The sequence below is a fragment of the Cydia splendana genome, chromosome Z (assembly GCF_910591565.1).
Source record: "Cydia splendana chromosome Z, ilCydSple1.2, whole genome shotgun sequence".
In the NCBI taxonomy this organism is placed as follows: domain Eukaryota; kingdom Metazoa; phylum Arthropoda; class Insecta; order Lepidoptera; family Tortricidae; genus Cydia; species Cydia splendana.
The window spans coordinates 36103037-36247215 of record NC_085987.1 but is presented as its reverse complement, the minus strand read 5'-3'; the positions used below and the strand labels follow the sequence as shown (position 1 = coordinate 36247215).

Genomic DNA, 144179 nt, shown 5'->3' with positions numbered 1-144179 from the left:
CTTGCGTGAATGAATTATACGACAAAGAGATGGATATAATTAGAGACGAATTAAAAGACGCGTATATATATGTAAGTGTTGATGAAACCACAGATGCTATAGGTCGTCAAATCGCTAACGTTATAGTAGGTGCTATGCTTGAAGATGATGTTGGAACTCCACACGTGCTGTCAAGCAAATGTTTAAATGAAACGAACAATATCAGTATAACTAATACTGTAAAAAATGCCCTGGATGATTTGTGGGGCCCTGGTCACAATAAGCATGACAAGGTGTTGTTGTTATTGACTGATGGTGTGGGGTATATGTTGAAAGCTGGCAGAAATTTGAAAACACTTTTTCCGAACATTGTCCATGTTACATGTTTAGCCCATGCTCTTAACAGAGTTGCCGATCAAGTTCGTGTTCTTTTTCCAGAAGTTAACCTATTAATTTCAAATGTAAAGAAAGTATTTCGCAAATCTCCGAAAAGAGTAAAAGCATTAAGAGAAATGTTTAATGGAATTCCTTTGCCTCCAAACCCAACAATTATTCGCTGGGGAACATGGATCGAGGCTACCACTTACTACAACAAGTATTTTGATGAAATAAAAAGCGTTATAGACACATTTCGTAATTCAGACGCACAGTGCATCGTCAAAGCAAAAAAATCTTTACTCAGTGCAAAAGTTCGAAAAGATGTAAATTTCATAGCAAAGTATCTGCAAGTAATACCAGATGCTATAAATAAACTGCAGTGCCAAAATCTATCTCTTAGTGAAAGTTTGACCATAGTACAAAATACATACAAACATATATCCAAATTAATTTTGAATAAAGATGGAAAACAGATTTTAAAAAAGTTCAAAGTGGTTTTGCAGAAAAATGCCGGATATGAAGTTATGAAAAAAATGTGTGAACTGATATCGGAGAAGGAGATAGTACTAGATTCAACGATATATCGTTCTACATTTGATTACTTCCGTCGTTTTAAAAACGCACCCATTACAACAGTAGCAGTCGAAAGATCATTTAGCCAATTAAAATGGATATTTACTGCACGACGCCGCAGATTAAGAGTAGAAAACATAGAGAAAATTTATGTCGTATATTACGAAAATCACTTAAGATCAACAAAATATAATAATGTTGTACAAAATAAATCATGAATATTTATTTGATATGTCGATTCCGGGTCATTATTTACTAACAGAGTGTAAAGCAAGATTTATGAACATTATGCAACAAAAACTTCGTGCTATGTATGATGAACTTCTTGGAGGCTTATAATGTGTAGGCAGAAAGGTCTGTTTTTACTAAACGGGCAGTCTGTTTTACCACTTCTTTAATAAATTTATATTTGCTCCCGCGATAACGATGTATGGTTAGGAGTAATACATATGAATACATACATTGATATGGCAAATGGTTACAAGTTGTTATTACATCTATCCGGTTATCGGACATTTTCTGCTTCACAGCTCCGCGCAGCGTTCTTGATCACCGGGAAACTAGTCTGGATATGCGGCAGATACGTGCCCTTTGAGCTTTTTCCAAGAAACCATATGACGGCCCAGGATTATATTATTATCTCACGCTCAAGCCATCAATTTGATTGATTCAATTTCTAAAACAAAATAGTCACAAATTAAACAATATAATCAAACTTCCTAATTACTAACATCGTTAATTCCTAGGGTCAAAATTTACCAGCTCAAACAATGTGAAGTTTTACATCTATGATGAATTTTGATTATAATTTCGGACGCGATATAACGTCCGCAGGTTTACGGGGATAGTAAGATTAAATTATTATATTTGAATTTGGTCATTAGTACGCTCATTTTTATTTAAAGATTAATATATTTCTTACCTTGAAATTATCGCTGTTTCTGGTTTACTACAACGGTTTCCACACACACATTAGGGCTTTTCATAATCCGGATAAGAATCGTTGAAAAGTCGCCATTGCCGGATACAGCAAGGAAGGAAGAGAGACAACGGTTTAATTTTAACTAAGCCTGTGCGAAGACGCATTTAGATATGTTGCTCGTACATATGAATAGTTTTTATTTTAAAAATTAATAGGAACCTAAATAAATATATTTCAAGTGAATAAATCGTTTTATATGAAAACTGATATATTTTTGCGTTAAATTACATTACTGACAGCATTGACATTACAGACTTTTGTAATGACCTATGTTCTTACCGGCCAGACCCAAATCAAGGTCTATCAAAGAGGCCTATTGACAAAGTTTTTTTTTTTAATTTATTAAGGAGGGTAGAGGCACGTCTACCCTTCGTAGATTTTATGAACATAGACAAAGACAAACTGAAATATAATAGATAACAATTTACATATATCAAAAAATAAATAATAATTTACATATGACTACTTCATAAAATACAAATCAAAATATATTTGATAAAATAATTTCATTTATTCCTAGAAATCGTATCTATAGACAAAGCCAGTTCTAGCAATGTTGCTGTAGTAAAATATTGTTATGTTAATTACTGGCAATTTCGTCTGGGAACGGACAACACATATACAATTTTGAAGGGTCACATCGTTTCAAGGAAGTCAATAGGCCTTGGTAGCAAGTGGTTGAAAAAGTGAAATCTTGATCGTTACGAGAGTTTCAAGGCACGAAGGTTAAACAAACTTTGCTACCGAGTCAAACACAACATTCTTCACTACACCAACGGAAGAAAGAAGAGAACTGTAAAAAAAACGACATATCACAAATCAAATCCAAATTAACGCTATTAAATATTTAACATTCAAAAATGTTTAAAAATCGTACCGCTTTTTTAGATCACAATACGGTGATCAACCAACCAATACGGTTATCTTATATTTGTTATACTTATTTATATTTATAAATTTAATGGATGTCGCTACTAGTACAGTCACCTGCAATAATATGTTACACAACGAAGGCCGCAAATATATCTGACACGATCTTAATTTGTAGAGCCATAACAGCGTGTCACATATATTTCTAAAGAGTAGGTACCTAATATTATAGCATTTTTGCATTGCATAATGCAAATAATTATCTCATTCATTGCGCATTATTCTTAGCTCGTCCTATGATTTATGTAAGACTGCGTGTTTTGAATACTATAGGGCCTATGAATAAACCAACAGTCTTACAACAATAGGGTCGGTTCACTCTTGCTGCTATACACAGTTCCATATCAATCATAAATTACACTAATAAAACTTACACAGAGGATACGAGATTCAGAGGATAGGTACCACCTGGTACCACACAGTGCCGGATTTAGACATTTGCTGTCCGTAGGCTATGCAGATTTGCCGCCCCTATCTACCTCGCTTATAGTTTTTTAAAGTACTTTCCAATCAGAGGCCTTTAATTTTATAGTACATCACACCATAGCCATATTAAAAAGGTGACGTCACTATTCTAGATACAGATTTATATGGGCCGTTTTTGTCACTCAATGACGATGCGACCTCGTTATATTTGCCTGATCTGATCGGCGATCGGTGGGTACCGCTGGGTTTTGGCCACCGAGTATCAAGGTGAGGCATTGGCAGTCATGCTGGATATAGCTAAGGCGTTCGGTCGGGTCTGGCATCGAGGTCTGCTCGAGGGACTATGCTATACAAATGGATCGCTAGCTTTTTGTTCGGTAGACGCATATGAGTCGTAGGAGACGGAAGCTGCTCCGATAATGCTACGGACATTACCGCTTACCGCTGGCGTTCCGCTAGGTTCTGTGCTATCCCCAATGCTGTTATTGCTGCATATAAATGATAATCATTGCTATGCAGACACTAGGGATACTAGGGATGCGTCTTACACACTTTACACAGGCCGTGCCAATATCCCTGGTTCTGTGGTGCTGGAAAGTCATGAAAAGCTTGTATCTTGTAAAATAACAACACCCTTGAATATATTATCCATTTATTTTCTGTCTTATTCACAATAATCTCATCTTATGACAACCGTTTGCTAGCACAACTCAACAACCAACTGAGGCCCGTCGGCCGAGTGTAGTTTCTTTTTATACCCAACCAATAACAGTCTTCAATTTCAAACTACCCTTAACTTTAAAAACGAATTAAGTAGGTATGCTAAATACCAAAACCCTACACTCGTCCATCCTGACTCCGTGTATGTCCTCATACACGTGCCAGGTGGAAACCCTACACTTGGCCGACAGACTACGTATACTTAACAGTGGATACACTAATCGCAAACCGATCAATTTCTTGCGATCAGAGTTAATGTGTAGGATACGAACCAGTTCTATTCTCGCACCTACTACTTAATTGTGTCAGCACACGAACCGATCATTTCTCGTGACTTGAAACAGTTTCAATCAGTCATCAGCACGTCAAAATCTCAAAAACATCGTGTAAATAACCTTTCGTATGCCTGGTCCCGTATACGTACCACACAATTTGGACTATAATTTACAGTTTCAAGGTTATTAATTCAGTAGTAAATTTTAACTAAGGCATACGAAGGGTTAAAATTGTTACTCTTCTGCCGGAGACATCCACTCGACATCAACCAGAGGCCGACACCGATGTCATCAGAATGGACGACCGTCAAGCGGTGAGAAGGGCCCTGGCTCTGGAGGTCAGCGCGTGCGGGCTGCGGCGCGGCCGGGGCACGGGAGCGCGGAGGCGGGCTGCGGCGCGGCCGGGGCACGGGAGCGCGGAGCGGCGGTCGCCGTGCTCTAGACGCGCACCAGACTCTGGCGGCGCGAGGCGGGCTCCTGCTGGAGACGGCTCGCACCGGACTCTGGCGGCGCGAGGCGGGCTCCTGCTGGAGACGGCTCGCACCGGACTCTGGCGGCGCGAGGCGGGCTCCTGCTGGAGACGGCTCGCACCGGACTCGGGCGGCGCGAGGCGGGCTCCTGCTGGAGACGGCTCGCACCGGACTCTGGCGGCGCGAGGCGGGTTCCTGCTGGAGACGGCTCGTACCGGACTCTGGCGGCGCGAGACGGGCTCCTGCTGGAGACGGCTTGCACCGGACTCTGGCGGCGCGAGGCTTACTCCTGCTGGAGACGGCTCGCACCGGACTCTGGCGGCGCGAGGCGGACTCCTGCTGGAGACGGCTCGCACCGGACTCTGGCGGCGCGAGGCGGGCTCCTGCTGGAGACGGCTCGCACCGGACTCTGACGGCGCGAGGCGGGCTCCTGCTGGAGACGGCTCGCACCGGACTCTGGCGGCGCGAGGCGGGCTCCTGCTGGAGACGGCTCGCACCGGACTCTGTCGGCGCGAGGCGGGCTCCTGCTGGAGACGGCTCAGTCATCGCCTCGCCTGTTGACTGTACTTGCTTCTGGCTCCTGGTGTCACGCGAAGCGGGGGACGCCGGTAGAGGTGCGGCGCTCAACTTGCTAAAAATATCCAACATTGACTAAGTAATTCAGGGTAACAGATCAATAATTGCCATTTATTATTCGATTTTCATAAGTATTGATCATCTCTATTTGCAGGTAGACAGTACACGAACCAATTCAATTCTCGTGACTGAAACATCTCTAAACAGTACACGAACCAATTCAATTCTCGTGACTGAAACATCTCTTCAAATATCATGTCAAGAAATCAACAATTATAAACCTCACTCTTGAGACAGGATTCATTTTTCCTGAGAACCTTTCAATAACTTTAACCCTGACTATAATTTATAAAATATTACTATGATGAATAACAGCGATAATTAACTTCACATATTCATATGCACAACATGTGTAAAACTGGGACCTTATTGTGTTCAACTTGACCTATTATGTTTCCATTATCAATGCATCAATTCAATCATCAAATTGGTAACTAAAAACCTGTAATCCCAATGTTTTCAGAGAAGGTCGTATATTCTAGATTGTTAGGATTTATCCAAGCTGACAAAGTACTTAGTTCATCAATTGCAAGACGCGTTGGGATTTCAAGACCATTAATTTTATTTTTATAATATGCATATTGTTTTATGAAAGACTTGAACAGTATATTAATAATACACTAAACGTTGTTGTTAAATAGCTGAAGTCTATAAACCTAAATTTCAACATTACAGAATACCAAATCGCACAGTTCGGGAATAAACATAGCACCTAGGTCTGTTTACGTAGAAAAAAAAGATCAGTAATATATTTTTTTTTACACGTCGGTAATGTTTCTTTTCAGAAATTCATGGCAGACATAAACGATAGAACTGCAAAAACCTGTTATGCTTTACCTATCCGTACCATCTGACTTGTTTTAAAAATGCCCTCATTGGTAATCTACTATTATTTGATAACGTACAAAGTTATACAAAAAATAATTATAAACTAACCTATTTTATTCAAGTTTGAGTGAAAACATATTACTATAATCAATAAGAGGCTATCAATCCTCCTTGATCTCGGTTTAATTGTGGTGTTCTGTTCTAGTAACTTACGAACCAAATCAAGTTCTCGTAAGTACAAACAGGTTCAACCAACTTTAACTGCAGTAACCTATGAATTCAATAATTCAGTGATTCAATAATTCAATAATTCAGTGATTCAACAATTCAATAACTCAATAATTCAATAACTCAATAATTCAATAACTCAATAATTCAATAACTCAATAATTCAATAACTCAATAATTCAATAATTCAATAACTCAATAATTCAATAACTCAATAATTCAATAACTCAATAATTCAATAACTCAATAATTCAATAACTCAATAATTCAATAAGTCAATAATTCAATAACTCAATAATTCAATAACTCAATAATTCAATAACTCAATAATTCAATAACTCAATAACTCAATAATTCAATAACTCAATAATTCAATACCTCAATAATTCAATAATTCAAAACCTCAATAATTCAATAACTCAATAATTCAATAAATCAATAATTCAATAACTCAATAATTCAATAACTCAATAATTAATTAACTCAATAATTCAATAACTCAATAATTCAATAACTCAATAATTCAATAACTCATAATTCATTAACTCAATAATTCAAAACCTCAATAATTCTTCAATGACTAAATAATTCAATAATTCAAAACCTCAATAATTCTTCAATTACTAAATAATTCAACTCAATGATTCAGTAAATCAACAACTCAATAATTCAGTAACCCAATAATTCAGTAACTCGATAATTCAGTAACTCGATAATTCATTAAGTCATTAATTCGTAAATTCAAGTCTTCATTAAGTCATTAATTCGTCAATTCAATAATTCGTTAATTCAATAATCCGCTACTTCAATAATTCGTTAATTCGTTAAATCAATAATTCGTTAAATCAATAATTCGTTAAATCAATAATTCGTTAAATAAATAATTCGTTAAATAAATAATTCGTTAATTCAATAATTCGTTAATTCAATAATTCGTTAATTCAATAATTCGTTAATTCAATAATTCGTTAATTCAATAATTAGTTAATTCAATAATTCGTTAATTCAATAATTCGTTAATTCAATAATTCGTTAATTCAATAATTCGTTAATTCAATAATTCGTTAATTCAATAATTCGTTAATTCAATAATTCGTTAATTCAATAATTCGTTAATTCAATAATTCGTTAATTCAATAATTCGTTAATTCAATAATTCGTTAATTCAATAATTCGTTAATTCAATAATTCGTTAATTCAATAATTCGTTAATTCAATAATTCGTTAATTCAATAATTCGTTAATTCAATAATTCGTTAATTCAATAATTCGTTAATTCAATAATTCGTTATTTCAATAATTCGTTATTTCAATAATTCGTTATTTCAATAATTCGTTATTTCAATAATTCGTTATTTCAATATTTCGTTAATTCAATAATCCGTTAAAGCAAATAATCCGTTAATTCAAATAATCCGTTAATTCAAAAATCCGTTAATTCAAAAATCCGTTAATTCAAAAATCCGTTAATTCAAAAATCCGTTAATTCAAAAATCCGTTAATTCAAAAATCCGTTAATTCAAAAATCCGTTAATTCAAAAATCCGTTAATTCAAAAATCCGTTAATTCAAAAATCCGTTAATTCAAAAATCCGTTAATTCAAAAATCCGTTAATTCAAAAATCCGTTAATTCAAAAATCCGTTAATTCAAAAATCCGTTAATTCAAAAATCCGTTAATTCAAAAATCCGTTAATTCAAAAATCCGTTAATTCAAAAATCCGTTAATTCAAAAATCCGTTAATTCAAAAATCCGTTAATTCAAAAATCCGTTAATTCAAAAATCCGTTAATTCAAAAATCCGTTAATTCAAAAATCCGTTAATTCAAAAATCCGTTAATTCAAAAATCCGTTAATTCAAAAATCCGTTAATTCAAAAATCCGTTAATTCAAAATCCGTTAATTCAAAAATCCGTTAATTCAAAAATCCGTTAATTCAAAAATCCGTTAATTCAAAAATCCGTTAATTCAATAATCCGTTAATTCAATAATCAGTTAATTTAAATAATCAGTTAATTTAAATAATCCGTAACTCATTAATCCGTAACTCATTAATCCGTAACTCATTAATCCGTAACTCATTAATCCGTAACTCATTAATCCGTAACTCATTAATCCGTAACTCATTAATCCGTAACTCATTAATCCGTAACTCATTAATCCGTAACTCATTAATCCGTAACTCATTAATCCGTAACTCATTAATCCGTAACTCATTAATCCGTAACTCATTAATCCGTAACTCATTAATCCGTAACTCATTAATCCGTAACTCATTAATCCGTAACTCATTAATCCGTAACTCATTAATCCGTAACTCATTAATCCGTAACTCATTAATCCGTAACTCATTAATTCGTAACTCATTAACACGTAACTCATTAAAACTCAATCCAATAACTCAATCCAATTACTCATTAATCCAATAACTCAATAATTAAAATAATCCAGTAATTTTATAATTCGATAATTCAATTACTCAATTCAATAATCAACTCGATAATTCTAAGGGTCGAATAATTCCACAGTTCTAAAATTCAATAGCTCGATAATTCAATAATTCCATCTCTTTGATTGATAACTTCGATACACGATACGCGATACACGATACACGATACTCGATACACGATACTCGATACTCGATACACGATACTCGATACTCGATACACGATACACGATACACGATATTTGATCAATAAATAATTCAGTTTATAATTAGATGGCATTATAAATGTGGAGGTTCCTTGCAGTTTAAATAGAAATCACAAAAGTCGGTCAAATGGTTAGGATGAGAACCACTCATCGATCGTATCTATTATTTCGTAAGATAAGATAACATACATATTAAATTGATATATTTAGGCAAAATTTTCTCATAATTGGTACACAAGTAATAGGGACCGTCAGTAATAATCGGTTCATCAAAATTATTTTTCTTTCAACTTATCTTTTGGCAAAATATTCTTATACTTATGTTATATGTGCTAGATTCGATGAATGAGATGAAGTCTCAGCTTTTAAATCAATTGACAGTATCCAACACATATTACAATATCAAATCATACATAATATAGTAAAGGTAGGTGTACATGACCTGATGTCCGGTGGCGCGTGCCCCTCACTAAGGCTGTCGAAGCGGGGTTACTCCCGACTTTCACAACAGGACTCTGCTTCGCTCTGGATTCCTTTTTCACTGCCGCTGTAATTCCAGCTACATACGTTTGCAAGCGCCGTTGATCATCATGAGTCATCGTCAGCCATATTCTCCAACAACTCGGCATGAAACGTAAAAGTATCCGGTGTTACATATAGGTACCTATATACTACATCATAATATCTTATAAACTTTAAAGGAATTACAGTACATAAAATTATGTTTAATGGTAGTTCAAATTATAACATTAATTTTATCTCAAAAACGGTGCGTCGTAGCAAAAAAAGGATTGAAAATTCAAGCCCCCTTTAATGCCCCGTTTGCATAGTAGCCATCTATTTATATTACCACAAATTTTAACATTAAGGATCAAAATCAAAACTCAAAATCATCAATTAATTTGCGAGACCTGGTTGTAAATCATAAATATCAATTTATCTCGGAAACTGTGCGCCGTTGTGAAAAAATAATGAAAATTAAGGCACCCTTTAACACTCCATAACCAACACATATCAAGACCCACGTGTTGACATATTCTGCCTAATTTCCACATGTGTGTGGGTAGGTAAGTAGCAAAAGAAGTAATTACCGTCACGTATTTATTAGGAAGAAGGTGTACCTACTTGATTTTGTTACTTTGAATTCTCGACCAACTGACGCATATATTCTTATGATTATGTCCATTTAAGGGTCATTTATGGGTCAAACTAACCTAAGTTTAACTGACATGCAATTAGATAGCCTATAATCATAATCATCATAATATTATTAATAAATTATGTAGGTACTTATTTAAATTAAATAAAAATGTTACCAGTACCATATTTCTTACGTAATCCATTATAATTTTGTATATTTAATTATCTCAAAGCTTAGAATAAGGGTCATGTTATTATCAGTTATCTCACTAAATCAATAAGTAATAACAGTAGGCGTGTACTTACGTTCTGCACACTTCTGAAGTGTAAAATAACAACACCCTTGAATATATTATCCATTTATTTTCTGTCTTATTCACAATAATCTCATCTTATGACAACCGTTTGCTAGCACAACTCAACAACCAACTGAGGCCCGTCGGCCGAGTGTAGTTTCTTTTTATACCCAACCAATAACAGTCTTCAATTTCAAACTACCCTTAACTTTAAAAACGAATTAAGTAGGTATGCTAAATACCAAAACCCTACAATCTGATATCGAGAGCACTCTATCCTGAGTTTCGGCATGGGATCGGAAAAATTTAGTGAGATTCAATACCACGAAGACACAAGAATCGCCGACCATCCCAAACTCACAAGCGATAAGCACGTAGGTAGATATAAAAAATGTAAAGTGGGGGATGGGTCACAAAGAATGTAGCAAAATGAAAACACGAGCGTACCGAGCGCGAAATTTTTTCGATAAAAATAACGCAATTTGATAGAAAATAGTACATTTTTAGGATTCTGTACTTCAAAAGGAAAAAACGGAACCCATATAGGACCACTTTGTTATCCGTCCGGCCGTCTGTCTGTCTCAATATAAAGGGTCTTGACATGACAGAGGGCGGCAAAATCGACAAATAATGCTTGTTATTTAAATTTTACAAAAAAATAGGGGACCGGCATATTTCTGGTCGACCCTATCTGGAAAGCAAATAAAATACTATTTTTTTACCCAAAATTGCCGCCCCCTAAAATCTGCCGCCCTAGGCTTCAGCCTACTCAGCCTAGTGGTAAATGCGGCACTGGTACCACAGAAACATATTACCGCCCTTCCCGGACACTCCTGCTGACAATATACTACTAGAACATATTGAGCAGATAATGTCTTAAGTAATTAAGTAAGTATAAAAAACCGGCCAAGTGCGAGTCGGACTTGCCCACCGAGGGTTCCGTACATTTCTAACTTTATAAAAAAAATGTGATATCGTTTACGTATCATCTATCATTCTTACAATACAGGAGCTTACGTTCTTACACTCAAGAGCAATAAGAACAGGTTGCTTTCTATTGAAAAAATACGTATAAATATAACCCGATTTCAATGTCGTTAAGTACGTTAAGTACCTACAGGTATTTTAATTTTAACAGCTATAACAGCTACAATAAAGAAACATTACAGAGAGTTATTAGAATAATAATGTAATAAGTGACCGAGTAAAGTGTCGAATAATAAATGAAACTGTGAAGACTAGACAGGCTAATGCGGTCCGTAAAAACTATTGTAATGTAATTGGGTACACTAATTGTCCAACGTGACTAATTTATTTTAATAGCTGCCAGCATGGCGAGCTCGTGTATGTTTGTTAGTAACTAAACTTAAATGTGACGTCCCACGGTAAAGGTTCCTTATGGCGGTTGGCGCTTACGCTATTATTAACGTCGCTCCAATATTATTGCGGCCCAATGCGACGTAAGCGCCAGCCACCATAAGGTACCTTTTGCCGTGGAACGTCACAAATTAGCGATGGCTGAAAATTATATCGGAATGACCTTTAGACATACCTAAAACTAAAGTAATTTTTGATAAAGTTGTCAACAAGAGAGGAAAATTTATATTACCTAACAATAAAAGGTCATTCAACGTACCGAATGATTTTAAAATTATCTAGAGACGAAAGGGGACGTCGTCTTCTCCATACAAATGTAGTCATTTAATCATTGCAATCATGTACAACATTATAAGTAAGTATACAAGGTACACATATGTGAACATGAACCCGGATAGGGTAGGTATAGCAATTAGTTTTAATCTTATACTAGTCTTATCACAATTATAAAAATGCTCGTAGTTTATACAAAAAACCTAACAATGTATAGAATTTAAATTAGGTCTTAAATGTATATAATAAAGCCTTTTTGTATGCCTAGTATTGATTGATTTGGATTGATTATCTATGACTATGATATGACACATGTTTTCACATCAAAATGTCAAAGGCTTTATTCAATTAAATAAGTTATATAAAATACAAAGATATGGAATAATATTCCATAAAGCTAATGCTTTAAATGTTGTTTCTCTTTCAGGTAAGAGTTTTAGTTTCTATGATTTCAGTTTGTGTTATTATTTAAATATCATCGTTTGTACTTTGTACTTAATAAAATATCCTCTTTCAGAGTAACACAATTTAGTTTTTATTTCGTCGTGTCTCAACAGACACAATAACATATTATAAAACAACATTTAAACCGTAGTGGTTATATTCTCTTTGTGACAGAGCTCATTTTGCACACAAATATATATATATTTTTTTAATTTTAAAATACTTAAATAGTTTAGAAGTTATTTAAGAAAATAGCCAAAAAAATTACCATTTCCTCCCCCCCCCCCCCCTTTATCTCCGAAAGTAGGTACTGGGTCTAAAATTTTGAAATAATATACAAAATAGTTCTTTACCTATAGATGACAGGAAAACCAATTACAAATATGCAGTGAAGCGTGAGTCGGACTAATTATTTAGTTTTTGATCTGACCCCTACGGGTTTTTAACCGACTTCTAAATCTCAAAGAAGGAGGTTATCAATTCGGTAGTATGTTTTTTTTATATGTTTGTTACTCCATACCAAAAAGAATAGATAGTATAGAGGGGTCCTGTCATTGTAAATTTTGTAGTCACTGTAAATTTACTGCCATCTATTGAAACACGACTAAAGCTTAAAATGAAAACGTATAAAGTTATCAAAAAATGTATATATATGGATAAATGATTTTATTATTTTTATATTGTTTTGATCCATGTTCATTCACTGATATCTATGTGTTAAAATTGTTAAATATGACACGGTGTCGTCACGCCATCTAGCCGAGGATAGGCTAAAGGTGTGTGCGCCATCTATCCAAGAATGACTTTTACTTGAATTCCGAGGCACGTTTTTTCCTTAGACTTTATTCGTCTTATACGAAGTTACATATGTCTTTGTCCATACGGAGTACGGAGGCGTCATTACCGGACCGATTTTGAAAATTCTTTCTTTGATTGTATGTATATGCATACAGATTGGTCCCGTTTTTGTCAAAACCCAGTTCTGACGATGAGGAATCGAGGGAACTCCTCAAATCTTAAAGGTGACAATGTATGGAAAGCTTTAATTTATTTATCCACCCTTCTACATTGTTTATGGTTTAATACTTTATAAGGGCTGTCTGTGTTATCTATGGTTCCTCTTTTCATAATGCACCTGTACTCGTCTGCACGTATTGTAAGCTCTTATTTTATTTAATAAAAGTATCTGAAGTTTCCTGAAGCTTTCTTATTCCACCACACCACCACCACTGCCAGGGCTCATCAGGTTATAGACCCAGCGAGTGTACTACGAGTTTTTTTGAAAGTGGTGTGGTTGGAACGCCGGGATCGCCGCCGTGCCGCATGACAAAGGTAACCTCAAAAATCTACAAGGCTCATCTCAAACAGTGAACGCATCAAATCATATAGCAATGACAGAAGAGTTGCGGCTGTACACCTTCAGTAAATTGGAAGGAATCTCGAATTGGTCCACATGGAAATTTTACATGGAGATGGCGCTAAACATCGAAGGTTTGAGCAATTGTATTAAAGGCACCGAAGCGGACGCTGCTAAAGTTCAAAAAGCATTAGCACGGATTTGTTTGTCGGTGAAACCCGCATGCCTTCAATATGTACGCAGCGCGAAGACGGCAGAGGAAGCATGGAAAAACCTGGCCAGCGTGTTTGAAGACAAAGGTTTTTATAGAAGGGTATCCTTGTTACGGCAGCTACATCGCACACAATATGCTGATTTCTCTGACATGACCTCATATATAGACGGAGTAACCACGTTAGTGCAGCAAGTTGCCGATATTGGTAAAACGATTGAGGATGAGGAAGTCGCAGAGATGTTGCTGAGTGGACTGCCGCAGGACTTCGACATCGTAGTATCGAGCTTAGAGTCGGCGAATATATCTGCAAAACTCACGAGTGATTTGGTGCGTACCCGGCTCTTACAGGAAGAGCATCGACGTGGCAGCCAAGACTCTCCTGATGCAGCGCTTACCGTTCGATCAAATGTGAATAAGCTAAGAAAATGTCATTACTGCAATAAGCTAGGCCATATAAAGTCAAAATGCTATAAACTTCGAAACGACAAGAAGAAACCTAAAAACGACGAAAACGTGGTGTTAGTGGCAACGAGTGTGGACAATCAATTTAAGGTTAATCAAGTGTTAATTGATTCGGGGTGTAGTTCCCACATGTGGAAAGATTTCGGTAGCTTTATAAACTTTAAGAACCTGTCTGAAAGTGTAACTGTTGCAAATGGACAAAGGTTAACTTGTAAGGGTAGGGGAGATGTGTTTTTCAAAACCAAGCAAGGTTCTGTTACTCTAACAGATGTCATGTTTGTACCCGGGCTCTCAACCAATTTAATAAGCGTTAGTAAATTATGTGAGAAGGCCCTTTGTGTAAAATTTTTAAAAGATAAATGCCTTGTTTTGAGAGAAAGCACTGTCCTTCTTAGTGCCAGTGGAGTTAACGGGGTCTATTGTGTGGATAATGAAGGGGTAGGCATGTCTTATGATTCACAGGTAGCGAATGTGTCAACCAAGGAAGTGCCTGTGGATGTGCTACACAAGAGACTTGGGCACTTGAGCTACAGAGGTATGTGCACCCTCCGAGGGATGGTTTCTGGCCTAGCCTTTCAAGAGCATGATCTGCAAAGCTGTGTGTCATGCGCTGAGGGGAAGCAAAAAGTGGTGGCTTTTCCCAAAGGGGAGGCCACGCGCGCCAAACAGATCCTGGAGCTTGTGCACTCGGACGTGTGCGGTCCGTTCCCTGTATGCAGTCTTGGTGGATCAAGATATTTGCTCACCTTCACTGACGACTATTCTAGACGGGTGGTTGGATACTTCATGAAAAATAAATCTGAGGTAATGTCCAAATTCATATTATTTAAAGCTACTGTTGAAAAGCAAACAGGTTGTGTTATAAAGAGGCTTCGCAGTGACAACGGCGGGGAATATTGTAGTCAAAAATTCAGGGATTATTTACAGAAAGCAGGTATAGTGCATGAAACGACTGTACCTTACAGCCCACAACAAAACGGTGTAAGTGAATCTCAAAATCGTATTCTTCTTGAAAAAGCACGAAGCATGCTTCAGGAGTCAGGCCTCGGCAAGCAGTTTTGGGCTGAAGCAGTTTCAACTGCCATCTATTTAAAAAATAGGTCGCCCACAAATGCTGTGCCCGGTAAGACACCTGAGGAAGCGTGGTCAGGCAATAAAGTTGATTTGAGTCATTTGCGAGTGTTTGGCTGTAAGGCATTGTCGTTAATAGATGAAAGCAAGCGTGACAAATTAGATTCTAGATCAAAACATTGCATTTTTGTCGGCTATGCTGATCATTCTAAAGGTTATAAATTGTTAGATCCCTTGAATCCCAAGAAAGTCATTATATCTAGAAATGTTGTGTTCTTTGAAACTGAATTTATTGATTTGGGTAAAAATACTAAACCTGTCCCCGCTGATGTTGTCCATCTTGACTTGTGTAAAACACAGTCAAGATATATAGTTTTAGTAAATAATGATTTGTGTATAACACAGTCAGGTAATAATAATGTTTTAATGAATGATAATTTGTGTGAAACACAATTAAATGAAGATAATTTAACAAATGATAATTTTTTAAATATTGACATGTTGGAAAGTAATTGTTTAGACAATAATTCTGATGATAAATGTAATGCAAGCAATGGTATGATTTCAGACAAGGACCTGTCGTGGAGCAGTGCTGCTGATGACAGTGGGCCTGGCCAGCCCTCACCATCAGCATCCTCCGATGCCCACATCACTGATGGGCAGGACACACTGTTCGACCCGGAGCCTGTGTCTGACAGCTGGAGTGGTCAGCAATCATCGGCATCATCCTGTGACGTTCGAGGGGAAGGTGCGCCAACCGAACTGCAGTCTGCGTCGGCAAGCGAACGCCCCGTACGGAGTACACGCCTCAACAAACCAGCAAGGTACACTGATTATGATTTGTCTGATTCGTCTATGTTTGTCTGTTCATCTCAAACAAATGTACCTCAAACTTATGAGGAGGCTATGTCTAGTCCCCATAGGGAGGAATGGCTAGCTGCCATGCAGTCAGAATATAATTCTTTATTATCCAACAATGTATGGACCCTCGTAGATAGGCCCTCGGGCCAAAATATTGTTAAAAGTAAGTGGGTTTTTAAGATAAAAAATGATTTTTCAGATACGAGGGACGTTAATTATAAAGCTCGTTTGGTAGCCCGTGGTTTCTCACAAAAACAAGGTATCGATTATGAAGAGACGTTTGCACCTGTAGTCAGGCATTCAACCATGCGTTTGTTATTTTGTATTGCTAATGAGTTAGATATGGAAATTGAACATGTAGATGTAACTACTGCTTTTCTTCATGGAGACCTGGCTTAAAAGATTTATATGGAACAGCCAAAAGGATTTACCTGTAATAAAAATAAAGTTTGCCTTTTAAATAAAAGTTTGTATGGTTTAAAACAGGCAAGTAGGGTCTGGAATAATAAAGTAAATAATGTTTTGATAAATAATGGCTACATGCAAAGCAAATGTGAACCTTGTATTTACACTAAGAAATCTGATGGTAACTTAACAATGATAGCCCTTTATGTTGATGATTTTTATATATTTTGGAATAGTAAAAGTGAGAAAGACTTGTTATGTAATTTATTACAGTCAGAATTTGATTCTAAGCAGCTAGGAAATTTAAGAAATTGTTTAGGTATTACAGTGTCTAGAGACAAGAAAAAAGGGATATTAAAGTTGTCCCAATCAGATTACATTAAGAAATTGCTTTCTAAATTTAATATGTCAAACTGTAAGAGTGTTGCAAGTCCATTGGCAGCTAACTGTAAACTCGAGAGACCCATAAATGATAAAGACTGTTTATCTGAAAATGTTTATCCATTTAGAGAATTAATTGGGTGTCTCATGTATTTGTCAGTTTGTACTAGGCCAGATATTTCATATGCTTTGTCTCAGTTGAGTCAATTTTGTAATTGTTTCACTAAAGATCATTGGATAGCAGCTAAGAGAGTATTGCGTTACCTGTCTGGGACAATTGATTATTGTCTTATATTTGTTAAAAGTGGGAATTTTAACATTTCAGTGTTCGCAGATGCTGATTTTGCTAACGATTGTGATAGAAAATCTTATAGTGGTTTTGTGATTAAAATAGGTGACTCAACTGTGAACTGGGAGTCGCGCAAGCAACGTTGTATTGCCCTTAGTAGTACAGAGGCTGAATATAGCTCTGGGTGACGCTTGCCGGGAACTTTGTTTTATCAGAAATTTCATGAATGAAATTTTTGAAAAACATTCATGTTGTACACTTTATAGCGACAACCAGAGTGCGTTGAGACTTCTAGAAATAAGAGAGTATTGTCATAAGAAAACAAAGCACATAGATCTGAAATATCACTTTGTTAAAGATATAGTTCGAAAATGTAATATAACAACTAAGTATTTGCCTACAGATAAAATGTTAGCTGATATTTTGACTAAGGGTCTTTCAGGTCTTAAACACTCTAACTTTGTGTATGATTTGAACTTGAGAAATGTAGTATAGTAATCGTGCTTATAAACTTGTTTTTTTTTTATATAATTTGATAGTGTTCAAATCTTAGTTTCTACATAATGTGAAGTGTGAGGGGAAGTGACAATGTATGGAAAGCTTTTATTTATTTATCCACCCTTCTACATTGTTTATGGTTTAATACTTTATAAGGGCTGTCTGTGTTATCTATGGTTCCTCTTTTCATAATGCACCTGTACTCGTCTGCACGTATTGTAAGCTCTTATTTTATTTAATAAAAGTATCTGAAGTTTCCTGAAGCTTTCTTATTCCACCACACCACCACCACTGCCAGGGCTCATCAAAAGGCATATACATAGTGATTTTTGTGTTTTTATCAACAAATCAAGCATATACGTCCAAAAACGTGACATTTGATGAAGTGGAACTGCTGATGATGATCAGAACGGAACTCCTCAACGACGCATAGTTCACGTTTGGCGATTTGTCCTCTTCGTTATGTTTGTTAAGCAAGTTAAGTTTTTAAGCCACATTTTTGTCAAGCTCGAATTCCGATGATAGGATCCATGAGGAATCGAGGGAACTCCTCAAATCTTAAAGGCATGCGTATAGAGATTTTTGTATTTTCATCAGAAAATCAAGCATATTCATTAAAAACTGTCGCATTTGATGAAGTGGAACTGCTGATGATGATCAGGACAGAACTCTTCAACGACGCATAGTACCTACACGTTTGGCGATTTCGAATTTCGATTTTGACTTGGAGTGGCACCCGGACTCGGACTCGGACCCGCAACCGGACCTGGACTCGGACCCGGAGCTGGTCCTGGACCCAAACCTGGACCTGGACCAGGACCTAGACCTTACCTGGACCTGGTCCTGGACTCGGAACTGGACCCGGACTCGGACCCGGACTCGGACCCGGACTCGGACCCGGACTCGGACTCGGACCCGGACCCGGACCCGGACTCGGACCCGGTCTTAAATCCGGACCTTGACCCGGAAAACCACTATGATACCTAAACTAAATAAACCACTATAATTACTGGTATAAAATATAGGTATAAAGTATAATGATGCCAAACTTACTTTAGCCCCTCCCGCTAAAACCCCCGTACACCGCACCGCACGCGCCGTTAAGTGGCTTAGTTTGAATTGAACTGCGATCCTCACAGAACCGAACAAAAGTGGGTTAGGTTAGGTTAGAACTGAGAGCCTTACAGAAACGAAATGTTACTAGAAAAGTGGGTGGTTTTAACCTCCTTTTCTACATATAAGACGGTCCCCCATAGAAGACGGTATTTTTTTCTTAAGAGCGCTATTACATTTCGGCGTTGAGCGAGTTTAGGTATTTTACGCGCTGCGGCAGGCCGTGCGAGCTCAGTATGCCGATCCCTTCTACCACACTCGCACTACAATGATGGATTAAACATTCTTGATCCTTCGCGAAGCATATTGAAATCAACCATAACAACACTAACTGTACTTAACTTTTAAAGTTCTAAAACTGTTATTTGGTAAGTACGAAAATACTAAATGCAGTGCAAATGTACATAGGGGCTGTTCATAAATTACGTCATCTATTTTTGACGATTTTTGACCCCCTCCCCCACCCCTCAAATCATCCAAAAATCAAGCTTCGGATGAATCTGTTTCCTCCTACTTCATGTTACCATCATCCGATGTCCAGACCCCCCCCCCCCCACTCCTCCCATTTGAAACGACGTAATTTATGAATAGCCCCATACTCGTACTTATGAAGGTATATTACTCGAAAGAAATTATAGGTACCTACTCGCTTATTTACATGTTTCGTCATTGCATTTGGTACCTATAGGTTGTAAAGTTTGTATCAACGAGGGTTTAAAAACGAACTGGTACTGAGGATCTGATGATGATTAAGGTGGTCACGGATACCAATCAACCATGTAGTAACATGATTAGGCTCGTTTGATTCGTCTCAACAAGATCTTTGACACTGAAGATACACAGGGTCTGATGATGGAGCTGGAAGGTGGCCACGGGTACCAGTCTATCATGTAACTAAACAACTTCGTGTTTGGGCTCGTTTGATTCGTCTCAACAAGATCTTTGACACAAGACAGTACTCAGGGTCTGATGATGGAGCTGGAAGGTACCATTACCAATCAACCATGCAACTAAACCACATCGTGTTTAGGATCGTTTGATTCGTCTCAACAAGATCTTTGACACTAGGTGATACTCAGAGTCTGATGATGGAGCTGGAAGGTGGTCACCGGTACCAATCAATCATGCAACTAAACCACTTCGTGTTTAGGCTCGTTTTATTCGTTTCAACAAGATCTTTGACACAAGATAGTACTCAGTGTCTGATGTTGGAGCCGGAAGGTGGTCACCGGTACCAATCAACCATGCAACTAAACCACTTCGTGTTTAGGCACGTTTTATTCATCTCAACAAGATCTTTGACACAAGGTAGTACTCAGGGTCTGATGATGGAGCGCGAAGGTGGCGACGGGTATCATCATCAGCTCCATCATCAGACCCTGAGTAGTATCTTGTGTCAAACATCTTATTGTGACGAATCAAACGAGCCCAAACACGAAGTGGTTCAGTTACATGGTAGACTGGTACCCGTGGCCACAGTCCAGCTCCATCATCAGACCCTGAGTACTAACTTGTGTCAAAGATCTTGTTGCGACGAATCGAACGAAGCCAAACACGAAGTGGTTTAGTTGCATGGTTGATTGGTACCGGTCACCACCTTCCGGATCCATCATCAGACCCTCAGTACTACCTTGTGTCAAAGATCTTGTTGCGACAAATCAAACGAGCCCAAACACGAAGTGGTTCAGTTACATGGTAGACTGGTACCCGTGGCCACCTTCTAGCTCCATCATCAGATCCTGAGTACTATCTTGTGTCCAAGGTCTTGTTGAGACGAATCAAACGAGCCTAAACACGAAGTGGATTAGTTGCATGGTTGATTGGTACCGGTGACCACCTTCCGGCTCCAACATCAGACCCTGAGTACTATCTTGTGTCAAAGATCTTATAGAAACGAATAAAACGAGCCCACACACGAAGTGGTTTAGTGGCATGGTTGATTGGTACCGGTGACCACCTGCCGGCTCCATCATCAGACCCTGAGTACTATCTTGTGTCAAAGATCTTGTTGAGACGAATCAAACGAGCCTAAACACGAAGTGGTTTAGTTGCATGGTTGATTGGTACCGGTGACCACCTTCCGGCTCCATCATCAGACCCTGAGTATTATCTTGTGCCAAAGATCTTGTTGAGACGAATCAAACGAGCCCAAACACGAAGTGGTTTAGTTGCATGATTGATTGGTACCGGTGACCACCTTCCGGCTCCATCATCAGACCCTGAGTACTATCTTAAGTCAAAGATCTTGTTGAGACGAATAAAACGAGCCTAAACACGAAGTGGTTTAGTTGCATTGTTGATTGGTACTGGTGACCACCTTCCGGCTCCATCATCAGACCCTGAGTACTATCTTAAGTCAAAGATCTTGTTGAGCCGAATCAAACGAGCCCAAACACGAAGTGGTTTAGTTGCATGGTTGATTGGTACCGGTGACCACCTTCCGGCTCCATCATCAGACCCTGAGTACTATCTTGTGTCAAAGATCTTGTTGAGATGAATAAAACGAGCCTAAACACGAAGTGGTTTAGTTGCATGGTTGATTGGTACCGGTGACCACCTTCCGGCTCCATCATCAGACCCTGAGTACTATCTTGAGTCAAATAAATACATATAGAATGTCAGGTCGTTTCAAATATTTTTAATCCTGTCCGGTAGTTTATTAAACTGTACCATTATAAATTATAATACTATAAAAACAGTGCTAGGATCAAAGTCTCTCGTTGCGGTTTACACGCACACAGTATAGCGTTTTACACGGCGCCCGCCGCACACAATGATAAAAAACCTCGTCGTCGCCGTTGAAAATGTGCGGAGCCGACCGACACACATCCTACCTCTACAAGCTCTGCCGCGGCACTGAGCTGGCGCAGCGCGCGTCATCGGTAATATAGAGTAGTTTTCAAAAAATTGCCAAAAAATTATAGTAGAATTTCATAAACACTAATGTATACCAACAGTATAAGCAAACGTTGCAGATTGCTTGAGTATGAAAATGACTTCGATATTAAGTAGATTTTCGTAGGAATTGATACTTGTTTCGGAGAGAAAATCGAGTTCGTTTTACTTTGATTTTCTCTTTCTCAAAGGTATGTAGGAAAAATATAGTTTGATATGCCTAAAGTACAGGGTATTAGTAATACAAAATAGCCAGGTTTAGCAGAGTAAAATTCTCAACATTTCCAAATAAGAGCTCGCCATTCAGTGCTTCACGGGGTTTTTCGGAAACGACCATCAGAAAAAAAATCATTACTAATTTAATAAGTCCTTTTTCTAATATTTACAACGATATTTATAAAGATAAGAAGACGCTTTTACTGGAACAAGTACTCATTGTTTCTAATAATGAGCGCAAAGTCCTGAATTTCGTCGACTAGTATCATCAATTTTGCATTATTTCGACTTTTCTTGTAAGAGCGCTCTTAAAAATTATGTTATTTAAAGGCAATTCACCCGCGTTTCACATATAAAAATTAGTGAAAAAATACATTGTTAAAAACTGGGTAATGTACGGAAACCCTTGGAACGCGAGTCCGACTCGCACTTGGCCGGTTTTTCTTTTTACAAACATACTTTTCACTTCTACCCAATTTTTATTTTTTTGTCATTTTACGCAGCTCATATGAGTAGGTATAGCTGGTCAAGCAGATCTTGTCAGTAGAAAAAGGCGGCAAATTTGAAAAATGTAGGCGCGAAGGGATATCGTCCCATAGAAAATTGGAATTTCGCGCCTTTTTTTACTGACAAGATTTGCTTGACCAGCTTATATAATGAACATAGTGCCGTTTTTCACCGATTTTCGAGTGACGAATACGAGCGGTCGAAATTCAAAAACAGTTATAACTCGGAAATAAAATAAGATTAGTTTGTGTTATTTACAGTATTTTATAATTAATTTCTAATTTATTGTTGTAGCCCACAAATGTTCAAAAAATTTGCGCCTTATTCAATATTTTACCGTATTAATTGTTTATGTAACCCGTCCGAGCTGTGATTTGACGTTGACTGTACATGTTATGTATCTTGTGAGATTTTAATATAATAAAACTCCAAAAAAGCGCATTTCCCGGAAATAAGACCTAGCTAGATCGATTTATCGGCCCCGAAAACCCCCATATAGCAAATTTCATCGAAATCGATAGAACCGTTTCCGAGTTCCCGAAATATATATAAATAAACTCGTTTAAAGCTATTAGATTGTCTGCAATATTTATTATAGTGTAGTGTAGGTATTGTGCAGTTGGGAATGCATTTCTGCAACACAATAGTAAATAATGAGTAGGTAACCAATGACAAGGTCACTTCGCCGCAGACAGACGGGAAAACGGTGCAGTTCCGTCAACTAACTACTCATTGCTAGCAGCATTCAGCCGCAAATTTTCAGACATCGTTTTTGTTGAACCATTCAAAAGATTTTTTTTCAGTTTCATTAGTTATCTTTTTGCAGGTTTGACGCGAACAGGTTGAACTCGAAAATAATACAATTGCACAGTAACAAAGGATAAATCTCAATAAGCTTAAGCGCTGAAAATGCATGCAATTAATGCTTTACCAAGTAACTACAATAGGTAGTCTCTTGTCTTTTGTCTACGGTCCATTTTGAGCACCTCATCCGGTGATATTATTGTTATGAATGGCCACAGTATATCTAGTCATTGAAAACAGGACAATCCTTATTATTATATATTGATCTCACAGCGGCTATTGACGTAGGCAGTTTGGTCTGGTATTCTGTAACAAGCTAATAATCTAAGAGCCCTGTATTATTTACACGCACGCTGGTATCGCAAACGTCCCGCACGCGATGCGGGCTGTACTTGTGATCAATTGTACTGTACCCGCATATAGAGGATTCTATTGTTACTGCATTACATACTCATACGATTGAATTTGCCTAGTTTTCCACTACCCAAAGGTTGGCTGAACACTGGAAGAGATCGCTCATTACCATTATTAGTGATGACACCCACTTTTGTCTGCCTCTGCTATTAATACGTGTCCTAATTGATTTTTTTCATTGACGTGTGTAAATATGTAATAAGAGTAGTAGCAGGTAGTAGTATTTGTATAAGTAGTAAGGTAAACGTACTAGTGCTCGCTGGCCATGACTACACGACATGCTAATGCCCAATAGATAACACCTTGCTGTCACCTCTATTGACAATTACTTAAGTTTCAAGATGACAACGTACTGGGACCGCGTCGAGCACCTGTACGTTTACCTTAGTTATATTTATGCATCAAAACTGGCGTGGATTTGTAATTACTTTAAAAAATTCAATATTGTAATAAAAAATAACAACGACTTCAGTTTCATACGACCGCCTTATGTGCAGAGCAAAGACATATGTAACTTCGTATAAGACGAATAAAGTCTAAGGAAAAAACGTGCCTCGGAATTCAAGTAAAAGTCATTCTCGGATAGATGGCGCACACACCTTTAGCCTATCCTCGGCTAGATGGCGTGACGACACCGTGTCATATTTAACAATTTTAACACATAGATATCAGTGAATGAACATGGATCAAAATAATATAAAAATAATAAAATCATTTATCCATATATATACATTTTTTGATAACTTTATACGTTTTCATTTTAAGTTTTAGTCCTGTGTCGATAGATGGCAGTAAATTTACAGTGACTACAAAATTTACAATGACAGGACCCCTCTATACTATCTATTCTTTTTGGTGCAGAGACATACACGTCTGTGCAAACCTTGCCGATAATAAAAACATAAGTATACCTACTTAGGTATGGAAAATAAAGTTTTTGTAGAGTTTTTGTCAGAAACTGACTGACGTCTACAATCAGGTCAACCAACCAATGGTTGACCTTATTGTAGACGTGTAAGTAGGTAAAATTACAAAGGGCAACTTATTTTAACGAAATATGCCTTATCATTACTGCGAATACTGCGTGTAATGGTTGTTTGTATCAGTTGCACTAACACCTGTTGGACCTCACTAGCACCCTTAATAAATTTCTATTCTTTGATATTGCATTATATGTATGAACTAGCTTTTGCCCGCGGCTTCGCACGCGCAGGAGAGTTCTTTTTTTTTTTTTTTTACGGACTGAACAGTGACTGACCTTAGTCTCACCACAGAATAATTAATAGTACTACCGTACAGAAAGGAAACTTCCTACAAAAACGAAGTTTGACAGCGGTTCAGGGTCGAATCATGCTGTCCCTTTCTAATATATGGCACTATCCCTTTCGGCTATTTAGGGTTGTCAAAAATCAAGTGATTATCTTATCTGTGGTCGTGCACGCAAAAGGAAGTAAAGTGGTGCCAACCCTAATAATTGCTCGGAGCAATGATGAGCCGAGCGGAGCCGAGTTTGACCGAAGTCAGGAGTTTCGCACCCCTGGTCTCACCTGCTGGAAAGTGATGACAAGGCGGAAGGTGTAGGGTTGTAAAAAAACGGTTTGTTTTCTGACTTGAGAAAAAACATGAAAAAAAACCGTGAAAAAAAAAGTTTTTTTTCTGGAGTACTTACGTTTTTTTTCAAAAGTATGAAAACTCAAAATTTGCAAGGCAGATAATACTTTTATACGGTTGTTTTACTTGTTTTAGACTTTATGTCAGTTTATGTTAACCATTAAACCAATTTAATTTAACAACTTTGATTAATAACAACATAAATGAAATCTTTTTTTCATAAATCTGTTTGCAACCCTACGAAGGTGTAGCTCACTATTTCAGTAAAAGCTTATTCACAGTATTCACTCTTGACTTGAAGACACCAATTGTAATTATATCGATTAATCGAGCTCGACTTATTTAATATAATCTAATGTACGTTTTGTACCTAACACCTTTTAATTTATATTTTTTATTTATGTAGTTGTAGCCTTTTGTACCTATAGCATCTCCTTATACACTACATTAGTGGTTCTCCCTTGGATTGCTAGAGGAGGAAGCTGCGTTGTGCGATTCTCCCTTCAAGCTGCGTGAACTTTTCATAATAATGTTAGTTTTTTGTCAACTTACTGACCCGTTAAGTCTCTGGAAAAAATATAAGGACAGTTTTTCGGACGACATTAAACGGCAACTTGAGAGAGAATTGCAAAATGGTGCGGAGTTTTACATGGATGAAGTGTATCAGTGTGTGTGATTTGCTGATACCTAGCGGAGGTGTCACGGTTTACCTCGGGGTGGGTTTGCTGATACCTAACGGAGGTGTCACGGTTTACCTCGGGGTGGGCTTGCTGATGCTGATACCTAGCTACTGCTTCTCTGTGTAGGTACATCAGGGTTCATTTTTTGGTAATTGCTTACGGCAGCTTGGTGATCTGATGATTTGTTTTGCATATATTTATTTGCGGCAGCTTTTAGTTGTTTGTTCCGTGTAGTATTCGTGAACCTGGCACGGCGTTTTTTAGTAACTGTTTTGGTAGCGGTAAGAGATAATGATGAGTCTGATTCTAAATGGGGTGGTAATCTCCTCATTCCTTCTCGTGGTAATCTTCTTGGCAACCACAGAGAGGAGTGAAGAAGGGGGCTCTGATATTGTGGGTCTTACGAGTAATTCACTGCGAATATATACGTCAAAATGACCGCTAGACAAATCACTTGAAAATCTTAGTCGGCCCACCGGATTACCCACAGTACCAACTCTCATATATAGCTCATTGTTGCGGTAAACTTCGAAAACCCACGGAAACAGTTGTCCTGCCGCTACCAACTCGCAGAGACTACCGTAAGTAAACGGGCGCGACATTTCAAGGCAGTATTCAACGGAGCTGGAGTAATTATCACCGTTACTGTTAATGAGACATAATAACAAACTCCTCCCAGTTGGCCACCACGTGACTAACGATTTGCTCGCGCACCTCCCTGGCCATCACCTGCGTATCATACAGAAGATAGGAGATGGCGCGAAACAGCCGGCCTAGCCAAGGTTACAATCGCTATCGCTTCGACAACGAAAAGCATTATGTCTCTCTATCACTCTTCCATATTAGCGCGACAGTGACAGTTGCGTTTCGATCGCTACGGAGAGTAAGCGATTGGCATCTTGGCTACGCGGCCTGACAGGCTCCATCTCCAATTATAGGTACTACGGTGTGAGCCAACATGGTCCCATCAATATCCAACAATTCAACAGCCATTGTAGGTATTAGTGAAATTTTCCCTGAGCTAATAGCTAAAAAAATTTACTTTAAGGCATTGCATTCTCAAAAGTCTGGATCACGTGTGGCTGTAAATCAGCGTGTATGTTACAACCGTCTATGCTATTTTCGTAATTAGCATTCCCCACCAGGGGCCATAGTTCACGTCGGCTACGTTATATTTTAATTTTGATCCCATTTTTGTAATTAGCGTCCCACAAAACCATGGAAATGATACCCATATTGATATTTTGAAATTTCAACCCCATTGCACCCCTACCAGGGGGATGATTGTTCACTTCGGCTACGTTAATTTTAATTTTGATGCCATTTTTGTTGTTAGCGTCTCAAAATACTATGAAAACGATACCCATATTGATATTTTGAGATATCAACCCTATTGGGGACTTTTCCCCCTCTTAGGGGTTCAATTTTCAAAAAACCTGAAACACGTGTTTACTCATTTATCTTTAGGAATACTCCTGTGAAATTTAATAAATAAAATAGTCTAACTAATCTTGTTTCCCCATACAAACTTTGGACCCCCATTTCACTCCTTTAGGGGATGAAGTTTCAAAAATCCTTTCTTAGTGGACCCCTAGACCTTATAAGGAATCTAGTTGCCAAATTTGGACTTTCTAGTCCCAGCGGTTTGGGCTGTGCGTTGATTTAAGTCAGTCAGTCAGGTCTTTCACGTTTATATATTTAGATTAAAATTAAATTTTTGGCAAAAACTTATTATAACAAAAGAAATTAAGATCAAGCATTGTTATGGTTACAGGATAGAGATGAACTTACATTTCATTAATGTTTTATAGAGATAAGCCAAGCAAGTTTCTTGTTCCTGATAGCAACTACCTATATATCAATTCACGCGCTACAAGCTAAGCTTTTAGTTAATTAGTTAACCTCTAGGAGGACTGATGAGAAGCAATAGTAGATTGTTAACCAAGGGTTGAAAGGCACCCATTTCTGTCGAGGTATTTTGGCGCTCGAACGCAGTGAGAGCGCCAATAGTCCGAGACGGAAATGGTGCCTTTCACCCGAGTTAAACACTCTACTTTTCATATCGAATGCGAGGAAACCAAACAAGACAAGGCAATTTCGCAAAATCAGTAATTGAAGTACCCAATAGACCTACGGCCATGATTTTTTTCCTTAGGACTTACTTGCAATCGGAGACTTTACAAGTGTGAAGATTAATAACCCCTAGCGAAAATCATTTAGATTGCAATATTTACGAAAACACACATTTTTTAACAAACTGCAGTAATTTTAAAATGATTTGTTCATTATAGTATGAAAATCAGCGGGATTGCCTCTTACTTTTTAATTTTATACTTTTTCGTTCTAAAAGCCGCAACAGACTACCGGACCGCACCGCGACCTTGGTGCGCCGCACCACGTAATAACATAATAAAAGTATTTTAAATATTAAATAATAATTTAATTAATAATATAAGAATATTTATCTTGTATTTTATTTTATTTTCATGAATATTGTGCGAAATAACTTTAAATACCAATTAAATATCGTACAAACGTTTAACTGTGGCTGTATAAGATTCTGCCTTTGCTCATTTACGCAAGTGTAAGGTTTAAAAACAATTTTTGGTGTATTCCTTTTGGTTCCCGCCTTATGAAATCGAGTAAATAGAATTCAACGAAAGAAATCAAGAATAATTTGTTTTTAACAATTTACTTATATAATTTTTTACAAAAAGAGGATCAACGTGGGATTAGTAAAATTAATCAATTACCAATTGTTGCAGGCGAGGAAATAAAGACCCTATTTTTCCATTTTATTTCCACCCACTTGTTCATGGGACGGGGACGCAGAGGAGTACACCACTTTTCTGCGCTAGAGCATAAACGTATCACTTTCTGCGCACCTTTTAGAACAACAACGACCCACTTTCAGAGCATGAGATATGAAAAATTTTTTGCAGCGCTTTTAAAACGCCACTGCTTGTCAGTTATGGTAAATAAATACCCTTGGGTTTTAGCGGTTTTGATCTTAAGGATTTAGCGTTTTTTTGGGTCTTGGTGTTTTAAGATTGCGTTAATTAGGTATAGGTTCATTTATTTTTCATTAAAATACAACTAATCAAATGGTACCATACGTCACACGAATTTTATTATTTTTGACCTGTCCCCTCTCCTTGTCACACGGTCACATTTGGCAACCCCTGAATTCTGGTGTGACGTCACATATTTGACAATTTTGTGTTCAATAAAATCAGCATTTTGAATAAGGTAAACGTACTAGTGCTCGACATGCTAATGCCCAATAGATGACACCTTGCTGTCACCTCTATTGACAATGATTTAAGTTTCAAGGTGACATGTACTGGGACCGCGTCGAGCACCAGTACGTTTACCTTTATTTTACATTTTTTTAAATAAAAGCAATACTATTAGAAATTAATTTTATGACACTAAATCGATTAGTAATAAAAACTACACGAATACCTATAAATATCGAGTCCGTCTAAGCTAACATTGAACCGACTTAAACAGAACTAAGTGAAGGGGTGTCATAATCATATTTATATAGAAATTTGACATTGTCACACTTTGTCATTGCAAATGCCATGCATAATAGGGTATTATACCTACTGTATTTAAAATAAATGATTTTACACCATGCATGAAATAAAGCACCAGTTAATTATTAGAAAAACACAGATAGGAGTTATTTTTAAACACAAGTTCTATTTAAACAAATCGGAATCGGATAGAAATATAAAAAGTAGGTGAGTTGACCATGACGTCACGATGTAATGTTTCATATAAATTCCATATTAGCAAATCGTTTTGAATTTCGCGTCATAATATTAAACTTTAACTTCTTATAATTTACCTTTTCCTGATCATTTTCCAAAATTCCGTCTTACCCGTTTTAATGTAATCCTTTAATTCCGTTCCCTGCTTTACTCGTCTGGCTGAATGCGCCAGGAGCGCGATGCCATAGTTAAAAAAAATTAATATCGTTTTGACAGTTTTTAAAAAGTTACTGATTTGACTAGTAGGAAAATACTCTATTAGATTAATTAGCTCTCGCTGGAATCGGGGAGCTTTTTTTTTGTAATTTTTTAAGTGATAATTTTAGTCTTCTTAGGTACCGAACCAATACCCTATCGCACTCTTACCAACATGCGTCACTGTGTCTTCGGTAGGGTTGCCAACCGTACTATACCGGGTGTGGCCTGTAATACGAGCAAAAAATTAAACTGTAGGCTGTACTCCTCATACTGACCAACATTTGTTCAGCAACTTTTTAAAATAACTTGTGGTGTGATTTTTAATACACTTTAAAGTTTATTCTAAGACGCAATGTATTGCGAATTTTGTTATGTTTGAGGCGTGACAAGCAACGTCAATCACAATTATATGACGTGGCGATGGCGTCCATTGAAGATAATATTTATTTTGTATGAAAAATAGGGAGTCTAAATACTTCATTATTTTTAAAAGTGTTTGAACAAAAGTGTCACCGTTTGAGGAGTACAATCTATGTTTTAATTAGTTGCTCGTGTTACAGGCCACACACGGTATTATACCGGGTGTGGCCTGTAATATGAGCAAAAAATTAAACTGTAGGCTGTGCTCCTCATACTGACCAACATTTGTTCAGCGACTTTTAAAAATAACTTGTGGTTTGATTTTTAATACACTTTAAAGTTTATTCTAAGACGCAATGTATTGCGAATTTTGTTACGTTTAAGGCGTGACAAGCAACGTCAATCACAATGATATGGCGTGGCGATGGCGTCCATTGAAGATAATATTTATTTTGTATGAAAAATAGCGAGTCTAAATACTTCATAATTTTTAAAAGTTGTTGAACAAAAGTGTCACCGTTTGAGGAGTACAATCTATGTTTTAATTCTTTGCTCGTGTTTCAGGCCACACCCGGTATAGTATTGTACTATATTTTGGCTCTCTGTACTATATACTTTTGGTAAAATACTATGTGACATGTAACAATTGTTATCAATAAATTTTTCATTTCATTTCATTTCATTTAATATATAGTACGCTAAAATACTATATTTCCGATTAAACGTATATTACACTCATGTTTAGTATTTTATCTAAAAGTACTATATTTTTGATGCCTTATTCTGGAAATTACTATATTCCACCAAAAAAAAGTTGGCAACCCTAGTCTTCGGATTGATTGCTATAAGTATTGTTTAGACTTCGTGTCTGATAAGGTATTTGTTTGTGGAATCCTACTGGTCTGATTCAATAACATTGCTATGTGTCCGACTTATTTAATCATGTACAAGTATCTGTATACTTACCTAAAAAAATGAAGAGCTTTACCAATATAACGAAATGTATGTATAAAATACGATCAAAATGCGCCTCTAAACTCATTTTTAAAATTATTTTATTGTTTAAAAGTACCTAAATGTATAGTTATTTTTAAGTAGGTACTATTATTTTTTCTTGTAATACTTTTTACTTTAGATAAAATTGAGAGCCCTAAATAAACTTTAAAGAGCGGATATCTTAAAAACTATTCAAGATATCGAAAAACTTGTAGCAAATTTAATCAGCTATCGGTTTGTCTAAGTATAGTCATATCGCTAAGACGCAGTTTCCAAGATATAAGTGAGAAACCGAAAAATTGGGACATTGTATTTCCCTCTACAACTTATTTTGAGCATTCGTTGCCTGACCTATATATTGTTTCTTATTTTCACACCCCGCACGCGCATTTTGCCAACCCATAAACTTTTATCTAAATACTTGACTTTCTTGATGGACTACATCTCTTTAGAAAAACACACTTTACTTATTGAAAGTCTTTTAACCCTTTGAATTCTTGTCAGCTCGGTATGCATTTACGCAGAAAGTATCGACTACACTTCTTAAATAATATACATAGTTCGCAGCAAAAAGAAAAAGGCACACAACGCAAATTTCACCGAACCAGGTAATGGTGGCGACGGAAAATAATTAAAAACTAAACAAAATATGATCATCTAAATTGGGACATCTTGTAACATAAAGAAATTGAGTAGGTACCTATTTACTTGTATTGATTTATGTTTATCGATAACGTAATTTAATCAAATTACAAGTTCAAGGCTTGTGGTTTGTTGTGCAAGGATCGAATGTAAACGCAAGATATTTGTTTCTGTTCGGTACAGCCTTTTACGCGCATGCTCAAGTAACGGTGAAGACGCGTGATAGATTTGCGTCATTAAACGATAAACGTATTTATTTTATCACTTTTATAATTACAATAGTCAACTTTTACCAGTAACAGCTAGATTTTTATGAAATAAAAACACTTGTAGCTTTAGGTACCTATTTAAAGGAAAAAACAAAGAGTAGGTAGGTTTTAGACATGATTCTTATTTTACAATACTTACACTCCTATACTGTCGTGATATGATAGAAGACAATATTTTTTTCATATCTCATGTTCTGAAAGTGGGTCGTTGTTGTTCTAAAAAGTGCGCAGAAAGTGATACGTTTCTGCTCTAGCGCAGAAAAGTGGTGTACTCCTCTGCGTCCCCATCCCACGACCAACTGGGTTCCCCGCTTGGAACAATATTTTTTTCATCGAGAATGATGTAAGTAAATTATTAAAATAAATTATTCTTGATTTCTTTTGTTGAATTGTATTTACTCGATTACATAAGGCGCAGCCCATCGACACCCCATAGGTACTATGATAAATTAGGAACGTACTTGTTACCAACATTGAGGCATAGTAATAATCTTATCGAATTAAAATGACCGCTGTTGCATTTTGGTAGCACATACCATACTTGCTTTTAACATAGACGTATTATACTTGGTATGATCGGTAGTAAAACGTCAATAACGTCATTTTAAACTGTCGTGAACGTGGAAATACATGGTTATTTTTTATTTAAAATAACTTTAGCTGTTATTTAAATGGGGGCCAAATCTTTAAGGAAATGTGAAGTTTCTGGTGGGCGTGTAAGAAGACTAACTACTGACGTATGTTTGGCCAGATTTCTACTTGATCCGAACAGGTCGGTAAACTGATTTTTGTATGCAATTTTTTCATTTTTTACTTTGAGTCGTTAACAGTTACTAATTTAATTAGTTCGAATTAGTTTTAGTCGTGTACAATCCATAATTAAAACGAAAATATTTTGTGAATGAAGTCTTTTTAAGTAAAAAACTAAGTAATCTAAGACACGAATAGTGTACGACCAATTTATCGATAATCTCTTTAACTTTTTAACTTTAACAGTTACTAATTTAATTAGTTCGAATTAGTTTTAGTCGTGTACAATCCATGATTAAAACGAAAATGTTTTGTGAATGAAGTCTTTTTAAGTAATAAACTAAGTAACCTAAGACACGAATAGTGTACGACCAATTTATCGATAATCTCTTTATTTCAGATGTCGATTATGGGCAAAGCTAACAGGAAATGAGGATTTGGCGTATTTATTTACCTATTCAAAAGCTGAATGGGAACAAGTTCATTTGTGGAAATTATTCTCCATCCAGTGCCTTCAATAAAAAGGGACCAGATTAAAAAAGAATGCGCGGGAATCAGTATATTGTAATATGCCTACTTGAATAATAAACTACGTTATTTTTATCATGTAAAATAAAATTGTTTATATAATGTTTTTTTTATTTTATTAATCGACGTGATTCTCAAAATGTACCTACTGTTACAGTAGTACAGTAAATACAGCAGCACGTATCGCACATTTATCGATATCGATAAACAGTAGGTACTGGAAGTGTCGAGCCCTAGCGTTGTTTTTTTTGTGTTGGTAGTATTGACATGTATTTGGTGTGTGTTTTTTTAACAATTATGGCCTGGATGCGAGTTATTTAAGCCTGTATTTGGTGTGTTGGCACAATGTACGTTCATAATTCGGTTCAAGGCTTGTTCGAGAGTGCCGACTCTTAAAACGTAGTGATTTAATTCTCTTTGATAAGGCGGGAACCAAAAGGAATACACCAAAAATATTTTTTTTAAACCTGACTCTTGCGTAAATGAGCAAAGGCAAGAGCAGAATCTTAAGCCCCCTCCAGACTATGCGCGTGAATCGCGGGCGAAGCCGCGAACGCGAGTGTGGAGTCGATTTCGCAGGTCTGCGTTCAGGACTCCACACTCGCGTTCGCGGCTTTGCGCCGCGATTCGAGCACGAGTATGGAGGAGGCTTTATACAGCCACAGTTAAACGTTTGTACGTTAAAAAATGGGTTTGTAAAGTTATTTAGCAGTATATGCATGAATATAATAAAATAAAATACAAGATTAAAATTGCTTATTTCATTCATCACTTGTTATTTAAATTCTTAAAATATTTTTATTAACGTGGTACGGCGCACCGAAATCGCGGTGCGGCGCGGTAGTCTATTACGGCTTTTAGAACGAAAAAGTAAAAATTAAAAAGTAAGAGGCAATCCCGCTGATGGTCAAGCAGATCTTGTCAGTAGAAAAAGGCGGCAAATTTGAAAAATGTAGGCGCCAAGGGATAAGTATCGTCTCATAGAAAATTTGAATTTCGCGCGTTTTTCTACTGACCAGATTTGCTTGACCATCTATAAAAATGAACAAATCAATTTAACCCTTAAATGCATGAATTTTCTTTTTGCCCGAAATTAATATATGTGTTAGATACGTAATTGTTTACTGATTATGGGAAAACGGTAAAAAAATTATAACATCGATTTTCACTGCGAAATCAGTGTTAGAAGTTGCATAGGCTAAATCATATTTATGTAAATATATAATTATCAGGAAGAGATATATGAAAAATCTTACTACCATCAGAAAGATACACTATTTTAGATACACCTATGATAAAGTTTTTAAATATAAAATAATTACAAACCCCAAAAAAAAAATGTCCAAAATCACATACTAAAAATCATCAAACACTGGATATTTTCTAATTTTCCGACATTTCGTCTTAAAACGAATGTAACTTTTATAAAAAAAATATTGCGTTAATTTAAGTAAAAAATAGGAAAACGGATTGGTTTTACTATTGAAATAATATATAGGAAAAAATAGATTTTATCTAATTATGTATAAAATTAGATATTTTTGTAATGTACGCTGCATCGTACACCATGCATTTAAGGGTTAAAATACTGCAGTTTGTTAAAATATGTGTTTTTTCGTAAATATTGCAATCTAAATGTATTTCGCTAGGGGTAATTTATCTTCACACATGTAAAGTCTCCGATTGCAAGTAAAAGGAAAAATCGGGCAAGTGCGAGTCGGACTCGCGCACGAAGGGTTCCGTACCATATAAAAAAAAAACAAAAAAAAAGCAAAAAAAAAAACGGTCACCCATCCAAGTACTGACCACTCCCGACGTTGCTTAACTTTGCTCAAAAATCACGTTTGTTGTATGGGAGCCCCATTTAAATCTTTATTTTATTCTGTTTTTAGTATTTGTTGTTATAGCGGCAACAGAAATACATCATCTGTGAAAATTTCAACTGTCTAGCTATCACGGTTCGTGAGATACAGCCTGGTGACAGACGGACGGACGGACGGACGGACGGACAGCGAAGTCTTAGTAATAGGGTCCCGTTTTACCCTTTGGGTACGGAACCCTAAAAATCATGGCCGTAAGTCTATTTAGGTAAGTACATAGTTCAATTACTGATTTTGCAAAATTGGCTTGTCTTGTTTGGTTTCCTCGCATTCGATATGCAAAGTAGAGTGTTTAACTCGGGTGAAAGGCACCATTTCCGTCTCGGACTATTGGCAAACTATCTCGACAGAAATGGATGCCTTTCAACCCATGGTTAACAATCTACTATTACTTATTTTGTTTTTCGTGGTGAAAAATGAAGTGTGCTTTTTTTTGAAATATGCCATGAAGTTATACTCATATGCCTAAAATTATTCGTCTATATCGAAAAAGGCATCTAATAACGCCTATTCTTTTTAAAATAGATACCTATGCAACGACAGCTAAAATTAAACGGAAACCGTTGTAGCTGAAGAACCTACAACTAGTAAAAAAATTGTCTATTAAAATAGCACATTACGTAATTGATATCAACAGAAACATGTTTTAACCCACATAAAGGCCACAGTACAAGGATACTAGGTTGAGCTGTAATTGTGTGATGGACAAAGACACCGCATTAGCGATAAGCGTTCGCCGCGGTAAACAACGCAACGATCGATTAAAGGACATTACCATCATGTTACACAATCGCTAATGGAGATCATTTGAACTAAATGTCGGCCATTATTAGCAATAATGGTTATATATTATTACAATATTATTGTTGATGTACAATTATAAATAAATTTAAATAGAAAGAGCCGAGTTAATTGGAATAATAATATAGGTACAGTCACCTGCAATAATATATTACTCTTCGAAGGCCGAAAAAATATCTGACACGATCTTATTTGTAGAGCCATGTCCTATAAACTGTTTTGGAATTCGCCTAGTTTCAGAGTCCAGTACCACCAGCCAGCTAAACAAAAACATCTTTTTATTGTTCGTCGTCGTAAATATAAGAGTTAGACTCTTGTCGGTGTAGCTCTCTCCATTTGACTCTATCCAGGGCCGCCTCCTTGATTTCCTTATACGACATTACAGCTACCTTTTCTTTTATTTGTGTTATGTAGCTTATTCTCGGCCTTCCCCTGTTACTTAGTGCAAAATGTTTTTTTGATGACGATGTTGCTACTATGGGACCTAGTCCAAATATCCTTTTCAACTGATAGAAATTATAGCATTTACATTTTATGTAGGTACAAATACGTACAAAAATTCACAGATTTCGTGCCTCACACGACTATCGAGCACATTGGAAATGAATCTACGGAATTCGAAAAAATATTGTCGCTGAGCGACGAGAAAGTCTGGATAAGGAAAAAGTTACAAAATAAAACTACAACGTTGAATGATAATTATTTTATTCTTAGATTAACAATTAACAAGTATCCTGGACATAACGCATGTGAACAAACAAATTGCAAAATTTCCACACGCGTATCGAAGTTTGAATAATTGTCGCCGTGGCGCATAAGTATAGGTACATATTTCATTTTTCGATTAATAAGCAGGATATATTAATGTTCAAAGTACAAGAAAATTATTACACGGCAAATCCGTAGTCAACTCGAGAAGTGGTAGCCATATCGCCGTTATCGTCACTCGAGTCTTGATCGGCAGCGGCCCATTTGCTGCAAGATATGAAATTTTCTTGACATCAGTTTGACGCGACGAGAGATGACCATAACAGCGTTTGTCTATGTTGCACCAAACCTGAGTTCCAATAGGTACTACCAGGGTTCAGCATCAGCTATCTTGGGTAATGCTCTACCATGTGATCATCATGACGAATCGGATGTCCAAAACAGCGCGTGCCTATGTTGCACCAAACCTGAGTTCCGCTAGGTACAACCAGGGTTCAGCATCAGCTCTATCTTGGGTACTACTCTCCTAAGTGCTCATCAAGACGAGTCGGATGACCAAAACAGCGTGTGCCTATGTTGCAACAAACCTGAGTTCCTTTAGGTACAGCCAGGGTTCAGCATCAGCTCTATCTTGGGTACTACTCTCCTAAGTGCTCATCGAGACGAGTCCGATGACCAAAACAGCGTGTGCTTATGTTGTATTAAACCCGAGCTCCACTAGGTACTGCCAGAGTTCAGCATCAGCTATCTGCTAGCAGCCGCCAGCAACATGCTGAGGTGAGACCATTTCGTGGCACTTTTTCTTTTTTATGTTTCTCTGTATAAGTTTTTATTTTGTGTTTAAGCAAGATGGACATTCCTTGACAATTGTGTTTTTCAATATGGATAATTTTGTGTTTGTGCTCACGAATAAAATTATTTCTATTTCTATCTCTATCTCTATCTCTTCATTTTGTGGGATTATATAGGAATCAAATTGAATATTATGAAAATCTGAGTACTCATAACTTCAATATCATTGATGACCAATAGATTTTAATGTAATTAAAGGATTATTTAGTTCATCTAATAAATATAGGAGGCGTAAAGAAGGTAAAGCAATAAAAATTAAAGTAATTGCTGGTAAAATTGTTCAAATTAATTCAATTATTTGTCCTTCTAGAAGAAATCGATTGACATAAGAATTGAAAAATAATCTAATTATTAAATATCTAACTAAGATTGTAATTATAATTAAAATAACTAAGGTATGATCGTGAAAAAAAATAATTTGTTCTATTAATGGAGAAGCTCTATTTTTTTTTATATTTTAGGTTTTCGTTTCCAAATTATCGAGCACCAAAATCAAAAATTCGGAAAAAAAATAATTTTATTTTCACTATTACGACCATAACTTTTTTCGTTTTTGACTTTCTCGAATAATTATTTTTGCACCTTACAGCTCTCGTGATTATGCGTCTTTTGAGCCTATTTTTTTAATATCATATCTTCACAACTTTCCGAGATATAAGGGGATCGCACTTTTTCGTGAAATCGAACCCTATACTGGAGCGAACGAAAATACATTTCCAATGTCAAAATCGAAAAGCAATATTTTTTTGACAAAATTGACGTAAACTCTTTTAGAATTTTTTCCTTATTTTGGCCTCAGAAATGCGTGATTAAAATCTCTTGGGTTCCTCGTGGGCATCTGGTATGTAACAATAATATGTTGGCGCCTCGTAGGTCTTTGACATTGGAAATGTCTTTTCGTTCGCTCCAGTATAGGGTCCGATTTCACGAAAAAGTGCGATCCCCTTATATCTCGGAAAGTTGTGAAGATATGATATTAAAAAAGGCTCAAAAGACGCATAATCACGAGAGCTGTAAGGTGCAAAAATAATTATTCGAGAAAGTCAAAAACAAAAAAAGTTATGGTCGAAATAGTGAAAATAAAATTCAATTTTATCCGAATTTTTGATTTTGGTGCTCGATAATTTGGAAACGAAGAATGATATCAAAAATTTGAGAAAAACGGCTCTGGACAATTTAGTCAGCTACAATTTGAGCCTAAAACAAAGACGATCGGGTTAAGGGTTTGCCGTGTAGCCTAACCTTGAAATAGTCAAAAAGTCAGAACGACATTTTTCACATGACATTTATGACTTCATGTTTCGCAGAGTTCGTTGTCGGTGTTTGTTGTGAATTATCGGGATTATGACGGCAGAATAACACTTGCACTGCGTGGGCTATCAAAATCGCTGCAGATTTTTCTTGGTCTAACTCTATCTATCCTGTTTGAGACGGGCGTAGATAACGTGTTCACTATTCGACAATCTATGCATTCTTGTGGTGGTGGAAATAGAAATAGAGATAGAGGTAGAGGTAGAGGTAGAGGTAGAGGTAGAGGTAGAGGTAGAGGTAGAGGTAGAGGTAGAGGTAGAGGTAGAGGTAGAGGTAGAGGTAGAGGTAGAGGTAGAGGTAGAGGTAGAGGTAGAGGTAGAGGTAGAGGTAGAGGTAGAGGTAGAGGTAGAGGTAGAGGTAGAGGTAGAGGTAGAGGTAGAGGTAGAGGTAGAGGTAGAGGTAGAGGTAGAGGTAGAGGTAGAGGTAGAGGTAGAGGTAGAGGTAGAGGTAGAGGTAGAGGTAGAGGTAGAGGTAGAGGTAGAGGTAGAGGTAGAGGTAGAGGTAGAGGTAGAGGTAGAGGTAGAGGTAGAGGTAGAGGTAGAGGTAGAGGTAGAGGTAGAGGTAGAGGTAGAGGTAGAGGTAGAGGAAGCTTTTCATGCATTTTACTTAATGTCAATCTTAATAATTATTTTTAGTTAATACGTATTTATGGAAGTCGCCTCTGCGGCGTAGGCCTCCCCCAGTCTCCTCCACTCTTCTCTGTCCCTAGCCAGTCTTCTCCAAGTAGGACCACCTATTTTACGCATTATATCTTCCCAGCGTTTTAGAGGTCTGCAGTTTTTTCTTTTGCTTCCTCTCGGTTGCCAGTCAGTTACTCTCCTGGCCCATCTGTTCGTGTCCATCCTGCACACGTGTCCAGCCCATTGCCATTTCAAACTTCTGATTCGCTTAACTACATCTGTAACTTTTGACCTCTGCCTTAAGGTTTGGTTGTTCACTCGGTCAGAAAGCTTGATGCCTAGCATGCTACGTTCCATTTTCCTTTGATGAATAGCCAATTTTGTTTCGTCCTGTTTACGTAGAAACCATGTTTGACATCCATAGGTGATGCAGGGCAGTATCACTGTGTCGTAGAGTTTACTTTTTAGTTTTGTTTTAATCTCCTTGTTTTTCATTATCTCTTTGAGACTCCAGTATTTTTTCCACAATATGGCTATTCTTCTGTTTATTTCTTTTTCTGTTAGGTCTTCGAAAGAGATGGATTGACCTAAGTAGATGTATTCTTTAGCATATTCGATTATTTCTTCGTTTACTAATATAGGATGTTCTGCGCCATTTGTTATGATTTTCGTTTTCGACGCGTTCAATGTTAATCCAACCTTTTTACTTTCTCTTGCGAGATCGTTTAGCATGTTTTCGAGTTGTTTGGGATTCTCAGCGAACACTGCAATGTCGTCCGCAAATCTGAGGTGACTTAAACTTACACCATCTATTTTTATGCCCTCGTTTTCCCAGTTGATGTTTCTGAATATCATTTCGAGTACCGCGGAGAATAGTTTTGGTGAAAGCGGGTCTCCTTGCCTCACGCCTTTCTTAACTGGGAATTCGGGTCCTTCTTTCTCTAGTCATATTTGGGTGGTGCATTTGGTGTAGATGCTATGTATAATTTTGACATACTTTGTGTTAATCCCTTGCTGTAGTAGTGCTTTCCATATTGCACTATGTTCTAAAGAGTCAAAAGCTTTGGTAAAGTCTATAAAACCAATGTATAGAGTCCTTCTGTATTCTTTTGATTTTTCTATTAACTGTGCTACTACGTGTATGTGGTCGATAGTTGAAAATGTTTTTCGAAAACCTGCCTGTTCAGGCGGTTAATTTTCATCCAGAGCCCTCTCTATTCGTTTGAGTATTATTTTGGAGAATGTTTTATACATGTTCGACATTAGGCTAATTGGTCTATAATTGTTTAAATTGGTCCTATCGCCTTTTTTATGTAATAGGGTGGTAATTGATTTTGTCCATTGCTGCGGTGTCGTTTCTAGCTCTATCACATTGTTAAAAAATACTTGCAGTGGGCGTTGTAGGGGTTCTACGATGGATTTCAACAGTTCGTTTGTTAAGTTGTCATCCCCGGTGGCTTTGTTGTTTTTTTGTGATTTGATACTGGATACAATCTCTGTTGTATAATTATTTCTGGGATGGTTTCTTCGTTGTATGCTTGATTGTTCATAATCTTCTTGACCAAGTATATGTCACTGTTTCTAATTGGGTGACTCCGGACCACTCTGGACTATTTGAAATTCATTGTGAAATGGGATTTTACAGAATCTCTTCCAAATCTCGCAGTTGGCAAAAAAAGTTTTAAATTTTTTTTTACATAAATTATTTGTATATCTTTCACGGGACAATGATGACTCGGACTAGAACTAGCGGTTGGCCTAAATCAGCTGCAAATGGTGTTAAAGGTATGAAAATCGGCACGATTAATCTTTAGGCCATTTGAATTAATTTGACCCGTAGCATCGAAAAATAAAAAACCGGCCAAGTGCGAGTCGGACTCGCGTTCCAAGGGTTCCGTATATTACACAATTTTTAACAATCAGTGCCGGATTAAGATATTTTGATGCCCTAAGCATTTCTAGGTGCCCCCTCTCCCTAGGGTCATCAAGATCCCGAATGTCACCTTTATCATAGCTTAGAAAGTAATAGAAACGCGAGCGAAGCGAGCGCGAAAATTTTTCGATATAAAAACGCAATTTTACTTTTAGTCCCAACCAGGCGCGAATCCAGGATTTCATACAGAGAAGGGATGGGACAGTTTTCTATCAGCCTAGCTTCGCATAGGGCTCGATATTTAAGGGTCTCAGCGAGGTTGTTTTCATGCATAAAATATGCAAGAAAGCAGAGCTTGGAATTGAATTGGCGAAGTGTGAGAAAGGCAGTAGGCCCAGCTGCGAAAGAGGAAAGCTTGGATTTTGATCCACGCCCAAGTGTAATTAAGGCAGAAGATCAACTTTGCCGTAAGGCAGAAGGCCTCGCAAAAGACCTAACGCCGAACCGCAAAAGAGTGGGTTGAAATCGAATCTATGCATGTAATCACGACTCTTCTACTGCTACCGATTGTTTCCCAAAGAATTACGCGCCATTATTTTTGCAAATTAGCTTTTGGACAGCTAAAAAAATCGTGTGGTAAAAACGATGTCTGTCCCTAATTTTAAAATTTGTTCACCTTTTTAAACCTGGCATTTTGGTGCCCCCCCCCCCCCCCCTGAACGTGGTGCCCTAAGCACGTGCTTGTTTTGCTTATTGGTTACAAAGTCTTTATTAATTCAACCATTAAAGTCGACGAGTACAAAAAACTTTGAGCTAGCTCTCAATTTAACAGTGTTTTTTAAATTTTTATTTTTAAAAAACACTGTTACTTAAATATTTAAAATGATTATCTTATCAGAAAATTATCACCAATTATTACTCTAAGAAAACTACTACTCTAAGTAATCCGGCACAGTACGGTTACCATCAGTTTGTCATTGACATAAACGCCGTCGAGAACGTAATTTACTTTCTATACATCTCGCTCGCACTCGCATATTAGTGCAAACGGGACGTATAGAAAGTAAATTACGTTCTCGACGGCGTTTAAACAGTGACAAACTGATGGTAACCGTACTGTTAACAATGTATTTTTTATGTGAAACGTGAGTGAAATCTCTTTAAAAAATCAGTAGGGGTCGGATCAAAAACTGTAATTAAGTCCGACTCACGCTTGACTGTACATTTCTAATAGGTTTTCCTGTCATTTATAGGTAAAGACCTATTTTATGTATTTTTTTTTAATTTAAGACTTAGTAGTTTCGGAGATAAGGGGGGGGGAATGGTCATTTTATGCCTATTTTCTTGAATAACTTCTAAACTGTTTATTCGAAAATTATAAAAAAAATATATTTAAGATCCTTACAATAAGCTCTTTCATTTGATATGTAACATGATATAGTTGGAAAATTTTAATTTTTTCATTTTTTCATTTTATCATTTACCCCCCAAAAGTGGCCCCCATGTTTAAAATTCATTTGTTTACGTTACATGTCCGTATTTGGGACACAAACTTACATATGTGTACCAAATTTCAACTTGATTGGTCCAGTAGTTCCGGAGAAAATCGGCTGTGACAGACGGACAGACAGACAGACAGACAGACAGACAGACAGACGCACGAGTGATCCTATAAGGGTTCCGTTTTTTCCTTTTGAGGTACGGAACCCTAAAAACGGAAACGAGTTATGACGTCATCTTTATTTTGTATGGAAAATTTTTTTTTTGTTCGGAAACCAATCGTGTGTGATATTAAATGAAAGGGCATTTGGAGCCGGTTCTAAAAATATATCACATTATTACATTTCAGTCACTTGTATTCAATTAAAATTAAAATATTTTTCAAAACATACCTAGTTTGGGCTCCTCCAGATACGATACCGTTGAATTATTTTCTGTAAAATATACCTCAAATAATACCCAATATCCTCATATCTAAACCAAAGAAACCAATTTCGAAAATATTTAGATTTAGTTTTTTTTTTTTAATTTTTCGTTATTACAAAGTGTGATGTCGAATTACTCAATACGAGTATAATGTCATTCGAGTAAAATAATTCCCGGAGTATTGAAACTTGGTTTACACGTTTCTTTGGGAAGACGCTTTCGGTAAGAAAAAGGATGGGGAAATGTTACGACTATTTATTAGAGCAGTTGCCCTTGCATTTTTTGCAGTTGGGCGCACAAGGGAGTTTATTGCGTCTGCATATGCACGATCTCCTTTGGCAGTCTATTCCACAACCACACCTCGTCAACTCTGTACACACTTTCCAGTGCGATTCTTGTGTGGTCCAATATTTTTGAACATTCAAACTCTTTGGTGTGGACTACGGTCAATGAGGCTGTCTATGCTGCTCAAAGAAATATAGTCCGTCAAGCGATTTCCGCTCGTAGAAAAAAGCGGCAAATGTAATGTCGGCTGTACACACTCGTCGAGAGCCTCTCGCCGAGAGTCTCGGTGCAAGAGAGCAGCATGTATTTACACACTCGTTCTCGGCATGTCTCGGGGTCTCTCAACGAGTGTGTGTGTTGAAAATTTTATTAATCCTAATATTTAAACTGATACTAATTAATAATAAATTAAAGCTCTCCAAAGGGCCTCTACGACACGTGTTGGATCTATATCCCCACGCAAGCCTATCAAAAGACCGGGATTGAAAGGCCCGTGAAATCCAAAATGGAGGTACAAATAATAATAATAAATATTAAAGTACAAGTTTTCACAGATCGGCCTAGTCCTACAACTCAATAAAGCTTGTGTTGTGGGTACTAGACGATATATTATATAATATACATATACCTATATACAAGACTTGGTAAGAGCATTTATTTGCGTGATGATTTGATGAACACACAAATAAGTGCCCTTACCAGGATTCGAACCTGGGACCTCCTGCTTCATAGGCAGGGTCACTATCGACTAGGCTAGGAAGCCGTTTCATTGATAGATTGATAGATCACAATTTGTAATAATAAAAAATAAAAAAAAAATACTAAAACTAAATATTTTCCAAATTAATTTCTTGGGGTTAAATATGAGGATATTGGGTATTATTTGAGGAATATTTTACAAAAAATAATTCAACGGTATCGTATCTGGAAGAGCCCAAACTTGGTATGTTTTGTAAAATATTTTAACTTTAATTGAATACAAGTGACTGAAACGTAATAATGTGATATATTTGTAGAACCGGCTCCGAATGCCCTTTCATTGAATACCACACACGATTGGTTTCTGAACAAAAAATATTTTTATTCCCTACAAAAAAAAGATGACGTCATAACTCCTTTCCGTTATTTTTTATTCTTTGGTGCTACGGGTCAAATTGATTCAAATGGCCTAAAGATTAATCGTGTCGATTTTCATACCTTTAACACCATTTGCAGCTAATTCCCGAATTTCAGGCTGTACCGCTATCACTAGACCTTTGGGAGGCGTGCGCGGAGCCCAGGCCAACACGTAGATGCCCTTTCGACTCTTATGAAATGTGGGTTACACCGAGCGGATGCTGTCCTTGCCCGTGTCATAGAACGCGCGCAGAGGCAACAGAGGCGCAAGAGGCCAGGGGTGAGTTCATGGAATCTGAAATGAAAGCGATGGAGTAAAATTGTGAGCTATGGAATATTAAACATAAATTACTATTACTTTTTTAAATAATTATATTTTAAAATTTTGATTGTATTTTGGGGTGACACCCACTACTTCCGCCCCGGGTGCCATCCATGCTAGCTACGCCACTGCCTATAACTATAAAGTGTTAGGCTCGATCCTTATAGTTTTGCTGCTTACATTCATTTAAATATCTGACTATCTAGAATTGACTGACAGTTATAGTTAGACACCTATTAGATCATAATATTCATAATTATGAGTGAAACGAAATTTTACATAAAGAAAACAGTTGAGATTCGCAATTTTATTAGCAGCACCTAAAAATTTTTTTAACAAATACTGTTTTAAAATAAAAGCATAATGGAGTCTCAATTCAATTACTGATCATTATGACTTTTGGTTAGGCTTCGACACGTCGAAGTAAAAGAAAATTAAGAAAAAATCTAAGCGTTTTCTAAAAATGAATGTACACCACCTAAATAAGTTGTACTGCAAATTCCTTCACAATTGTATAAATAATTCCTATTGCAATTGCATCAGTAGAGCAGGAGCAGAACAACTTTCGGGGCAGCCCTCGTACATGTGAACGATTGCGAGTCACATCGATGTGCTTAGCTCAGGACTGGAACAAGTGTTGTACCCAAATAGAGCCCTATGCTCAGATGTGGACGATAAACGGTTGAAATGATGATGATAACACAATACATATCTTTACATACAATAATAATCAAAAGATATCTGATATCTAAGGAAAGTCAGTTATGAAAGGCTTATTAACTTCTTACCTATAATAGCGGATCTGTATACCGGATGTAGTTAATAGGTATCGAGTTTCATAAAGATTATAAAATATATTGTTTTATTGATTTTAATAGGTAGATTTGGAGGTGGTTTACGAGCGCTATCATACGAGCAGAGAGTGGCTTCCGCTTGCTATCTCCGTTACTGGCGGTCATTAAATGGCTCCCTGTAGGTACGTTAGTCAATCATCTGTCATCAACTCATCAGACTACAGCTGAATTTTCGCTGAATTTACCGTCGTTATCTTGAAATTATTCGGTAATAATTATTTACATTACACAAGTCCATTATTAATAATACGTATTTTCTTAGCACTTATGTCTTTTTACTAAGAAGGGAAGACTTATTGCAATAACTCATAAACATTTTGGATTTTCATATGTTTTGGACCCATGGTTCAAAACACATCTTTTTGGATTTACGGGGTGAATATATCTCATAATATATTCTCTTTATCCTAAAATGGTTAATATTTTATTATTCCTTTAGAAAATACTGAAAAAGTGTTCGGTCTGTTTTAAACATTATCCTAAAAAAACGAAATTACAAAACAGTTTAAAATGCCATTAAATTAATACCAAAGTACATCATATGATAATTGCAATTTTCCTAAATACGGCCAAGACGGCGTTCCGTTGATGTTGTATTCGTAATAAATTCTACTTTTTTCGAATGATTTGATGAACATGAAACTCAGGTGTCATCAGGTAGGTATTTGAAAATGGATCAACCTTGTGCAGAATATTATTATTTTTAATCTTCATTAAATTCATCACATAAGTAATTAGTCTAAATATTTAATTAATAGTTTTGATTTGAATGGCAATGACGATACTAATGATACGGAACCTAAAATAACGATATCTTATTATCCGGCATGAATGTGAATCCTAAAGCAACAATAATAATTACTCTAATTATAAAGTAAAATAAACAATCAAATTATTTATATAATATATCGCTGTTCAAATATATCCAGCCTTAACAATAGAGTTGTGTTTAGATAATTTTCAACATGGCATCTGTATTCATTAATACATAGGTATTCAGATTTTATCTTGCTATACAATTACTTTCCTTAATTATATTAACTAGAATTTGTATCTATCAGTTACTTATATTACGATAGTACAGATTAAATAATGTACATACCTAGACAAAAATATTTTTACCACTTGTATTTCAATAAGTACCGATACAAAAAACATTATTGCCCGAAGGTGCAAGAATATCGGATCAGAAAATCGTTTTAAATGTGTAAATACTTATTTAACAAACTCAATACACTATTTAAATAAAATTAACCATCAAGAAACAAATACAGTGTTAAAATCTCGTTTTCGAAGAAGGCCAAATATTGATAATTAGAAAGTAAGTAATCATTTCATAATAAGTTAATTATTTTTAAACATTAAAGTAGATATGAGGCTCATAACTACGACGGCAGTGCGATAGTTTGATTTGTTATCACTTATCAGTAGATGGCGGTATCAAACAAATGCATGCTGGGTACTCGTGATAGTAATTGTCAACTTGTGAACAAACCGGGCAACGTTAATGTGCTATGTACTCTTTGGTACACGCCACGCTAAATAATATGGTTTAGGGTTCTAATTCCAGTTGCATATGTCGGAAACATTAACATTTTTTTTAATCCAAAATATGTTTCTTGAAAAATCTATTTTTAAATATAGTTAAAATTTTCTGTTTCAGGTACATTAATTTTAGTACCTATAGATTTTAAATACATATTAATAAACATTGTGTCAAATAAAACCTATTTCCAATATAGTCTAACAGACAAGATCTTGACGATATTAAACGATCATATTTTTAATTTTTAGTCTAAATGTTAGTGTTAAACCTTAGTTTTAAACAAGGTACAGTTTATTGTATTATTTTAACTTCGGCATAGTGTTGAAAATATTTACATAATCTAACAGTCAGTTTGGTTAAGTTATGAACTTTAGTTGCAAAAGGTAACAGGAAACAGATTCTTTTATAACAATTTCATCTTATTTTGATGCGACCTTGAGTCAGCGTGCGCCGCTGCACGAATCAGCATGAACCACTAATGGCTCCTCTACACGATGGGCCAACACCGGCCAATCCAAGGGACGCAGCCATGCGGTAGAATGAGATAGCAATAAGCCAACCGACACCAATACCCCCTCTACACGTTGTCCCAACATATTGGACCAATAGGTTGGGCCAACGTGTAGAGGAGCCATAACGCTCACAGGTCCTCACGAAATGCAGGAGTCGTATCATGAGGGATCTCACTCGCATTTAGAGATGTCTATGACAGTAGTGACACGCCTTTAGGCCTTATCAAAATAAGATCAAAACATTGGTTATCGAATTGTTAAAACAGAATTATTATCCACCATTTTTAGTGACGAGTGATATACAAAGCGCCATGTAACATAACCATGACTTTTGAAATTTAAATACATAGTTGAGTAAGGAGTTGTTAGTCCCTTTTTCCTAAATAACTTTAACGAGTAACCATAAAATCAAATTTGAAATAAAATTAGGTACCTATATTTTCATTTTATTCAGTTAGTTTAGTATAATTAGTTTTAACTATTTTACAAATAATCACAAGTTGAAAATCTAATGCACACTAATTATTTTTTCGATATTTCTAATGTGGACATTACTTTAGATCACATAATGTTCAACGCATTTTCTTAATTCCATAGAACCCGCATTTTACGAATACGAATCGCTCTTGGCACTAAACTATTTTTGACAATGGAATCCGGTTCCAAGTTGCGTAAATTTCCTTTATAATATATTTAACATCCAATTTAGCATCTAAGAACCAATATTTTCCAGTGCACTTGAGATCGTGAGGGCTCAATTATTGGCTATAACAGCGGCTGCCAACTGTACGGTTACCATCAGTTTGTCACTGACATAAACGCCGTCGAGAACGTAATTTACTTTCTATACATCTCGCTCGCACTCGCATATTAGTGCAAACGGGATGTATAGAAAGTAAATTACGTTCTCGACGGCGTTTATGTCAGTGACAAACTGATGGTAACCGTACTGAACACTGCGACATCGGGTGATAGGTACAGTCACCTGCAATAATACGTTACTCTTCGAAGGCCGCAAAAATATGTGACAGGCTCTTTTATGGCTCTACAAATAAGATCGTGTCAGATATTTTTACGGCCTTCGTTGTGTAAGTATTTTATTATTGCAGGTGTACCTGTTATTTACTTATCTAACTAATGTATTTACACTTTTACACTGATTTTAACGCCACTTTATTGATTTAGTATTTCCTTTGTATCCTATTAGTTTTTCCACCCTAGCAATACCCACGTAGCAATTAAACAAGAAGATAATAATCGTTATAAATATTGGCGACTAAGTAACTATATGTAAGAAACTAGGTACACTTCAAAATGTATCGTTCCTAAAATACGCAACTTTTAACAAGCGTCATGCCGTATGCCGGCAGCGGTATGCCGTGCGGTGCGACATAATTACTTTCCTTTGTTCATATTCAGACAAAAGTTTAAACACTGATATTTGTGAATTATATTTGAACCACAAAGAAATTCTTAAAAATATAAATAGGTACTTACTTTACAAATTTTTTTATATGTATAATAGTGATATTAGTAATTATACATTTTCATTGTCAATACAGTCAAAAAAGTGATACCGTAAAATGGGGTGAGTAGGGATTGCGTGGAGGGTTGGGTTATGAATGGGGAGAGAAGGGATGCCAGGGGGGTGAGATGGCTTTTAAAGGCTTCTGCTACCTAAATAATGTATTCGTATTACAAATGGAGCTATAGTGATATTCATAAGCAAAAAAAATCGATCCAAAAATGTTCCATAATCACCTTTGTATGAAATCCCATCTCACCCCAACTACGAGGTACTACGGGGTGAGGAGGGATTTTGTGTTTATCGGTAAAGTTATGAAATGGAACTACCCAAAATCATAAAAAAATCTAAAATACTAAACGTCCGGATCATTTATTATATATACCATTCAGTTTACATATGTAAAAAAAAAAATGTTATCGAGGTTTGAATGTCAGTTTTCTCCCTACTCACCCCATTTGACGGTAACTATTACGAACTGCTGATCAAGACCAGGAACGGAATACCTCAACGAGACGTACCTATTTCACGTTTGGGGATAAATGTTCGTAAATAATTTTAACGTAATTTCAAACAGCTTTGTGAAGACTATTTTACTTTCACAGCAGACAGTAAAAGTGTGAAGCAAATTGTTTCTAATACATAGGTACTTATTTCATAGCTGGATCGTGGTCGTAGAGTGCTAAGTACCCCTACCACCCCCTACATAATACATGTCTTTCTCATTACGACCTAGGTAAATAATTATAAGTAGTACCTACCCTAGACTATTAGAGTTAAAAGTTGGTTAACAAAAAAAACAAGATTCGTAGGGGGTGCCCCCTTTTAAACCGTATAAAGGCCTATGGTGACGAGGGTCACGGCAGTGGTTATGACGGTAGATATGCACGATATAATAATACGTGACAATGTTATTAAGAAAATACAGGAAAAATCGAAATCATAGGTAGGTTAGAGCGATATTAATTTACTTTTTAAATTGTTTGTGAAGTGCTTTACAAGCAGCCAATTGTTTCTAGGCATAAACAAACCGGGTGCAAACAGGACGAGGTGACCTCGCGCCGGTGTGTAATTTGAGCGTGTCAACCGTAACTATGGGACCGGTGGGTTACGCTTCCCGTACCCTCCCGGTCCCGAGCCAGAAGGCATTAACTGCAATGAAATGAATGAAGTGCCGAGTACATACGTAACGAGGCACTCCCACCACAGCGCAAGCGCGCAGAGATGCGCGCGCATATATTCAGCAGCGCTTCGGACCACGACCAGTCAATCCGTAAGTGCTCAGCGATCGAACAGAACGCGAGGCGCACGCTCGGAGCGAAGCATACACGATACGATCGCTTTTTACGCAAGAAACACATCAAAGAAGAACTAAAGTTAAGGTACTGTAAAGAAATATTTTGCAGGGCGGTAAAACGTCATGAGCCTGGGGCGTTTTGGAGTGGGACTGTCGGGTGCTCGCGTATATTGGTGTAGCGACAAGCGTGTCGGGTGTGGAAACTCCCCGACGGCCTTAACACGTGCAGGCCGGGTGCACTCGCCTCAGACCGCTGCAGCGCGAATTGCAACAAAATAAACCGCGGATTACTTATATGCCACCACCCGTCACCCAATTCCGGCCCGACGCCTCGCCAATAGCATGCATTTCTAATTTTATTCCACATAACACATCATTCCATAAGATACCACTGCTTTGCGAAATAAGGAAAAGTACTTATTAAATGGAATAGTCATTTTCGGTAAGAGTTTTATTCATAATTTGTGCGTAAATAATGACTAAACGGTAAATCTACGTTTCATTGCCGACTTACATCGTAGCGTGTTGTATTAATAACTAGTTAATACATACACTACATATAAATGGATAGTTTCTTTTCTTTATCAAATTATATAAACCTACTAAAATATTCCCTATTTCCATCCCTATAGATAGGCATTTTACTTACTTTTTTGTACTTAACTTGTTGTAAGCTCATACAAAACTAGTCAACAAATCGATATGAAATCGTGTCGCATTAGTTAATTATGTCACATTACTAACTACGAGTACTATGAACGCTAATAGTAAGTACTATAAGTGGGTATATACTTACTAAACATTAGAAAAACAGGATAAATGTTTTTTTATTTAAATGTCACAATAAGTACTATCAAGTACGAAAACTTTATTTATATGTTTATGACTATAACTTTCAAAAATAAATTAATAAAAACACTGACCCCCTTATTCATAAAACTTTACGTATCTTGCGTTCTTGCAGGAATAGGGCCCAGTTTCCGAAAATGGACTGGTAAAGAACAAACAAAGTTTTGTAGGTCCCAAAAAGTCATTGGTAAGAGACGGGGTGCATCCCGTCGACCTCCGGTTAATAAGTCTACTTAGACTCAGGTACATACCTATTTATTAGATTTCTCTAACTTGATGACACAGAAAATTAGACTGCGAAGAAGAAAGAAGAAGCAATGTGTTTCACCTGTTGTTAAACCCTGCGTTTGCCCTAGTGTTACTGAGTGTATCAAAATTATAAAAAAAAACTAAATAGGGGATTTATGGTACAGTAATAGGTTTCAAAATTTAACTAGGTAGCTTCTAAAATTGAGGCTTAAAGAAAATCCGTACCCAACTTCGTCCCTAAAAAATAGTAACAATCACAAATATTTATTTTCTAATCTGTTGAGTTTTTTACATAGATTTGTTAATGCAATGTTTGTTTAAAATGAACTCTAGGTCAAATTGAAAAGAAAAAGGTTACGGTACAATTTTTTCATACAAATAATAATAAAAATAACCAAAAATATCTAGGACCTCGGTGTGTCAAGCTGGTGTCAAGAGAATCAACATATATAACGCACTATAAAAAAATACTTGTGTTTTTGTCCGACAGTCTTATTGTAATCATATTCTGAGCAACAATGACGTAACGGCCAACTTAACTTAAACAACTTTAAAAAATACAGCCTGCTGTTGATATACATATATCTTATTCCCTTTTACGCAGAGGGGGTCAGACCTCTCCGTATCCGAATGTACCAACCGTAACCGTAACATCAGTAACACCACTGACCCGGCCTAATTTGTAGTTTGGTAGATGTTAAATCACATTTTAAGTAGGTACCTATAAGGATCCTAGGGGTAGGTAGTTTATGCTACGTTCGTTTCACATATTATGTCTGTGTTTAACAGACAACTTAGTAGCGACTGTACTTACTAGGCGAAAGTTTCATTTAAGAAACCCAGAGCCGTATGTAATGTATGTATGTATAACGTATAACGTGTAACAATGTATAACTGTTTGTGATTACCAGACATCGTAAATAGCATTTTCGGTACAGCGGAGTGGCGTTAACGGAATTGGTATACCTAAACAATTTCAACCCTAATGATTAATTAGCGCTAATTACGTTAATATTAACCTTAATTTACCATTTCAGTTGGAATTATCTATACCAATTCCGTTAACACCACTCCGCTCCACCAAAAATGCTATAAAATTTATGATGTCTGGTGATTACTCACAAACCTGTTTACCACATTGTTTGTGGAAAAGCCCGTTCATTATTAACCAAACAAAGCTGTTTACATTTATTTCTATTAATCCGGTACTTCGGTAGCTTCCATAGCTGACGCAGTTTTCGGATCAATACGCTAATAATACTCGCAATCAGCTGTTCAACACGGCCAAACAAACGCGATAAGGTAGTATTAACAATCATTGTTTACAATTACATTATATTTTTAGGGCCGTCTGCGATTTTTTAAATACTTACCTACGATATAATTTATTATTATTATAACGCTGTTATAATTAAACCTTGGTACCATCGATGACCTATCTGATAACCATTCGTAGACCTTAATTTATACATCTTGATAAAATCGTCTGTTGAGTACTTCTGCGTCTCTTTTGTTTACATACGATAACTTCGCCTAGATTGTGAATTCATTGTCTTTCAAAGGATGTTTTAATTTTAGGGCTACTTATTATTTAAACAGAACTTCCTTGTAATTAAAGTCAGACCGAGAAAAGTCTGCAGCGATTTTGATACCGCAGTGCAAGGGTCATTTTAAACGTCAAACTTCTATGAAATTATTATGACGTGTAAATAACACTTGCACTGCGTGGGCTATCAAAATCGCTGCAGACTTTTTTTGGTCTAATTCTAGAATTAACTCTAGAATAACCTTGGACATAATTTTCGTGAGTTCCCAAGTCTGAGGGAGCACTCATTTTACCGAGTTTTTCTCGCCGTTTACGATGATAACGCTGCAAAGGTACATAATTGAATAATTGTTCGTGTTTCATTTGGAAATAAGGATTGCTAGTAAGCAAGAAGCAAGTACAACAGTGCAGGAAGCAAATATTAATTGACCATTATAATTTTCATTTAATAGTTTCCGAAAAAGACAAATCTCTCTTAGGAAAAATATAGTCTATAGACACAAACTTGTTTCGACAGCAAAAAGTTACGTGCCTACCTATGTCAAAAGGAAAATGTAAACTAGGTCGCTATCGATAAAAAGTTTTTCATTTCTATTCTAAGAATCATGCGTAGGTACTTATTAGCCACTGAACGCGTAGATATATCTGCTACGAGTAGGTACCCGATGTAAATATAAATCCTCCTCGATAATGTGTCCTCGTGTCCTTAATACTTTGAATGCTGTGATCTTGAGAACAAGTGCGCACAAACCCATTTATATAAATGAGGAAAATGGAAAAAGGTACAAAAGGACATTGGCAACATTGAAAAAAAGCGAAGGTAAGTTTATGTTCTTGTTTTACTAGGTATTAATCCGAAGGTTGAAGTACCTACGGTAAGAGGACAATAGAGTAGGTAGGTCATAATAATATTATCATCACTGAACTACATTTGCTACCTGCAAGCTGAAAGTGTTTTAGAGACAAATAAGGCAAATGAAGAAGAAGAACCCTAAAAAAATACACCCTTCCGTCGTTTTTCGAGTAAAATCTCTCGGTTTCATAAAAAAATTGTACTTAGCCTAAGCTGTAGTAATTGTGAGCTACATTTAATGAGGTTATTAAACGGGGGCGGCGCACGCGCCCGTGCCGTGATAAGGACGGTTAGAGTTCAGGTTCAGTACACTTGGTTCATTGTTTATTTTGTACCAGAACACACTAATATGAAGCGGCGCGTCGGTCACTACACGCGCGCCACGCGGCTTGGTCGTGGCCAAAACATTCCCAATCAAACGTTTTCGACTATTTATAGATTTCATACATTTCCGTCGCTAACCCAAATCTGCGCCCATTATAATGACGTAAGATTTTTTCATTCAAAAATAAAATACCTGTCACAAATTTAAGAATTTTATAACAAGTAGTGTAGTCCAATATATTAAGAATACATAATATTTGTAGAATTCTTAGTTTCTTACTTTAGCTGTTAGCCTGTCACTGTTTGACGATTATTAGTCTAGTTTGAAAGTTTCTTGTTTCTTAGCCAAGTAAAACATTAGTGTTGGCAAATTAATGAAATGCGAGGTGTTAATTTATAGTACTTAATAGGAATATAGTTGTAGGTATATTTTGAATTTCAGTAAAAGTGTGCAATTACGCATGATTATTGTCGGTATTTATGAGGCAAGTAAGTAGGTACCCAGCGTGTGTTAGTGTTGTTGATAAGCATGTATCATTTGTAAACAGTCTACTCGATATGCTCAGACGGACATTATAATCTATTTCCAGTAAACTGGCCTACTTGCATTATCTCTACGAGTACCTATCATCACGGGGACGGAGCCACATCAAACATATACACTTTTGTTATTTTTTTTTATTTGGCAATATCGGCATGCCGATAAATTAAAATAGCACATTACCTGCCGATCATGCCTGCCGGAGGCAATATTTTATCATTTAGTACATAATATGTAATGTAATGTGGCTAGTTCGAAAGTTAGGTACGAAAATGACAATTAATTTATTAGATAATTACATGATTGTAGAAAAATGGTACCACAATTTGGTTTGGGCATACCTACCTCGAATTAACTTAAAATTCCAACACCTACTAAGACTTTGTGTCAATTCAATGTTAATATACTTTCGTAATAAAACATGTACCTAATGACTTCCAGCAAGCATTCAATAAGGAAATAATTAAACTTTACGAGTTGAAATATTAAACTTCCTATAATTTTATTTTTCTTATTAGCTCCTAGCCTCTTTCAATCACTTTGAAAAAAAAAACGGAAATAAGGACCTGATAATATTATGGGAATCGTATGTTTTTTTTTTAATTAAACAAAAATGTTATTTATCTTCGATTGTTTTATATGTAGGTAGGTACGTATATTGTATTGCTGTATTTATCGTCATTGAAAACAAAAATACTTATGAAGTTTTATATTAATCAACTTATTGAAGAAAAATCGCAATAAAGATAAGTTAAGTACCTACATGTATAGGTAATTAATATCTAAGTACATAGCATAGTCTAATAAAACATGGTCTTCTCTTCCCAGAGTGACATAAGCCTACGTCACAATAACATTGCCACTTTGTATAGCGCTATTGCATACTATTATATAGCGCTGTCGCATGATGACGTAGGCTTGCTTCAGTCACGTGGTCGGAAAAGAGTACCAGGCGGAGTATATTATTGTACCATGGTACATAGTGAGGTTAGTTTCTTTCGTAAAGTAGGTTAAAAGAAGTAAGTGAATATGTATTGTATTAATGTAACGCAATATAATAGCTCAGTTGGTAGGCTGACCTTATTCCGCGGGCGCCGCTTGCGACACCATCGCTAACCGCTAACTAATCGCTCCCGTTACCCTCCGAAGGTAACTTCTTATCACTAATGGACCCACCGCGGCCAATAAACGGGCCTTATCAATAGAACTTAATGACTGCATTCAGGTGTTATTAAGAAAGTAAATAAAAAATAATGATTACATTGTGATCATAAATACCAACATTGAGGGAAAACGACGACATTTAATCGATCACAGACAATAACTACTCAACAATAGTAATCAAGATGGAAACCAAATTAAGTTTACTTGGATACTGGACTAAAACTAGTTATTCACAATGTCTATTAATTAGGTAATAACCTAATAATTCACACACACACTGAAGAAGTGGATTAATTGGTACATAAGGTAGGTACATATATCGCTAAGGTACCAATATAAGTAATTGCTACACCTATCTGCCTAATTGCGGTGTCTAAGTAATTAAGGATGCCAGCAATCCGCATCGTATTAATACGACATGCATTCTTAGTAAAAACCTTTCATATGTAAGAAAGGCAATACCTATTGCCCTACCGCGTAACATATCTACTCGTAATACAACCGTCACGTTGGAAACTCTGTTTAAACTGGGAATATATTGCCCGAGACTTACGGCTTACGGGTTGGGATTACGGTTGTCTCACGTGGTGGTGCAATATTTAGTACACTCATACATACATACTCTTTCGATACACTATCGGATTGAATGAGATAGGTAACCGGTTAGCCGGTGGCACTCAACGGTGACAACGTAGTTACCGCGATCCGGAAAAATCTGGTAAACGCGTGCAAGACGGAGGCCAACAATAACAGAACTTGACAAAGGTCACGCCACGCCGCTACAGGCTGTCAACTCGATAAGTCCATGATTACTCAAGCACGTCTAAAGCCCGAGCAATAGCAACCCGGCAACTTGTCACAGATTAACGTTAGTTTCTATTAGGTACTTAAGTAAATTAAGTGGTTTTGTTTGGATACAATATTTTTTTGGTTTATGTCTGTACCTAATTATGATTGCCTATTGGCAACAACTAGCTGCTGACCGCTCAATGCGCAAATTGTACACAAAGAAAATATTTTTTTATGTTAAACACGACATTTCGACCGCCACGCTTCACGTTCCAGTAGTAAAGTACTAAAATCGTTTCTTTTAAAAAACACTGTATGTATTGGACCATGATCAAATAATTATACATTCAAATTCAAAGTACCTGCTTATAATATCATAAATAATAATTAAAATAATATTCCTACTAAATATAATAGGTAGACCTAATAATATTCTGATTGGCAGGTAGGTACCTATTACCTACCTACATACATAAATCATACATATATTTTGACAAAGCTAAACATAAACAAGATTCATAGTAATGGAAACCAGATTTAAGAATATGTTACCGCTACGAACAATTCCATAAACTTATTGACTGGAATACTTACTTTCGGTTTCAATGACACTTAAAGTGCATACAGATATTGCTGACTGTATGTTCACCGAGGGTTCCGTACTTTTTATTATTTGTTGTTATAGCGGCAACAGAAATACATCATCTGTGAAAATTTCAACTGTCTAGCTATCACGGTTCGTGAGATACAGCCTACAGTGACAGACGGAAGGACGGACGGACGGACGGACAGCGGAGTCTTAGTAATAGGGTCCCGTTTTACCCTTTTGGTACGGAACCCTAAAAAATACTGGACGGATTTTCGAGCGGGGGTTCACCGGGGTTTGTTAAGGTTTACCCGTGCGAAGCCGGGGCGGGTCGCTAGTTAAAAATTAAATATATTATTTTTATATAAGTACCTAACAATCTCATGTCAGGCCGTTTTTGGTCACACAGGTTTAATATTAAATCAATATCATATTTTTTAAATGAAGCGCTGGTGGCCTAGCGGTCAGAGCGGCAATCCGGAGGTCGCGGGTTCAAGCCCCGGCTCGTACCAATGAGTTTTTCGGAACTTATGTACGAATTATCATTTGATATTTACCAGTCGCTTTTCGGTGAAGGAAAACATCGTGAGGAAACCGGACGAATCCCAATAAGGCCTAGTTTCCCCTCTGGGTTGGAAGGTCAGATGGCAGTCGCTTTCGTAAAAACTAGTGCCTACGTCAATTCTTGGGATTAGTTGTCAAGCGGACCCCAGGCTCCCAAGAGTCGTGGCAAAATGCCGGGATAACGCGAGGAAGAAGAAGATTTTGTAAATGTCAATAATACACCTAACTATATACATAATTAATCGTAGGTATATGTCAAGTGCGGTAGTATTGCTAAGTATAGTTATCTACACAAATGTAGTGCAATGCACTGATAAAAAAAAGTTCCTTGACACTCTCCTGCGTCATTTGTTACAAGTTCACATTCAGGGTTCTTTCATCCGATATGCGTTGTACTCTAAGACCAAAATAAACTTGATTCTACATCTTAACCTTCCGCCTGCCTGCCTACACGTTCTAATTAAAGCAGATATGGACATTTTAGAAACAGATCCGTTTAATAGTCAACTTCTTATGCAGGTTCAAATAAATATAGCTCTCCACTATTTAAATACATATATATGTGTATTTAAATACATATGTATTTAAATAGTACCTAATGATTTTTGATAATAAACACAACAAATATGGATATGTTTTGTGATGATGATGATGATGATGATGATGATGATGATTAATAATGAATATTACATACCTTTTTGCAACTGACGACTTACCTAAATTGTAGTAGGTAGAGTCAGACCAAGAATAGTCTGCAGCGGATTTGATAGCCCTCGCAGTGCAACTGTTATTTTAAACGTCAAACTTATATGAAATTATGACGTATGAATATTTATTTTATTCTGTTTTTAGTATTTGTTGTTATAGCGGCAACAGAAATACATCATCTGTGAAAATTGCATCTGCCTATTTAGCTATCATATATAAGCTTAGTAAAGTATTTTTTTTTTTTGCTATTCACCCCTGTCAAAATTCTTATAAGAAACCCGCACCAGTTTTCACCTATATTTTGTGCGATTTATCATTTCCGATCGAGTAAATACGTCGTAAACTTTTCGCCACCATGTACCCAAACTCGAAGTAATCGAACAGTAGGTAGATCGGTATGCAAGAACAAAGAAAATCAATACAAGAATATCGGGATTAGGACAATAACAGGGCTAGTACTTACTTATGTACAATAACATTCTCTACCTTAAACAATTGTTTCAATTCGATGAATCACTGTTGAACTTTAATCTAGTCGTTACATATTTACTTGTATGTTATAGTAGGTAATGACCGGTTTCATGTTTGAAAACTTTGCATTGTATTGCTATTGCTGTCGACGTTCCCGCTTCGCCAAACGTGATTCTTTGTTACAGTCCGCCGGACGGAATCGGCATGTCAGTTAAGGGGCCCACTGATTAACAGTCCGCCGGACGGTATCGGCCTGTCAGTTGTTCGGAACTGTCAAAATTTTGTTCTAACTGACAGGCACATACCGTCCGGCGGACTAGACTGTTAATCAGTAGGCCCCTTTAGAACAAAACTGACAGGCAGATACCATTCGGCGGACTGTTAATCAATGGGCCCCTTTATACCTAATGTTATACGTTGGTACTTACATGTGTAAAAGTGATGCGACTTACCAAAATAACGTTAAATCACCTACATTTTATGGCAGGCCAAGTCGTCACCGTACAATAATGATATAAATGATTATTAGGAGCGACGACTCGAAAAGCGTCGATTTGTTTATAAACAGTAGCGGATGAACATTGTAAGTCACTGAAGTGACTCAAATGAGCACGTGCTCACATCAACGAATGCGGCGTGTCAGCCCTGACTTGATAATTTACAGGCTCACTTAAGGCGAACAGCTTTGTCAGTGTTTATTTTGGAGAACTACCTATAAACTACGAGTCATACATATTTTCACGGCAACCTCTATATTATTTATCCCTCTATACTATTTCTCTATACATTTATCACTCGTTTCCAAATTCCAAATTATTTATTTGTTAAACATAGGAAGCTACAACAGTAGGTCTTAAATATACATATGATAAGTATGTATCACTATCCTTCGGCATATGGCATACAAATAGTTACAAAAGGCATGTAGCGTGCATTTAAATCTAAAACTCAGGTATACCTTATTTCTACCGTTTTTTTTTCAAACAAAATGTTTTTGGAAAAACTAACTTAACTATGTTGATAAATTGAAAAATACTCAAAAAATACATATACATTTTACATACATACCTACGGGCGATGTGTTTGCTTCTTATACTTATGGTATGCACGTTTAAGGTCGTTGAGGTTATCAAATGCCTAAGTAATAGGTAAAAATATGTATACGTAAAATCGCATAAAACAATGCCGACGATGCTACTCAGCTAGTCACTAATCACTCTGGCACCGATCCGGATCTTTTGTTATGCATCATGCGTTCTACACCATGTTAATTTATTATACCTACCTACTGGTAGCAGTGTTCAAATTGCAGTCACGTTGGCGTTCAATGTAAACTATAGCGAGCTAAAATCTATTGAGATACATATGTTTAACTGAATGCTTTAGTAGGCGACTGAGAAACTAGTACCTAAGTAATGCTTTGCAAAACGATCATTATTTATAGGTACCACAGCAAAGTTATAAACTGGTGACGTGAGACATTTTGCATAGCAATAACTAACTACGTAACTACTGACACAGGTCTAGTGTAAGCGAAGGCAATAAGCCTGGCCTAAGACTTTATTACCTATACCTATTACAGATATTACGATTAAGCTGTTGTCTACAACTTCGCCTGTGTAGAATGTGTAGAAAATATCTTTACAAAATATTATCCACTCAAGAGATATTTTTGTGTTAAAGAGTAAATAAGAAACAAATATTCTTTCAATTGTATTTTCAAGTCCTTACAAACTATCCCGTTTAGGATTTTGTTGTTAGTACCACGCCGAGAGGTTACAGTGTGCATACCCTTTAGCACTCTGATAGTAAGTATAATAGGTATCTGTTAACATAGCAACCGGCATCTAGTATAGACTGGTTGGCACCACTTTGTCAAGATAACAAATACACACACAACTCGATTTGCTATCTTGCTAATCAAAGACACATGCCCAGTGCCGGCTTTGATGATTCCGTATCACTAGGTTGTTTATTTACCTAACATATTTTTACCTATTTACAAGTAACTAAGTAGGTACCTTGTTTATTTACATAATTAGCGTTCGACAAAAATATATAAACATAAGAAAATTCTTTTTAAATTTTGATAACTTTACCGTCTTGCTTATTTATCTCGAGTATGTATTTTTCATATGTATAACTTGCCTCAGTGGCGAAATTTACCTGCTAGGCGGAGAACCCTGCAGGCGCGCTATTTCCTAATAGTACTAGACTTTATTGAAAGTGAAACATAATTCGGACAATATTTAAGACTAACAGCAATGTGTTTGTCAAAAACGTTGGGTTATTCCCACTAGTTACCACCAAGTTCTTACCAGTGGTAACTACTGGGAATTATTTTCCCACCTTTTACCACTGGTAACTACTGGGAAAAAAAATCCCAAACTTGGTGGTAACTAGTGGGAATAACCCAAAACGTTCGGGAAAACTGGCGTCTTTCCTGTGGACAATGCGAAAATTACGATTTGGGTACCTAAAATTTATACTGAAAAATATGTTGATCCGTCTAGTACCTATGCTTTTTAGCATTAGAAAGAACTCCACAGAAGTAAGCGTGCAGTTTTTATCAGGCTCTTAAATTGTTAGTAATAATGGGATTATCTAATATAGCATGGTCAATACTTATAATTATTTTCAAAATTTTACTGCAAAAAGGGTCCGATTTGGTACCTCAAGCTTCCAGGTAGTTCAGTGCACTGTAGCTACTATTTACTGTATCACACATAGTGTAAAACTAAAGTAGGTTGGTACATACATAGCTATGGTGTATCGAATCGACAGAAGTTGCAAGTTGCGAGTTGGAGGTGTGATAAAAATGCTATTGTCGCGTGTTGGCTCGTATTTGTATCGAACTGTTCCTCAAACTCTTACGGCTATACACTTACGGCAAATTGCCAATCGATTTCGCTCCCACTCTGTGTCAAGGGTTTGTTTATTTTAAAATATACATATTAGGTAATTATTTTTTTAACTACTCTGCGCGAGGCGAATACGCAATGAGTGGTAGGCAGGCACGAGTAAGTACAAGTGGAAATGAGATGACTTACGTTAGCTTCTCGCAATACGTATGTATATCTTCATGGCCAATTATTTATCTTCTTGGCATTGATCTCTGTTTTAAGGAATAATACTAAATCTTTCAATAGGTAGGTCATCATCAATGACAATTATTCAATTTAATTCACCACACCCACTAATTAAAATATTTATCGCATAGAAACAACATTAATAAAGAATATATACATACATATGTATAAAACCAATTACATCAAGATTTCCAAGGAGAGTTGGTTGTTAAAGATCCATTGTACGTATCGTAAACTAAGCGTTATTTTTATTAAACGGTACTTATTTATTTTTGAACTCCATTTAGGTATTAGTAGCGAAGTGTATAGCAGCACACTCTACCTCATATTAGATGTACCATCACGCTCCGCGGTTGTTGCGCCATATAGGGTCCTAGCTAAATTGGTTGTTCAAAACTTATGTGATAGAATTTCAAACAATAACCCTAAATGGCATAACAATCCCGTGTGGTGACTGTACATATTATTTCCAAAGACACCTAGCTATTCGCTGGTTTGGTGGCTTTTGTTAACATACCAGTATAATACCTATAGTTTAGTTTTCAAATGTTAAGGTAGATAGATGTACGAGTAGGGTGTGCCTGCTGAAGGCCTGCTGTGATAAAGGTGTACTGTTGGGCTCTCAAAATTCCATACTTAAAATGTTGTCGTGTAAGTCAAGAAGGCTCGTAACATTTGACACTATAGTCTTCTTCTTCTTCAGAAGCATCATAAATCTAACCTAATGACTTTATAAGATGCCTTTTTCAAAATATCAGGAAATTAAATATTTTGGAAAATAAATATGCATTCGGGAAAATAATTTAATCGGTAAAAATAGTTCGAGCTTGACTATTTGTGAAGATTCGCTCTATTGCACTTTCACTGTAGGTAATTTTATTATTCCTGCCTTATACACTACAGTGACAAACAACTTTTGCAAACTATATAATTATGTAACTATGTTTCCCGATTTCGCAAACAGCTGAGAGATTTGGAAATTTCCTTGTTTCATGCATATGTAGGTACTTCACAGTTGGTTAGGTCAGAATCTGAAAACGGGATCTTGGAGATATCGGAGGAACTTGTCAAATATTATATGCACCCCTACATACTCGTATATGTAGTGATCTGGATATTATTTACTATAGCAAATGGTGTGTTTGCTCTCGGAAAACACGATTTGGTGAAGTGTAACTACTGATGAAGGCCATAAACTGTGAAGTGAAGTCGTTTCTTTTTTGCTATAAACCTATTGTCTAGGCTAACATCATATTATGTCCGTCTAACGTTTTTTTATTGTTTGTTACAGGTTGTAATCAGAACAGTTAGAGAACAGCAAAATGGGTGACGGAAAAATAGAAGGTAATTTTTATTATATTCTTAAAATGATGCCTACTTGTTCCGCTATAATATTTAGGTATATATAAATTTTCCCCATTAAAAATATATTGCTTCGTCGTTTGTGTAACTACCTACCTAACGTACGAGCCATAAAATAAATTAAATCATTGTTAGTAAGATGCCAAGTTGACGAAGCAAAGCAAAAGCAAAGTCACCTATTTAACAGTTTCCAGAGTTAAAATTAAATGGAAATATAACTAAAAAAATTGTTCGTACCTAACCTTAATACGACTTTTAATCATACTAAACTATTTGGACAAAATACATCCTATGTCCCATCAGCGACATTTATAAACGTCAATGTCTAAATTGTTTTTGTTATTAGTTATTATGTATTTTTATTTATGAGATCTTTAGATACCTATCTTATTTCAAATCATTGTTTAAATACACACGTTTACATACGTTTGTTTTAGATTTTATGAGTTATGACCATTACACGCAAAGTATTCGCCGCTCTTAGTATCGTTTTGTCTTGAAATTCAATCACAGCAATGCCTACTAATACTATGTCTAATCTGATTACTGATCGCCGACCTGGTACGAGTAATTAATGTCGCACTAAGCGTAATTTGTGACAAGGATGAATGTAATAATTTATTTTATCGGGACAGATAACCCCAAAATAATGTCGGGGCCGGTATTGACGAACTCGCCGAACGCGGTGCTCTCCAAGACTCTGCTGAACCGGTACAAGGACCTGCCCCTGCCGGCCGACAAGATCCTGGCCACCTACATCTGGATCGACGGCACGGGCGAGCACTTGCGGTGTAAGGACCGCACCTTGAACTTCATACCGAAAGTAGCAAAAGGTTAGTACACAAACACACGCGTCCTGCTTTCCATTTGTCGACTACAGGTTTGACAACATTTCAACAAGTTCATTTGAGCAACGCGCCAATTGCACAATAAATATGTATTGTGGAATAGCCGAATTTGCTCTTATGTTTATTTACGTAAACTGGAATTATTTTTAAACACGTTTATATTTAATGGCCTACGACACATCCTACGTTGTGTTTAACTAGTTTTATTACATCCTCATTAACAATTGTAATTAGAACTCCCGGTATAAAATGGTTGGCCTTCAACAGCTTAGGTTGTATAGTTGGTAAACAACAACATATTATGTAATTGTTGTTATGTTAATTATGAAAACTGACCACGACGCAAGTTTTATGCCTAAACGACCGTCGGGTAACTGAGTAAGTATGGTTATGTTGGTACTCATATCAATTAACATAGATACATAAATGGCGCGGTTACTTTTACTGCTGGGCGATCGATCGGGCAAGTGAATGCACTGCGCAAATTATATCTAGGTACTTTATAAACAATATATTTCGCCAATTTGGTTGTCTATTTGTTATACAATCCTCTTCCTAAATTGAATGCTTGAAACTTTCTCAGTAGATATATCTGATTTTAGTAAGTATCCAAAAATAATTCTAGGCTGAATACGGTTGCAAATACAAACCACTTTACGTAATGGGAGGAGGGGAATATACATAATCTGGATCAAAGCTAGATTTGTCAATCAATTTAAATTAAGCGTGACTTCTTTTTCTTCATGTTATGAATAAAAGTATATACAAAAAGATGTCTCCCTATTAATACATAATATTATAAATGCGAAAGTAATTCTGCGTATCTGTTACTTCTTCGAGCTTAAATCGCTGAACCAATTCAGATAAAATTTGTTATGGAATTATTTTGATCCCGAGGACTTAAGAATAGTTGGTATCAGGGAAATGATCATTCCTCCCAATAGAAACTGGTAGGTACGTTATAAACTTGAGATTATGTGATATCGGTCGCTACAGATATATCCAATCATCCATAAGAGAAGATAATATTGTATTTTTATTCCCATTCGTCTTCGGCGGATGGTGTTCTTAATAATTTACATAATTTGCGTCGTCAATTATACGCCAGCAAGAGATAATAGGAACTGCGTATTACTGTAAATGCGACATATTTATATGCTCATATGTTTACACAGTTGATTTGCTGACTAGAACATTACAAGAGTTAAACAAGAAATGGGAAATGGAAAACTTTTGTCCTTCATCCTGGATAAACACAATGAAATATTTGCCGTTCTCCCTGCCAAAAGATCTGGAAAACGTGTTTCAAGTCCGTTGCCAGCTGCGCGAACGGGAGAATAGGGATAGCTTTGATGAGAACTTGAAAGGTTTCACTCACTTCATTTCATATATTGAATGTGCTTCACACTCGTAGACAGTCGATTAGTTACATTATGGTAGAACATAGGCTACAGTTAAAGAGATCTCATACAAGTAGGTATGTAGGTAGGTATCTATCTTACATGAGAATAGATCATTTGCTGTACAGTCAAATGATTACATACCCTTACGAGTACCTATGTAAATATATGCAATATAATAAAATTTATAAAACTTGTATGTATATTGACACTAAACTTGTATCTATAGTTTGGTCACTGTAATATTAAAATCTACTTATCATCACATCTTTTAGATAGTGGATATTAAATGGCACAGAACCTATTATTAATACATTTGAATGTATGCTTAGCTACCGTAATCAATGTAGGTAAGATAGACTTGATACTATATCTTATGTTCAATCATAGCGAAAACAAGACGTTTTGAAGGCTGTTATTTACGTTACAGATTTGCCTATTTGGAACTTCGATGGCAGCTCAACTGGGCAGTCGGACGGGCACAACTCGGACACGTTCCTGGTGCCGCGCGCCCTGTACAAGGATCCGTTCCGCCGCGGCAACCACGTGCTGGTTATGTGTGACACCTTCAAGTACAACATGGAACCCACGGAGACCAACCACCGCATTCGATGCCAGGAAGCGTCGGACAAATGCAAAGACGAGGAACCGTGGTTTGGCATCGAGCAGGAGTACATCCTCCTAGACGCGGATCTCAGGCCCTTCGGATGGCCCCCTGGCGGCTGCCCTCCACCGCAGGGACCCTACTACTGCGGAGTTGGTGCCAATAAAGTATTTGCCAGAGATCTCGTCGATTCACATTACCGGTACATATTTACCTTCAGTCGTCATAATCACAACTAGTGCAAATCTAAGCTAAGGTATTCTCTAACCAATGTGTTTTGCATTTGTTTTTATAGATGCTGCCTCTATGCTGGCTTACCTATCTCTGGCACTAACGCTGAGGTGATGCCCTCTCAGTGGGAGTTCCAAGTGGGCCCATCTGTGGGCGTGAGCGCTGCCGACGACCTGTGGGTAGCGCGCTACATCCTGCACCGGTTAGCCGAGGAGTACGGCGTCATCGTCACCTTCGACCCCAAGCCTGTGCAAGACTGGAACGGTTCAGGAGCACATACCAACTTCTCTACTAAAAAGATGAGAGAAGAGAACGGCATTATGTAAGTCTTAATATCATATAAATATATGCTACTTTAGTAATCCCATTTCCTTATTTCCTTTCATTAATAATTAAGTAATTATTACTACGTTGCCAAACTTAATTTTAAAATTTAATTAGGATTATATTAAGCTTAGAATAATTTAAAATAGAAGCATCGTTCGCAGACGTTTCTGCCTGTTAAAAAATAAAAATAAAATTAGGATTATATTTTCTTCGTATCACAACTATTTCGTATCACTAAATTTCTTATAACTTGTGACATGCTTGCAGCGAAATCGAGAAGGCGATTGACAAGCTGTCCAAAGTACACATGAAGCATATTAAGGTGTACGATCCCCGCGGAGGCAAGGATAACGAGAGAAGGTTGACCGGTCTCCACGAAACCGCCAGTATTAACGACTTTAGCGCAGGTATGTTGTCGGTGCACTGTTCCATCATTTTATCCATATTTCATTCCTTTAATTTGCTTATTAAGATCATATACATAAATGATAAGGTTTAAAGCACCGTACTGAGTGATGTACCTTATCCTCTCATGTAAAGCCTTTCATGTAACGTGGAGATTAAAATGTGTAGTAAACAGTTCGTGTTGTTTGTGTTCAGGCGTAGCTAGCCGCGGCAGCAGCATCCGGATACCGCGCGCGGTCGCGGAGGAGAAGAAAGGCTACCTGGAGGACCGGCGGCCGGCCTCCAACTGCGACCCCTACTCCGTCGTGGACGCCCTCATGCGCACCTGCATCCTCAACGAATAACAGCGGGGCGCGGACGAGCGCCCGCCCGCCGCCACCTCACTCGAACACTCCATGTGCCTATAAACACACTCAGCGATAAAACCTTCGCTATGTAACCGTGGGGATGCGTACGGGCAACCTCAGTAGCTGTATTGTTACTGTCTTCAAGTAATCTCATTCTACTTATGTGAGCGCACCGACGTGATAGGTAGTCCCGACGGCCACATGTAGTAATTTAAGTCAGTATTTAATACCTTTTTGCACGTAAGCAGAATTTACACAAATTAGGATTGGTTAATGTTATTTTACCTTTTGCAGCTGTTGCTAATATTGAACACTGCCGGTTTTTATAGATTTTTTGGAATCATGCTGTTATGGAATTGATAATAATGATAATACACTGAATGTAGTTAAATAATAACACTTGTGGCTATTAACATAGGGAGACAATTAATGTCATAAACACTGAGTTCTGGGCATGGCGGTGGAGCGATAGTGGTAGAGCGTTTTATGGACCACATTTTAATGAAAGATATTATACATTTTATTAAATAAAATATTTTTACGAATATTATGTGATATTTCACATTAATTGTTATTTTGATGTTTAATAGTTTAATTATATACAAATAACCACATATCATTATTTCTAACATATTCATTTACATGGAGGCATTATAGATATTATGCGAGTTAGTTGAATGCAAGCTAACAAGCCACGTCTCGAATGGCAACGTCAGTTAGGATTGGTTGCACCAAACCGTCTGTCACCGTTAAAGGGTTCGCTAAATACTTTTGTATGGGAAATTTCATACTTCACTTATGTTTGACGTTTATCAGTCTATTAAATATGGTTGGTGCAACTGGGCCTTAGTCGACGACTAAATAGCTTACGTCATCCGTTTTGTATCGAGTGCCGAGTGCCACCCATTGGACACCTTTTAATTCAGTTATCTCACTTATCAACCTTTATTACCTACTGCTTATCTCATCAATACATAAATATAAATAGGTAATATCTCAATATAGCATATAGCTAATGTAATTTTGCGTTTGCAGTAATATGAGTCTTGAATCCACTCTCACGGGTAACGATATACAAATTTTGACAAAGTGATTACTAATATTAAAATTATATAATAGGACACCAATAATTAAATAATTGTAGAACATTATTAGTACATATTTACTTATGAGAGCACAAAATAGATTCTTGTGATAAATTTAGCGGTTTAGAATTGTTAGTTTTAATTTTTAATAGTAAATATTATTAATTAATTTTATTACAGCATGCGCATATTGAAATATTTTATATAGCATGAAACGAGTAATGTCACGAAATATATTTAGAGTTATGAATATTTCAATCATTAACATTATAATTTATGAATGAGATGTTAGGTAGGTATGAAAAATAAATTATACTTTGTTGTATAAGCATTTGTTTTCTTTTTTAACGGACCTCAAGAATACAAAAGGATGTAGATCTCAATTCGGTTGTATGTTTTTTTTTAATGTTTGCTACTTCATAACTCCGTCATTTCTCGACTGATATAGAAAATTCTTTTTTTATCAAAGTATATACATACAGATTGGTCCCATTTTTTTGACAAAACCCAGTTTTGATGATGGGATCCATGAAAAATAGAGGGAACGCCTTAAATCTTAAAACACGGGTGGTATTTGTCTTGCATCAACAAATCTAGACGCGGCGGCGTGTCAAGCCAAGTTCGAAAGAAGAGAACTGGCGAAGCAGCGGCCATGTGTTATTATAGCAGGGGAGCGCACGATGTTAAATCGGGATTTACTTGAGCGTCATACAGACCTATTGGAATCGAAATATTAGATGATAAGAAGAAAAAAAAGTTACATAAAGTTTTTTTTCCAGCGAGCCGGAAAGCGTCTACAATATTTTTTAAATTTCGGGAGGTTGGTGGAGGGTTAAAAATTCGTAAGCAGTTTGTGGGTTTGGTCGTTTTTGTCCACTTTAATGCTATTTTTTTTTCTATAACTTAATATAACACTTATTTGTAGGCATTTTCTAAATCTGACGAACACAAGTTTGACGTCTAATTTTTACATTGTAACCGTCATATTAAGGAAATGCGTGCAAATAATTATCAGATTTAGTAATAGCACAATAATAGCGTTAATTTGGACTAATATGACCAAATCCACAATCTGCTTAACAATTTGTTGAACCCCCCACCAACCAACATAGATGGCTAAAAGGGGTAAAGGTAGACTACACGGGGTAGCAAGATATCATTCATATCTTAATCTGACGCGCTCGAGTAAACACAAAAATCCCCTCTTGGGCTCCCATTACACGAACCTTTTGGTGCCACTTTTCAATCCTACGTAACTCATAACATATGAGATTTGGTTTATTTATTAAGAGCCTAATTAGAACACCAAAATTCATGGATATAGGTTAACCGGTTATTAAGATACAAATATATGAAAATCGGTATTATTCGCACTAACTTGACTCATCTGACCTAACCTAACCCACTTCCAGATAACCTAGCAACTGGAAATTTGGCATCCAGCTGGGTAATTGTGTGGTTACGTACCTAAGATAAAGAATCAGTGATTTTATTACGATTTGTAATATTTTACAAAAAAAAAACAGTTTTCTTTTACACACAAAGCGCCTGTCGCTTTTGTTATAGCAAAAATAAATTATTGTATCAAAACCAACTATGAATACTATGATGATTGATGAATACTAACAATTTCTGTACAAAAAGTAATGTTATAATCGGAAACATAAATATGAAATGAGAGCCAAGTTCAATATTAAGAATATGCGTCGTTGGTGACTTCGCCGGCAAAAGAATTGAGATCTACATTTATATGGGTGCCAAGATCTAGTTTACTTGTGGTGTAATTAAAATTCAGGATTTGTCTTGGCTAGTTTTTATACCAACAAACTAAATTTTAGAAAAGTGATAGACAAATATAATATAGCCTGTATAGGATTAGTATTAGTACTAGCAGCTTTCTCTCCTTTACGGTCTTGTGGACGTACCTTACTACGAACTTCAGTACACATCTGCGCCAGTTTTCAGAAATGGTCGTGCCACCGTGCACCGATCTTTTATTACGGACACTACTATTGTAGCCAATAAATCTGATATCATTTTGAGAGATATACTTACGAATAAAAATAAATTTGATAAGGTAATTATTTTTCTGTTCCAAATTTATGTAATCTTAAGGTAGGTATACTAAATATTTCCAGAATAACCTCGTCTGTTATCCCAGAACAAGCAAGGTATTTTCTGTAAGTATCCAAAGGGAGCTTAATTTTTGGTTGTAATTTAGTTTTCGAGTGCATCAAAATTGTGTTGTGAAGTTTTGGGAACACATAGGTACACGATATCATTAAACACTTGCATTTGAACGCTTATTCACGCGAACGAGTGTGGTTGCCAACGGGTTGGCTACCATAATGTGAAAATGAAAGACTAAGTTTAAATAATTTATTTATTTAAAACATGCAATCTCTAGAACGACATTTCCTTTAATAAAGACAGTGTATTCGATATAAATAACAGCTTTAACATTAAAGGAATAAAGTTAATCCAGATGATGCATCTAACAAATAATTTATATATTTTAGGCTATTTTGTTACTAATATAATAAAAATAATAAAACAATGTTTGATAATAGTTAAACTCATGTTTAGAACACACATGATTATCAAATTAGTTGCAAGAGTTGCTCTCGTAACTAGCGTAAACAGCTTTTATTTTAACAATTGGGCGGAACAATTATTCAATTTGCCTGACATTGAACAAAGGAGCTTCTAACACGAATAGAAAGCACAGAACATCCTAAAAGATGAATTCAGAAAATCAAACCAAATAATAATCGCAATAGAAAAAAAGCACTCAAGATTCAGGTGATTCACTATTTACTAAAACTTGACTTAATCAAAAAAGCATAACTGAACGGTCTAAACAATTAGGAGGCGAATAACAACTAAAACAAAAATACAAACAAAGCTTAAAACTATTATATCATCAGACGAAATCAAAGCAAATGAAATAATTACATCGCGTTGTATATTTAATGATAATTTGATGTTCAAAATTTATAAATTATAACTAAACATCTAAAAACGAAGCTACAGTGATAAAAATGTTATATGCATATACTAATATAATATATCCTCACATCTAAGAACGCTGATCACAATTACAATTTTATTTAATATTGTATGCTAAGAATCTTAAATTAATTGTATTAGGTCCATGCAAATGTAGAATATAAATTACAGGTTCTATTAGGTAAAGTACCAGTAGGCGCTAAGAATAGTACCAACTCTTATTTTACAAATTAAAACAAGTACTTATAGAAAAATCATCATTTCAATTCCATTAGGGACAAAGATCCGGTTAAAAAAATACAAAATATCATCTAAAACCAACAGGGATAAGTATGAAGAATACACACAGAGGGAGGATGGGTGTCAAGAGATGGGTAAATTATCCTGCAAGATAGAAGTGATGTACGAACTAAATGCTACCTGCCAAGGAGGGTATTTTCGTACAATCCCATTTTTTATTTACATAAACATCAGTGGATGCCACTAAGTATCAACACCGCAGTATTAAATTATTATCAAAGTCAAGTAAAAATTAGACGACACAATAGCATTTAATATGTATTCAAATAGCAAATAGCTTTTGTCTTGCAAGACTTAGAATAACAAGTGTACGAATCCTCCACACTTTTCCCTACTTCATTTCATAATTTACGTGACGCTCTATGCGTACGTAATTTATTGTTACATTGAATTATAAAATGTGTCGGTTGGTCGCTTCGCGGAGACAATTTTTAAACGAAGTAGAGTTCCAGATTAATTGCACCTAAGAGACAATAGGTAAACGAATTGTATTAAGTTCATACCATCGCCCACAGTTAACTGTACATCGGTGGACCGTATGCCTTTTGTAATAAGGTCCACCGATGTACAGTTAGGAGCGTTGTTGTTTGTACACGTCCGACCGTCCGAGTCCTGGTATCATCTCCGCCAAGCCGTCTGATGGAATAATTTTATATCGCCTTGACCTTTTACACTAAAATGTAAATTTAAATAGTCAGAACTTCAACACGTTCCTCGTCCATTATATCCGAGTGTTGCAACCTCGAGTTGATTCATTAAATCAGGGGTCTCCAAACACCGGCCCGCGGGCCAAATCCGGCCCGCGACACGTTCCAATCCGGCCCGCCGACACCAAAAGCGAGTGCCCACTGTCCGGCCCGCGGGAGCCACGCTCTAGGGGTTCAGCATTCATTGAGAGTGGAACTGTTCCTAACAGCAGCAACCAGACACCCTCCCCCGGCGCCGGCGCAAAAACCGACGGTGGCCCGCGCGTAAGTTTCTGAGGCGCAATATGGCCCTCAGGTAAAAAAGTTTGGAGACCCCTGCATTAAATCATGCCGTTTCGCATACAAAATATTCAAGTTGTCTTAAGGACTAAATTTAATTCTCTGCACTCACAGTAACAGGGAACGTGTTAATATATTTTTTATTTGCAATATTCATATTATGATCACTAGTAGACGTTATCTCGTTCAAAAAGGTTTACGAATGGCCAATTAACTGTGTCCACGATAGCATATCATTCGTTCATATTCCTAACTTCCTTCGCTCGGTCAATAGTATTTCACTCAATCGTTCCCGCGCTCGGCTCACGGCTGCTCCGAGCAATCATTAAAGGCAATGACCGAGGAAAAAACGCCTCATCTGCCTCATTAGGAAGCGCCAAAGTGATTAGTGCCTTTCGCTGTCATACATCGGTTTTGTTAGACAGTGAGAATTCTGTACGTAGAACTATTACAGATGTAGCGCATAATTATTGTTTTCCATCGTATTTTCACGGAAACGTACGAACGTGTCTTGCTATACATAAAGTACTGAGGTTGGCTGAATTAGCATGACGCATACGAACGTTTCCGAGAAAATACGATGGAAAACAATTATGTATATATTAAACAATTAAGTATCCTGTAGCTTTATTTTATTGATTAATATTTGATATAATTTTTCAACGAATCGTTGATACCGATTTATCACCGTCGCTACATACACGTACCTATAGATCCTTCATATATTTTGATTCAACTTAACCTACAATTATCGAAAAATATAATGTAAGTTAACTAGAACGCGGTCGGGAGTCGTTATCCTACGTGCCGCCAAATCCCAAACACTACAATAAAAACGTGTATATAATTCCAAACTCGACCATTTTAATAATCTTTGTAAAATAAAGGACAGGGTATAGAAGTGTCCTGATATAGTTATTTACGATACAAGTGCGGAAAAGTGGAAATTCGAAACGAGTGGCGATAAATTAAAACACGACCGAAGGAAGTTGCGAGATACGAGACACGAGTTGCGAATTACTTATTCCCACGTGTATCGTACAACGTTTTACAGTACATATGACCCTTTAAACCTTTGACATACGCACGGAAAGTGCTGTTTCCTGGCTGTTTCCCGCACTAGTGCGGGAAAGTAGGACCATATGTACTGTAATAGTCTCTTCTTCTTCCTCGCGTTATCCCGGCATTTTGCCACGGCCCATGGGAGCCTGGGGTCCGCTTGACAACTAATCCCAGGAATTGACGTAGGCACTAGTTTTTACGAAAGCGACTGCCATCTGACCTTCCAACCCAGAGGGGAAAACTAGGCCTTATTGGGATTAGTCCGGTTTCCTCACGATGTTTTCCTTCACCGAAAAGCGACTGGTAAATATCAAATGATATTTCGTACATAAGTTTCGAAAAACTCATTGGTACGAGCCGGGGTTTGAACCCGCGACCTCCAGATTGCAAGTAGCACGCTCTTACCGCTAGGCCACCAGCGCTTCTGTACTGCACTGTAATGTACTGTAATAGTGTACGATACAAGTGCGGAAAAGAGGAAATTCGAAACGAGTGGCGGTAAATTAAAACACGACCGAAGGGAGTTGCGAATTACCTATTCGCACGTGTATCGTACAACGTTTTACAGTACATATGGCCCTTTAAACTTTTGACATACACACGAAAAGTGCTATTTTACGCACTAGTGCGGGAAAATAGGGCCATATGTACTGTAAAAAGTATTTTCAATTCGTTATATTAGAAGTTCATACAGACGGCTTTACAACTAATATATGAATACATAATCTTTATACTTCAGGTCTACCGCTTAACTAGGACAGTTGACGAGTTGTAATGGTTGATTACTAGTGTGGTTCGGGATCTGGAAGTAAAAAATTAATACTTAACAAAAGACACCATCCCTGACTGAGCTGCCTTCTTCTACTCGACAATGGTTCCGTCACACAGGCGCGTTTTCCGGGCGGGGCGTGAGCGCAGCGTGATCGTTTTATATGTAAAAGCGGCTCGCCCCGCTCACGCACCGCCCGCAAAACGCGCCTGTGTGACGAAACCTTAACCGCTGCCTTACAACTCAAGTACTTGACAAACCTCTCCGAGTTAAGCGGTAATGGCGGTCCCTACATCGGTTCCGATCGGGGCTGGACTTCGATTCGCGCGGAGCACTGAATGCTCTTAACTAGCTGCTCATACTTGTTGTTATACCGTTATGCTAAAGTCTGTTTAACCTTATGTTCGAACAAGGCTCGTCAGTCGTCGACGAGAAGGACATTGTATTCATAGTTTTGTCAGGCAGGAGTGTAAATTTAGCCATATTATAATAATTGGATTAAGTAACTAGGTGTCAAAATCTACGGTGATCGTAATCTAGATATAAATTAAGGTATCCGTATCCAGAACAAGGTTGTGAAAATATATTTTAAAATAGTATCACATCTAACACTACCGAATGCTGCCCGACATAGATTCCTTGTTACATATAGTATTATATGCGATCTGCTGCAGTTATGTTGGTGGGTTTATAATAACTAACAGTAAGTCACCCAACTGACCATTGACCATATCAAGCCATGAGGTTTACAAACAGTCGGTTGATTATGTCATTGTTGGTACCACTTTCTTAACTAGCGCCGTAATCTCTACACAAGCAATATTTAAAATAATTCGGTTTAGCTGCATTCTTTACAAACAACAATTTGTGAAGTATGACGACATTTCGGGAGACAGTTATTCAACTCAATACATATCTCAATAATATACATATCAATTGCCTAAATATCGCATATCGTTATTATTTTATGTTATTACAATTAGCGTCCTTCGTAAATAATAATGGCTTTGAAATACATGTAGTAAAACATTTTCAATTTTGATTCATAATAATAAGTAGGTACAACTTGATTTTATAGCACTATGTGACATGTATTTATTTACTTATTTTAAATACACAGAGTTTAGTGTAATTGTATTAATACTTTTTCATTATAGAAGGAATTGAAATAAATATACCTACAGTACCATAATGTATGTACACAATTAATACACTTAATATATAAACACTAAAAATAACTCACTAGTCTACATATAGAATAAACGATATAATGACATGTGCTACATATAATTTGTTTCGGTTTCAACAAACAAGTGTAGATGTGTAGATTTATCTATAGGTGCTTTCACGATCATTGCTTGGAGTAATATGTGAATTACTAACCATCATTCTTGAACAAACTGTTAAATCCCAGTGCAAGCATATTTTAAATAATGTATTATAATTGACTGTCACATTATTCTCATCACATGCAGGGTTTCTCCGTCACCGATACCTTAAGTCTCCAAGCAATGAAATGTGTCACTAAGCTCGATTTAACGCCATAATAAAACCCGATTAGATGTACAGTGGCCTCGCTCGTGCAGACGGGAAACGGGAATAAAGTTCAAATCCCATTAATAAATTCGTTTACGACTAATTCCTGCGGGAAAGAGCCCTGTTAGTGCTGGTCGATGCCATGGAGTACCCTGCTGGCGGGTGTTCGGTGACTCGCTGCTGAAGTTCACTACTGTTTATGCCGTTCACTAAACTTATCGATTCTACGGTATTTCTTGTTCTTCTACGTTGTGCCACAAAGTTTGAGGTAAATTCAATCACGTTTCTTTTTTAGCATGCGGTAACACGATATTGACAACTAAAACTTATCTAAAACATTAAGGCCCACTTGCACCATCCCAATAACACGGGCTTAAACGGTTAAACCGTTAACCCAGTGTCAAATTGTACTGGTAACCATGGTAACTCCAGGTTTAACCGGTTAACCCGGGTTTAGTGGAATGGTGCAAGTGGGCCTAAGTCTGTTAAAGTAATACAGTAAGATTTTTGAATATATCTTAGATACTGTTGTTCATTCATATTATGTCCTGATAATTAGCGAACATTTAACACCTGTACAACACGAAAAGTTATCAACCTCAACTTTATTAGATCGACATCACGACGTGAAGTATATTTGTTACAAGAAAGTTATGAAGGGTTCTGAACCCAACATTGCAATCTAGATTTCAAGATACTGAACGAAAGCGCTGGAAAGTATGTTTTTATGGTTCAGTATATCAACATAATTTGACAGCGTTTGGTATTAGAAAATACATTTGCAGAACTGTACACAGCAGCGAGTTCACCGTTGAAGAACATTCACCATTCAAAGAAAAAGGTACACTACTACCGCTTTCATAAGTTACATCGTTGTAGTCTGGTCGTCAGCTTCAATCTTATGATGTTGCGGTCAACATTTCGATGTGTACTAGGTACTACATTGCGGGCATTGCTAAATGCATATAGGCATTTTTGCTTTTGTTTTGCTTGGCAGAGGAAAAAATAAGTGGTTAATAAGGTGATAGATTTCGATGTAACTTAAGTTTGAGGTTTTGCAACGAATTTGTTTTCCTTTTCAAGACCATAAACGCCTAAAGGAGGAGCGAGGTGTCGTGCCCGTATCATCTATATTTCGTTTTTTTTTAGCATTAGAAAAAGGATAAACAATATTTACGTGTCTTTTTACTGAAAAACACTTTGGAAAATAATTCACAGCAAATATGTAACAATTATATAGCATCTTATATGATGATTTACATTATTTTGGCTTCATAAGTAATTGTTACTATTTTGTTAGAGTTTTTCAATAAAAAGACACGTCTGATTGTTTATCCTTTTTATAATGCTAAAAAAAACGAAGTATAGAACCACCAAATATGTCACAGCTCCTCAAGTTCATTCTCTGTTGCATTCAAACTAAATTTCGTGAACGGCAGTTAAATTATGTGTAGATGGGGGCCTTACTCACAGATGTACACCTAAAGCAGATTACTCTTTCCGTCTCATATTTATAGTGTTACATATACTTAGCGCATTGTTCGATTTAGGTGTACCTTCGTGGTTTTATTAAAGCAAAAATTGCAGTGATTGAATTGTCGAACGAAATATTGAATAGTAGAAAGAGACACAACAATAGTCGTGTATAGACCTGAACTTATCAGCGCCATCTTAATTTAAGGATTCATATCTCCATACTATTTTACATGTGAGTGCGACTCGGTTAATTCATCATTTGTTTCAATCGCCTTTCACTACAATACAAGACTTGATGATTGAAAATCCAGTCACCTTAAATTGTAAGGCGCCGTGCACTTCCATCTAATTGGCCTGGAGATTATTTTTACTTTGACAGTTTGTAGTAGTAGTGACATTTTTGTATAAGGCGAATGGCAATGAAAGGGTTAAGACAGGGGTCGGTCAGCGTGGTAAAGATCTTAGTTATCAGAGGTCTGGGCCTGGGTTTGCCGACCCCTGCCTTGAGATACCTTAATTCGTCGCACGGGGCTAATCTTCCAGCCGAGGAGTGATGTCCTCGAAGTACTCCGTTAGTTAATTGTCCGGGGAGAGAGGGACGGGCAGCGGGGGCGTGACGCGGTTGGCGTAGCGCGCGCAGTTCCCGATCACGGTGCAGGCGAGGTCCTTGATGAGCTCGTACGGCGAGGGGTGGTTCAGCAGGTCCACCAGCAGCTTGAGCCCGCCCTCGGCTTCCACCAAGCCGCAGTACTTGTCAGCTGAAACGTTACCAACAATAAATACCTTACTCGGGTCAAACTACTTATTTATCTTGTTGTTCAGATCGCAAGATAATATTTAAACCCCATTTCATATATCATTCCATGTAAAAAAAAATAGCATTTAGGTATAAGTTGTTTAGTTACCCTTTTTAAAATGACTTCAAAAAAGCAGGAGATTCTCAATTCGTTGGTAGCTTTTATTTATATCATAGTTTTAATGCCGCGAATTTTTATTTTTATTTATTTACCATACAACCCTTAGCTCCACTCCAACACTACAATGATGACGTAAGAAGTGCATATATTCCAAGCGGGCAAAACAGACAGTTCAACATCATTGACACTGACAATAAAATTTTGCGAACATATTAACTGTGCCAGACGCTTTAGCTTTAGTGCAACAGACTCTTAAAAATGTTCGGTATTTGTTGCTTACGGTAGACGGTGGTGAGGTTGGCGAGCGCCCAGACGGCCCAGTGCTGGCACTGCGGCGTGTGGTGCGCGTGCAGCAGGCTGAGGATGGGCTCGAAGGAGCGGTAGTTGATGTTGCGCTCGGCGTGCAGGTCCCAGCGCTCCACCGCGGCCGCCACGCGCGCCAGCACCGCCTCGCGCTCCGGCTCCTCCACCGTCCACGCCGCGGGGCCATCCGACGCCATGTGCGCCAGCACACCCGCCGCGTTGTAGCTCACCTGCACAACAAATGTGGACATTTTTAATTGTGGATTAATTTTATTGGTTTTACACATATTGTATATTTTATTATTTATAGTATTTTAATTCGTTTTAATAATATGCCAGTTGCGGGCGCAGCTTCGCCACCTCGACCGCGTCGCCCAGCAGGCCCGCCATGTTGTGGCGTCAGTCTAGTATACCGCAGCATACCTCGATGCCGTCGCTGGAGGACTCGAGCAGCTCGTAGAACACGGACAGGAACAGCTTGTTCATGAGCTGCGGGCGCAGCTCCGCCACCTCGGCCACGTTGCCCAGCAGGCCCATCATGTTGCGCAACAACTCCTCCTTGTCTGGGAAGCTCTGCGACAAACAAACATGTCATTAATAAGATCTGTCAGTGTTCTATCTGTGAGATATATCAATTAGAACCAGTTGGCTTCACACTGAGTTATCGATTGAAAATGGGCGTCCATCGAAAGGCCTTTGCAGAGTAAAGGGTGGTCGGCTCTCTGGTTAACCTTTGACATTAAAAGCGCCTGTCGTAAGCGCCGATTCGCCGAAACATATCTTAGAACCATCTCGACAACACTTTCATATAAAAACACTCAAATCGGTTCATCCTATGGGGTCACAAGCGTTAACTTATAACACCCCGCTTTTCCCGTTGGGGGTTATAACGAACTCGTTTAGTTATATTTTTAAATAGGTACGTTTAATGTGTTGTCACACGTCTATTGGGGTAATGTAGTGAGTAGTTAGAAGCCAACCTTCAGGCAGGCGAGGAAAAACTCCATGCCGCGGTTGTCGAGGAAGCGCTGGCAGTTCTGCGGCGTCTCGTCGGTGACGTTCCACATGGTGGACCAGGCCACCTCCAGCACGTCGTCGCACAACCGCCGCTCCAGCCGGTCGGCGATCAGGTTCAGCATTTTCTGTAATCAATTTCGTTTTGAGAGCTCATTTCGACGTGTTTGTATTTCCAATATTCACAGAGTAAGATTACTACCCACATTGTGAAGCATATGATATTCGCGGACACCGTACATTGGCGTTCCTAACATTAACAAACATAGAAGAACAGTTCAAGTAATACAACGCGAGCCACACACTCAGTAGAATCTCAGTTTAATATACCTACAGCCATGGATCACCTCGATGTACTAAGTAGAGCATAGAAGATAAATCGCAGTCATGACCTTACATATAAGCGCATTATAAAATGTGTGTAATATTTTTTTCTCTCCAATCTAAAAAATTAATAATAAACATAACGAATTCAGTTTATCGAATAAAACAAAAAAAATAGAAGCTATATTCATGTTGCAGCAGGAGGTGGAGCATTGATATTTTTTGCAACATAATCATCAATATCATCATTGATCCTTTCGTATATTGTAGACGAATTATGATATAACACCGGCGAGACACCGTTTTAGGTGGCTGAATAAACCGGTGCGAGACCGCCTGACGACAGAGATTTGCGGGAAATAGTACTTCAAACTGCAACATTGTTTCGAATAATGCTAAAGTACAATAAAACTTCTTAATGTTATCTCCTTCATATTAATTGAGGTGGGTCGTAATACATTCGCAGTTGCGCGGCAGCAGCTACAAACTATATTCGTGCATTTATAAAATTTTTAAGTGGTTACCGTTTTTTAAGCCTGATTTAGTGTCTTGCGGCTGAGCAAAGGCCTACCCTCATTTCCTCCGCTCGACCCTGTCAATAAACATTTCTATTCTATTCTATTCATTTCTATTTTCCTACCAATTAGGGTAGAATGCGTCCAAGTCGTCCCGCCATTAATGTACAATATTAATACAGCCGCATTTATCGTGCGTAGTACGTCTTACAACGTCGTCATTGGCAAAATCCCTCCTGCCAATACACACAAGAGGGGAAAGCCATAAAAAAAATAATAATAATAATAATAAAAAAAAAAAAAAAAAAAAAAATGACGCTGTCAACGTCAGTCGTGTTTTTATAAATTTTCTCAAATTATTTTCTAGATTTTGTATTTACATGTTGCTTTCTACATTATTTTTATGAAAAATATAACCCAAGACTGCTGCGTACTATTACATATATATAAGGGTTATAATTGGCCATAGAATATGATGTCCTAACATGTACGACAAAACTCCCTGTGAAAGAAAATGCAAACGAGAAGCAAAACACGAGCTCAACTAGCGTCTCCACGAAACGCACGCCCACCACCCCCGTCCGCATCATCCGTCTCCTCGCAATCGTCGTCGGGCGATGAATTCGCCACCGCGCCCGACACCAGCGAGTCGAGCGATGAGTGCGGGCCGCCGCCACCGCCGTCACGACCACCTGCGCGGCGCGGGCGGCCACCGCTGTCGGCACGCTTGGGGCCTGCGGGACATCCTGCCCCGCCCACGGCTCCCGCTGCCGGTGGTGTAGTGCGTCGCATGCGATGGTCTCAAACCATTAATGAGAACGTCATGCGCGCCTACTATGGGGCTACAGAGGGGGGAACCAACTTATGCGCGTACCGTGTCCGAATGCTTCCACTGTTTCAGGCCCTCGAACCGACCATCGACGTGACTGCGCAACGACTATCGGATCAGGTGCGAGTCATCCAGCGGCAAAAGCGGTTGGATGACTCGACACTTGATCGGCTTCGCCTGGAGGCTCTCTCTGCTCGCGCAGCTTCTACCTCGGCGCGGGATCCGCCCGCCACGTCGCCGGATCCGGTGCCGGCACCCGACCAGGCACCGGGGGCGCCGCGGGTAGATCTCAGTGCCGACGAGGAGGAGTTCGCGCAGAGTGTGGGTAGTACAGCCAATGAGCAACTGAGGAGGACTCTGGACGAGGCGATTACGCGGTACCGCTCCACACCCGATACTAGGCCACGATTACCACGTTTGCCTATGAATAGACACAATCTAGCGCTAATGGGAGCCCTAAACGCTTTACTAGAGCCATATTTGCGGACTAGTAAAGATTTAGATGATACGCACGCGATCATGTATTGCGGAGCCATCGCGGCGTGCCGTGTTGCACGAGTCAAGTTTCCGGACTCTGAACGTGCACCTAGGACCGCCGGAGGTGCCCCCGCATGGCAAATACGGATCGAGCGACGTATCAGCTCTTTTAGGACTCTTATCGCAAAGCTGATCTGCTTCAGGGGGGGCAACAATCGCCCCCGAGTAATGCGCTTTGTAAACCAGGCATTCGTGGGGACAGATATCAGGCCCCGCGACTACATGGCCAACGTTACGGAGCGCATCGACTTTCTAAAGCAGAAAGTCTATGCATGGGCAAACCGTATTCGCCGCTACAGAGAGCGTGTGGACCGATTCCAGCAGAATCGTCTTTTCCAGAGTGACCAAAGGAAGATGTACCGAAAGTGGGAGGAAACCAACCTTCGTGCATCCGACTCGCGGCCACCGGATGCTACTGTCATGAATGACTTCTGGCGTAACATCTGGTCGGTGCCTGTCGGACACACCGAGGGGAGTTGGATGAGTGTTGTCGAGCGTGAGTGCGAGTCCATTGAACCTATGGGGGCAGTCACCATCAGCCCCGATGACGTAAGTTGTGCCATCCGCACGGCCCAGAACTGGAAAAGTCCTGGGCCGGATGGATTGCACAACTTCTGGCTAAAATGGTTCCGATGCTCGCACTCCTACTTAGCAGCACAATTTCAACAAGCCCTCGAACTTGGTTCTCTCCCACCTTCCTTAACAACTGGTGTCACCTTCCTGCTCTATAAGTCCGGTAGTACCACGGAAGCGAAGAACTACAGACCCATCACATGCTTGCCTACACTCTACAAGCTCCTTACATCCATTTTGAGAGCAAAAATCAACGCGCACATTGTCGCAAACAATATTTTGGCCTCTGCTCAAAATGGATGTAGGGTTGGGTCCCGTGGTACTAAAGAGCTCCTCCTCATAGACATGACCATCTGCCAACAAATCCGGCGGACCAGGGGGGCCCTCTCAGCCGCTTGGATTGACTACAAGAAGGCCTATGATTCGGTGCCTCATTCATGGCTGGGGAGGGTCTTAGAGCTGTACAAAGTTGATGCAGCTTTGAGAGCCTTCCTAAGCGCGTGTATGGGGCAGTGGACCACAGTCCTTCGTCAACCAGGAGGCGGGGATGACCGACCTGGCCCACAGGATTTTATAAGGATTGAGCGAGGAATATTTCAGGGCGACAGTCTGAGTCCGCTATGGTTCTGCCTAGCTCTGAATCCCCTCAGCACCTTGCTGAAGGATTTGGGACTAGGTTGCCGGCTTCGGAGAGAGGGTGAAGTTATTTCTCACCTTCTGTACATGGATGACCTCAAATTATTTGCACCAAATACCCAAGGCTTGTTGGAGCTACTGAAAACCACCGAAGTCTTCAGTAGTGCCATCAACATGGAGTTTGGTGTCGATAAATGTGCGGTTATGCATGTACAGCGGGGGAAGGTTGTAAATTCAACAAATTTACAACTTTCTGAGACAATGTCTTTCAGGTCTATCTCTGAATCAGAGACCTATAAATACCTTGGTATGTCACAGTCGTTGGGTATTGAGGACGAGGGTATTAGACGGTCGGTGAAGGAGCGCTTTTTCAGTCGGCTCACAAAAGTCCTTAACAGTCTTTTGTCAGGAGGCAACAAAGTGCGCGCCTTCAACGCCTGGGTAATGCCTCTTCTCACATACTCCTTTGGCATACTAAGGTGGACTCAGACCGAGCTGGACGCCCTGGATCGGAGGGTCCGGTCACTGCTCACCACACATCGCATGCTACACCCACGCTCGTCAGTTATGAGATTGTACATCCCACGGAAGTGTGGAGGCCGAGGCTTCCTAAACGCCAAGGATCTCCACAACCGCGAGGTGTACAATCTCAGGAATTATTTCCTTAACAACGAGTGTGGGATGCATCGTGATGTGGTGGCAGTAGACAGGAACCTCACGCCGCTCTCCTTGGCAAACGAGAACTGGCGCAAACCTGTGGTACTAAGTACTGCGGATCGCAAGGCGGCATGGGAGAGTAAGGTGCTACACGGGCGGTTCTACAAGGCCCTCACGGGACCCGATGTGGACCTGCTCGCGTCGGTGAACTGGTTACGATTCGGGGACCTCTTCGGAGAAACCGAGGGTTTTGCCTGTGCAATTGCGGACGAAGTGATGATGACGAACAACTATCGGAAATATATCCTGAAGGACGGTACGGTCGACATTTGTCGGGCATGCCGCCGTCCCGGAGAGTCACTCAGGCATATCATTTCCGGTTGTTCTCATCTTGCTAACGGTGAGTACTTGCACAGACATAATCTCGTAGCCAGGATTATTCACCAGCAACTTGCTCTTCTATACGGCCTTGTGGACCGCGAAGTACCGTACTACAAGTACTTACCTGCGCCTGTTCTCGAGAATGGTCGTGCCACGCTCTATTGGGATCGATCTATCATCACTGACAGGACTATTGTCGCCAATAAGCCTGACATCGTGCTGATAGACCGATCGCAGCGCCGGGCCGTGCTCGCCGACGTCACCATCCCCCATGATGAGAATCTCGTGAAGGCCGAGAAGGACAAGTCCAGCAAGTACCTAGACTTAGCTCACGAGATTACCGCCATGTGGGATGTTGACTCGACGATCATTGTTCCGATAGTTGTGTCAGCGAACGGTCCAATAGCGAAGAGTCTCGACCAACACCTAGAGAGACTCTCGCTGGGTGGTTGGATCAAGGGTCAGATGCAGAAGGCGGTAATATTGGACACGGCGCGTATAGTACGTCGGTTCCTCACTCTGCGGCCCTGACCACCGGCAGCTTGGGCCAAGCTCCGCTGCCGGCGGCACCCTAGGTTAGGTTTTTTATAATGTGTTTATATGTATTTTTTATTGTTTTGTAAGTGTTTTTATATTTTACTTTTATATTCATATTATAACAAACCTAACTTAAGACGAAAAATAAATAAAGATAATAATAATAATGCCGCATACATCTGACACATCCAAAATACATTACAATATTGTATTAGCACATGTCAATAACAGCACAGCGTAAAGGTCAAAAGGTGTTTTAATACAAAGCGTCGCCTAATACAATATCTACACAAACAAGCCCGCCACGGGTAGGAGTAGACTGGCGACACATACTCAATAACTTCTGATCAATACAGAGTATACAGACCTGTAATGGATATCTTAAGTACCTGCTAAGAAAACGAGAATGTATTTAAAAATATACGCCCTAAGTCAAACTTCTTGGTGGGCAGTGGCAGAATATTTGACATTAGGTATATGTTATGTGATAACAAATATAATATGTTTCATTTCCCTAATTGCCAAAGTCAATCTCACATTTAAGACTTTAGCGAACCCCCGTATCTTATACCTTTAAACGAGCAATTCTTGTATATTTATTTATATATATATTTCGAGGATTTCGGAAACGGCTCTAACGGTTTAGATGAAATTTGCTATATATGGGTTTTTGGGGTCGAAAAATCGATCTAACTAGGTCTTATCCCTGGAAAAACGCGCATTTTTGAGTTTTTATATGTTTTCCGAGCAAAGCTCGATCTCCCAGATATTACTTTATTATGTTATGCTTGGTGATACCCAATTACGCTTCTATTTCGACGCTCCTTTTTTGAATGTACTGTACCATCACTATGGAAACGTGCCTACATTACTCCAGTCTACAAAAAGGGAGCTAAAACAGAAATAATAAATTATCGGCCTATTTCAAAATTATGTATTCTGTCCAAAGTTATAGAAAAATTGGTTTTTATTCAAGTCTAAAATGCTTTTAAGAACTCGTTTAGTCCAAACCAACATGGCTTCCTTCAACGCCGATCCACAGTATCCAACCTTATTATGTTAAATGACTACGTGACCCAGGCGATGCATAGCGGGTACCAGGTAGACGTAATTTACACGGATTATAGTAAGGCATTTGATAGAATCGATCACGCAATATTATTATCGAAGTTGAGTAGCTTGGGTATCAGTGGGGACCTGCTCAGGTGGTTTAAATCCTATATAGACAATAGATCTCAGGCTGTCGTCGTGAACAACTACATATCTGGCTGGGTAACAGTGCCAAGTGGTGTCCCGCAGGGATCTATACTGGGACCATTGTTATTTAACATATTCGTAAACGACATAGGCAAATGTATCGTTCACTCTGACTTACTATGTTTTGCAGACGATATGAAAATCTTCCGAAGATTAAAATCTGTTGAAGACTCTCTTCTGATCCAATCTGATCTCACGCGGCTTGACGAATATTGTCGATTAAATAAGTTAGATCTAAATCCATCTATGTAAATGTTATTCAATCACGTTCTCACGTCAACGTAAACTGATTTCTATCACTTATATGATTAAGGGCCAATTCTTGAATAAAGTTAATTCTATTAGGGATTTAGGTGTGATACATGATACTAAGCTTCAGAGCGCTGGTGGCCTAGCGGTAAGAGCGTGCGACTTTCAATCCGGAGGTCGCGGGTTCAAACCCCGGCTCGTACCAATGAGTTTTTCGGAACTTATGTACGAAATATCATATGATATTTGCCAGTCGCTTTTCGGTGAAGGAAAACATCGTGAGGAAACCGGACTAATCCCAATAAGACCTAGTCTGGGTTGGAAGGTCAGATGGCAATCGCTTTCGTAAAAACTAGTGCCTACGTCAAATCATGGGATTAGTTGTCAAGCGGACCCCGGGCTCCCATGAGCCGTGGCAAAATGCCGGGATAACGCGAGGAAGAAGGACATGATACTAAGCTTCTGTTTGATGTGCATATCGATAGCATTATAAGTAGTGCCTTGAAAACCTTAGGGTTTATACTCCGTAACTCTGCTTATTTTACTCAAGCAAAGACGCTTAAATTCTCTACTATTCATTAGTCAGGAGTAAACTCGAATATGCGTCTCAAATTTGGAATCCCTGTTATGCCACTTATATAGATAGGATAGAAAGAATCCAGAAAAAAATCCTGAAACACCTAAGCTTTAAGCTGAAGCAGCCCTGTGACTCTTCTAACTACCTTAGGATATGCAGGAAGCACCATCTTACTCCACTAAATAAACGGCGAGAGATTGCTGATATTGCCTATATGCTAAGTATCACCAGTGGGTATATTGATTGCCCTGAACTGCTATTTAAACTTTCATTTAATACGCCCGCCCGATCTAAACGTTACGCTCCCCCCATCTGGCTCAAACGTACTTCATCCAATTACAGACAAAATAGTTTTTTGTGTCGTGCAAGTCGTAATTTAAGTATTTTATCCAGAGATTTGGACATTGATGTATTGAATAGTTCCATTCCTTCAGTGAAGCGAAAATTAGCGAATCTATTTTTTAACCCACTTTGATCCCGATTGTTTTGTTTTCACATTCAAGTAATAGGTATGTGATTTGTCTGGGTGTTAAGTATTTACGTATCCTCTATTTTTACTGTTTGTATTGTTAACAGTCCATCCTAGATAAGTTATGAATGCTATAAAATTAAGTGTCTTTTATTTAATATTTTCTAAATGTATAAAACGTGGTAGCATGTGTGAAATTGCGCGCAAAGTTTGATATATTGTATACTTCATTTCTATCTGTGAGTACCTGTAATTGGCTTCGTATTGTTACCTAAATCTATATAATGTTTTTGCAGCTGTTGGTACTCCTTACAAAAAAAAACGTTATGTATTAAGTACATTATTCTTTGAAAATCAGTCAAGTTGTGTAGGTAGAACTTTCTAAGGGCACACCCTCGCGCAGTTAGGGCTGATTTAGACGGCGCGCGAACTCGCATGCGATTTTAGTTACATATTATACGGACTGTTGGTTACGTCCAATTCAACCGATCGATCAAAAACCGCAATGTAATGAAACTCGCATGCAAGTTCTCGCATCGTCTAAATGAGCCTTTAAACTGTGGAGTGAACTGTCGCCTGCGATATTTCCGGACCGATACGACCTTGAAACCTTCAAGAAAAGAGCGTACTGCCATCGTAAAGGCTAGCAACGCACTTACAACCCTTCTGGGTTCCATGGGCGACGGTAATCGCTAACCATCAGGCGATTCGTCTGCTCGTTTGCCTCCAATATCATAAAAAGAAAACACCACACACACACAGTTGAATGGAAACACTTTCGTGCAGAATGTTTGGCCAGATGATTTGGAGTCAAATATACATACAACATCCGTTTTTCAATGTCATACCACTAAAAACCTAAGTAATATATTACAAGACCGAAATCAATGGGATTATTAAAGGCTATGAGAAAAAGTTACTATTGTAGCAAACTTATACATTCTGTGGGAATAAATGCTTATGAAAGTTCGCAAGTGGCGTTACATAATGAACATGAACGGCATGATATAATCAACGGCACCTTAATAGAATGCCATTTGTTTCACGAGTGGTGCAAAGTTTGTGACTTTGTGACTATTGTAACCCCAAGGGCGGCGCGGCGGCGGAGTTATTTAATTATTAGCGCTTACTGGGTGCATGGGCGAGTCATTTGCAAGAGCCGCTGTATTGAAAAAGACACAGCTAGGCTTTTTTTCATTAAATATCCTATTATGACTACTAAGCTTCTGTCAGCGACATCCATCTGCTTAGATTGATATTTTCCATGATAACAACAATTCTATAATATCCTCCCACGGGATTCACAGTATCTCTGTGCCAAATTTCACCACAATCGACTCAGCGTTGTAAGCAAGACGGTAACATACATACGGACAGACAGAAAGATTTACCTTCGCATATTAGTAGGGAAGTAGGGACTAGTGCCATTTTTGCAAATTTCTGTCCAAATTAAATATACTGATACATGCTTTCACTGTTGCCTAAGTATAAGATTGCAGCATTGCTCAAGAAGTTTAACATTTCTAAGTACACCTATTCTTTTATTTAATAGTCGGGTAACTATTGTAAAATAAACAACGTTCTAAATACACAAAATCATTTTCGCACCCAAAATTCCGGGGCATGTTTATAACCCTCGTTTGGATCTTCAAAGAGTTCGCCTTCCCACAGTACCTATACCGTATCTATATGGTCAGAATTTGCCAAAGTAGATTTGAGCTCAATCAAAAAAAAAGAGATTGGGGTTGTATTCACGCAAACTTGTAACGAAATCACATTTTTCAATTAAGCATGGCATTTGTAAAAATAACGTTTGATAAAGAAAAGGATCAGTGGCATCCATTAAAATTGCAAATTGTAAATTCGCAATGCAAGCTAGGCATAAAAAGTAAGCAAGTACATTCTCAGTCGGTCTATAAGTTCTGGCACAAAGGTTTTTACTGATAAAAAAGTTATAGATAGGTTATATTATCTTATATATTTACCTTATTATTCACATATAATGATTTAAAAGCTTATTGGTAAATTACTTAACTTAATTTGACGTAATTTACTGTCTCAGTTTTGCATAATTTTAAATAATATTTGAAAAGGAGTCATAAAAACACCCCATAAACACGCAAGGTAGGTAACAATTCCTATCTCGACGAATCGAGTCCTTTACGCACTTATAACTCTGTGGCTGTGGCCGTCATACCGGGGCCTGTTTACACATTGATTAGTGTTTGGTACGAGTTTATAGGTACATTTGCCTCTAATCAAAAGTTGCAAATGTATGATCTCGCAATAAACACTAACCAATGAGTAATATAATAAAGCCCTATTTAAAGGCCAGCTACATTTATCCCGCAGACACACTTACCCGTATTGACCTTACTTGTTTAAGTTTCAATACGCACCATGATAAACGGGTATAAATAGGTATATTATAATTATTACTAAAGAATCATTGCTTAAATTTAATCTTAAAGAGAAACTACTGTTAATAGGCACCTACCTACCCACACTATACCTATAATTATTTAATTGCCTATCCTGTAATAGATTAGTGATCATAGTGAATCGTTGTAAAGTACGGACATAAAATAATTAAAATATATTAAAACCGAGCGTACGGACATAAAATAATTACAATATATTGAAACCAGATTGTAACGCGCTGAGCATACCACCATCGTATTGACGATATATTGTTTGGTGTTTTGCGTAGACAAAGATTTTCTGAGTTATAATTATTGAAGCTATATATAGCTATTGTTTCAGCTATTGATAACATAACTTATTTATTAGTTAGTTATTGCACAGATAACTTTAATGTAAATTTTATTTATTCATTGGTTATTTATTTTCTGTAAGTAGTTAATTCTGTTGTTTTATTAATTTATTAACGATAATTTCCTATTTCGCGATTTAATAATACGTTCCATAAAGAAAGTGTTTCTTATGACTAATACCATCATCAATTATCATCATTCAGTCTGAACTGTAAAGATTCACAATATTCACATGTCCACAAAATGACAATATACTCTGTTCATTCCATTACTTTAAAATTAACAAACTGTGTGAACCAGGAAAGACCAGATCAATGCTGGCGCAAATGAGACACAGCAATCAATTCCAATAACTAACTGAATAAATACTCAAAAATATAGCATGGCTATACACGGTATCGTCTTGGGTCGTCCCGTTCGTTCTCTCATTCTTCACTCATTCTAACCCACCAAACCCACGAAAGCCACCGACGATTGTGACGAATGTAGAATGAGTGACGAAAGCAGAATAGGACTAATTTAAGAACTTGACGAAAAACGAATGGGACGACCCAAGACGATACCCTATACACGTGATGCAGTTTTAGAAATATAATTTTTAAATAATAATATAGTTAAAACTACACACAAATCAGGCTACGAAAATAGCACAGCTAGAAAGAATATTGTAAAACAGTAATTTTAAATAAGAATTGCAAGGTATATAACAAGTTTACTAACCCCTATCGCGCCATGGTTGCCCAGGAACTGCTTCTGGGTGCCGTCAACCTGGCAGGCAAGCGAGTTGAGGAGGTATATCGCTATGCGCTGCACGAAACCCTCCTGGTTCACGTCAGCCACTCCATTCAGCAGGATTTGCACTACCCGCTCGTATTCAAACAGCTGAAACGTGACCAATAATAATTAAAATACCTAATATCTAAACCACAATACATAATAAAGTTATTTCAGAAGACAGAAATCTGGGGGCACGGCAGTGCCCCCGCCAAGTCGAGCAATACAAAGAGGCACGGCCGTACCATCCTTTTCTCGAAGCAATTCAGGCCATTTTCGACGTCCTGTAATTTTGTGCTGGCTAAAGCTAGAACCCTGAATTTTCAGTGACATATAGGGGTTAATATGCTTTACATATAATCTCAAAAACATTCAATTTGAACTTGTAGTTTATTAAAAATTATTTTACGTCAAAGTTCCTTAATTTCGACACTGACACACTCACCGATCATCATAATTCTAAGGTACTTCTAGCATACCCACAAGCTTTAAAATTTAAACATAGGTAGTTTTCAGTGTATCAAGCCATAGAAAACCTAAAAATATTGCAATATCAGTCACGTTTTAAAGATCTAAGAACTGCATAAGTAAGTTTGTAATTCCATATAAATATATGCTATTACAAAGTTACTGTTGCAGTTAATACAAATAGTAGGTAAAGTAAAGGTACACTACGATGTACGATGTGAGTATGAATGAAGATGTGTTTAGTTATGATATGTGTATACATAGTATAGGTGTGAGTACCCGAAAACAAGGACTGCTTACAAAAAGAGATGAGATCCCATCAAAAACATTACATGTAAAAAGGTGCAAGTCTTGCAACACTTCTACTACAAAAAAGTTTTGAGATGTAATGTGAAACCAAGTCGGTTATTTTAATCAGTGCCAGTAATACATATAATGACTTGGCAATCGCACATAATGCTTTACTCGTACCGTACTCGTAAGTATGTGTAATGCTCAAACTGCAATTTTATTAGCGCTAGCGTTATGTTTAATTAGAAGAATTTTTAATAGGTGACGATGATCCTTATGTCATTATGCAGCCGTGCGATTGCCAGGTCATTATATGTATTACTGGCACTGATTAAAATAACCGACTTGGTTTCACATTACATCTCAAAACTTTTTTGTAGTAGAAGTGTTGCGAGACTTGCACCTTTTTACATGTAATGTTTTTGATGGGATACAGTTTTTTCAGAAGATAGCTACTAAAAAATGTAGTTGTAAATGTTTATTAGTGCAGTACGATACGAAAATGCAGTTTTATGGTTAAACCCAAATAATATCTTTTATGAGTGAGATTTATATGGTTTTGCTCTATTTAAGTACTAGTAAAAAGACACTGCAGAAAATATATGTCTCTCGGCACTTGCGACTTGATAGATAATAATGCTCCACACTTGAATACATAATAATTAATTAGTACTTACAACATCTGTTGGTATTTTGAACTGGCACAACGTGAGGCACCCATTCCTCATCATTGTGTCATCACCAAGGTGAGCCTCCATTCCATCTAAGAGAGCAGTGATTATTCGCTTTTTTAGCCTGATACCTATGCGCCCTTTTTCTTTCCCTTTGACTATGTAGAAAAGTGTTGCACTAGAAAAAAAATACAATAGTATTTAATACCATTAACTTATACTCATAGATGGTCATCTAGTAACCACATTCATGTTTCAATCCTAAAGCAAGGAAGACTGTATATTAAATAAAGCAAAAATTCACTCCACTGACCTGCCAGATATCTGTATATGCTTTTCTGAAACATGTTGATCCATAGCATCTAGGACCACTGCTAGTGCTCGGCCTATGTAAGCATTGTTCTCATAGCGGAACAAATAATAAAGGTCATTGAGGACACGTGTAAGAATAGCTGGCCTTTCCATGTATGCTGCTGCAGCAGTCAAGATTTGTTCTACATTGGCATCACCAGTTATCTAAAAAAAATTATAGTATTTTAGTAACTGCCCCATTTTTAACAAAAAACCAACAGCGGTTCAAAATTAACTCACCACTTTGGCAGGAATGTCATGCCTTTTGCAAGCGCCATGGTGTGTCCCATACAGCCCCAGAAACTCCAAAGGCCTGTTGACACGGGCAGCTAAGCCAGGTATATCACATCTCACTTGGTCAATATCTGAAGTACCTTCACTGTTGGACACTGCTGCCGCCCCAGAGCCCGCAAGATTAGTCCCTGATATATCCAAGGATTCCAAGAGCGTAAGATTATTTATAAGTTTAGCCAGTACATCATTTGGTTTGAAATATTTCCCATGCCTATCATTAGACTGCGAGATATCTAAATGTCTCAAAGTATGCAAGGTGGCTATCCAATCAATAACATCCTTTGTCCAGTGCACACTGTGCAAAATCAAAGATCTCAGGTTTTTCAAATCTTTTAAAACCCAAATGGTGCTCGATGAAGTGGTCTTCGACAAGTCTAAGTGTGTTAGATTAGTCAGTGATTTTAAAAGCAGTAGTGGAAACACTGCAAGTCCTCGGCGGGTGAGCCGTCTCAAATTAGGCGCATCAATTATATATCCTCTCTGTCGGAAGAGAGTTTCGTCTTGTGAGAGAACATATGTCAGAGGCCCCACCTTTAGAGAGACTAGGTTTTGGCTGTTGCTGTTGATGATGTCCAGGGAGCTGGGACTAAGATACTCGCACTGGACCACTTCGAGCTCGAAGGGCTTGTGCTCCATGAGGCAGCGGAACCCTTCGTCCGTGATGCGCGAGTTGCGAAGTCTCACCACGGACAACCTAGTGCGTGTTCGGTCACGGAATATGTTCGCTATGCTATCACTTACTCTGTTGCTCTTCTGGTATGCCTCCAAGAACTTTTCACAAATCTCTGAAGGTAGAATCACATCGTCTTTCAACTTACGCCATCGAGTGTTCGGATCCAATGTCGTAATTATATTTAGATTATTAACGATGTAATTCATACTAATGTCGAACAGCGTATCAGGTGAGCTGTCGTACAAAGAAAACAACTCCTGCCCCGACGACATCATTTTGATTGTGTTGTATTATATTATGATTGGTGAGGGTATACTTTAGGAAACGGAGAAATGAGCTCGCAGTGCCATCGTTGCGTTTCCCTTCGCAGCAAAGGTTTCTACAATTCGTTGAGTAACATAAAGAACTACCTACTTGTAGTAAAATTTAAACAATTACTCCACGGATGCAATATCTCCTCGATCACAAATAAAATCGCGACGCAACAAGAAAACCAATCTAATTTTTTAGACCAGAGGACTGTCACTCTTGTCTAGAAATTGTTTAGATATTAAAATAGTTTTACAGATATGGCAACACTAAAGGGTATTCATACACAAGTTGTTGGTTATTTATAAGCTTGTGTAAAAAAATTATTTTACGCTTTTACGTGTAATTTTTATTTTATTTCATCAAGTGAAATTATTAGTTTAACAAAATCTATAGTCATCATTGCCATAGTTTTGTTTGGTCAACAGGATGTGGTGAAATTTCACTATTCGCCATCCACAGCAGTATCGCACGCACGAAATTGATCGCGTGTTTCTGGCGGCTATATTTTACGGTTTTACAACAAAACATAAAGGAAAAATTGCTACAGCACAACTATAGTTGGCGTAACGAATTAATAACTATAACTACAGACCAGTATTATATACAGACTTTCATTCGGTTTCCGTACGGAATGACAGGTGGGAACGGGACGTCGCTCTACACATGCATAGCGCTGTCTCGCCAACGTCGCGATGTTTTCTCCGCATGAATCTAGTATTAAAACTGGATCTGGCATGAGGGTGGGGAGAAGTGACCGAACAGGATAGTCTTATGTATCTTTCAATAGGAGTAGCAGCGAAAGAGCTATTATAGTTTGTCCTTGTCACAGTCTCACATTTTATTTGTTCCCCACCGTTTTTTAGTATGGATTATGATGGGCAACAAATGAATTCGACCAATCACAGTGTCGCGTTTGCGTATGTTTTGTCCCTCACGGAGGCACGCGTATACCACTTCTATACGATCCTACCTTCTATGTTTCTCCGCGATCATGCTAGTAGCAGGCGTGGCTCACTCCGCGATTTCGTCGCTTTGCTACAGGTAGCTAAAAGTACATCCGTTCCACACCAATTTTGGTGGCTAGCCATAAGCCGCGCGTGGCGCTGTCGCCACCTAGCGGCCATATCTGTCCTGATCGTAACAGACGCGTTTTGTTAGAGAGTGAGTCTTCTGTACCTAGTACTATTATTTATTCTGTGCTAGTAGTCTGGAGCATGTCTGGGGGGGCTTAACCAAATAAAACATAAAAACTAAAACATGTGCATTTTCGCAGAGATAAGACTTAGCTAGATCGATTTTTCGCCCCCGAAACCCCCCCATATAGCAAATTTCATCGAAATCGTTAGAGCTGTTTCCGAGATCTCCGAAATGTATATACATATAATTATAATAAAATAAAGCGCTCCAGCCTTTTATGAATTATTGCAGTCTTCTTTTCTTAGTAAAAAAAGTCCTATAAAGTGTTGTAAAGGTACTCCCTTATGTTTGTAATGTATGTACATGATACTTACTAATATAATTAAATATAATTATAACTACGGAACCCTTCACTGAACATGACCCGACATGCTCTTATCCGATTTTTTTAAATTAAATACATTGTCGATATGTACCTAAAAAATAGTAGGTACATTGTGTATTAAGGACGGTAAACAAGAATTTACAAACGAGTGTGAATTCATTTAATTAACCCATTATAGACTAGCGGTGCTGTTAAAATTGTAACAAAATCATCATGTATTATATACTAGTGCTGCCATCTGTTAGTGGCTAAGCAAAACCTTGTACCTCGGTTAACGGTATATTTAAAAATAAAATTAGTCTGTTTGCAACTGTCAACACGAGTTTTATTAGGTTATGTGTCCAGTGCAATTTTTTCACTAAAATTAAAGTAAAAGCGATCAGATTAGTCCAGAATTATTGTTCAGTTGTGTAGTGTAGTTTATTTGTTAAAATGACTTCAAATTTCATCGCGAATGTGCCAAAATTGAAGGGCCGTGAAAACTACGATGAGTGGGCGTTTGCGGCCGAGAATTTGCTCGTCTTGGAGGGAATGACTGATGTCATCCTAAGCAAAAAGGAGGGCGACGAAAGTAAACCAACTACGGCGGCAGCGACTGCAGCAGCTGAGACGTTGGATGCAAAAGCCAGAGCGAAGCTAGTTTTAACAATCGACCCGACCTTATACGTCCATATTAAAAGTACGAAGACCACGAAGGAATTATGGGACAAGTTAAAATCGATGTTTGATGATCGAGGTTTTTCCAGAAAAATTACCCTTCTTCGTAATTTAATATCAATTAGGCTGGAGAATTGTGATTCAATGACGTCATACGTAACTCAAGTTGTTGAAACATCACAGCGGTTAAAAGGTACGGGATTTGACATAAACGAACAATGGATTGGATCGTTACTGTTGGCAGGATTGCCGGACAAGTTTTCGCCAATGATAATGGCGATCGAACACTCAGGTATTTCTATCGACGCAGATGTCATTAAGTCGAAACTGCTCGATATGGAATCGAGTGAACCGCAGTCAAGCGGAGCGTTTGCAGTAAAAGGTTTTCAGAAGAAACCTGGCAACACTAATAAAAATGAGTCTATGGCACGAAATGTCAATGTCAAGTCGTCGAACAAGAAAAACATTATTTGTCATTTATGTCACCAGGCGGGTCATTACAGAAATCAATGTAAAATGATCAATAAAACTGAAAAACGGAAGCAATCAAACGCATTTAGTGCAGTATTTTTGAGTGCGCAATTCAGCGCGTCTGATTTCTACGTGGATTCGGGAGCGAGTTCTAATATGAGTCCGAATAAAGAATGGTTGACAAATGTGTCAAACGATCCTCGAGTTAAGGATATCGTAGTTGCAGATAAAACCGTAATACCAGTTGAATGCAGTGGCGATTTGTGCATCACCACAGAGGCTGAGGGTATTGAATACGAGATTCCAGTTAAGGACGTGTTATATGTACCGTGTTTAGCAACGAATTTATTGTCAGTTAGCGAACTCTTGCGCAAGGGCAATACAGTTTCATTCGAGAAGACCGGGTGTCGTATTTTCAACAAAGATAACGTATTGGTGGCTACAGCGGACTTAGTTGAAGGTGTATATAAGCTGAATTTACTTAAATCGAACAGCTGTTTTTTGTCATCGACGACGGCAAGAATTTGGCATCGTAGATATGGTCATATTAATAGTGACGACCTTAATAAAATGAATGAAGGTGCAGTTACAGGAATGTCAGTGAAAGACAAGATAAATATAACCAAAGAAAACTGTGTGGTATGCTGTGAGGCTAAGCAAGCTCGGCTACCGTTTTCTCACATTGGTACCAGGAGCACGGAGGTTCTTCAGAGGGTACATATAGACTTATGTGGGCCTATGGAGGCAAAATCTATAGGAGGCTCAAAATACTTTATGCTTTTAGTAGATGACTATAGTAGAATGACTTTTGTTTATTTCTTGAAAACAAAAGATGAAGCTTTTGAACACTTCAAGCAGTTTAAATTGTTGGTTGAAAACCAAACTTCAAAGAAAATTCGGTCCATTAGGACAGACAATGGATTAGAGTTTTGTAATAAAATCTTTGAAAAATATTTACAAGACTCAGGCATAGTACATCAGAAGAGCAACCCATATACGAGTGAACAGAATGGCCTTGTTGAGCGGCAGAATCGTTCGATTGCAGAGAAGGCTAAAAGTTTGGTGTTTGATGCAGAATTAGACAAGAAGTTCTGGGCAGAGGCTGTTCATACATCAGTATATTTAAAAAACAGGTCTATAGCATCAGGTTTGAATAACAGAACACCATATGAGATGTGGACGGGGCAGAAGCCAGATGTTAGTAACTTACGTATCTTCGGAAGTAAAGTTATGGTCCATATCCCTAAGGAACGTCGCCTGAAGTGGGACAAGAAAGCAAAGCAGTGCATACTTGTTGGCTACGCTGATAATGTCAAAGGCTATAGAGTGTATGATCCTAATAGCAACAATATAATTACAAGTAGAGATGTGATTATAATTGAAGAGGGATTTGAGAAGGAGAGCAGCGTGCAGATTGATATTTCATGTCCTGAAAAGAAGGTGGATTCTGTAGAAGTAGAGGTTCAAGCTGAAAAGGAGCAAAATGTCGAGACTTCAGATCATGGCGGACAAGAACTGAATGCCTCAGTTGAATCTGATGAGGCAGAGTTTTTTGAGGTTCCAAGTGGCCCAGATGACCATGGACCTAACCCCATCGAGGTAAGCGTTTCAGCGACTGAAGAAGCACCAGTTCAAGATGCATCGAGCGCCTCACCTACCAAGAGAATAAGAAAGAAACCAGAGAGATATGGATTCACAAATATGTGTGTGGAATCGAGTCAAAGCCCAGTTGAAGGAGGTATTAGTCTCAAAGAAGCTCTGAATGGCCCTGAATCTTCATTTTGGAAGGAGGCTATGAGAGAAGAATTAAATTCTTTTGAAGAGAACAGTGCGTGGGAATTAGTGGACTATCCTGAGAATAGCACAGTGGTTCAGTGTAAGTGGGTGTTCAAAAAGAAAATAGACTTAGAAAATAAAGTGAGATATCGTGCGCGTTTAGTTGCAAAGGGCTTCACCCAAAAGGAAGGTGTCGACTTCCATGAGACATTTTCTCCGGTGCTTAGATACTCCACATTAAGACTTTTGTTTGCTCTTGCTGTAAAACTTGATTTAGATGTAAGTCATTTGGATGTAACTACTGCTTTTTTAAATGGTTTTTTGGATGAGACAGTGTATATGAATCAGCCTGTTACTCCTGACTGCAGTGATGATAATAATAATAAAGTTTTAAAATTGAAAAGGGCTATCTATGGGCTCAAGCAGTCGTCTAGGGCTTGGTATCAAAGAGTAGAGGAGTACTTGCATAGTCTTGGCTATAAGAAATCTAAATTTGAGCCATGTTTGTTTACTAAGTTTGAAGGTGATACTAAAATTATCATAGCTCTGTTTGTTGATGACTTTTTTGTTTTCTCCAACAGTAAACCAGCTACTAATCAATTAGTACAGGAGCTAAGTGTTAATTTTAAGATCAAAAACTTAGGCCAGTTAAAACAATGTTTAGGCATGAGGGTCAAGGTCAAAAATGGTATGATAACAGTAGATCAGGAACAGTATGTAACTGAATTGCTTCATAGATTTAATATGACTGACAGTAAGTTAGCGGAAACTCCTATGGAAGTTAATCTACAGTGTGAAAAATCAGAAAATGTATGTAAAGATAAGAAATATCCTTACCAGCAATTGTTAGGTAGTTTAATGTACCTATCAGTTTTGACCCGACCTGATATTTCATATAGTGTAAGTTATTTAAGCCAATTTAATAATTGTCACAATGAAAATCATTGGAAACATGCTAAAAGAATTTTGAAGTACTTACATAAAACAAAAAATTATGGTCTTGTGTATAAAAAGGACAATTCATCTCTGGAATGTTTTGTAGATGCTGACTGGGGGTCAGATGTCAATGACCGAAGGTCATATTCTGGGTTTTGTTTTACATTGTCAAATAGTGTAATATCCTATGAATGTAGAAAACAAAGAACTGTGTCACTTTCTAGTACTGAATCAGAATTTGTAGCCATGTCAGAAGCGTGTAAGGAAGCTATCTATTTAAAAAATCTCATTACAGAAATTTTAGGTAGCTGTGATACCATTGTTTTGTATAACGATAACCAGAGTGCACAAAAACTGGCTGCAAATCCTATTTTACACAGGAGGTCAAAACATATCGACATACGTTGTCATTTTGTCCGAGAGGCTGCGGCAAATAATATTGTTAAAATTAAATATATGCCCACAGCTGAAATGCCAGCAGATGTTTTAACAAAAAGTTTGACTTCTGTTAAACATCATAAATTTGTTAAATTATTAGGCATTACGGCTGTATAATAAATATAAGTTTATTTTTTGATTTTGTTAGGTGGTGGTGTTAAAATTGTAACAAAATCATCATGTATTATATACTAGTGCTGCCATCTGTTAGTGGCTAAGCAAAACCTTGTACCTCGGTTAACGGTATATTTAACACGTCCTTAACTGGAATCTCGTATTCAATACCCTCAGCCTCTGTGGTGATGCACAAATCGCCACTGCATTCAACTGGTATTACGGTTTTATCTGCAACTATGGTGCCATATGGTATCATGTTATGTATGGAAAAATTAAATAAAACCGGACAAAGGCAAGTCGGACACGTCCACCGAGGGTTCCGTACTTTTAGTATTTGTCGTTATAGCGGCAACGGAAATACATCGTCTGTGAAAATGTCTACTGTCTAGACATGCCCATCAGCTGGCGACGCATTGAAATTGGTACATCATTTTATAGGAGGTAAATAGAACATTCCCATAATATCACTACACCTTATAAATCAAAGTCCCCTGCCGCGTCTGCCTGTGTGTATGTATTCGCAATAAACTCAAAAACGGCTGAACAGAATTTCATGCAGTTTTCACCTATCGATAGAGTGATTCTTGAGGAAGGTGTATAAGTTGTTAAGGTTTTATGTAACCCGTACGAAGCGGGGGCGGGTCGCTAGTTTACCTATACAATTTAGCCTATTAAGAACAAAGTGAAAAAAAAACTGGTGCCAGTTCGAGTCATTATATAATTTATTGACTAGAATTAATAAAATGTATATACCAGGGTAAAAACAGAATTTTATAACTTATTCTATTACATACCATGAACATTATTTATCAATTTACATCATTGTTAATGTCACAAATAAAAATATATTTCTAAAAACTATCACAAAATGGAGTCTGGTCAACATTTCAGTCCTAGTCTTCATTATTCCTGAAAATCGGTAAGAAAAGGATAATTGACAAACTCAATTAATTCATTCGCTCTGAATGTATTGCATTAATATAACTTTAACCTAATCATTTAACTTTCTCAGAGACAATTAATTATCTATTAGAAAATACTTTTTTGTTCGAACTACCTAAGGGCGGTATTACACCTATCCAATGTCTTGGTCCAATGTGTATTGCGTCTCACATTTTGCTTTAATGAGATCACTGACATTGGACAACTGACACTAAGAAAATAATGAAACAAGATTAAGAGAATAATTATATAATAGGGGATCGGATTATTTAATTATAAAAAGGATATAAAGGACTGACGATAGACATTGGGGCCTATTGTACATTGTGGCAGACATGATTTCATATGTTGGTCATTTACACAAATTGCATCGGTACTGTTAAATGTAAGTTTAGGGATTTCAAAAAGGTAACTATGTAATATGACTAATCAAACCAATCCGCTATTCTGAAAGATAAGGATCTGTGATCAGAGTGGAATGTCACCTCACTCATACTTCGATTGGAGGCGTCCAATTTAATGGTGACACTTCCCTTCGCCGTGTTTGCGAAAACATTCGTACTGCATCTCTTTCCAAAGGAGATGCTGAGTCGTGTGGAACTAATTCCACCATACCAAATGTCATTATAATAACATACATAGTAACAATAATGTATCTAAAGGGTCTAGCAGGCTAAGCGAACAAGAAGTGCCCCCAACGACGGATTTGGTCATTCTTTCAGGTGGTGTACTGGCAGGTCCTAAGAACTCTCTATGCTTAATATCAGTCCTCGATCTTCTTTTGTTTTCGAGTTATTCAGGATAATGTAAAATCATCAGTATATCATTGAAAGTGTCATATTTTGTAAACTGTTCAAGTGAGATTAACCAAACAAAATTATATTTGACAACAATAAAATAGACTACATAATGAATATGTTTAACCTGCATCATGCCCTTATACTTCATTATAAAAAAAAATAATTTTATGTTTCTTCTCATTATTTTTTATACTATTCGCGGAGGTACACCTACAAAAAAAATATGCATGAGTAGCCACTAACACCCACTACATACACATATAAACATATTAGCATAAATCTTCGTGCGTCATGTCAAAAAATAAACATTATCGAACAAGGATCTCTGAAACGGCTCTAACGATTTCGATGAAATTTGCTATTTGGGTGTTTTCGGGGGCGATAAATTGATTTAGCTAGGTCTTATCTCTGGGAAAACGCGCATTTATGAGTTTTTTTATGTTTAGAGCCGTTTCCGAGATCCTTGTTCGATAATGTTTTTTTTTTGACATGACGCTAGAAGATTTATGCAAATACTAGCTGTTGCCCGCGACTTCGTCCGCGTGGACTACTTTTCCGCGTTACTTTTCTTGCATTCTAATAATATGCTCTTATACAACGATTCAAGTCCCGCACTTAAAAAAATGTTTGACGTTCATACAAACTTTCATCCCCTTTTTCACCACCTTAAGGGATGAATTTAGACAAACGCTGAAATTAGTTATCTTCTCTTTTAATGAAATAAGTTTTTACGAAATTAAATATTCCTAGCTTAAAATAAAACTTGACCCAATACAAATTTTCAACCCCCTTTTAACCCTTTTAAGGAATGAATTTTTAAAAACCCTGAAATTACTTTTTTTGTATTCTAATAATATGCCCTTATACAAAGATTGAAGTTCCGCACTCACAAAATATTTGATCTCCATACAAACTTTCAACCCCTTTCTCACGACCTTGGGGGATGAATTTTAATAAATGCTTAAATTCGTTTTCTTGTTTTTTAATTTAATACCTTTTTGCATAGTTTCAAGTTCCTAGCTTAAAATTAAATTTGCATCCCAAGACGAACTTTTATCCCCTTTTTAACCCCCTTAGGGGTTGAATTTCCAAAAACCTTGCAATTACTTTTTTCGTAATCGGCTATTATGCCTTTCTAAGAAGTTTCAAAGCATTTGTAATGGATTCAAACTTTAAACCCCCTTTTAACCCTTTTAGGCGATACATTTTACAAAACGCTGAAATTACTTTTCTTGCCTTCTAATAATATCCCCAAATACAAAGATTCAAGTCCCGCGTTCGAAAAAATGTTTGAAATCCATACAAACTTTCAACCCCCTTTTCACCACCTTAGGGGATGAATTTTCAAAAACGCTGGAATTAGTTTTCTTGTATTTTAATTTAATACCTTATTGCAAAGTTTCAAGTTCCTAGCTTAAAATAAAATTTGCACCCCAAGACGAACTTTCATCCCATTTGTAACCCCCCTTAGGGGTTGAATTTCCAAAAACGTTGCAATTACTTTTTTTTGTAATCGGCTGTTATGCCTTTCTAAGAAGTTTCAAAGCATTTGTAATGGATTCAAACTTTCAACCCCTTTTTATCCCTGTTAGAGGATGAATTTTACAAAACGCTGAAATTACTTTTCTTGTCTTCTAATAATATCCCCAAATACAAAGATTCAAGTCCCGCGCTCGAAAAAATGTTTGATATCCATACAAACTTTCAACCCCTTTTTCACCACCTTAGGGGATGAATTTTCAAAAACGCTGAAATTAGTTTTCTTATATTTTAATTTAATACCTTTTTACAAAGTTTCAAGTTCCTAGCTTAAAATAAAATTTGCACCCTATGTCGAAATTTCATCCCCTTTTTAACCCCCTTAGGGGTTAAATTTTCAAAAACCTGGCAATTACTTTTTTTTGTAATCGGCTATTATGCCTTTCTAAGAAGTTTCAAAGCATTTGTAATGGATTCAAACTTTCAACCCCTTTTTAACCCTGTTAGGGGATGAATTTTACAAAACGCTGTAATTACTTTTCTTGTCTTCTAATAATATCCCCAAATACAAAGATTCAAGTCCCGCGCTCGAAATAATTTTTGATATCCATACAAACTTTCAACCCCTTTTTCACCACCTTAAGGGATGAATTTTCAAAAACGCTGAAATTAGTTTTCGTGTATTTTAATAATATATCTTTTTACGAAGTTTCAAATTCCTAGCTTAAAATAAAACTTGAACCCCATACAAACTTTCATCCCCTTTTTAACCCCCTTAGGGGTTGAATTTCTCAAAATCGCTTCTTATCTCTTGTACACTTTATAAATGTAATCTGGTGTGAAAATTTCAACTTTCTATCATTTGTAGTTTCGGCTCTGCGTTGATGAATCAGTCAGTCAGTCAGTCAGTCAGTCAGTCAGTCAGGACACTTGCATTTATATATATAGATAGATTATTATATGTGTATGTAGTGGGTATTAGTGGCTACCATGCATATTTTTTTTGTAGGTGTACCTCCGCGAATACTATAATAAAATATGAGAAGAAAATTAAAATGATATTTTTTATAATGAAGTATAAGGACATGATGCAGGTTAAACCATATTCATTTTGTAGTCTATTTTATTGTTGTCAAATTTATTTTATTTTATTATTATTATTAAATACAGCAACTATCCTTACAGGTAACCCTAATACAATAGTGCCTTAAATTAAATAATTCTTATTACTACTTAACTAAATACTTTAAATTAAAAATTCAATATATTACAATTTCATATACAACAAATACACAATAAAGTCAATTTAAATTTCAATATTTCATTACAATTTCAATCCATTACATTCCATAACACAATACATATAAACAGGTTTTTGACAATTCCCACATTGGGCAATAAAAAAGATCTGTCTTATCGGCAACCAGATTCAAAATGTGTATAGAACGGCTGAGAGGTGCTTTACGTTGCAGATTCGTCCTGCCGGTTGGCTCTGCCAGCAGTGGCGGTTGCCGCCGCCGCTCGGTGTACCTGTCCGGCACGCACAGCTTAAACATTTGTAAAATGTCTGGGTTGCAGATACTACCACGAAGAACCCGAAGCAAGTAGCACGCGAGCGCCAGATCCCTGCGAGTTTCTAGTTTGTCGTAACCGACCATGCCAATCACAAAAAGTGTGGGATACATCAGCGGATAGAAAGGATACACACCATACCGTTTCCAGTATAAGTACCTGGTAAACTTATTTTGTATCCTTTCCATCATGATGTTGTATTTGGCCTCATGCGGAGCCCATATTGCAGCGTTAAATTCTAATTGGCTTCTTACTAGAGCATTGTACAGCGCAGCGATGGCTTTTATGTCTGTGAAGCCTACTGCTCTGCGGAGTACAAAGCCCAGAATCCTGAACGCCTTTTTACACGCACCGACAATATGGTCCCTGAAGCACAAGCTGCTCTGCATGCGCACTCCCAAATCTTTCACGGACTCCACTCTTTTCAACTGAGCTCCGGCTATCTCATAGCTGTGGTTGAGAGGTGTTTTGGACCGAGTAAATGTTATGGAAACGCATTTATCTACGTTAAAATGCAGTTTGTTTCTCTGGCTCCACTCCACCACTCTGTCTATGTCCCGCTGGAGACGCTCACAGTCTGCCTCATTTTCGATTGCCAAGAGCAACTTAATGTCATCTGCAAACAACAGGCATTTAGCGTCCCTGACCACCTCTGGTAGATCATTAATCATAATAATGAATTCCAACGGCCCCAAGTTACTACCCTGACTTACCCCGGTTCTGGTGAAATACGGCTGAGACTTGCAATCCGCGTACTCCACGTATTGTTGCCTGTCCCTCATGTAGTCAGCAAAGAACCGTAGCAACTTGGGAGTGCAGCCCACCGCCGCCATCTTTGACAACAAGAGATCATTATCGACCATGTCGAATGCTTTCTTGAAGTCAAAGTACGCGGCGTCAACCTGAACCCCAGCGTCAACCTGTGGAATCACGTATGACATGGCGCTCAGAAGATTGCTCGAGGTGCTCCGTGCCTTCCGAAACCCGTGCTGTGCCTCCGATAGCTGCGCTGATACCTGATCTCGGATGCTACGCTGCACTGCCGACTCAAACACCTTAGCTGGCGTCGAAAGTATCGCTACGGGTCTAAAGCCACTTATCTCCGACCCTGCACCCCCTTTAGGTATAGGGATCACCCTCGTGACCTTCCAACGCTTCGGAAAGTATGACCTTTCTAGGCATAAGTTAAAGATGTGAAGGAGCGGTTCTTCCAAGACTCTGCCGCAATCTTTTACAATGAACGCCGGAATGCCGTCCGGTCCCGCCGAGCGCTTTGGCTTAAGCGCTGCGAGCGCCGCGCGCACCTCGCGCGACGCCAGTCTCGGCAGCGACACGCGCGCCGCGCCGGCGCCCCCTGCCCGTACAGCGTCCTCCACATTCAAGTTCGCCGGAGAGTTTCCATATTAGTTCAGTGAAATTAGCTAAAATTACGGCATAATTAATAGAAGAATTTTTTAAATTGGGATATGTACGTTGTCGACCGAGGTTATTTTTCATCAACCCTCCCCTCCCCTCCCCCCTCTGCGTCACCCCCCCACACCCCCGCAAAGGGTCCAAAACCTAGTTTTTCTCAATTTTTAAGAAAACCGTTCATGATACAGAAAAAGGGTGTAGGAACGAAGTGATCCATATTAAATTTTCTATTTATCTCTTATACATACTATATTGCTATCACTTATAGTTTTTGCGCAATACGTCACGGAAGATGCAATTTTTAGCATTTTCAGTGTTTTTCTTCTTCTAATGACTTTTCACAAATAACACTTACGATATCTTTCACGCTTTTAGGGTTCCGTACCTCAAAAGGAAAAACCGGAACCCTTATAAGATCACTCGTGCGTCTGTCTGTCTGTCTGACCATTCCCCCCCCCCCCCTTTATCTCTGAAACTACTGGGCCTAAAATTTTGAAAAAATACACAAAATACTACTTTACCTATAGATAATAGGAAAACCTATTAGAAATGTGCAGTCAAGCGTGAGTCGCACTTATGTACGGAACCCTTGGAACGCGAGTTCGACTCGCACTTGGCCGGTTTTTTTAAATAGTTAATATGTTATTTAAAATGGGTATTATTTATTGAAAGAGTTTGTGTATCTGGGAACCTTGTTCACTAGGGACGGTAAGCACGATAAAGACATTGAAAGGAGAGTGAATGCTGGAAAACGTGTGGATGGGGCACTTAACGCTTTTATGAGCAGCCAGAAGGTGTCGCAAAAAGCACGGTTGGCTGTTCATAGAGGGGTGTTGGTGCCTACACTTATGTATGGTAGCGAAAGTTGGGTATGGCAGAAGAGGCATCAGAGCCAAGTGAATGCAGTGGAAATGAGAGCGCTGAGAAGTGTGTGTGGTGTGAGATTGCAAGATAGAATTAGGAACAGTGTGATAAGGGAAAAGTGTGGACTGAATGTTGATGTAGTGACTAAAATTGAGAAAGGTATTTTGAGATGATTTGTAGAAAGAATGAGTGAAAGAAGGCTAACAAAGAGAGTGTATAAGGGAGAAGTGGAAGTGGGACTTGGAAGGGGTCGACCTCGGCGGATTTTCTCTGATCAGATCGGGGAAATCCTGAAGAAAGGCCAGGTCAAGAGCACCCTAAACCGGCGAGCGTGTATGAGGAATGTAATGAAAATGATGGAAGTGAAAGAGGTATGTCAGGATCGTAGCAAGTGGAAAACCGTGGTCTCTGCCTACTCCTCCGGGAAATAGGCGTGATTATATGTATGTATGTGTTATTTATTATTAAACTACTTCATTTGACGATCCTATGCCATTTTTAAAATACATCGCCTTCAAATATTTTCAATGTCAGCTAATATCGTTATTAACCACTTGTCTGTATATGAAACGGATCCTGACCGAAATTTATAGGTATAGCACAACCGAGGGTGAACCCACGATTTTTGATCACCACACACATCTTCTTCCTCGCGTTAGTTGTCGCTTTTCGGTGAAGGAAAACATCGCGAGGAAACCGGACTATTTAATCCCTGTAAGGCCTAGTTTCCCCTCTGGGTTGGAAGGTCAGATGGCAGTCGCTTTCGTAAAAACTAGTGTCTACGTCAAATCATAGGATTAGTTGCCAGCGGACCCCAGGCTCCCATGAGCTGTGGCAAAATGCCGGGAACAACGCGAAGAAGATGATGAACTTTTCATGTGTGTGGTGGTCAAAAATCGTGGGTTTACCCTCGTTTGTGTTGTATAAAATTCGGTCAGCGGGCGCAGCACGGTTCCATTTTTATCGCCTATCACTATGCGCGTCCCTTTCGTACTTACATACTTGTTAGAGCGTGACAGGCATGGTGAGGCAACATAGAGGTACAATAACAGAGAGGAAACGGGGGAAGGGCCAAATGACCGAACGAGATACACTTATAGAACTTTCAGTAGGAGTAGCAAGAAAGCGGTACTATTGCTTGTCCTCGTCACAGTCTCACTTTTTGTTTGTTCCCCACCATAAATTTAGTATGGGTTATGGTGGGCAACAAATAAAAATTTTCATTTCATTTCATTTCAATAACCCGACCGAAATACGTAGATTATTGTTTTTGGTATATTGTCAGGAATGTTAAAAAATAAAACGTGTTATTAATATTGTCGCATTGCGTATATTTTGTCCCTCACGGAGGCACGCGCACACCACTTCTATAGGCTACCTTCTATTCTATGTAAGGCAAGCTATAAAAACGCGACCGTGCGATCTGTTTCACAGACAAGTGAATTGAATTGAATTGAATTGTCATTTATTCACAAGAACATATGGTACATGAGATGAGTGGTTAATAGTAACGATCTTAGGTGAGCTTAAAAATGTTTGAAGACGATGTATGTTCAAAATGGCATAGCATCGTCAAATGAAGGAGTTTAATAATAAATAATACACCATTTTAAAGAACATATTAACTATTTATTTAAATTAAACAAAATTTGGCGATATCGTAAGTATATTTTGAGAAAAGTTATCTTACAAAAGAAAAAAAACGTAAATTCTAAAAAAATTGCATACATGGTGACAGATTTCACAATAACTATAAGTGATAGCACTATAGTGTGTATAAGAGATAAATAGCAAATTTACTAAGGATCACTTCGTTCCTACACACTTTTTCTATATCTTGAACGGTTTTCTTAAAAATGTAGAAAAACCGCGTTTCGGGCCCTTTGCGGGGGTGTGGGGGGGTGACGCAGAGGGGGGAGGGTTGGGGAGGGTTGATGAAAAATAACTTCGGTCCATAACGTACATATCCCAATTGAAAAAAGTCTTCTATTAATTATGCCAAGTTTTCCATATATTTTTTTCCAGAAGCAACGTACTATATACAGAGTGGAAATAGTTAGCGAACTCCTCTGCACATTCCGATTCCGACAAACTCTTTCCGTTCATAGTTACGGCCCTGTGATTTCGCGCTCCCCGTTTCGACTTGACGAAGTTCCAAAATGACTTTGGATCGTTAGTCAGCTGGCTCTGCATCCGCTCCTGGTAATGGTTATGGGCCTCGGTTATCATAGCCTTGACCTTGGATCTACAGGCCGAAAAAGCCGCGTAGTCGTCAGTCGCTCCGCTGGATTTAAACAATTTATGTAGCTTCGCTTTCTGCTGGATACACTTGATAATATCTTTGGTATACCATTCAGGATAACTGTATCTGCCATTTAAAAGTTTCGGCTTTTTTTTTGGGACACAGTCATCGATAATACGGTATACTGAAGTATAAAAATAGTCTAATGCCTCTTCTGGCTCGCCTATACAATATAGGGGGGCCCAGTCAACAGCTGTTAGTAATGCATACATACTATCAAAATCCGCTTTATCAAAATTCCACTGTGTTGCATTTTCCTGTTTGTTTGGCTTCAATACCTCAGGGGAGCAGGAAGTATGAACACAGCGTAGCGGGGCGCGGCTGCCGCGCGCCGTTACCGCCAGCGGCGGGTGGTACGCGTCCACCGGCACCAGGGCCTCGTCCGCCTCCCGCACTGACACCTCGTCCGCTATGTCCTTACAACATAAAACTAAATCTAGTTGCCGGTCATTGCAATTTAATACCCTATTTTTCTGATCAAAATCGCAAAACACTCGAAAATATTCAAAATAGTTATTAATGTTATCACTACACGAGTACAGATTAAAATCACCTAATATTATGTAGCATTTGAATTTAATACACCATTCTTCCAAAATTCTAAATAATAACATATATTCCCGCTCGTTACTTTTAGGTGGAATGTAAACCACGCAACACAAAAACAAAAATCTATTATGTAAATAAACTGCAGCGCCTACTAATTCAAACGCACAGTTATCTACGATGACGTCACCCGGTATCTGCACCGGCCGCAGCTCGAATCGTTGTGTGGCCACGAGAAACGCGCCGCCTTGCTTCCGTCCGTCCGCTCGGTCACATCTTAATATTTGATATCCCGGTGGAATAATTTCCGCATCTTGTATTGATGCGTTACAGCCCGACTCAGTAATGGCAAACAAATCTGAACTTGAACCTTCTATATTGTTATGAAAGATGTCTAACTTCGTTCTGAGGCCTCGTGCATTTTGGTAATAAATTTCGATGCTATTATCTTCCGTCTTTGGTTCCATTTGTGGGCCTCCGAAACCAAATCCATTCGCTAAATTCGACATTTAATGGCCAATTTCCTGGTTTCAACAACTGATTATAGATGTTTTCTGGAGCTGTTATTATAAACGAAGCATAGTCCCTTTCTTTTTTTTGTTTGATTTTTTCAACTGTTACGTCTTGTTGCGCTCCACATATATTTCTAATGTGAGTTGAAAGATTCTCCACTGTTGTTTCTTTCTTTAATCGCCATACATGCAGACGTTTTTTCATTTCCATGGCCTGGATATCGCAAAAGCTTGTACTGTTACCCTTTTGAACCTTTTTTAATTGGGCAGTCTCTGTTTTCTGAACATTACTGACGAGGTCCCGCTTATTGGCCTTTTCAGTTATCCTGTTTTCAGGACTGCTTTCTGGCATTTGGGGCCATATTTTACTAGGACTAGTTGGCCGTCGAATAGATTCGGATGGGTTTTCGTCCCCTTTGGTCTGTGTTGATTTAATTTTATTACTCCGAGCCTGTTGTCCACAGTTCTCTAAACATGGTGAATTGTCGAGTACAATAGGAACCCTATCATTTGCGTTCTGAACTTTATTGCAACCGTCACGTCGAGCGGTTTTCATGGCCCCAACCTCGATGTTATGTTGACCGCTGAGGGTAGCGGCCGCAGTCGACTCGCTTACGCTTGCCGCTTGTGTCCGCGTTTTAGTGGCATAGCTATTCTGTAGGTTGTTATCGATCGATTTAATTATGTTTCCGGAATGTATAAGTGTCTCAATTCGTTTATTACATGTCAATAATTCATCTATCTGCCTTTCGAACACATTTGTGACTGTGACTTTGTTTTGCAAACTAGCTTTTATGTCTTGGAGCTGGTCATGAGTAGATTGGCATACTTGATAAATATTAGTTATGAGGTGTGTTTGATTATCTAATCGGTGGATTAATTCTGACCGTAACTCCCTCAGTTCCGTCCAGAGAGAATCTTGGCAGGTGTCATGTGTGGTTGGTGTTGTGTTGTTACGGCTACCTCTGTGAGTGTTTACGTTGGTACTTATCGTATTTCTTTGTGAGGGCGTAGCTCGTACCGGAGTACTGGAGTCAATGCGCTTAGGCATCAAACAAACGCATTCAGGGCATACCCAGGGATGTGTCAGGCTCTCCATGTATGACTCACAGTCTCCCCGCTTCACTCCTAGGCATTCTAAATCGTACACTTTAGTGCAATGTAGGTGTGAACACTGCACAAATCGTCCTTCCGTAACAAGATGACCACACGCACAGCAGTTTAAGGCCATTTTGATAGCCACGAAAGGTAAAAATGCAAATAATATCGAGAACGATAGCAAAACACGTCCGGTCTTTTTTTTTTTTTTTTTTTTTTTTTTTTTTTTTTTTTTTTTTAATTTTGTTTGGTTAATCTCACTTGAACAGTTTACAAAATATGACACTTTCAATGGTACGCTGATTATTTTACATTATCCTGAATAACTCGAAAACAAAAGAAGACCGAGGACTGATATTAAAGCATAGATTGTTCTTAGGACCTGCCAGTACACCACCTGAAAGAATGACCAAATCGTCATTGGGGGCACTTCTTGTTCGCTTAGCCTGCTAGACCCTTTGTAATGTCAAGTCATTACATGGTTTTGTTTGTTTACATTATTTCATAAATAATAGTAGACGCGCATCCAGTCGCGTTATGTTAGCCTCGGAGCCGCGTTGCCGGCCTGCCTGTGTTATGTGCTGTTATTGGGCGAGGCGGCAGTGCTAGCGCTCTTGGACGTGAGCTTGGCTATCATCTCCTGCACGCGCTTCATCTCCTCGAGCTGCGTGTTCAACTGGTACAGCCGGTTCTCGCGCTCGAGTATCGTCTTTTCTTGATGTTTTATTGTCTGTAAAAAAATATCAATTAATCCAACACTGAATGTGAATATCGCAGAAATACTAAGATTCGATATGGTATTATACATTCATGAATCGAAAAACAGTGTATTAATTCAAAATGCGAGAAATTCGTAATTTCTTATTACTACTATGATAATTTGATAAAACATTTTGAGACCTCGATGACACACGATGAAACAATGCTCGCGTCCTGAGACTATCGCTTGATGACGATGATGGTGATAATAATAAAATGATATTCATTATAACATGCATGTTTCTTAAGCACTCACCAATTCTTTAAGTTCTATTTCTTTTCTAAGAGATCGCTCAAGTGCATTAGCTTCTTCTATCTCTTTAACTTGGGCCTGAACTTGCTCTTCGAACCGTATCAGCACAGCTGCTAGTTCATTGCACTTGCTCGTCTGTAACACAAATAGTGATCCTTAAAGTAATAATTAACCACAAGCAAAACTAGAGCTCATTTGTGATGACGCCTGAGGGTAGTAACAAAAACTTCTATTAGCAAGTATTTTGAATAATAACAGGTCGTTTTTTCCGTCCCATGGAATAGTTCGTGTCAGTAGGTTGGTTTGTTGATTTTTAATTGGTTGCTGCTTTAGCCAACGGCTTAAGTCTCCTCGATTATGCTATTACGTAAAACAGAGCGACACGTTTTAATATATTCAATGTGTCAACATGAGTTTTATTTATAATGTTATTTTATTCCAATTGTATTAAAATATAATTTGATTGGTTAACATACCTCCTGGTCCAGTAACTTCTGCACTGCTTTAGTTTCCTGTTCAGCGGTCTTCAATTTTTCTTGATTTTCTTTTTCAATGGCTCTCATTTCATTTTCTAAAGTCTGCAATACAAAAAAAGGAATGTAGGAGACTACACTGATGCACTTACGCTTAATTGCACTTGTAATTACCGACATTGCTGCAAATTAATATTTTTACTAGCACCATGCTCAGAAGTGTAATTTTCGTTACACTGTTTAGTTTTTGTTTGTTTTATTTTTCAACTTGAGTGTCCTCTTCTTAAACACTTAATATAACAATTATAGGCAACATAAGCGCCCTCTGAAGCAGTTTGACTTACAATTAGTGGAATAACTTACGTTGAGTTGGGTTTTGAATTCATTCTGCAGTATCTCTTTTTGCTTTTCTTTAAGTGCTTTTTCCGAGACGACCTTCGCTCGGTACCCGCGTACGGCGCTCTCGGCATCCTCTAATTGCTTATGTAGATTGTCGATTGTCTTTTTTAATCTAGAAAAAGACATATTTATAACTATGTATACCATATTTATTTTATTATAAAACGTAACCCGACAAATTCTATAAGGGGGAATTGAGACCCCTTTCTTATCTTTTATTCACTAGCTGCCGATCGGATATCTGTCTCACGCCGAAATATGCCAGGTTATTAGAATTCAACAAAGAGACTGTGTGTGGTAGCTTACTTTTCGTTTTGCATCTGTGTAGTGTATAAAACATCCTGCTGAGACGAATTGGTTGCTTGAAGCATCGCTAGAGAATGTTGCAGAGACGCCATGTGTTCACTTGCACCCTGAAATGATGAAGATGCCTCATTAAAAAAAAAATCAGCAGCATTTTACGGTGGCAGTTTTATACAACTACTAACGTGATTGATATTTGCTATTATATAGTTACTCGTATTACCTGTGGTAATGTTACACTAGCCCAAATGATGAACCCCCGTATTGTGAAGTAACATTGTTGTGGCAGACATACAATGTGAGACCCTCTTTAGTGATATATATATCTGTTACATATATGATAAAGTTGACATTGTTTACCTGAAGCGCAACAGTTTGTGAATGCAGTCTTTGTTCCAAACATGCCATTTTGTATCCATATAGCTCCATTACACTCGATGTCGCAATGTCGGATATCTGTTAAGAAATAACATTTACTCAAACAATGCATCTACAAATTTATTCAATTTACTCAGGACTTTGTTAGCAAAATATACACGGTGTAACATGGGGAAACCGAATAATTTTAACCACGCATTTCTGAGGTCAAAAGAAGGAAAAAATGTAATATGAGTTTAGGTCAATTTCGCCAAAAAAAAAATTTCCATACGAACGTGTGAAATTTCTTTCGTGAATCGGAAGATATTGCTAACGAATAATTAAAAATGACGTGTTATTGTAAAATTTAAGATAAAATACATATAAATGAAAATTATAATATTATAAAGAAATATTTTAACTTATTAACCATAGGTATAATGTACCCATGTAACATGTTATGTTGAAATAAAGTGGCAATGTTATTGTGACGTAGGCCCGTGTCACTCTGGGAATAGAAGACCATGTTTTATTAGACCATGCTCAAAACAAAGTAATTCACTTTCAATCTCGTTCGAGATCTCGAAAATATTAATCGAGATCTCGACCGAGATTGCATAAATCGAGATTTCCTGTCAACGAGATTAATTCTCGAAAGTACGTGCGAGATCTCGAAACTGCGAGATCTAGATTGCATTCACTAGCCTAGCTGAATTGGTTGTTCCATACTTACTCGTACTCTATGGAATGTCCAATTTAGCTAGAACCCTAAATAGCTCAACAATTACGGAGTGGGACTGTACAAATGGTTCATGTTTTGTATACCCTGCCTTACAAAGACGTTAATATTTAGTTATGTCATGACTATACTTATTTTTTAAGCATTATTTAAAAATAATAGTACATACTAGTATTAACCACTAAGTATAGGTACATAACTATTCGATAATTCGATATGAAGTTCCGTAAACGTAAGCCGGGTCAAAAAGTTCAATCGCAATACTTTATTATAGTTCGTTTTTTTAGCATTAGAAAGAAGGTAAGCGATCTTGACATGTCTTTTCATTGAGAAATGCTTTTTAGAAATCAGTAACTATTACTTACGAAAGCAGAAGAATATAAAATAATCGTATTAGATTCATAATTGTTACATATTTGCTGTGACTTATTTTTAAAACGTGTTTCAGTAAGGTGCGCGCGGGCGCGAGTACGAGCGCACGCGTCTGTGTGCGTGCATTGCACACACAAATACAGTCGCGGTTACGCCCCGCCAGAGCGACGGGTATATTCACCTCGAAATCTCAAAATTGAGAACGGGTTCACCTCCTGTTTCGTCTTAGGTCTCACTGTCACATTAAGCAAAATGTGAGACGCAAATACACATTGGACCAATATATTGGACAGATGGAATACCTCACTCGCTCATATCTATAGTATATTTCAAGTGAGTCATAGTCCATACCTTGTTCTTCTGAAGAGTTTCAGTGAGTTGGCGCACCAGCGCGTCGACGGCGTGCTCCTGGCCCGGCGTGAGGCGCGGCGCCGACTGCCAGGCCTCGTCCGCCTCCGCGGCGCGCGGCGACGCGCAACCCTCCGACGACTGCTTCGGAGACTCCTCGAAAACCTAAAACATGACCAGCTGGCCTATTATGTATGTCTTTATCCACGTGACATAATATCTGTCACTTTTTAACAGTGACGGATACCGTTTTATCACGCTGTCACGTAGATAAAAACGACCATCATATCTAGTACGTTTTCTATTGGGCATGCTTGTATGGAGGTATACATTTTAGGGTACAGCAATGCCATTTGGTATGGGTATTATATACGTCCACCTGAGTCCAAAACGCCCGGTATCCAAATTGAACTCCGTGTCTGGGCTCAAAGTGCAACGCTACCGGCGCTCAGATTTTTTTTTCTGGCGGATTAGTTTGGACCTTTCAGTCAAGTTTGGTGTCGTTTTCAGGTAACTAGATGGAGCCGGATTCATTCCCCATACCAGTTTTTTAGGGTTCCGTAGCAAAATATGACGCAATCCTTAAAATAATAAACTTTTAGTAGTGACACAATACAAACAAACCCGTATAGTTTTATATTTTAGTAATAAACTTGGTTTATAAAAAATACTGTACGAAAGCCCATTTAATGCAGATTTTAAAAACCTAAATTGAAATGACGTAATTCATGAATAGCCCCTATCCAGAACGTTCAGTCTATTTGTTTTTCAGATCATGCCTCTCTGTGAAAATAAATGAGTGTCACAAGCATTTATTTACAAAAAAGGACAGACAAATCGAAAATTTGCCTCCTACAGAAGCTGCCCTCAAACAACATACCTTAAGAGCAGTTTTACAGGTTGTTCATATTTGGGGGCAGTGCCTAAAGAAAACGCAAAATATTCCTTGTCCATCTGAATGGGGTTGGCAGAAAGAAGAAGCTTGAGTGCCACTGTGGACCCAAAGTCCTATATGGCTGCTCAAGCATGCCTAGAATTGATAAGGTGTTGGTGCATGAAATCTTGCAGTTTCAGGTGCAATTGCTTTAAACGCCAGCTCAAATGTACCGAGCTATGTAACTGTGGAGGGAGATGTAAATAAAACTTTCAAAAACGTTTTATTATTGTCTTTATTTTTAACAATCTTACCTGACTTTATTTATAAATTGAAGATGATTAAAAATCACACATTGAAGATGATTAATATTATAAAGCGAAAATTTGTGAGTGTGTGTATTTGTTACTTCTTCACGTTTAAGTGGCTTGACCAATTTTGATAAAATTTGGTATGAAAGTAGCTGACAGCCTGAATTAATACATAGGCTACTTCTTTACCGCGGGTAACACCGCAGGGCGTAGCTAGAATAATGTTAAGTGGATCTTCTATGGTCTTTTTGCCATCCCCTACGCTGAGTTGGCGAACGTCGCAGTACTTTCATTATTTTATTTTACATTGAAAATAGTAAAAAAAAAAATTACTTTTAATGTTTTTATAATCTGCATTAAATGGGCTTTCAGACAGTATTTTTTATAAATCAAGTTTCAAACAAAAATATGAAAATATGATGGTTTGTTTGCATTTCATTACTACTAAAAGTTTATAATATTTTAAGGATTGCGTCATATTTTGCTACGGAACCCTAAAAAACTGGTATGGGGAGTGGATCGGGCACGGGCATCATTTAGTTACCTGAAAACGACACCAAACTTGACTGAAAGGTCCAAACTAATCCACCAGATCTTTTTTTTCTGAGCGACGGGAGCTTTGTACTTTGCCCTCCCCCCTCCCCACCCCTCTGAGACAGAGTTCAATCTCTGACATAAATAATAATAAATAATAAATAAATAAATATTATAGGGACATTCTTACACAAATTGACTAAGTCCCACGGTAAGCTCAAGAAAGCTTGTGTTGTGGGTACTCAGACAACGATATATTTAATATATAAATACTTAAATACATAGAAAACAACCATGACTCAGGAACAAATATCTGTATCATCATAGAAATAAATGCCCTTACCAGGATTCGAACCCGGGACCATCGGCTTCATAGGCAAGGTCACTACCCACTAGGCCAGACCGGTCGTCGAAGCTGACAGCCTGAATTAACACATAGGCTACTTCTTTACCGCGAGTAACACTGCAGGGCGTAGCTAGAATAATATTAAGTGGATCTTCTATGGTCTTTTTGCCATCCCCTACGCTGAGTTGACGAACGTCGCAGTACTTTCATTATTTTATTTTACATCGAAAATAGTCAAATTTATATTTAATGTTAAATGTTTTTATAATCTCCATGAAATGGGCTTTCAGATAGTATTTTTTATAAATCAAGTTTCATACAAAAATATGAAAATATGAGGGTTTGATTGCATTTAGTTACTACCAATATAATAAATAATTTAGCCTATATACGTCCCACTGCTGGGCACAGGCCTCCTCTCAAGCATGACTACTAATAATTTATTATTTTAAGGATTGCGTCATATTTTGCTACGGAACCCTAAAAAACTGGTATGGGAAATGAATCGGGCATCATCTAGTTACCTGAAAACGACATCAAACTTGACTGAAAGGTCCAAACTAGAGATGCAACGGATAGTTGTTTGGCCGGATACCGGATACCGGATATTCGGCCTGATCATCGGCCGGTAATCCGGTATCCGGCCGCCGAAATTATACCTACATTTCGGTTTTTCAGGTGCGCATTGTGCAGGCTTTGATCTGTTTCGTAGTGAAAGTTCGCGTGGAATCATTTCTAGGTTCGAAAAAGAGTGCGCGTGCAATAGCGGAATGTTTAAAATGTTTTAAAATAATAAATGAGTACGATTATGACCGTCACTGTTTCTTAAGAGCGCTATTACATTTCGGCGTTGAGCGAGTTTAGGTATTTTACGCGCTGCGGCAGGCCGTGCGAGCTCAGTACGCCGATCCCTTCTACCACACTCGCACTACAATGATGGATTAAACATTCTTGATCCTTCGCGAAGCATATTGAAATCAACCATAACAACACTAACTGTACTTAACTTTTAAAGTTCTAAAACTGTTATTTGGTAAGTACGAAAATACTAAATGCAGTGCAAATGTACATAGGGGCTGTTCATAAATTACGTCATCTATTTTTGACGATTTTTGACCCCCCCCCCCCCCTCCCCCCCCTCAAATCATCCAAAAATCAAGCTTCGGATGAATCTGTTTCCTCCTACGTCATGTTACCATCATCCGATGTCCAGACCCGCCCCCCCACTCCTCCCATTTGAAACGACGTAATTTATGAATAGCCCCATACTTGTACTTATGAAGGTATATTACTCGAAAGAAATTATAGGTACCTACTCGCTTATTTACATGTTTCGTGAAGGGCATGCTCCCGGGAATTCCCGGTTCTCATATTCCCGGGAATTCCCGGGAATTTCATAGTGTCAAAAGAACCGGTACTGAAGACCCGGTACCGGTACTTCCCGGTTCTCAATATATGACTATTTATTCCCATTTCAATAGTAGTAATGTTTTAGTACTTTAGCTCGGGACATTATATAACATTTAATAATGGTGCTATGAAACGGGGGACTCCTATAACCCGACAAACTAACCTAGTAAAGTAGACATTCGTGCAGGCAGGCCGTGCCGTCATAGTGCTGAATGCATCGACTACGCTACGGCCGTGTGGCTCGGCCCAGGCGGAGGCAGTGTGCCGGTCAGAGTTGGGCAAAAATTAACTTGAATAAGAATAAGAATAAAAACAGAAATTTTATTCTTATTCAAATCGATTTGAATTAGAATAATTCTTACACTAGTTATTTTAGAATAAAATTAAGGTGAATAAATCATCCGACTTTTATTTTAAATGCGGAATAAAAAACAGAATAATTATTCTAGAAGTGGGACTATTCTAACTAAGGTTTTATTCAATTAAAATGTTATTTAGAATTAAGTTAATTTTTGTAGTACAATTGGTTATATTTTGTAAGTTGATTTTCAACCTTCTATTTAAAAGTCGGATTGATTTGATATTTGTTACTTTAGTTTAGGTATAGTACACATTGAAGAGTTCGGCTATACACTATCTACTTCTATCATCCGATCAGGGTGCTTAGCCAATATTCCAAACGTTGATGCTCCGTAGAGTTGCGCATAGTCTCTCTCTATCACTCTTACATATTAGTGCGATAGAGAGACAGATAGCGTGTCGTAGCGCAAACGATTGGGTGCCTAGCTAAGATGCCAATTTTTGTTTTTAATTTAATAACCAAATCATTAGGTTTAATTTAGCTGCTTTTAGCGCTTTCTGACTCTCACTCTTACATATTAGTGCGATAGTGACAGAAATAGCGTTTTGTTGTCGTGGGGCAAACGTTTGGCATGTTGGCTACACTCCCAATGTGCTTAGCCAATATGCAAATTTTAGTTTTTAATTTAATAACCAAATCATTAGGTAAATTAAGCTGTTCTGGGGGCCTAGCCAACATGCCAATCGCTTGCGCTCCGGCAACGAAGCGCTTTCTGTCTCTATCACTCTTACATATTAGTGCGATAGAGACAGAAATAGCGTTTTGTTGTGGTGGTGTAAACGTTTTGCATGTTGGCTACGCTCCCAAGGTGCTTAGCCAAGATTCCAATTTTTGTTTTTATTTTAATAACTAAATCATTATGTAAATTAAAAATAAAAATTGACATCTTGGCTAGCCACATTGGGTGCATAGCCAACATGCCAATTGTTTGCGCTACGACAACGAAACGCTATCTTTGTGTCTCTATCGCACTAATATGTAAGAGTGATAGAGACAAGCGCTTCGTTGTCGGAGCGCAAATGATTGGCATCATGGCTAGGCCCTTAGACCAGCTAAATTGAACCTAATGATTTGGTTAGTAAATTAAAAATAATACGGTTACTGAAACTATGCGATATGCGACTGTCAATTTGTAAGATTTTATTCCATAAAATAGGTATAAATTAGGCAAGAGACTAACTACTTTTACATCTACCTAACTATACGTAATTAGTACCTATACCGTACCCGGACTACATTTTTATGCGTGGAATATTATTTCGAATAAAAATCATGATTATATTTATTTGATTAAGAATAAGTTATTCTCATTCAATTTTTTCTCATACGAATTATTCCCGACCAAAATTATTTGAATATTTTTGACGGGAATAAAATCGAGATGATTTTATTCCTACGAATTCTTATTCAAATAATGATTTTATTCTTGAATGCCCAACACTGGTGCCGGTTAATTTGGTAAAATAGGTTGGAACGCCAATTAAGTGTTTGTTTACAATAATATAAGTCATTTATTAATTCTTATGCAATGATTTATATAAAAATAAGTCATTCATAAAGATTGTACGCCAACACAAACAATTTCTTAAAAGTAATCAAAAGATGCCTTGAGAACCGGGAAGAACCGGGAATCCCGGTTCCGGCCATGCCCAGAACCGGGAAATGAAATTCTTGGTACCGGGACCGGTACTGCATGCCCTAGACTTTCGTCATTGCATTTGGTACCTATAGGTTGTAAAGTTTGTATCAAAGAGGGTTTAAAAACGAACTGGTACTGAGGATCTGATGATGATTAAGGTGGTCACGGATACCAATCAACCATGTAGTAACATGATTAGGCTCGTTTGATTCGTCTCAACAAGATCTTTGACACTGAAGATACACAGGGTCTGATGATGGAACTGGAAGGTGGCCACGGGTACCAGTCTATCATGTAACTAAACAACTTCGTGTTTGGGCTCGTTTGATTCGTCTCAACAAGATCTTTGACACAAGACAGTACTCAGGGTCTGATGATGGAGCTGGAAGGTACCATTACCAATCAACCATGCAACTAAACCACATCGTGTTTAGGATCGTTTGATTCGTCTCAACAAGATCTTTGACACTAGGTGATACTCAGAGTCTGATGATGGAGCTGGAAGGTGGTCACCGGTACCAATCAACCATGCAACTAAACCACTTCGTGTTTAGGCTCGTTTTATTCGTTTCAACAAGATCTTTGACACAAGATAGTACTCAAGGTCTGATGTTGGAGCCGGAAGGTGGTCACCGGTACCAATCAACCATGCAACTAAACCATTTCGTGTTTAGGCACGTTTTATTCATCTCAACAAGATCTTTGACACAAGGTAGTACTCAGGGTCTGATGATGGAGCGCGAAGGTGGCGAAGGGTACCTGTCTATCATCATCAGCTCCATCATCAGACCCTGAGTAGTATCTTGTGTCAAACATCTTATTGCGACGAATCAAACGAGCCCAAACACGAAGTGGTTCAGTTACATGGTAGACTGGTACCCGTGGCCACAGTCCAGCTCCATCATCAGACCCTGAGTACTAACTTGTGTCAAAGATCTTGTTGCGACGAATCGAACGAAGCCAAACACGAAGTGGTTTAGTTGCATGGTTGATTGGTACCGGTGACCACCTTCCGGATCCATCATCAGACCCTCAGTACTACCTTGTGTCAAAGATCTTGTTGCGACAAATCAAACGAGCCCAAACACGAAGTGGTTCAGTTACATGGTAGACTGGTACCCGTGGCCACAGTCCAGCTCCATCATCAGATCCTGAGTACTAACTTGTGTCAAAGATCTTGTTGAGACGAATCAAACGAGCCTAAACACGAAGTGGTTTAGTTGCATGGTTGATTGGTACCGGTGACCACCTTCCGGCTCCAACATCAGACCCTGAGTACTATCTTGTGTCAAAGATCTTATAGAAACGAATAAAACGAGCCTAAACACGAAGTGGTTTAGTGGCATGGTTGATTGGTACCGGTGACCACCTGCCGGCTCCATCATCAGACCCTGAGTACTATCTTGTGTCAAAGATCTTGTTGAGACGAATCAAACGAGCCTAAACACGAAGTGGCTTAGTTGCATGGTTGATTGGTACCGGTGACCACCTTCCGGCTCCATCATCAGACCCTGAGTATTATCTTGTGCCAAAGATCTTGTTGAGACGAATCAAACGAGCCCAAACACGAAGTGGTTTAGTTGCATGGTTGATTGGTACCGGTGACCACCTTCCGGCTCCATCATCAGACCCTGAGTACTATCTTAAGTCAAAGATCTTGTTGCGACAAATCAAACGAGCCCAAACACGAAGTGGTTCAGTTACATGGTAGACTGGTACCCGTGGCCACAGTCCAGCTCCATCATCAGACCCTGAGTACTAACTTGTGTCAAAGATCTTGTTGAGACGAATCAAACGAGCCTAAACACGAAGTGGTTTAGTTGCATGGTTGATTGGTACCGGTGACCACCTTCCGGCTCCAACATCAGACCCTGAGTACTATCTTGTGTCAAAGATCTTATAGAAACGAATAAAACGAGCCTAAACACGAAGTGGTTTAGTGGCATGGTTGATTGGTACCGGTGACCACCTGCCGGCTCCATCATCAGACCCTGAGTACTATCTTGTGTCAAAGATCTTGTTGAGACGAATCAAACGAGCCTAAACACGAAGTGGCTTAGTTGCATGGTTGATTGGTACCGGTGACCACCTTCCGGCTCCATCATCAGACCCTGAGTATTATCTTGTGCCAAAGATCTTGTTGAGACGAATCAAACGAGCCCAAACACGAAGTGGTTTAGTTGCATGGTTGATTGGTACCGGTGACCACCTTCCGGCTCCATCATCAGACCCTGAGTACTATTTTAAGTCAAAGATCTTGTTGAGACGAATAAAACGAGCCTAAACACGAAGTGGTTTAGTTGCATTGTTGATTGGTACTGGTGACCACCTTCCGGCTCCATCATCAGACCCTGAGTACTATCTTAAGTCAAAGATCTTGTTGAGCCGAATCAAACGAGCCTAAACACGAAGTGGTTTAGTTGCATGGTTGATTGATACCGGTGACCACCTTCCGGCTCCATCATCAGACCCTGAGTCAAACTATCTTGAGTCAAATAAATACATATAGAATGTCAGGTCGTTTCAAATATTTTTAATCCTGTCCAGTAGTTTATTAAACTGTACCATTATAAATTATAATACTATAAAAACGGTGCTAGGATCAAAGTCTCTCGTTGCGGTTTACACGCACACAGTATAGCGTTTTACACGGCGCCCGCCGCACACAATGATAAAAAACCTCGTCGTCGCCGTTGAAAATGTGCGGAGCCGACCGACACACGTCCTGCCTCTACAAGCTCTGCCGCGGCACTGAGCTGGCGCAGCGCGCGTCATCGGTAATATAGAGTAGTTTTCAAAAAATTGCCAAAAAATTATAGTAGAATTTCATAAACACTAATGTATACCAACAGTATAAGCAAACGTTGCAGATTGCTTGAGTATGAAAATGACTTCGATATTAAGTAGATTTTCGTAGGAATTGACACTTGTTTCGGAGAGAAAATCGAGTTCGTTTTACTTTGATTTTCTCTTTCTCAAAGGTATGTAGGAAAAATATAGTTTGATATGCCTAAAGTACAGGGTATTAGTAATACAAAATAGCCAGGTTTAGCAGAGTAAAATTCTCAACATTTCCAAATAAGAGCTCGCCATTCAGTGCTTCACGGGGTTTTTCGGAAACGACCATCAGAAAAAAAATCATTACTAATTTAATAAGTCCTTTTTCTAATATTTACAACGATATTTATAAAGATAAGAAGACGCTTTTACTGGAACACGTACTCATTGTTTCTAATAATGAGCGCAAAGTCCTGAATTTCGTCGACTAGTATCATCAATTTTGCATTATTTCGACTTTTCTTGTAAGAGCGCTCTTAAATCCAATTTGTTGACCTCCAAAATCAAGCAAAATTACTATCCGGTATCCGTCCGGATAGTAGTTCACTATCCGGTATCCGGCCGGATAGTAAAAAGAAGGCCGGATACCGGATAGTAACCGGATATCCGGTGCATCTCTAGTCCAAACACATCCACCAGATTTTTTTTTCTGAGCGCCGGGAGCTTTGTACTTTGCCCTTTAAAAAACGTACTACCGTGCAGTAAGTTCAAATAGTACGACAAAAAAAGCAACAGGAAAGAACTTTGAAAAAAAAAGCTGTAGAAATAAATCACTCTAGTGTAAAAGAGTTTTAAATGATTAAGCTTTTTAATTTATTAAGATACATAACTGCATATAAAATGCATTAATACATTTCGTTTTTATTTGCATAAAGGCTCACGCTATCCTTGAAAAGGTCAAAATGGGCCAGAGTTTAGATTATCTAACTATACAGTCACCTGCAATAATATGTGCCTCTTCGCAGGCCGCAAAAATATGTGACACGCTCTTATGGCTCTACGAACAAGATCGTGTCAGATATTTCTGCGGCCTTCGTTGTGTCACATATTATTGCAGGTGACTGTACAACCAAAAATATTTAAAATTGCTCGAGTTTATTATAATATTGAAAACTTAACCACTGGCAATTTCAACTATTATTGGTCGTACAGTCGCAGCTAAAGTGGATAAAAATATGTCAACAAATATGCAGAAAGGTGTGTTAATATTTATTTGGCTAGTTTGGCTGTCACTATCTATTTGATACTGACTATACCATCAGCTAATTTTGTTTCCAAAATATTTTTGTAAATTATATTTATAACAAACATGTACAGTCAGCAGCAGATATTGATAAGCGGGCGAGATGTTCAAAATTACCTTGACCCGCTCTTATTCTCTTAACAACAAAGTCGCGTCAAGGTCTTTTTGAACACCTGGCCCGCTTAGCAACTTTTGCTGCTGATTGTACCTATAGAAGTCTCTGTAAATTACCTCATCCATTTGGTCACAAGGGAAAAGGTGGTGCCTAATTAACTTCAGTATTTCAAGCCGTCGCGTTCCGTTGCGTAGACCCGTCGATAGCATTTTCCGCACCTGTTATAAAATAACACATTAGACAACCAAATTTTCCTTTTATAAAAGGTTGTTTAAAGTTGCTAGTGTTAAATGTAAAAATGATCCATATATAAGTTAAGTCTGTAATGGCACTAGGTAGGTGTAGCAGGCATGCTTAACCCTGCGCGATTCAAATGCAAGATACCCACAACTTAAGGCACATCTTAAGGCCCTGTAAGTTCGTGTTTTTCTCTCACTCTCACTGAGCGTAAGCGTGAACGAGATGGATGTGCGTGCCCGGTATCTCGATAAAATGTTTATAAATTATATTTTCTTTCACATCACCTAATCAGAAAATGGATTTTTCTTCCTTGCTAGGAGGGATCAAAGTGGCACTTTTCTCTTCAACGACATTTCATTGCCAGTATAAAATATTAATATAATTAACTATGAACATCGTAATATGTACTGGCCTGGCAAAAAAGAGTAGATATTAAAAAGTGGCAACACTGTAGTGTCAACACTAGGATTTTTTTATTTTCCTCATAGTTGATGTGAAAAGCAGTATGTGTCACACGGTATCAAAATTATTTCGTCTTGGGCGTTAACACTTGAATCCCTCATTACGCTCAGGATTCTACTTTAGAATCAGAATCCATCGCATTCAGGATTCAATGTACGCCCTTGACGGAAATATATCATTTTGATCCCTTGTAACAAAAAACTACATACTATTGTACGTTTTAATAAAACAAAAAGTAATCGATTTGCCTCGAACATGAAGTTTGCGATGTTTAGAAGCAATTTTTTATATATTTTTTTTGCGCAAAAATTGTTACACATTTTTAGATTGCATTTTAGACCTATGTTTGTATTTTCTTCTATCGTTCAAAAGTAAAAATCTCAGAATTCGAATCAACTAACCCCCTCGAGAAAGGCCTCGAGATTGCTAATAAAATTTATGGCAGCCGTATGGTTATCCAAAAAAAGCTCTACGACTCCGTTTTGTGAACCTTTACTACACCAGTTCAGTTCAGTTTCTTTATTGGTAAACAATATTTTACAGGTCCCACAGGTACATTTAAAATAAGATAGTTATTACAATTCCAGATAACAATAACACATCAGTCATAGTTTACAAATCTCTAAATAATGAATAATGATCGTGCAAGAATTGTTAATACAGTAAAATTGAAATAATCTCTTTCATAAAGTCATCAACAAAAGTCACCTTAACGAAGTATCTTAGAGCGACTAACGTCGACTCGCCTGCGCTTGTAGCAGTGAACTAGCATATAACTGTGGTACATGCACCGTTTACCTGGTTGTTCAGTAGGAACCTTTTGAGCGCGGCGCCCCACGCCGGCAGCAGCGGCGCCAGCGTCAACGCCGACTTGCAGCCGAGCACGGCCGCCTGCTGGCCCTGCTCCTGACCCACAGATCCGTTCTACGATTCGTAACGTTTGTTTACAATTACAAAAGTAGCGGTCGAATAGGTAAATAATAAAAGGAAGGACTAGGAAGAAGAGACCCACGAATATTTAAAAAAAAAATACTAGTTAATATAGCAGTAATATAAAAACTAAGCGTGAACTTTAGGGGCACTCGCCGATAGATGATTAATTAACTCGACAAAGTGTTAATTTTCCTTGGTTGTACTGTTATTATTATTACAAAATAATTTGTATCTTTTTAGATTTCACAGGCCTATAAATCCCGGTCTTTTGATAGGCTTGCGTGGGGATATAGATCCAACACGTAGAGGCCCTTTGGAGAGCTTTAATGTCATGTAGAACGCCTGCTGGAACCCGTTCACAGGCGCAACAATAGACACCCATGAACCGGTCGCAGCAGGCATTGGGACTATTGTAGAAAAGGTGAACAGTATACCGGTCTATGGATTGATGTTTGGGTGGACAAAATACAATTACAAAATAATTATTATTACAACTAGACATAGGGAAATGTTATTACAAAGTCCTATACTAGGTACAGTCACCTGCAATCATATGTTACTCTTCGAAGGCCGCAAAAATATCTGACACGATCTTATTTGTAGAGCATTAAGAGTGTGTGACATATTTTTGCGGCCTTCGAAGAGTAACATATTATTGCAGGTGACTGTACATACCTAGTATAGGACTTTGTAAACAATGATGGAGTTGTTGTTACGAATGCACTCACTTGTGTAGAATACTGCAAAACGCTGTATAGAATCTCTTCGTACGCCTCCGGCGACACAGCCCTCAGCACTCGCTCCTGCGTCGAGCCCGTCTCGCACAGGGCACCTACCACTTGCAACTAAAATTAATAAATATCTTTAAAGCAACTAAAACACTGATCCAAGGGTTAACAAGGGTGATCGAATTCGCACAACTCGTGACGTATGGAGCTTGGGATGAAATCGACAACTTTGAGCCAATTCGCTCGGATTTTTTTCGTGGCCATGAGATATAAAACTGTGATGCCCATTGGAACCCTAAAAAATTGCGCAGAAATTCCCGAGCGAAGCAACTTTCTGTGTAGACGTAGACGTGCCTTGGCAATACCTCGGGCGAAACACGTCTACACTCTTCACAAACCGAGCTGCTTCGTGCGGTTCTTTGCATTTCATCACCACTCGCTCTAATTGAGAAGAATTATTAGCATGATAACTAGCAAGGAAGGATAATAATAACACACTTTACCCATTGCAACCCAGCTTTCCCTGGTTCTAGCGCTGGTGGCACTAGAAGCCCTGGCAGACCCTCGCTAATCATCAATATTAACTCTTCAGGTAGCTGTCCTTCATCTGTAAGAAAACATTAGCCTTTTTATAATTAAACCTGACAATGTTAAAGACTATTGCTAAAGGATATCAATATGGTTTTGTGGTACAAATCGGAAGCAACCAGTAAAAAGCCTATAAACAGCAAATTGTATCATTTAAACCATAATGTTACTGTACCTTTGTATTGACATATGATGGATGAGAATAATTCCAAGCTCTCTGGCAGACACAACCGGTGTGCAACCAAACACAGACAAAGCATTTGACAGTGTTTTTTGCGGAACGGATACATATCTGGAAATAATGACAAACATTTACAATATTGAAGGAATTAAAAAGGCCTATTATTGAATGATAGCAGCTACCGGTAGTTTAGGCTTAGTGTCATCTCAATAATTTCGGCTACAAATAATGACTAACATGAACCAAGGATTCTAGCCTCGATCAGATCACTAAAAGTGTAGATCGACTTGTACGTATGCGTATACGCATTGCGTATCCACTTTCTTGAGTTAACACATTCACTGCCAGCGACCCGCTAAGCGGGTTCTCTCTTATCGGCTACGCTCGTAGGGCGAAGGCTTGTGCTAGCACTGAATGTGTTAATAAGTGGGTCCAATCTCACTTATATTTCCGCGCGAAGCAGCTTGGCCTGTGGAGACGTGTCTCGCTCAATCTCGTCTGAAGCAAAATTAAGCACGCACGGCTGCGATGGCACGCGTTTACAAAGCATTTCGGTGCAACATTTTCCTCTCAAGGCACCTCGTTCTGTGTGGACCCGCTTATAAATGTGTATGTCTCAGTCTGTCAGTCAATAGAGAAGTGTGGTATACACCTCCACACACAAAACATTACCATTCTGAGTTACTGTAAACAATTTCATGAATTGTAGAATGTGTGGTGTACGGTACTTTACCTAAATTAACTAAGACCGCGAGGAACTTTAAAGCATTTTGGACAACAGCAGTGACTTGCTCAGGCTCTAATGCTTCATTGGGTGCGTTGCAAAACTCCACCAAGGTCTGGAAGAAATATAACAGTTATGCTAGTATTTAAGTCTGTGCTAGTTACGATTATGGGGGCTTTGGTGAATATGATAAGTCGTGATTCTCATAGCAGAAGAACACAAGTCGCAACAAACTTGATCAAACTAGAGTTAGGGCGAGTTGCACCAGCCACAGTTAACAGACTGATCAACGTCACGCAGCAGAAATCTATGAAATTTCCCATACAATAAAATTTAGCAAGCACTTTAGCGGTGACAGGTTTGGTGCAACCAACCCTTAGTGTCAGTGTCAGTACGATACTATCTTTATTTTTCGAAAGTTAACTCTGAGCATCATCTCATTTAACAATATTTGCCTCCAAGATTACAACAAAAAACCGGCCGAAAGCATCTCGGGCCATGTAGTGTAGGATTCAGTAGTTTCCTACACACATTTTTTTCTTTCAGAGCGATTATTTCCGAAAACGTTCACTTTATCAAATGTTTGTTGAAGAACCCAATTTTACACCCAACACCATATAGTGGAAGCGAAAAAAACCATCCCTACTTTACGTGTAGGTACCCTAATTTATGTTTTACCTCTTTTTCGGATTTACTGATTTATACACGGTGTAACATGAGGAAAACGAATAATTTTAACCACGCATTTCTGAGGTCAAAAGAAGGAAAAAATGTGATATGAGTTTAGGTAAATTTCGCCAAAAAAATATTTTTTTTATTTTGTTTTTTCAATTTTTTCGAATGTATTTGTACATAAAAAATAAATGTTATTGGTAAACTTGTCACTAAAAATTGATTTTTACATTTTTTTTTCGTAAAACCTACTTTTTGCAAAGTGTTACTTGTCACTTTTTGACATCTATCAATAAGGATATTTAGACTACGTCCCATAGCAGCAACATCACTATCAAAAAGGCCTTTTACACTATGTAACAATAAAAATTGTTTTTTTTTTTTAATTAATATTATCTCTGAAACTAAGCGAATTTCAAAAAAGTTTATAGAACATTTTTGTCTCTAAATATGATCAGGAATACGCTGTTAAAATTATTCGGTTTCCTCATGTTACACCGTGTATATCCATCCCAAATTGCATCTTTCTAGTACTAACGATCACGAAGGAAAGCCTCGGACAGACAGACGTTGACTATGCAACCCAAAAGCGCCATACAGACGCCGTATATAGAACTAACTATATTATGATGATGACATTACCTTCAAGGTGTTCTCGAGGCAGAAGTCAGGCGCGCTGGCGACTAGGTTCCTCAGGTTGATGTCTTGGCACAGCTCATACATCAGGGTGTACGCCTGCAGCAGTTGACTCGAGTCCTTTTCTCTGAAATGACGCGTCCGTTTACTCGTTAATTCAAACGAACGCACACATGTTCTGTGTATGTATACCATTTTTTCTTCTTCATATGCTTATAAAAAGCTAGGGATAATCCTTCGTATTGGGCAACCTTTCAAACGGCCAAATACTTGTAAATTATTATTTTATTCCTTAGTATCTATCCAATTTCTTTGTCCAATGTCAGTGACGCAAGACACATTGGGCAAAAAAAATGGATAGGTGGTATACCACCTATACACACCTACCTTAAGAGAGGATACAAAACATTTTCTTGAAATCTTTAGTTTACAGAACAGAGGTAAGTACATACTTCGATAATTCCGCACTAGCGGCAAAGCATTATTGTATCCCTTCTGTCCTTAATCATAGAAATAACTTAGACGTTATGTTCTTATATAAAATTCTTAAAGGTCCCATCAACTGTCCAGATCTCCTAAAACTAGTGACTTTTGGTTGCCCGCTTCACCCCTTACGACCTAGATACTTATTCCATGTGAACTTTTCTTGCCATAACTATTCTAGGCATACTTTATTCAGACGAGCCTCTTAATAAACATTTGTTTGATATTGATCGCTTTAATAATTCGATGACTAAAAATACTAGTTAAATGTAAACTCTTTTAGTTACTTTTAGTACTTATGTTATGTACCTTCAGGGAGAATGAATATGGGACTTTGTGTGGCATTTTCTATACAAGGTAGCCCGTTTTCATTGTCCATGATTATTGTGATATTATTCTGGAACTACTAAAGTTGTTTATTTTAACCAGGCCAGCCAGGCACTCGTCAGCCCCTCCGTACCAACCATCCTGCGAATAGGGCGTTGTTATAGGTGGTATCACCACCCTGTACTCACAGGACCGCCTTGCTGAACGTGAGCACGCAGCACGACAGGTAGCTGTTGACGTCGGTCTGGCGCACGGCGCCCGCGCCGCGCGTCGCCGCCGACAGGCACAGCAGCAGCCGGCACACGTCTGCCCCTCCGTACCAGCCTTCCTGTAAATAAGACGCGTTTATAGGTGGTACACAATGACAAGTCATCAACACATGATCAAGTTACTATGAAAAGCAAGTTTCTTATTATAAACCGGCCAAGTGCGAGTCAGACTCGCGTTTCAAGGGTTCTGTACATTAAGTCCGACTCACACTTGACTGCACATTCCTGTGATCTATAGGTAAAGACCTATTTTGCGTATTTTTTTCAAAATTTTAGACCCAGTTGATTCGGAGATAAAGAGGGGAGGTGTGGTAATTTTTTGCCTATTTTCTTAAATTACTTCCAAACTATTTATCTTAAAATTATAAAAAAAATATATTTGAGATTCTCACAATGACCTCTTTCATTTGATATATATCACAATATACTTTGCAAAACTTTATTTTTTAATTGTCTCATTTACCCCCTATGTATAAAATACATTTATTTTATTTACATTACATGTCCGTCTTCGGGTCACAGACTTACATATGTGTACCAAATTTCAACTTAATTGGTTCAGTTGTTTCGGAGAAAATAGGCTGTGACAGACGGACAGCCAGACACGAGTGATCCTGTAAGGGTTCCGTTTTTTCCTTTTGAGGTACAGAACCCTAATAACAACCTCTGAGGATGAAGAAATGACACAGACCAAATATATGCAGGCACATCTAGTAATATAACAAAATTGAAAAATAAAAATTACAATAGCTATACCTTTAAGCCCATGAGATGCACAACAAATTTCTTAGTATCTATGGTCCTCATCAAAGCATATACAGCGGGTAAGTTTCCAGAGCAGATGTTGGCCAACACTGTGAGGGACCGGTGTCTGATCAATTGCTCCTGGGGGTCATTGCACTGGGATGTGATCCAGTCTGTTAACTGCTTCATGAGCACAGGAAGGTATGACTCCTGCCAACTTATAATAATACCATAGGAAATGTCCTGAAAGCATATTTAAAAAGTTTGTGCTGTATATTCGTAGTGCTAATATACGTAATTCAAATAAATAAAGAAATAAAAAAAATACAAAGCATTAAGAGTGACATACCTGCATTACCAAAAGCAACTTGATTTTCTTGTCATTTGAAATAGAATTTGATAACAACTGAGTCAATATTGGCATAAATCTGAAAATTATGAAAATAATAATTATACACCTATTATTGAAACCTGCTCAAGCTGATATTAACACACATCCACACCCACAGAAGTACCCAGACATTTTATTAAGTAGCTACAGCTGAATTTATGTCAATATTCCTACAGTTTCTCTTTTCAGCAATGCACCTCAAGAATTGGATCTCTGAAGTTTATTTGTGCATTTAATTGTGTAATGTAAATTGACTAAATTGTGTATAATATCTAGTTATCATTTGTATTTTAATGTGTAAATGTAATTATTGATTTTTTTATTTCATTTGACTTTGTAATTTTAATCCTGAGTGTAATTATAAGTCCGAAATAAATTTGTTTTTTTTGTTTATTTATTTTAAGTGTAGGGATTGTTTGCCCGGATATCCTGGATTGATCTCAGTTTGGAGCCCAGGGTTTTTAAGTGTTTATGTGTTGGCTAAACCATAGGTATTTACTATGGTGTCTGAAATAATATTGTCACCTCACATAACATAGCAAAACATCTGGGGTTTATAACTTTTTGTCTGTTAGCAATGTTAATCATGGCTGCCCATGGCTGTCAGACACTAGAAATAATTGGGACCATGCCGGCTACATCATGATGTTTTAAAATGAGAGTATATTATAACTTTGATTGTATGAAAGCGGCTTTTTGGCGGCAGGTTAGTGAGACTCTTACCATTATATAGAATTTACATTGATAAAAACTATTAGTACATACCTAATATACAGGCTGATCAATCCAAATGGGTCAGTATGGAGAAGTCAGAAACTATGAGATTCGATTCCTGGTTATGTATGGATTTAAAAAAATTGAATGCCATTATTATTAAATCTAAAATCGAAGCCATGGTTCCTAAGAACAGATTTTCCTATCTCCCATAGTTTCTGACTTCTCCGTACTGACCCATTTGGATTGATCACCCTGTATTTATAGTGACGTGTGTGTCATACATTTCACAATACTGACTTGTGTTCGATGCCCTTACTTGTAAGTATGCGTGAGCGCATGCCGGGCGCTCGGCTCCATGCAAGCCCGGGACAGGACCGCGACGCCGGCCCAGTGCGGCCCGCCCGGCTCCCTCATCACGCGCCACAGCGAGCTGAACAACGCGCACACTTCCGACCTCCCGGGAGCGAATATTGATAAATCACACGTCGACGCTAACAGCTACAGTGGAATAAAACAACCAATTTATAAGAGATAATCACAGTAAATTTTATTCAGATACCTAATAAGTAATAACCAATAATAATAAACAGCTTTGTGGTAATTGCATTTCAAACTTACGTTTAAATGTCTGTTCATTAGACTAACAGACGCCTCGCTATGTGTGGTCTCATACTGGCGTGCAGCATCCACGAATGCCTTTGAATTTGCATACTTTCCTCCGTCTGATATATTGCTACAACTATTACTGTTACAGTTCTCCGCACCATCCACTTCCATGTTACTCATGGATACAATACGTAAAACGATAAAAACACACAATTTCAATGTACCTAATATTCAACCGCTAGACGAAACACAAAACAATAATAAATATAAATAAACTAATAACAGGCTGTAGAGTGCAGCAAAATTCAACTGTCCAGAATTTTGAATTTTGAATAGACAATAAACAAGCTAGGCAAGGACAAGCTTGATTGAAATTGTTGTCTGTGGTCTGAATTATATCCAAAGACAATTTAAGCCCCCCAAAATGGAACGTACCGTACAGCTGAGCAAAGACGGGCGTACTAACATGTAATAAACGGTTCTGTAACCGAATTTCATTATTTTTATCCTAGGAGAATATAATCATGAGTTGTTACTCCAGAACCATCGTGTTTTATTATTAAGTTGGTTGCGCGAAGTGGCGTAGCTAGGCGTGGACGAAGTGGGCCGTCGCCCACGGCCTCGCGTAGGGTTGCCAACTTTTTTTTGGTGGAATATAGTATTTTCCCGAATAAGGCATCAAAAATATAGTACTTTTCAAAAAAATATAGTACTTTTAGATAAAATACTAAACATGAGTGTAATATACGTTTAATCGGAAATATAGTATTTTAGCGTACTATATATTATATAGTATTTTTCCAAAAGTATATAGTACAGAGGGCCAAAATATAGTACAATACTATATAATATAGTACGGTTGGCAACCCTAGCCTCGCGCCCCAAAGACACAGTGAAAGAAAAAGGCCTTGCAGATGCGACTTCGCCCACGGCTAGATTAGTTCATGCTACGCCACTGGTTGCGCTATCTCTTTTCTCAATAACAAAGTACAAAACACGAAATGAAGCGTTGAAAACTGGCACTCTTGCAACCGTATCCATTTGATCGGTCAACATCTTAAAATCAAATCAAGTGGGATCAGAGATGATTTGATTGGACAATTTTATCAGATTGTACGAAAATTGTCCCTTCTGATCACTTCTGATCAAACCGGTCGATTACATAATCCCGTCTGGACTCCACTGTATTTATAAAAAAAGCACACTGATGTTAAGCCCCCTCCAGACAATGCGCGTGAATCGCGGGCGAAGCCGCGAACGCGAGTGTGGAGTCGATTTCGCAGGTCTGCGTTCAGGACTCCACACTCGCGTTCGCGGCTTTGCGCCGCGATTCGCGCACGAGTGTGGAGGAGGCTTCACTGATAGCACTGTCACAGTCTGCTGTCAATATGTCATGAGATCATAACAAAACAATTCGCACAATTTTTATAAAATTAAACAGAGTGTATGCTTTTTTATTACTAATTGTTTGCAATGGGCGTCGATATTGAAGTTCTTAGTCCTGGAAACGGTATTTATACTTTTCCTTCCTAATCATTACTATACGACTTACATTATTAACCCTTCCTAAACATTCCAGGATCTACATATCCCAAGCCGGGTCAAACAGTAGTGGTTCATTACACGGGCACCTTAGCTGATGGAACACAGTTCGACTGTTCTAGAGAGCGTGGGCAACCTTTTAAGTTTACGCTCGGCAAAGGAGATGTGATCAAGGGATGGGACAGAGGTATACCAAAGGTAAGATAAATCATTCTTAACTCTTCAGGTAGTCAAACTCATCCATCCTGAGCTCAGAGCTGACAGCCTTTTGGGCTTTGGCAACTGGACCATACACCTAGGGCAGGTTTATGTTGCATAATATACAAGTGGAATAAATAGTCACAAGCCTGAATGAAGGTTGTATAAAATCTGTGGTGAAGTACCGACTAAAAATAATTTAAGCCACATATCCACTATAAACATTGTTGTTTAGGAACCAGTTTTATAAACAATGTTTCGTAATGAGTACCATACAATTGATGAGAAATTATGTTTACTAACACTGTTTATAATTTTTTTTATATTGGATAAAAAGGAGATGGTGGGACAACTTGGACGCTTTTTATCTGGATTAGCGGGAAGGACAGGATTGAGTGGAGAAAAGGAGAGGCCTTTACCTTATAATATTTATTTATTGTTTGTTACAGATGTCAGTAGGTGAGAGGGCCCGATTAATCTGCTCGCCTGACTACGGCTATGGTTCTAGAGGCCACCCGGGGGTTATTCCACCAAACGCCACTTTAGTTTTTGATGTTGAATTGCTTCATGTTGACTAGTAATCTGAAACAACTCATATGTTTATAAAGTTAAGTTTCTGTATTCTAATTGTTGGTAGCCAAGTCTTTATTGATTAGTCTTCATAATAGTTTCAAACAACTGAAACAAATATTTTATCAAACATTTTAAGTTTCGTACTATTGAAAAAAAAATACATTGTTAGGTTGAGTCCACTTTTTTGCTGCATAATAATATTTTAAGAATTATTATTATTTTTAAATTCATGTATATAGTTTGCCTGACAGCAACATAACTGGTTCAGTGACTTAATTTTTGATACCAAAAGTATTAAAGGGTATTATGTGGATTTTATATTTTATATTAATGTTATACTTGCACAATTTTAGTGACTTAATTCATGGCTGTTTGCATTTACTTGATACTATATATCTTTGGTTATTGTTTTACTTAGAAATAGCTTTTAATGATGTATAGAATAATGGTTAATGTATGAATCTTTTACTTCTTCTCGTGCGAAAATACTCATAATATTATTTAACTCACCATGAATAAATAAAAACGTTATATTACATTAAAATTGGACATTATTCATCTTTCCCTTGTTGTCCATTGGTACTTTTTGTTTGTGAATAGAAAATTTCATCTAAATCTGTTCAGCAGTTTATGCATGAAGATGTAACAGACAGACAGAGTTGCATACTTTCGCATTTATATATTATTAGGGAATACAAGCAAGATCATAAGAATTATCAATTATATACAATTTTAGATGGCAAAACAATAGGTACATAAGTACTTGCATTTCCTTCATATGAGGCTCCACTAGGGCTCTTAAGAAGAAAGTGCATTATCGCTTCACCATACAAACATAGTTCCCATTTTCCCTTCTGGATATTGACATTGTGGAAAATATTTCTACACAATTTGATGTATATTAACCGTAGCTATGCCCCTTTGTTAAACTTACCTTTTCGATTTTTTAATTGTTATAAGAATTAGGAGCGAAAAAAGTGGTTGTTAGCTTGCATTTTCTTTCAACAAAATATAGGTGTATTCCCATCTGTCCCCACCTTGCTCGATTTTTTCCTATCTCTACACCCTCCCCTGTAACGGGGCTAGGGCTACGAGCGTCGATACGCTACGACGACCGCTTACCACCCGCGCGGGCACACCGGAATTCATATATATATATATATATATATATATATATATATAATATATATATATATATATATATCAGTTTTTTTATATTATTTTTACTCGTTCTAGAATGTTACGTGTGAAATTTAATAAGAGAAGCTCACATGAAAAACCTCAAATGGAATCTCATTGAAGATTTATGAATTATGAACCTACTAGTCCTACTACTATACTACTTGGGGTGTGCTACGTGCGATTAGTAGGTAAGTTTTTTAATTAATTTCAAGCCTTTATTTATCTTGCAATAGTTACTAAGTATGTTGCACTACTTGGTATGTTGTACTTCTAGAAACATTATTTTATTGAATCAAATTTTAATTATATTTATTCTGTATATATAGTGATAAGTGTAAAAACTAACATAGCTATAAGTACATACTAACAATATCTATGAGTCTGTAAAAGTTACTTGAAATAAAATGATTTATTAATAGTTACTAAGTACCTAATGCGTTTGTTCCACGAGTGGTTTGTTCGGGTCATAACTTGCACGTCAAGTTAGACCAGCTTCCCGTTATTCGATTTAGTTGAAACTTCACACACAATCATAAGTTGGGTTACAATGCAATATTATACCATCGAGCTGACCTGATAATGTGTGTGTAACACATGGATGACATGGGAACTCTGTTATAAAACATAGCAACGTAGTGAATAGAATCAGGCGTTACTTTGCGGAAATCCATATTAATTAAAACCAAAATATTACTTTGCTAATCCGCGAAAAGATAACGTGCTAGTCAATCAGTGCTAACCCGTTGTACTTACTTGCGTATTTTTTACATGCAATTAATATTCCCACCCTCCCACCGCAAAAATAAATACGCAAATTAATACCACACGTGTTTCGCCTCTCTACGAGGCATCCTCAGGAGTTTAATATTTTAAACTTTTGCGTTTTGAACACATATTAACTCACATTTATGGACGGGTCTAACGCGAATTTTATTCAATTACCTTGATTTACCCACGTTTCGACACAGGTTTCACTGTCCTCCTATAAATCGCTCCTCCAGGTCTCAGGTGTTTCCTGTCTATAAATGTGAGTTAATATATCCTCAGGAGTTGTTGACGGTCTGACGCCCGGCAACGAAATGACCTGTCCAGAATGATCGGCTATATTTATACCTTGACCACTCCCCCTACTGTGCAAGTGTGAGTGAGATGGAAAAAATCGTAATTTATTTTTTTTTATTTTTTATTTATTCAAACATATTACACAGTATTACAGTGAGACACTAAGGCACTGTGGAATGCATACAATATTATTATTATCCTAAAACGTTAACATAAAGTTGTGTTATACAATAACAATAATCTTAAATACTAACTGAAGACGGGTGATCATCCATCGCCTCACATAACCTCTTACATTCGTCACATAACGTCTTCCAACCACTGGCAAAAACATCGCATTCAGGTGCTGACTTGAGAAGTGCGTTTAGGTATTGTAAGGCGCGAACTAATGGAGAGTTCCTGTACGCCACAGTGCGCGCTTTGGGAACTGCTAGTAAGTCGCGATTACGTGGCCTAAAATTAATCTTTGATTGAAACAGAGGGGGCACAAGAAGGCGTACCAGTTGCGAGACCAGCTGTGGACAGTCGGAATCCCCACGTATTATTCGGCACGCCCCGGTCACGAGAGCATAATTACGCCTCACTTCCAGGGAGTTAAAGCCCAGGGTGCCAAGCAGAAATTTCGTCGGGTAAAGGAAGGGATAGTACCCATAGGTTTTTTTGTATAAAAATCGCAAAAACGCCTTTTGGATTTTTTCTACAAGCAGGGTATAAGTGACCTCGTGGGGGTTCCACACTACAGACGCTGCCTCGAGTTTGCTCCTAACTAGGGCGGTGTAAACAAGTTTAATCACAAAGGGGTTGTCAAATTCACGAGCATTGCGGATGACGAAGCCCAATCTCCGATAGCAGTCGGAAACTAGGGTTCTTATGTGGCAATGAAAATTAAGGTTTGGGTCAAATATGACACCCAGGTCCTTGACAGTGTCAACGCGTTTTATAGATTCAGATCCCAGCGTGTAGTTCACAGATAAGGGACAACGAGCACGGCTAAAGGACATCACGGAACACTTCTCAGGGTGAAAAAGCAGCTTATTTGTGATACTCCATTCATAGATCCGGTTAATATCATCTTGGAGCGATGCAGAGTCGGACAGTTGCTGCAGACCATAAATAAGCTTTAGGTCATCAGCGTAAAGGAGACATCGGGCACACCTAGAGAGAGACGCCAAGTCATTAATCATTACGCCGAACAGAAAAGGACCTAGAATTGAACCCTGGCTTACTCCGGAGCGAGTGTGGTAGTAATAACGCCGATGACGCAACATTCAATTGTTCGTTAAGAATCATGCCCCTATTGTTGTACTTACCTAATTATTTCCAGTTATTCCAGAACACCCAAACGCAATCCCTTTTCGCAAACATGTAAGATATCAAAAGAACGATTCTCAGATAAAGTGTGGCCTGTATCTAATAAGTGCTTTGCAAAATTGGTATTTTCCGGATGGTTATGTCTATATGACGCAACATGCTCTTTATACCTAGTAGTGAAATTACGGCCCGTTTGCCCCACACACACTTTATTGGAATCGTCACAGGTAAGCTTATAAACTCCAGACTTTTTCCCATTCTCGATCTTATCTTTGCAAAGCTTTGAGTGCAAAGTGTTATTTGTCTTACCACAGGAATCCACAGGAATGTCGTTAGATTTTAAAATTTTGTAAATTGTATCAGACAACTTGCCAACATAAGTTATGCTCGCTTTATATTTTTTAATCGGTTCAGAGGATCGTGCCGCATACAACATAGTGTTGACTATACTATTTCGCTTTTTTCTGATGATACCATCCACAACAGACTTATAGTAACCATTTGAAACTGCTAAGTGATAAATATTATTTAATTCAATCTGATAGTGTTCATCAGAAATAGGCACAGTCAACATTCTATGCACATAACAATGAAAAGCAGCCAACTTATGCTGCCATGGATGCGTGGAAGAAGCCGGGATAACTGTATCGGTATGTGTAGGCCTATGCCGACAGGCACACCACATTAAGAGACATTGTATAATATAAACAATGTACATCCACAAACTAAATATCGAATCTGTATTTACAAGTGTCTCTTTTATATATGGATTAAAGGCTTATTTAATTTAATTTTAATGTGTAGGCTTACGGTAAATTTGGAACTAATGCCTGTTGTTTACTTTAGTGATTGTTAAATCTAGAAAAATCAGTACCTAAGTTTTCTTGCTCTAGTTCCTTTTTAAACTTAATTTTTGGATGCTTACTATTAACTTTATCTGAGAATCATTCTTTTGATATCTTACATGTTTGCGAAAAGGGATTGCGTTTGGGTGTTCTGGAACAACTGGAAATAATTAGAGCATGAAGTTTTCTGAAACCGCGGTTATTATTTATTTATAGTGTGATTAGGCTTCATTTTACTCTATCTGTGGTAGGTAGGTAGGTTGGTAATATTGGTCGGCGTCGTCGCCACTATAGCCTGGCAAATGAATTGTATAGTAATAGTAGAAAAAAAACTTCGGACATATAGGAGGAGGCACCCTGGTGTATCCTTTTCGCTGATGATATTGTGCTTGTGGGTGAAGACGGACTCGAGGTACAGAGCAGACTTGAGAAATGGCGGCGAAAACTGGAGAATTTTGGCCTGAAGATGAGTAGATCTAAAACTGAACATATGTTCTGCGATTTCGGCAGTCTCTCCAGTTTCGCTGCCATGGAACTCGATGGCGTTACGTTGCCTGTCTGCTCCGACTTCAAGTACCTCGGTTCGCTGGTACAGTGCGTCTACGTGTAGTATTGATCGTGACGTAAAAAACCGGATTAGCACAGGTCACTGGAACCATTTGTGACGCTCGTATGCCTCTTCGATTGAAGGGTAAAATTTATAAAACCATCATAAGACCTGTCGTCATGTATGGATCAGAGTGTTGGGCCCTAAAGGTGACGGATGAGAAAAGATTGCATGTAGCGGAAATGAGAATGTTAAGATGGATGTGTGGTATGACAAGAATGGATAGGATAAGGAATGAGTATATAAGAGGAAGCCTGAAAGTTGCACCCATAGTAGAAAAAGTAAGAGCGAATCGCCTAGCGTGTTACGGGCATGTGATGCGGAAGGATGAAAGTCATGTGACGAGAAAGGTATTACGAATGAATGTGGAGGGAATTAACGGGCGAGGAAAACCGAGGAAAAGGTGGATGGACTGTGTGAGAGATAATAATGAAACGAATGCAAGTGAATGAGATGACGGGCGAGAGAGAGCTATGCAAGAAAAAACATGCTGCGCCGACGCCAAATGAATGGGATAAGGGCAAGCGAATGATGAGTAGAAAAAAAAACTTGTGCTCATTTATTAATTATGATAACAGAAGTAAGAGACAAAATGATACTCTTCATTTTACTGTTACTGACAATTTGATTTGCCAGCTATACTCAATTATTCAATCACACCCAGTTTGTCAGCAGAAAAAGGACAAAAATACAAATTTTCTATGGGAGGTTGGTGTCAGGTCAGAGCATAAAATATATTTTTTTCAATTTTACCTAATGCAGACATCACTTTTTAAATCTACTGCTTTTTTCCCCTATCTACTGCTAAAACGATTTTTTTTCTACTGAATCTTTCAGATTTCATCTGGCAACACTGGTTGCCGGGCGTCAGACCGTCAACAACTCTTGAGGATGCCTCGTAGAGAGCCGAAACACGTGTCGAGTATTATTCTTTTGGTGGTGGTTTGTTATATTTATTTGCGTATTTATTTTTGCGGTGGGCGGGTGGGAATATTAATTGCAGGTAAAAAATACGCAAGTAAGTACAACGGGTTAGCACTGATTGACTAGCACGTTATCTTTTCGCGGATTAGCAAAGTAATATTTTGGTTTTAACAAAGCGACGTAATTGTGTTTGGATTTGTTAGAATTGTCTCGATGATTAGTAGTTGCCTGTTAAAAGAAAAGTACTTACAGTCAGCGATAAAAGCTTGTATACATAATGATTTTTAGACAAAAACCTTATACATATACCTTCAAATGTAAATTGGTCCTTTGAACAGTCTTGAAATAGATACATTAGTAATATTAGGATTACCTCAGCCCTGCCTCAGGCCAAGTGCGAGTTTATTATTTGCACGTTGTTACCTACCGCAGAACATCGACGTATATCTCAGAACGGGCCTTACGGGCACTAAAAATAATACTTTATAGTTCAGCAGTGTCAGTCACGAATTCGAGCCAATCGTGCAGTCTGATGGCTCCTCTACACGATGGGCCAACGCCGGCCACTCCAAGGGACGCAGCCATGCGGTAGAATGAGATAGCAATATCACTTGCTCCCTCTAACGCATAAATGCGTCCCTTGGAGTGGCCGGCGTTGGCCCATCGTGTAGAGGAGCCATTACGCAACTAGTTGCGACCAATCGCGCACGTGATGCGTACTCATCAACCAATCGTGTTGTAGCGGTGTCACACCGCTGTACTGACCCCATTCTTATTGCCCTTAAGGCCAAGTCCTGAGATATACGTCGATGCCGCAGAACTGTCTTTTTGTGGCACAATGAACACTGGCCAGCCCATGGGACTTAGTATGGCTTGCCTTCGCGGCGACGGCTGTACAAGATGCTATTGACAAACAATT

At 38.0% G+C, this 144179-nt stretch overlaps 4 protein-coding genes across 6 annotated transcripts; 2 read left to right on the top strand and 2 right to left on the bottom strand.

The window, feature by feature from the left end:
* Nucleotides 1–51260: 51260 nt before the first annotated feature.
* On the top strand, nt 51261–70003 carry LOC134803965 (glutamine synthetase 2 cytoplasmic-like). Its single transcript, XM_063776807.1, has 7 exons — nt 51261–51418; nt 64358–64410; nt 65064–65261; nt 67107–67482; nt 67576–67833; nt 68106–68245; nt 68439–70003. Exons 2-7 carry the CDS (start codon nt 64389–64391, stop codon nt 68585–68587), a joined length of 1143 nt encoding a protein of 380 aa, XP_063632877.1. The 5' UTR covers nt 51261–51418; nt 64358–64388; the 3' UTR covers nt 68588–70003.
* A 7794-nt stretch (nt 70004–77797) lies between these two features.
* Nucleotides 77798–95458, bottom strand: LOC134804677 (protein zer-1 homolog). Its single transcript, XM_063777795.1, has 8 exons — nt 94158–95458; nt 93880–94082; nt 93573–93744; nt 92083–92244; nt 81014–81175; nt 80457–80606; nt 80011–80263; nt 77798–79571 (listed from the first exon to the last, which is right to left on the bottom strand). Exons 1-8 carry the CDS (start codon nt 95157–95159, stop codon nt 79390–79392), a joined length of 2286 nt encoding a protein of 761 aa, XP_063633865.1. The 5' UTR covers nt 95160–95458; the 3' UTR covers nt 77798–79389.
* A 6355-nt stretch (nt 95459–101813) lies between these two features.
* On the bottom strand, nt 101814–135357 carry LOC134804979 (uncharacterized). 3 transcript variants are annotated; one of them, XR_010146223.1, is made up of 20 exons: nt 135029–135357; nt 134727–134908; nt 133652–133730; nt 133315–133545; nt 132478–132617; nt 131486–131606; nt 130181–130286; nt 129442–129558; nt 129182–129285; nt 128679–128795; nt 127816–127941; nt 126432–126533; nt 116648–116809; nt 115189–115284; nt 114832–114938; nt 114490–114637; nt 114130–114231; nt 113657–113788; nt 113120–113371; nt 101814–102022 (listed from the first exon to the last, which is right to left on the bottom strand). XR_010146223.1 is itself a non-coding variant. In XM_063778269.1 (19 exons), exons 1-19 carry the CDS (start codon nt 135194–135196, stop codon nt 113216–113218), a joined length of 2496 nt encoding a protein of 831 aa, XP_063634339.1. In that variant the 5' UTR covers nt 135197–135357; the 3' UTR covers nt 113065–113215. The 3 variants fall into 3 exon arrangements, 1 of the variants encoding a protein (XP_063634339.1); XR_010146222.1 differs by having other exon boundaries at nt 113138–113371; nt 135029–135356; XM_063778269.1 differs by lacking the exon at nt 101814–102022 and having other exon boundaries at nt 113065–113371.
* Nucleotides 135358–136391: 1034 nt separating this feature from the next.
* Nucleotides 136392–137851, top strand: LOC134804028 (peptidyl-prolyl cis-trans isomerase Fkbp12-like). The gene is made up of 3 exons (XM_063776883.1): nt 136392–136526; nt 136596–136756; nt 137206–137851. The coding sequence occupies exons 1-3, from the start codon at nt 136490–136492 to the stop codon at nt 137332–137334; spliced, it is 327 nt and encodes a 108-aa protein (XP_063632953.1). The 5' UTR covers nt 136392–136489; the 3' UTR covers nt 137335–137851.
* Nucleotides 137852–144179: the final 6328 nt, after the last annotated feature.

Excerpts from the sequence above, each read along its gene's own strand:
- LOC134803965 (XM_063776807.1), top strand. The coding sequence starts at position 64,389 with ATGGGTGACGGAAAAATAGAAG. Across the intron at positions 64,411-65,063 it reads GGGTGACGGAAAAATAGAAG|ATAACCCCAAAATAATGTCG; the intron begins GTAATTTTTATT and ends TTATCGGGACAG. Across the intron at positions 67,834-68,105 it reads AGAGAAGAGAACGGCATTAT|CGAAATCGAGAAGGCGATTG; the intron begins GTAAGTCTTAAT and ends ACATGCTTGCAG.
- LOC134804677 (XM_063777795.1), bottom strand. The coding sequence starts at position 95,159 with ATGATGTCGTCGGGGCAGGAGTTGTTTTCTTTGTACGACAGCTCACCT. Across the intron at positions 94,083-94,157 it reads ATGACATTCCTGCCAAAGTG|ATAACTGGTGATGCCAATGT; the intron begins GTGAGTTAATTT and ends AATTTTTTTTAG. Across the intron at positions 93,745-93,879 it reads CATATACAGATATCTGGCAG|TGCAACACTTTTCTACATAG; the intron begins GTCAGTGGAGTG and ends TTTTTTTTCTAG.
- LOC134804979 (XM_063778269.1), bottom strand. The coding sequence starts at position 135,196 with ATGAGTAACATGGAAGTGGATGGTGCGGAGAACTGTAACAGTAATAGT. Across the intron at positions 133,731-134,726 it reads GCGCTCACGCATACTTACAA|ATTTATGCCAATATTGACTC; the intron begins GTAAGGGCATCG and ends CATAATTTTCAG. Across the intron at positions 116,810-126,431 it reads CTTGTGACCAAATGGATGAG|GTTTTCGAGGAGTCTCCGAA; the intron begins GTAATTTACAGA and ends GTCATGTTTTAG.
- LOC134804028 (XM_063776883.1), top strand. The coding sequence starts at position 136,490 with ATGGGCGTCGATATTGAAGTTCTTAGTCCTGGAAACG. Across the intron at positions 136,527-136,595 it reads AGTTCTTAGTCCTGGAAACG|GATCTACATATCCCAAGCCG; the intron begins GTATTTATACTT and ends TAAACATTCCAG. Across the intron at positions 136,757-137,205 it reads GGGACAGAGGTATACCAAAG|ATGTCAGTAGGTGAGAGGGC; the intron begins GTAAGATAAATC and ends TGTTTGTTACAG.